We start from the raw sequence: 144,179 nt of genomic DNA, 5'->3' as shown, positions 1-144,179 counted from the left end.
TCAAAGTGTCGCCTGTGGAAAGAGACAGAGCATGTGTTCCCTGTCCATATATATGGGTTGTGTAATGCCCCCTTGTGGTAGTGACACCTCTGGGTGTCTTGACTGCCCATTGGCCGTGTCCTATTCTACGTGTTCATTAGCTGTATGTCTGCATGTCATGACATCTCCGGTGCCCCCTCTAGTGTTTACTTAGCTATAATGTATTAGCTGTCGAGAGAGAGAGACAGCGAGAGGGAGAGAGAGACAGAGAGAGAGAAACAGAGAGAGAGGGAGAGAGCCATGTATTTTCACAAAGCTCAAAGCAGCCACCTCTATTTGACTCTGTTGTACACTCCGACTCACACAGCACGTGAAACTCCCTCAGTACTGACCCTCTGACAGTGCGGCACTCCCTCAGTACTGACCCACTGACAGTGCGGCACTACCTCAGTACTGACCCTCTGACAGTGCGGCGCTCCCTCAGTACTGACCCTCTGACAGTGCGGCACTCCCTCAGTACTGACCCTCTGACAGTGCGGCGCTCCCTCAGTACTGACCCTCTGACAGTGCGGCACTCCCTCAGTACTGACCCTCTGACAGTGCGGCACTCCCTCAGTACTGACCCTCTGACAGTGCGGTGCTCCCTAAGTACTGACCCTCTGACAGTGCGGCACTCCCTCAGTACTGACCATCTGACAGTGCGGCACACCCTCAGTACTGACCCTCTGACAGTGCAGCGCTCCCTCAGTACTGACCCTCTGACAGTGCGGCACTCCCTCAGTACTGACCCTCTGACAGTGCGGCACTCCCTCAGGACTGACCTTCTGACAGTGCGGCACTCCCTCAGTACTGACCCTCTGACAGTGCGGCACTCCCTCAGTACTGACCCTCTGACAGTGCAGCACTACCTCAGTACTGACCCTCTGACAGTGCGGCACTCACTCAGTACTGACCCTCTGACAGTGCAGCACTCGCTCAGTACTGACCCTCTGAGAGTGCGGCACTCCCTCACTACTGACGCTCTGACAGTGCGGCACTCCCTCAGTACTGACCCTCTGACAGTGCGGCACACCCTCAGTACTGACCCTCTGACAGTGCGGCACTCCCTCAGTACTGACCCTCTGACAGTGCGGAGCTCCCTCAGTACTGATCCTCCGACAGTGCGGCACTACCTCAATACTGACCCTCTGACAGTGCGGCACTCCCTCAGTACTGACCCTCTGACATTGCAGCACTCCCTCAGTACTGACCCTCCGACAGTGCGACACTCCCTCAGTACTGACCCTGACAGTGCGGCACTCCCTCAGTACTGCCCCACTGACAGTGCGACACTCCCTCAGTACTGACCCTCTGACAGTGCAGCACTCCCTCAGTACTGACCCTCTGACAGTGCGGCACTCCATCAGTACTGACCCTCTGACAGTGCGTCACTCCCTCAGTACTGACCCTCTGACAGTGCGGCACTCCCTCAGTACTGACCACCTGACAGTGCGGCACACCCTCAGTACTGACCCTCTGACAGTGCAGCGCTCCCTCAGTACTGACCCTCTGACAGTGCGGCACTCCCTCAGTACTGACCCTCTGACAGTGCGGCACTCCCTCAGTACTGACCCTCTGACAGTGCGGCACTCCCTCAGTACTGACCCTCTGATAGTGCGGTGCTCCCTCAGTACTGACCCTGTGACAGTACGGTGCTCCCTCAGTACTGACCCTCTGACAGTGCGGCACTCCCTCAGTGATGACCCCCTGACAGTGCGGCGCTCCCTCAGTACTTACCCTCTGACAGTGCGGCACTCCACCAGTACTGACCCTCTAACAGTGCAGCGCTCCCTCAGTACTGACCCTCTGACAGTGCGGCACTCCCTCAGTACTGACCCTCTGACAGTGCGGCACTCCCTCAGTACTGACCCTCTGACAGTGCAGCACTCCCTCAGTACTGACCCTCTGACAGTGCGGCACTCCCTCAGTACTGACCCTCTGGCAGTGCAGCGCTCCCTCAGTACTGACCCTCTGATAGTGCGGCACTCCCTCAGCACTGACCTTCTGACAGTGCGGCGCTCCCTCAGTACTGACCCTCTGACAGTGCGGCACTCCCTCAGTACTCAATCTCTGATAGTGCAGCACTCCCTCTGTACTGACCCTCTGACAGTGCGCCACTCCCTCAATACTGACCCTCCGACAGTGCGGCGCTCCCTCAGTACTGACCCTCTGACAGTGCGGCACTCCCTCAGTACTGACCCTCTGACAGTGCGGTGCTCCCTCAGTACTGACCCTCTGACAGTGCGGCTCTCCCTCAGTACTGACGCTCTGACAGTGCGGCACTCCCTCAGCACTGACCCTCTGACAGTGCGGCACTCCCTCAGTACTGACCCTCTGACAGTGCGGCGTTCCCTCAGTACTGAGCCTCTGACAGTGCGGCACTCCCTCAGTACTGACCCTCTGACAGTGCGGCGCTCCCTCAGTACTGACCCTCTGACAGTGCAGCACTCCCTCAGTACGGTCCCTCTGACAGTGCGGCGCTCACTCAGTACTGACCCTCTGACAGTGCGGCGCTCCCTCAGTACTGACTCTCTGACAGTGCAGCACTCCCTCAGTACTGACCGTCTGACAGTGCGACGCTCCCTCAGTACTGACCCTCTGACAGTGCAACACTCCCTCAGTACTGACCCTCTAACTGAGGGGCACTCCCTCAGTACTGACCCTCTGACAGTGCGGCACTCCCTCATTACTGACCCTCTGATAGTGCGGTGCTCCCTCAGTACTGACCCTCTGACAGTGCGGCACTCCCTCAGTACTGACCCTCTGACAGTGCGGCACTCCCTCAGTACTGACCATCTGACAGTGCAGCACTCCATCAGTACTGACCCTCTGACAGTGCGGCACTCCCTCAGTACTGACCCTCTGACAGTGCGGCACTCCCCCAGTACTGACCCTCTGACAGTGCAGCGCTCCCTCAGTACTGACCCTCTGACAGTGCGGCACTCCCTCAGTACTGACCCTCTGACAGTGCGGCACTCCCCCAGTACTGACCCTCTGACAGTGCAGCGCTCCCTCTGTACTGACCCTCTGACAGTGCGGCACTCCCTCAGTACTCACCCTCTGATAGTGCGGCACTCCCTCAGCACTGACCCTCTGACAGTGCGGCGCTCCCTCAGTACTGACCCTCTGACAGTGCGGCACTCCCTCAGTACTGACACTCAGACAGTGCGGCACTCCCTCAGTACTGACCCTCTGACAGTGCGGCACTCCCTCAGTGCTGACCCTCTGACAGTGCGGCACTCCCTCAGTACTCACCCTCTGATAGTGCAGCACTCCCTCTGTACTGACACTCTCACAGTGCAGCACTCCCTCAGTACTGACCCTCTGACAGTGCAGCACTCCCACAGTACTGACCCTCTGACAGTGCGGCACTCCCTCAGTACTGACCCTCCGACAGTGCGGCGCTCCCTCAGTACTGACCCTCTGACAGTGCGGCACTCCCTCAGTACTGGCCCTCTGACAGTGCGGTTCTCCCTCAGTACTGACCCTCTGACAGGGCGGCACTCCCTCAGTACTGACCCTCTGACAGGGCGGCACTCCCTCAGTACTGACCCTCTGACAGGGCGGCACTCCCTCAGTACTGACCCTCTGACAGTGCGGCACTCCCTCAGTACTGGCCCTCTGACAGTGCGGTTCTCCCTCAGTACTGACCCTCTGACAGTGCGGCACTCCCTCAGTCCTGACCCTCTGACAGTGCGGCGCTCCCTCAGTACTGACCCTCTGACAGTGCGACACTCCCTCAGTACTGACCCTCTGACAGTGCAGCACTTCCTCAGTACTGACCCTCTGACAGTGCAGCACTCCCTCAGTACTGACCCTCTGACAGTGCGTCACTCCCTCAGTACTGACCCTCTAACAGTGCAGCACTTCCTCAGTACTGAACCTCTGACAGTGCAGCACTCCCTCAGTACGGTCCCTCTGACAGTGCGGCACTCCCTCAGTACTGACCCTCTGACAGTGCGGCACACCCTCAGTACTGACCCTCTGACAGTGCGGCACTCCCTCAGTACTGACCCTCTGACAGTGCGGCACTCCCTCAGTACTGACCCTCTGACAGTGCGGCGCTCACTCAGTACTGACCCTCTGACAGTGCGGCAGTCCCTCATTACTGACCCTCTGACAGTGCGGCGCTCCCTCAGCACTGACTCTCTGACAGTGCAGCACTCCCTCAGTACTGACCCTCTGACAGAGCAACACTCCCTCAGTACTGACGCTCTGACAGTGCGGCACTCCCTCAGTACTGACACTCTGACAGTGCGGCACTCCCTCAGTACTGACGCTCTGACAGTGCGGCAGTCCCTCATTACTGACCCTCTGACAGTGCGGCGCTCCCTCAGCACTGACTCTCTGACAGTGCAGCACTCCCTCAGTACTGACCCTCTGACAGAGCAACACTCACTCAGTACTGACCCTCTGACAGTGCGGCACTCCCTCAGTACTGACACTCTGACAGTGCGGCACTCCCTCAGTACTGACACTCTGACAGTGCGGCACTCCCTCAGTACTGACCCTCTGACAGTGCGGCACTCCCTCAGTACTGACCCTCTGACAGTGCAGCACTCCCTCAGTACTGACCCTCTGACAGTGCGGCACTCCCTCAGTACTGACCCTCTGACAGTGCGGTAAACCCTCAGTACTGACCCTCTGACAGTGCAGCACTCCCTCAGTACTGACCCGCTGACAGTGCAGCACTCCCTCAGTACTGACCCTCTGACAGTGCGGCACTCCCTCAGTACTGACCCTCTGACAGTGCGACGCTCCCTCAGTACTGACCCTCTGACAGTGCAGCGCTCCCTCAGTACTGGTGCTCTGACAGCGCGGCACTCCCTCAGTACTGACCCTCTGACAGTGCGACGCTCCCTCAGTACTGACCCTCTGACAGTGCAGCGCTCCCTCAGTACTGACCCTCTGATGGTGCAGCACTCCCTCAGTACTGAACCTCTGACAGTGCGGCACTCCCTCAGTACTGACCCTCTGACAGTGCAGCGCTCCCTCAGTACTGGTGCTCTGACAATGCGGCACTCCCTCAGTACTGACTCTCTGACAGTGCGGCGCTCCCTCAGTACTGACCCTCTGATGGTGCAGCACTCCCTCAGTACTGAACCTCTGACAGTGCGGCACTCCCTCAGTACTGACCCTCTGACAGTGCAGCGCTCCCTCAGTACTGGTGCTCTGACAGTGCGGCACTCCCTCAGTACTGACTCTCTGACAGTGCAGCGCTCCCTCAGTACTGACCCTCTGATGGTGCAGCACTCCCTCAGTACTGACCCTCTGACAGTGCGGCACTCCCTCAGTACTGACCCTCTGACAGTGCGGCACTCCCTCAGTACTGACCCTCTGACAGTGCGGCACTCCCTCAGTACTGACCCTCTGACAGTGCGGCGCTCCCTCAGTGCTGACCCACTGACAGTGCGGCACTCCCTCAGTACTGACCCTCTGACAGGGCGGCACTCCCTCAGTACTGACCCGCTGACAGTGCGGCACTCCCTCAGTACTGACCCTCTGTCAGTGCGGCACTCCCTCAGTGCTGACCCTCTGATGGTGCAGCACTCCCTCAGTACTGACCCTCTGACAGTGCGGCACTCCCTCAGTACTGACCCTCTGACAGTGTGGCACTCCCTCAGTACTGACCCTCTGACAGTGCGGCACTCCCTCAGTACTGACCCTCTGACAGTGCGGCACTCCCTCAGTACTGACCCTCTGACAGTGCGGCACTCCCTCAGTACTGACCCTCTGACAGTGCGGCGCTCCCTCAGTGCTGACCCACTGACAGTGCGGCACTCCCTCAGTACTGACCCTCTGACAGGGCGGCACTCCCTCAGTACTGACCCGCTGACAGTGCGGCACTCCCTCAGTACTGACCCTCTGTCAGTGCGGCACTCCCTCAGTGCTGACCCTCTGATGGTGCAGCACTCCCTCAGTACTGACCCTCTGACAGTGCGGCACTCCCTCAGTACTGACCCTCTGACAGTGTGGCACTCCCTCAGTACTGACCCTCTGACAGTGCGGCACTCCCTCAGTACTGACCCTCTGACAGTGCGGCACTCCCTCAGTACTGACCCTCTGACAGTGCAGCACTCCCTCAGTACTGACCCTCTGACAGTGCGGCACTCCCTCAGTACTGACCCTCTGACAGTGCGGCACTCCCTCAGTACTGACCCTCTGACAGTGCGACCCTACGATAGTGAGAATTGGTCGGGCCGAGTGTGTTGTGAGGACCTTTGGTCGCTGATGGATGCGGAAGGAGGGATTGTGCGAGATTCCTGGAGTCCGGGATGGTTTGGAGGTGTGTGCATCCTTGGGGAATGGGTTTATCGAGGACGCCGTGACCTAGCGGAGTTAACAAGTCAGTGGGAACACACAAAGTGGCCCGGAAACACAGAGAAGGTAACATCCCTTCCCTCTGAATAGGACGCGTTGCCAAGCAACGGACGTTGCTAAGCAACGGCCGGGAATGATTAAGGATGCGTTCCGTGGGGGCGGGGGATGGGGAACACTGGCACAGACCCCTCGCCTCCGACCTCCGAACTGTCAGTTATCCGCTCACACTCTCTCTCGCTCTCTGAGGGAGGGGCTGGTTTAGCTCCCTGGGCTAAATCGCTGAACTTTGGAAGCAGACCAAGGCAGGTCAGCAACACGGTTCAATTCCCGTACCAGCCTCCCCGAAGAGGCGCCGGACTGTGGCGACTAGGGGCTTTTCACAGCAACTTCATTTGAAGCCGACTTGTGACAATAAGCGATTTTCATTTCTCTTTTTCATTTTCACCCTCAGATCCAAACATCTAGCTCTCCGTGTCGCTGACTTTCCCCTTGTCCCTCATCCCCAGCTCTCTTGTGCTGTCCGCATCGGCTATGTCTTTTATATAATATCGCACCGTGTGTCACTGGGTATAACGCTGTGTATATTATATAATAACACACCGTGTGTCACTGGGTATAACGCTGTGTATATTATATAATAACACACCGTGTGTCACTGGGTATCACGCTGTGTATATTATATAATAACACACCGTGTGTCACTGGGTATAACGCTGTGTATATTATATAATAACACACCGTGTGTCACTGGGTATCACGCTGTGTATATTATATAATAACACACCGTGTGTCACTGGGTATAACGCTGTGTATATTATATAACACACCGTGTGTCACTGGGTATAACGCTGTGTATATTATATAATAACACACCGTGTGTCACTGGGTATCACGCTGTGTATATTATATAATAACACACCGTGTGTCACTGGGTATCACGCTGTGTATATTATATAATAACACACCGTGTGTCACTGGGTATAATGCTGTGTATATTATATAATAACACACCGTGCGTCACTGGGTATAACGCTGTGTATATTATATAATAACACACCGTGTGTCACTGAGTATAACACTGTGTATATTATATAATAACACACCGTGCGTCACTGGGTATCACGCTGTGTATATTATATAATAACACACCGTGTGTCACTGGGTATAATGCTGTGTATATTATATAATAACACACCGTGTGTCACTGGGTATAACGCTGTGTATATTATATAATAACACACCGTGCGTCACTGGGTATAACGCTGTGTATATTATATAATAACACACCGTGCGTCACTGGGTATAACGCTGTGTATATTATATAATAACACACCGTGCGTCACTGGGTATAACGCTGTGTCTCTTATATAATAACACACCGTGCGTCACTGGGTATAACGCTGTGTATATTATATAATAACACACCGTGCGTCACTGGGTATAACGCTGTGTATATTATATAATAACACACCGTGCGTCTCTGGGTATAATGCTGTGTATATTATATAATAACGCACCGTGTGTCACTGGGTATAACGCTGTATATATAATATAATAACACACCATGCGTCACTGGGTATAACGCTGTGTATATTATATAATAACACACCGTGCGTCACTGGGTATAACGCTGTGTATATTATATAATAACACACCGTGCTTCAATCGGTATAACGCTGTTTCTATTATATAATAACACACCATGCGTCACTGGGTATAACGCTGTGTATATTATATAATAACACACCATGCGTCACTGGGTATAACGCTGTGTATATTATATAATAACACACCGTGTGTCACTGGGTATAACGCTGTGTATATTATATAATAACACACCGTGTGTCACTGGGTATAACGCTGTATATATTATATAATAACACACCGTGCGTCACTGGGTATAACGCTGTGTATATTATATAATAACACACCGTGTGTCACTGGGTATAACGCTGTGTATATTATATAATAACACTGTGTGTCACTGGGTATAACGCTGTGTATATTATATAATAACACACCGTGTGTCACTGGGTATAACGCTGTGTATATTATATAATAACACACCGTGCGTCACTGGGTATAACGCTGTGTATATTATATAATAACACACCGTGTGTCACTGGGTATAACGCTGTGTCTCTTATATAATAACACACCGTGTGTCACTGGGTATAACGCTGTGTATATTATATAATAACACACCGTGCGTCACTGGGTATAACGCTGTGCATATTATATAATAACACACCGTGTGTCACTGTATATAACGCTGTGTATATTATATAATAACACACCGTGCGTCACTGGGTATAACGCTGTGTATATTATATAAGAACACACCGTGTGTCACTGGGTATAACGCTGTGTATATTATATAATAACACACCGTGTGTCACTGGGTATAACGCTGTATATATTATATAATCACACACCGTGTGTCACTGGGTATAACGCTGTGTATATTATATAATAACACACCGTGCGTCACTGGGTATAACGCTGTGTATATTATATAATAACACACCGTGTGTCACTGGGTATAACGCTGTGTATATTATATAATAACACACCGTGCGTCACTGGGTATAACGCTGTGTATATTATATAATAACACACCGTGCGTCACTGGGTATACCGCTGTGTATATTATATAATAACACACCGTGTGTCACTGGGTATAACGCTGTGTATATTATATAATAACACACCGTATGTCACTGGGTATAACGCTGTGTATATTATATAATAACACACCGTGTGTCACTGGGTATAACGCTGTGTATATTATATAATAACACACCGTGCGTCACTGGGTATAACGCTGTGTATATTATATAAGAACACACCGTGTGTCACTGGGTATAACGCTGTGTATATTATATAATAACACACCGTGTGTCACTGGGTATAACGCTGTATATATTATATAATCACACACCGTGTGTCACTGGGTATAACGCTGTGTCTCTTATATAATAACACACCGTGCGTCACTGGGTATAACGCTGTGTATATTATATAATAACACACCGTGCGTCACTGGGTATAACGCTGTGTATATTATATAACACACCATGCGTCACTGGGTATAACGCTGTGTATATTATATAATAACACACCGTGTGTCACTGGGTATAACAATGTATATATTATATAATAACACACCGTGTGTCACTGGGTATAACGCTGTGTATATTATATAATAACACACCGTGTGTCACTGGGTATAACAATGTATATATTATATAATAACACACCGTGTGTCACTGGGTATAACGCTGTGTATATTATATAATAACACACCGTGTGTCACTGGGTATAACGCTGTATATATTATATAATCACACACCGTGTGTCACTGGGTATAACGCTGTGTCTCTTATATAATAACACACCGTGTGTCACTGGGTATAATGCTGTGTATATTATATAATAACACACCGTGTGTCACTGGGTATAACGCTGTGTATATTATATAATAACACACCGTGCGTCACTGGGTATAACGCTGTGTATATTATATAATAACACACCGTGCGTCACTGGGTATAACGCTGTGTATATTATATAATAACACACCGTGTGTCACTGGGTATAACGCTGTGTCTCTTATATAATAACACACCGTGCGTCACTGGGTATAACGCTGTGTATATTATATAATAACACACCGTGCGTCACTGGGTATAACGCTGTGTATATTATATAATAACACACCGTGCGTCTCTGGGTATAATGCTGTGTATATTATATAATAACGCACCGTGTGTCACTGGGTATAACGCTGTATATATAATATAATAACACACCATGCGTCACTGGGTATAACGCTGTGTATATTATATAATAACACACCGTGCGTCACTGGGTATAACGCTGTGTATATTATATAATAACACACCGTGTGTCACTGGGTATAACGCTGTGTATATTATATAATAACACACCGTGTGTCACTGGGTATAACGCTGTATATATTATATAATAACACACCGTGCGTCACTGGGTATAACGCTGTGTATATTATATAATAACACACCGTGTGTCACTGGGTATAACGCTGTGTATATTATATAATAACACTGTGTGTCACTGGGTATAACGCTGTGTATATTATATAATAACACACCGTGTGTCACTGGGTATAACGCTGTGTATATTATATAATAACACACCGTGCGTCACTGGGTATAACGCTGTGTATATTATATAATAACACACCGTGTGTCACTGGGTATAACGCTGTGTCTCTTATATAATAACACACCGTGTGTCACTGGGTATAACGCTGTGTATATTATATAATAACACACCGTGCGTCACTGGGTATAACGCTGTGCATATTATATAATAACACACCGTGTGTCACTGTATATAACGCTGTGTATATTATATAATAACACACCGTGCGTCACTGGGTATAACGCTGTGTATATTATATAAGAACACACCGTGTGTCACTGGGTATAACGCTGTGTATATTATATAATAACACTGTGTGTCATTGGGTATAACGCTGTATATATTATATAATCACACACCGTGTGTCACTGGGTATAACGCTGTGTATATTATATAATAACACACCGTGCGTCACTGGGTATAACGCTGTGTATATTATATAATAACACACCGTGTGTCACTGGGTATAACGCTGTGTATATTATATAATAACACACCGTTCGTCACTGGGTATAACGCTGTGTATATTATATAATAACACACCGTGCGTCACTGGGTATACCGCTGTGTATATTATATAATAACACACCGTGTGTCACTGGGTATAACGCTGTGTATATTATATAATAACACACCGTATGTCACTGGGTATAACGCTGTGTATATTATATAATAACACACCGTGTGTCACTGGGTATAACGCTGTGTATATTATATAATAACACACCGTGCGTCACTGGGTATAACGCTGTGTATATTATATAAGAACACACCGTGTGTCACTGGGTATAACGCTGTGTATATTATATAATAACACACCGTGTGTCACTGGGTATAACGCTGTATATATTATATAATCACACACCGTGTGTCCCTGGGTATAACGCTGTGTCTCTTATATAATAACACACCGTGCGTCACTGGGTATAACGCTGTGTATATTATATAATAACACACCGTGCGTCACTGGGTATAACGCTGTGTATATTATATAACACACCATGCGTCACTGGGTATAACGCTGTGTATATTATATAATAACACACCGTGTGTCACTGGGTATAACAATGTATATATTATATAATAACACACCGTGTGTCACTGGGTATAACGCTGTGTATATTATATAATAACACACCGTGTGTCACTGGGTATAACAATGTATATATTATATAATAACCCACCGTGTGTCACTGGGTATAACGCTGTGTATATTATATAATAACACACCGTGTGTCACTGGGTATAACGCTGTATATATTATATAATCACACACCGTGTGTCACTGGGTATAACGCTGTGTCTCTTATATAATAACACACCGTGCGTCACTGGGTATAACGCTGCGTATATTATATAATAACACACCGTGCGTCACTGGGTATAACGCTGTGTATATTATATAATAACACACCGTGCGTCACTGGGTATAACGCTGTGTATATTATATAATAACACACCGTGCGTCACTGGGTATAACGCTGTGTATATTATATAATAACACACCGTGCGTCACTGGGTATAACGCTGTGTATATTATATAATAACACACCGTGTGTCACTGGGTATAACGCTGTGTATATTATATAATAACACACCGTGCGTCACTGGGTATAACGCTGTGTATATTATATAATAACACACCGTGCGTCACTGGGTATAATGCTGTGTATATTATATAATAACACCGTGCGTCACTGGGTATAACGATGTATATTATATAATAACACACCGTGCGTCACTGGGTATAACGCTGTGTATATTATATAATAACACACCGTGCGTCACTGGGTATAATGCTGTGTATATTATATAATAACACCGTGCGTCACTGGGTATAACGATGTATATTATATAATAACACACCGTGCGTCACTGGGTATAACGCTGTGTATATTATATAATAACACACCGTGCGTCACTGGGTATAACGCTGTGTATATTATATAATAACACACCGTGCGTCACTGGGTATAATGCTGTGTATATTATATAATAACACCGTGCGTCACTGGGTATAACGATGTATATTATATAATAACACACCGTGCGTCACTGGGTATAACGCTGTGTATATTATATAATAACACACCGTGCGTCACTGGGTATAACGCTGCGTATATTATATAATAACACACCGTGCGTCACTGGGTATAACGCTGTGTATATTATATAATAACACACCGTGCGTCACTGGGTATAACGCTGCGTATATTATATAATAACACCGTGTGTCACTGGGTATAACGCTGTGTATATTATATAATAACACACCGTGCGTCACTGGGTATAACGCTGTGTATATTATATAATAACACACCGTGTGTCACTGGGTATAACACTGTGTATTTTATATAATAACACACCGTGTGTCACTGGGTATAACGCTGTGTATATTATATAATAACACACCGTGCGTCACTGGGTATAACGCTGTGTATATTATATAATAACACACCGTGTGTCACTGGGTATAACGCTGTGTATATTATATAATAACACACCGTGTGTCACTGGGTATAACACTGTGTATATTATATAATAACACACCGTGTGTCACTGGGTATAACGCTGTGTATATTATATAATAACGCACCGTGCGTCACTGGGTATAACGCTGTGTATATTATATAATAACACACCGTGCGTCACTGGGTATAACGCTGTGTATATTATATAATAACACACCGTGTGTCACTGGGTATAACGCTGTGTATATTATATAATAACACAGCGTGCGTCACTGGGTATAACGCTGTGTATATTATATAATAACACCGTGTGTCACTGGGTATAACGCTGTGTATATTATATAATAACACACCGTGCGTCACTGGGTATAACGCTGTGTATATTATATAATAACACCGTGTGTCACTGGGTATAACGCTGTGTATATTATATAATAACACACCGTGCGTCACTGGGTATAACGCTGTGAATATTATATAATAACACACCGTGCGTCACTGGGTATAACGCTGTGTATATTATGTAATAACACACCGTGCGTCACTGGGTATAACGCTGTGTATATTATATAATAACACAGCGTGCGTCACTGGGTATAACGCTGTGTATATTATATAATAACACCGTGTGTCACTGGGTATAACGCTGTGTATATTATATAATAACAAACCGTGCGTCACTGGGTATAACGCTGTGTATATTATATAATAACACCGTGCGTCACTGGGTATAACGCTGTGTATATTATATAATAACACACCGTGCGTCACTGGGTATAATGCTGTGTATATTATATAATAACACCGTGCGTCACTGGGTATAACGATGTATATTATATAATAACACACCGTGCGTCACTGGGTATAACGCTGTGTATATTATATAATAACACACCGTGCGTCACTGGGTATAACGCTGCGTATATTATATAATAACACACCGTGCGTCACTGGGTATAACGCTGTGTATATTATATAATAACACACCGTGCGTCACTGGGTATAACGCTGCGTATATTATATAATAACACCGTGTGTCACTGGGTATAACGCTGTGTATATTATATAATAACACACCGTGCGTCACTGGGTATAACGCTGTGTATATCATATAATAACACACCGTGTGTCACTGGGTATAACACTGTGTATATTATATAATAACACACCGTGTGTCACTGGGTATAACGCTGTATATATTATATAATAACACACCGTGCGTCACTGGGTATAACGCTGTGTATATTATATAATAACACACCGTGTGTCACTGGGTATAACGCTGTGTATATTATATAATAACACACCGTGTGTCACTGGGTATAACACTGTGTATATTATATAATAACACACGGTGTGTCACTGGGTATAACGCTGTGTATATTATATAATAACGCACCGTGCGTCACTGGGTATAACGCTGTGTATATTATATAATAACACACCGTGCGTCACTGGGTATAACGCTGTGTATATTATATAATAACACACCGTGTGTCACTGGGTATAACGCTGTGTATATTATATAATAACACAGCGTGCGTCACTGGGTATAACGCTGTGTATATTATATAATAACACCGTGTGTCACTGGGTATAACGCTGTGTATATTATATAATAACACACCGTGCGTCACTGGGTATAACGCTGTGTATATTATATAATAACACCGTGTGTCACTGGGTATAACGCTGTGTATATTATATAATAACACACCGTGCGTCACTGGGTATAACGCTGTGAATATTATATAATAACACACCGTGCGTCACTGGGTATAACGCTGTGTATATTATGTAATAACACACCGTGCGTCACTGGGTATAACGCTGTGTATATTATATAATAACACAGCGTGCGTCACTGGGTATAACGCTGTGTATATTATATAATAACACCGTGTGTCACTGGGTATAACGCTGTGTATATTATATAATAACAAACCGTGCGTCACTGGGTATAACGCTGTGTATATTATATAATAACACCGTGCGTCACTGGGTATAACGCTGTGTATATTATATAATCACACACCGTGCGTCACTGGGTATAACGCTGTGAATATTATATAATAACACACCGTGCGTCACTGGGTATAACGCTGTGTATATTATATAATAACACACCGTGCGTCACTGGGTATAACGCTGTGTATATTATATAATCACACACCGTGCGTCACTGGGTATAACGCTGTGTATATTATATAACACACCGTGCGTCACTGGGTATAACGCTGTGTATATTATATACTAACACACCGTGTGTCACTGGGTATAACGCTGTGTATATTATATAATAACACACCGTGCGTCACTGGGTATAACGCTGTGTATATTATATAACACACCGTGCGTCACTGGGTATAACGCTGTGTATATTATATACTAACACACCGTGGGTCACTGGGTATAACGCTGCGTATATTATATAATAACACACCGTGCGTCACTGGGTATAACGCTGTGTATATTATATAATAACACACCGTGTGTCACTGGGTATAACGCTGTGTATATTTTATAATAACACACCGTGTGTCACTGGGTATAACGCTGTGTATATTATATAATAACACACCGTGTGTCACTGGGTATAACGCTGTGTATATTATATAATCACACACCGTGCGTCACTGGGTATAACGCTGTGTATATTATATAATAACACACCGTGTGTCACTGGGTATAACGCTGCGTATATTATCTAATAACACACCGTGCGTCACTGGGTATAACACTGTGTATATTATATAACACGCCGTGCGTCACTGGGTATAACGCTGCGTATATTATATAATAACACATCGTGTGTCACTGGGTATAACACTGTGTATATTATATAATAACACACCGTGCGTCACTGGGTATAACGCTGTGTATATTATGTAATAACACACCGTGCGTCACTGGGTATAACGCTGTGTATATTATATAATAACACACCGTGTGTCACTGGGTATAACGCTGCGTATATTATCTAATAACACACCGTGTGTCACTGGGTATAACGCTGTGTATATTATATAATAACACACCGTGCGTCACTGGGTATAACGCTGTGTATATTATATAATAACACACCGTGTGTCACTGGGTATAACGCTGCGTATATTATCTAATAACACACCGTGCGTCACTGGGTATAACACTGTGTATATTATATAACACGCCGTGCGTCACTGGGTATAACGCTGCGTATATTATATAATAACACATCGTGTGTCACTGGGTATAACACTGTGTATATTATATAATAACACACCGTGTGTCACTGGGTATAACGCTGTGTATATTATATAATCACACACCGTGCGTCACTGGGTATAACGCTGTGTATATTATATAATAACACACCGTGCGTCACTGGGTATAACGCTGTGTATATTATATAATAACACACCGTGCGTCACTGGGTATAACGCTGTGTATATTATATAATAACACACCGTGCGTCACTGGGTATAACGCTGTGTATATTATATAATAACACACCGTGCGTCACTGGGTATAACGCTGTGTATATTATATAATAACACACCGTGCGTCACTGGGTATAACGCTGTGTATATTATATAATAACACACCGTGCGTCACTGGGTATAACGCTGTGTATATTATATAATAACACACCGTGCGTCACTGGGTATAACGCTGTGTATATTATATAATAACACACCGTGCGTCACTGGGTATAACGCTGTGTATATTATATAATAACACACCGTGTGTCACTGGGTATAACGCTGTGTATATTATATAATAACACACCGTGCGTCACTGGGTATAACGCTGTGTATGTTATATAATAACACACCGTGCGTCACTGGGTATAACGCTGTGTATATTATATAACACACCGTGTGTCACTGAGTATAACGCTGTGTATATTATATAACACACCGTGTGTCACTGGGTATAACGCTGTGTATATTATATAATAACACACCGTGCGTCACTGGGTATAACGCTGTGTATATTATATAATCACACACCGTGTGTCACTGGGTATAACACTGTGTATATTATATAACACACCGTGTGTCACTGGGTATAACGCTGTGTATATTATATAACACACCATGCGTCACTGGGTATAACGCTGTGTATATTATATAATAACACACCGTGTGTCACTGGGTATAACACTGTGTATATTATATAACACACCGTGTGTCACTGGGTATAACGCTGTGTATATTATATAATAACACACCGTGCGTCACTGGGTATAACGCTGTGTATATTATATAATAACACACCGTGCGTCACTGGGTATAACGCTGTGTATATTATATAATAACACACCGTGTGTCACTGGGTATAACGCTGTGTATATTATATAATAACACACCGTGCGTCACTGGGTATAACGCTGTGTATATTATATAATAACACACCGTGCGTCACTGGGTATAACGCTGTGTATATTATATAATAACACCGTGTGTCACTGGGTATAACGCTGTGTATATTATATAATATCGCACCGTGCGTCACTGGGTATAACGCTGTGTATATTATATAATAACACACCGTGTGTCACTGGGTATAACGCTGTGTATATTATATAATAACACACCGTGTGTCACTGGGTATAACGCTGTGTATATTATATAATAACACCGTGTGTCACTGGGTATAACGCTGTGTATATTATATAATATCGCACCGTGCGTCACTGGGTATAACGCTGTGTATATTATATAATAACACACCGTGTGTCACTGGGTATAACGCTGTGTATATTATATAAGAACACACCGTGTGTCACTGGGTATAACGCTGTGTATATTATATAATAACACCGTGTGTCACTGGGTATAACGCTGTGTATATTATATAATATCGCACCGTGCGTCACTGGGTATAACGCTGTGTATATTATATAATAACACACCGTGTGTCACTGGGTATAACGCTGTGTATATTATATAATATCGCACCGTGTGTCACTGGGTATAACGCTGTGTATATTATATAATAACACACCGTGCGTCACTGGGTATAACGCTGTTTATATTATATAATAACACACCGTGCGTCACTGGGTATAACGCTGTGTATATTATATAATAACACACCGTGCGTCACTGGGTATAACGCTGCGTATATTATATAATAACACCGTGTGTCACTGGGTATAACGCTGTGTATATTATATAATAACACACCGTGCGTCACTGGGTATAACGCTGTGTATATTATATAATAACACACCGTGTGTCACTGGGTATAACACTGTGTATATTATATAATAACACACCGTGTGTCACTGGGTATAACGCTGTGTATATTATATAATAACACACCGTGCGTCACTGGGTATAACGCTGTGTATATTATATAATAACACACCGTGTGTCACTGGGTATAACGCTGTGTATATTATATAATAACACACCGTGTGTCACTGGGTATAACGCTGTGTATATTATATAATAACACACCGTGTGTCACTGGGTATAACGCTGTGTATATTATATAATAACACAGCGTGCGTCACTGGGTATAACGCTGTGTATATTATATAATAACACCGTGTGTCACTGGGTATAACGCTGTGTATATTATATAATAACACACCGTGCGTCACTGGGTATAACGCTGTGTATATTATATAATAACACCGTGTGTCACTGGGTATAACGCTGTGTATATTATATAATAACACACCGTGCGTCACTGGGTATAACGCTGTGAATATTATATAATAACACACCGTGCGTCACTGGGTATAACGCTGTGTATATTATGTAATAACACACCGTGCGTCACTGGGTATAACGCTGTGTATATTATATAATAACACAGCGTGCGTCACTGGGTATAACGCTGTGTATATTATATAATAACACCGTGTGTCACTGGGTATAACGCTGTGTATATTATATAATAACAAACCGTGCGTCACTGGGTATAACGCTGTGTATATTATATAATAACACCGTGCGTCACTGGGTATAACGCTGTGTATATTATATAATAACACACCGTGCGTCACTGGGTATAATGCTGTGTATATTATATAATAACACCGTGCGTCACTGGGTATAACGATGTATATTATATAATAACACACCGTGCGTCACTGGGTATAACGCTGTGTATATTATATAATAACACACCGTGCGTCACTGGGTATAACGCTGCGTATTTTATATAATAACACACCGTGCGTCACTGGGTATAACGCTGTGTATATTATATAATAACACACCGTGCGTCACTGGGTATAACGCTGCGTATATTATATAATAACACCGTGTGTCACTGGGTATAACGCTGTGTATATTATATAATAACACACCGTGCGTCACTGGGTATAACGCTGTGTATATTATATAATAACACACCGTGTGTCACTGGGTATAACACTGTGTATATTATATAATAACACACCGTGTGTCACTGGGTATAACGCTGTGTATATTATATAATAACACACCGTGCGTCACTGGGTATAACGCTGTGTATATTATATAATAACACACCGTGTGTCACTGGGTATAACGCTGTGTATATTATATAATAACACACCGTGTGTCACTGGGTATAACACTGTGTATATTATATAATAACACACCGTGTGTCACTGGGTATAACGCTGTGTATATTATATAATAACGCACCGTGCGTCACTGGGTATAACGCTGTGTATATTATATAATAACACACCGTGCGTCACTGGGTATAACGCTGTGTATATTATATAATAACACACCGTGTGTCACTGGGTATAACGCTGTGGATATTATATAATAACACAGCGTGCGTCACTGGGTATAACGCTGTGTATATTATATAATAACACCGTGTGTCACTGGGTATAACGCTGTGTATATTATATAATAACACACCGTGCGTCACTGGGTATAACGCTGTGTATATTATATAATAACACCGTGTGTCACTGGGTATAACGCTGTGTATATTATATAATAACACACCGTGCGTCACTGGGTATAACGCTGTGAATATTATATAATAACACACCGTGCGTCACTGGGTATAACGCTGTGTATATTATGTAATAACACACCGTGCGTCACTGGGTATAACGCTGTGTATATTATATAATAACACAGCGTGCGTCACTGGGTATAACGCTGTGTATATTATATAATAACACCGTGTGTCACTGGGTATAACGCTGTGTATATTATATAATAACAAACCGTGCGTCACTGGGTATAACGCTGTGTATATTATATAATAACACCGTGCGTCACTGGGTATAACGCTGTGTATATTATATAATCACACACCGTGCGTCACTGGGTATAACGCTGTGAATATTATATAATAACACACCGTGCGTCACTGGGTATAACGCTGTGTATATTATATAATAACACACCGTGCGTCACTGGGTATAACGCTGTGTATATTATATAATCACACACCGTGCGTCACTGGGTATGTCGCTGTGTATATTATATAACACACCGTGCGTCACTGGGTATAACGCTGTGTATATTATATACTAACACACCGTGTGTCACTGGGTATAACGCTGTGTATATTATATAATAACACACCGTGCGTCACTGGGTATAACGCTGTGTATATTATATAACACACCGTGCGTCACTGGGTATAACGCTGTGTATATTATATACTAACACACCGTGGGTCACTGGGTATAACGCTGCGTATATTATATAATAACACACCGTGCGTCACTGGGTATAACGCTGTGTATATTATATAATAACACACCGTGTGTCACTGGGTATAACGCTGTGTATATTTTATAATAACACACCGTGTGTCACTGGGTATAACGCTGTGTATATTATATAATAACACACCGTGTGTCACTGGGTATAACGCTGTGTATATTATATAATCACACACCGTGCGTCACTGGGTATAACGCTGTGTATATTATATAATAACACACCGTGCGTCACTGGGTATAACGCTGTGTATATTATATAATAACACACCGTGTGTCACTGGGTATAACGCTGCGTATATTATCTAATAACACACCGTGCGTCACTGGGTATAACACTGTGTATATTATATAACACACCGTGCGTCACTGGGTATAACGCTGCGTATATTATATAATAACACATCGTGTGTCACTGGGTATAACACTGTGTATATTATATAATAACACACCGTGTGTCACTGGGTATAACGCTGTGTATATTATATAATCACACACCGTGCGTCACTGGGTATAACGCTGTGTATGTTATATAATAACACACCGTGCGTCACTGGGTATAACGCTGTGTATATTATATAACACACCGTGTGTCACTGGGTATAACACTGTGTATATTATATAACACACCGTGTGTCACTGGGTATAACGCTGTGTATATTATATAATAACACACCGTGCGTCACTGGGTATAACGCTGTGTATATTATATAATAACACACCGTGCGTCACTGGGTATAACGCTGTGTATATTATATAATAACACACCGTGTGTCACTGGGTATAACGCTGTGTATATTATATAATAACACACCGTGCGTCACTGGGTATAACGCTGTGTATATTATATAATAACACACCGTGCGTCACTGGGTATAACGCTGTGTATATTATATAATAACACCGTGTGTCACTGGGTATAACGCTGTGTATATTATATAATAACACACCGTGCGTCACTAGGTATAACGCTGTGTTAATTATATAATAACGCACCGTGCGTCACTGGGTATAACGCTGTGTATATTATATAATAACACACCGTGCGTCACTGGGTATAACGCTGTGTATATTATATAATAACACACCGTGTGTCACTGGGTGTAACGCTGTGTATATTATATAATAACACACCGTGCGTCACTGGGTATAACGCTGTGTATATTATACAACACACCGTGTGTCACTGGGTATAATGCTGTGTATATTATATAATAACACACCGTGCGTCACTGGGTATAACGCTGTGTATATTATATAATAACACACCGTGCGTCACTGGGTATAACGCTGTGTATATTATATAATAACACACCGTGCGTCACTGGGCATCACGCTGTGTATATTATATAATAACACACCGTGCGTCACTGGGTATAACGCTGTGTATATTATATAATAACACACCGTGCGTCACTGGGTATAACGCTGTGTATATTATATAATAACACACCGTGTGTCACTGGGTATAACGCTGTGTATATTATATAATAACACACCGTGCGTCACTGGGTATAACGCTGTGTATATTATATAATAACACACCGTGCGTCACTGGGTATAACGCTGTGTATATTATATAATAACACACCGTGCGTCACTGGGTATAACGCTGTGTATATTATATAATAACACACCGTGTGTCACTGGGTATAACGCTGTGTATATTATATAATAACACCGTGTGTCACTGGGTATAACGCTGTGTATATTATATAATAAAACACCGTGCGTCACTGGGTGTAACACTGTGTAGATTATATAATAACACCGTGTGTCACTGGGTATAACGCTGTGTATATTATATAATAACACCATGTGTCACTGGGTATAACGCTGTGTATATTATATAATCACACACCGTGCGTCACTGGGTATAACGCTGTGTATATTATATAACACACCGTGTGTCACTGGGTATAACGCTGTGTATATTATATAATCACACACCGTGGGTCACTGGGTATAACGCTGTGTATATTATATAATAACACCGAGTGTCACTGGGTATAACGCTGTGTATATTATATAATAACACACCGTGCGTCACTGGGTGTAACACTGTGTAGATTATATAATAACACACCGTGCGTCACTGGGTATAACGCTGTGTATATTATATAATAACACACCGTGTGTCACTGGGTATAACGCTGTGTATATTATATAATAACACACCGTGCGTCACTGGGTATAACGCTGTGTATATTATATAATAACACCGTGTGTCACTGGGTATAACGCTGTGTATATTATATAATAACACACCGTGTGTCACTGGGTATAACGCTGTGTATATTATATAATCACACACCGTGCGTCACTGGGTATAACGCTGTGTATATTATATAATAACACACCGTGCGTCACTGGGTATAACGCTGTGTATATTATATAATAACACACCGTGCGTCACTGGGTATAACGCTGTGTATATTATATACTAACACACCGTGCGTCACTGGGTATAACGCTGCGTATATTATATAATAACGCACCGTACGTCACTGGGTATAACGCTGCGTATATTATATAATAACACACCGTGTGTCACTGGGTATAACGCTGTGTATATTATATAATAACACACCGTGTGTCACTGGGTATAAAGCTGTGTATATTATATAATCACACACCGTGCGTCACTGGGTATAACGCTGTGTACATTATATAATAACACACCGTGCGTCACTGGGTATAACACTGTGTATATTATATAATAACGCACCGTGCGTCACTGGGTATAACGCTGCGTATATTATATACTAACGCACCGTGCGTCACTGGGTATAACGCTGCGTATATTATATAATAACGCACCGTGCGTCACTGGGTATAACGCTGCGTATATTATATAATAACACACCGTGCGTCACTGGGTATAACGCTGTGTATATTATATAATAACACACCGTGTGTCACTGGGTATAACGCTGTGTATATTATATAATAACACACCGTGCGTCACTGGGTATAACGCTGTGTATATTATATAATAACACACAGTGTGTCACTGGGTCTCACGCTGTGTATATTATATAATAACACACCGTGCGTCACTGGGTATAACGCTGTGTATATTATATAATAACACACCGTGCGTCACTGGGTATAACGCTGTGTATATTATATAATAACACACCGTGCGTCACTGGGTATAACGCTGTGTATATTATATAATCACACACCGTGCGTCACTGGGTATAACGCTGTGTATATTATATAATAACACACCGTGTGTCACTGGGTCTCACGCTGTGTATATTATATAATAACACACCGTGTGTCACTGGGTATAACGCTGTGTATATTATATAACACACCGTGCGTCACTGGGTATAACGCTGTGTATATTATATAATAACACACCGTGCGTCACTGGGTATAACGCTGTGTATATTATGTAATGACACACCGTGCGTCACTGGGTATAACGCTGTGTATATTATATAATAACACACCGTGTGTCACTGGGTATAACGCTGTGTATATTATATAACACCGTGTGTCACTGGGTATAACGCTGTGTATATTATATAATAACACACCGTGCGTCACTGGGTATAACGCTGTGTATATTATATAATAACACACCGTGTGTCACTGGGTATAATGCTGTGTATATTATATAATAACACACCGTGTGTCACTGGGTATAACGCTGTGTATATTATATAATAACACACCGTGCGTCACTGGGTATAACGCTGTTTATATTATATAATAACGCACCGTGTGTCACTGGGTATAACGCTGTGTATATTATATAATAACACACCGTGCGTCACTGGGTATAACGCTGTGTATATTATATAATAACACACAGTGTGTCACTGGGTCTCACGCTGTGTATATTATATAATAACACACCGTGCGTCACTGGGTATAACGCTGTGTATATTATATAATCACACACCGTGCGTCACTGGGTATAACGCTGTGTATATTATATAATAACACACCGTGCGTCACTGGGTATAACGCTGTGTATATTATATAATGACGCACCGTGCGTCACTGGGTATAACGCTGTGTATATTATATAATAACACACCGTGCGTCACTGGGTATAACGCTGTGTATATTATATAATAACACACCGTGCGTCACTGGGTATAACGCTGTGTATATTATATAATCACACACCGTGCGTCACTGGGTATAACGCTGTGTATATTATATAATAACACACCGTGTGTCACTGGGTCTCACGCTGTGTATATTATATAATAACACACCGTGTGTCACTGGGTATAACGCTGTGTATATTATATAATAACACACCGTGCGTCACTGGGTATAACGCTGTGTATATTATATAATAACACACCGTGCGTCACTGGGTATAACGCTGTGTATATTATATAATGACACACCGTGCGTCACTGGGTATAATGCTGTGTATATTATATAACACACCGTGTGTCACTGGGTATAACGCTGTGTATATTATATAATAACACACCGTGTGTCACTGGGTATAACGCTGCGTATATTATATAATAACACACCGTGCGTCACTGGGTATAACGCTGTGTATATTATATAATAACACACCGTGCGTCACTGGGTATAACGCTGTGTATATTATATAATAACACACCGTGTGTCACTGGGTATAACGCTGTGTATATTATATAATAACACACCGTGTGTCACTGGGTATAACGCTGTGTATATTATATAACACCGAGTGTCACTGGGTATAACGCTGTGTATATTATATAATAACACACCGTGCGTCACTGGGTATAACACTGTGTATATTATATAATAACACACCGTGTGTCACTGGGTATAATGCTGTGTATATTATATAATAACACACCGTGTGTCACTGGGTATAACGCTGTGTATATTATATAATAACACACCGTGCGTCACTGGGTATAACGCTGTGTATATTATATAATAACGCACCGTGCGTCACTGGGTATAACGCTGTGTATATTATATAATGACGCACCGTGCGTCACTGGGTATAACGCTGTTTATATTATATAATAACACACCGTGTGTCACTGGGTATAACGCTGTGTATATTATATAATGACGCACCGTGCGTCACTGGGTATAACGCTGTGTATATTATATAATGACGCACCGTGCGTCACTGGGTATAACGCTGTGTATATTATATAATAACGCACCGTGCGTCACTGGGTATAACGCTGTGTATATTATATAATAACACACCGTGCGTCACTGGGTATAACGCTGTGTATATTATATAATAACACACCGTGTGTCACTGGGTATAACGCTGTGTATATTATATAATCACACACCGTGCGTCACTGGGTATAACGCTGTGTATATTATATAATAACACACCGTGCGTCACTGGGTATAACGCTGTGTATATTATATAATAACACACCGTGCGTCACTGGGTATAACGCTGTGTATATTATATAATAACACACCGTGTGTCACTGGGTATAACGCTGTGTATATTATATAATAACACACCGTGCGTCACTGGGTATAACGCTGTGTATATTATATAATAACACACCGTGTGTCACTGGGTATAACGCTGTGTATATTATATAATAACACACCGTGCGTCTCTGGGTATAACGCTGTGTATATTATATAATAACACACCGTGCGTCACTGGGTATAATGCTGTGTATATTATATAATAACACACCGTGCGTCACTGGGTATAACGCTGTGTATATTATATAATCACACACCGTGCGTCACTGGGTATAACGCTGTGTATATTATATAATAACACACCGTGCGTCACTGGGTATAACGCTGTGTATATTATATAATAACACACCGTGCGTCACTGGGTATAACGCTGTGTATATTATATAATAACACACCGTGCGTCACTGGGTATAACGCTGTGTATATTATATAATAACACACCGTGTGTCACTGGGTATAATGCTGTGTATATTATATAACACACCGTGTGTCACTGAGTATAACGCTGTGTATATTATATAATAACACACCGTGCGTCACTGGGTATAACGCTGTGTATATTATATAATAACACACCGTGCGTCACTGGGTATAACGCTGTGTATATTATATAATAACGCACCGTGTGTCACTGGGTATAACGCTGTGTATATTATATAATAACGCACCGTGTGTCACTGGGTATAACGCTGTATATATTATATAATAACACACCGTGCGTCACTGGGTATAACGCTGTGTATATTATATAATAACACACCGTGCGTCACTGGGTATAACGCTGTGTATATTATATAATGACACACCGTGCGTCACTGGGTATAACGCTGTGTATATTATATAATAACACACCGTGTGTCACTGGGAAAAACGCTGTGTATATTATATAATCACACACCGTGCGTCACTGGGTATAACGCTGTGTATATTATATAATAACGCACCGTGCGTCACTGGGTATAACGCTGTGTATATTATATAACACACCGTGTATCACTGGGTATAATGCTGTGTATATTATATAATAACACACCGTGCGTCACTGGGTATAACGCTGTGTATATTATATAATAACACACCGTGCGTCACTGGGTATAATGCTGTGTATATTATATAATAACACACCGTGCGTCACTGGGTATAACGCTCTGTATATTATGTAATAACACACCGTGCGTCACTGGGTATAACGCTGTGTATATTATATAATAACACACCGTGCGTCACTGGGTATAACGCTGTGTATATTATATAATAACACACCGTGTGTCACTGGGTATAACGCTGTGTATATTATATAATAACACACCGTGCGTCACTGGGTATAACGCTGTGTATATTATATATTAACACCGTGTGTCACTGGGTATAACGCTGTGTATATTATATAATAACACACCGTGCGTCACTGGGTATAACGCTGTGTATATTATATAATCACACACCGTGCGTCACTGGGTATAACGCTGTGTATATTATATAATAACACACCGTGTGTCACTGGGTATCACGCTGTGTATATTATATAATAACACACCGTGCGTCACTGGGTATAACGCTGTGTATATTATATAACACACCGTGTATCACTGGTTATAATGCTGTGTATATTATATAATAACACACCGTGCGTCACTGGGTATAACGCTGTGTATATTATATAACGCACCGTGCGTCACTGGGTATAACGCTGTGTATATTATATAACACACCGTGTGTCACTGGGTATAACGCTGTGTATATTATATAATAACACACCGTGCGTCACTGGGTATAACGCTGTGTATATTATATAATCACACACCGTGCGTCACTGGGTATAACGCTGTGTATATTATATAATAACACACCGTGCGTCACTGGGTATAACGCTGTGTATATTATATAAGGGGCTGTTTAGCACAGGGCTAAATCGCTGGCTTTGAAGGCAGGCCAGCAGCACGGTTCAATTCCCGTACCAGCCTCCCCGAACAGGTGCTATAATGTGGCGACTCGGGGCTTATCACAGTAACTTCATTGTTAAGGGCTGCACGGTAGCACAGTGGTTAGCACAACTGCTTCACAGCTCCAGGGTCCCAGGTTCGATTCCGGCTTGTGTCACTGTCTGTGCGGAGTCTGCACGTCCTCCCCGTGTCTGCGTGGGTTTCCTCCGGGTGCTCCGGTTTCCTCCCACAGTCCAAAGATGTGCAGGTTAGGTGGATTGGCCAAGATAAATTGCCCTCTGTGTCCAAAATTGCCTTTAGTGTTGGGTGGGGTTACTGGGTTATGGGGGTGGAGGTGTGGGCTTGGGTAGGGTGCTGTTTCCAAGAGCCGGTGCAGACTCGATGGGCCGAATGGCCTCCTTCTGCACTGTAAATTCTATGATAATCTATGTTAACACACTTGTGTGTCACTGGGTATAACACTGTATATATAGCGTTCCTCACTATCTTGCTGTGTATTGTGTAAGGTATGAATCATCTTCCTAAACCTCTCTGAGTCATTCGACTGTGCAGTTTTGAATTTCTGATTAGCTGGTAATTTGTCAGTTTCTGCAGTAACAACATTGTTTCTGCACAAGTTCATGTTTCCATGATAACTGAAGCTGCTTTTGTTCTGCAGTTCGTGAGTGTGGTGAATGTATTCACCTAATGCACTATACTCCAAGTGTGGCCTAAATAAGGTTCTATACAGCTGCAACATGACTTGCCAATTCTTATACTCAATGCCCCGGCCAATGAAGGCAAGCATGCCGTATGCCTTCTTGACTACCTTCTCCACCTGTGTCGCCCCTTTCAGTGACCTGTGGACCTGTACACCTAGATGTCTCTGACTGTCAATACTCTTGAGGGTTATATTCCCTACCTGCATTAGACATTCCAAAATGCATTACCTCACATTTATCCGAATTAAACTCCACCTGCCATCTCTCCGCCCAAGTCTCCAGACAATCTAAATCCTGCTGTATCCTCTGACAGTCCTCATCGCTATCCGCAATTCCACCAACCTTTGTGTCGTCTGCAAACTTACTAATCAAACTTAGTTAGGCCACACTTGGAGTATAGTGTTCAATTCTGGTCGCCACACTACCAGAAGGATGTGGAGGCATTAGAGAGGGTGCAGAAGAGATTTACCAGGATGTTGCCTGGTATGGAGGGCATTAGCTATGAGGAGCGATTGAATAAACTCGGTTTGTTCTCACTGGAACGAAGGAGGTTGAGGGGAGACCTGATAGAGGTATACAAAATTATGAGGGGCATAGACAGAGTGGATAGTCAGAGACTTTTCCCCAGGGTAGAGGGGTCAATTACTAGGGGGCATAGGTTTAAGGTGAGAGGGGCAAGGTTTAGAGGAGATGTATGAGGCAAGTTTTTTTTACACAGAGGGTAGTGGGTGCCTGGAACTCGCTGCCGGAGGAGGTGGTGGAAGCAGGGATGATAGTGACATTTAAGGGGCATCTTGACAAATACATGAATAGGATGGGAATAGAGGGATACGGACCCAGAAAGTGTAGAAGATTGTAGTTTAGTCGGGCAGCATGGTCGGCACAGACTTGGAGGGCCGAAGGGCCTGTTCCTGTGCTGTTCCTTTCTCTGCTCTTTGTTCTTTGAGACGGAGGCAAAGCAAGAGGCATAGAGACCAAGACAGATAGAGAGAGAGTACAATAGAGGCAGAGAAAGAGACAGAGAGAGAAATAGACAGACAGAGAGAGCGAAAGACTGAGAGACAGGCAGAGAGAGTGAGATGGAGAGCAAGGGAGGGAAACAGAGAGACAGTGATTGGGAGACAGCGAGAGAGATGGGGAAGGAGAGAGTGAAATAGAGATGGAGACCTAGAGAGAGGGAGTGAGACAGAGAGAGAGAGAGAGAGAGGAAAGTTGAGAGCACGAGAAAGAAAGAGACAGGGACAGACAGAGAGAGGGAGTGAGACACAGAGGGAGATAAGCAGAGAAAAGCAGAGGCAGAGAGCGAAGGAGACAGGCAAACAGAGGGAGAGGTTGAGTGGGAGAGACGGAGAGGGAGAGAGAGCGAGGGAGCGAGACAGGGAGATAGAGATGGGCAAACAGAGGGAGAGAGAGAGAGTGTATTTGCTCGAGAAATGCTCTGGAGGATTTCTGTCGAACAAAGGGGTTTATTAACCGAGGGAAGGCTGCTAATCCCACAGGTGCAGATCAGGATGGCCTCCACAGTCGTCTGCGGCAAAGAGTTCCACAGATTCACCACCCTCTGGCTGAAGAAATCCCTCCTCGTCTCCGTTTTAAAGGATCGTCCCTTTAGTCTGAGATGGTGTCCTCTGCTTCTAGTTTTTCCTACAAGTGGAAACATCCTCTCCACGTCCACTCTATCCAGGCCTCGCAGTATCCTGTAAGTGTCAATAAGATCCCCCCTCATCCTTCTAAACTCCGAGTACAGACCTAGAGTCCTCAACTGTTCCTCATACGACAAGCTCCTTTACCAAGATGGCGCCGGAGCGAGGCGACTTTGCGAGCTCTCACAAACAGACCCACTTTTTACTTTACTTATACTCATTCTAATCTTTTACAATTATTTTCTTTTATTCCCTTTTCTTCTCATGTGCTTAATGATCTGTTGAGCTGCTCGCAGAAAAACACTTTTCACTGTACCTCGGTACACGTGACAATAAACAAATCCAATCCAATCCAATCATTCCAGGGATCGTTCGTGTGAACCTCCTCTGGACCCTTTCCAAGGTCCCAGCACATCCTCCCTTAGATACGGGGCCCAAAATTGCTCACAATGCTCCAAATGGGGTCTGACCAGAGCCTTGTACAGCCTCAGAAGTACATCCCTGGTCTTGTATTCTCGCCCTCTCGACATGAATGCTAACATTGCATTTGCCTTCCTAACTGTCGACTAAACCTGCACGTTAGCCTTCAGAGAATCGTGAACAAGGACTCCCAAGTCCCTTTGTGCTTCTGATTTCCGAAGCATTTTCCCATTTAGAAAATAGTCTGCCTAAATTCCTCCTTCCAAAGTGCCTAACCTCACACCTTTCCACATCTGCCACTTCATTGCCCGCTCTCCTAGCCTGTCCAAGTCCTTCTGCAGCCCCCTTGCTTCCTCGATACTACCTGTCCCTCTACAGATCTTTGTATCATCTGCAAACTTTGGAACAGTGCCTTCAGTTCCTTCTTCCAGATCGTTAATGTACATTGTGAAAAGTTGTGGTCCCAGCACCGACCCTGAGGCACACCACTAGTCACCGGCTGCCATCCTGAAAAAGACCCCTTTATCCCCACTCTCTGCCTTCTGCCAGTCAGCCAATCCTCTATCCATCTTACCCTTAACACCCTGGGCTTTTAACTTATTTAACCGTCTCCTAGACGGCATTTTGTCAAAGGCCTTGTCTTGACAGTGCTTCACAGAAAAGCAGAAACTCTGGCAGTATGTTTTCAAAAAGCTATTTCTCCGTTTGTTTCAGCTCCCCCTTGTACTCAGACAAGTCTGCACCGCCTTAAATACCGTTGATCTCTTTTAACTGAACTCCGGGGAGAGTAGTCTGCTCGACCTCTGGTCACAGCTTCATTCAGCTCAGGGCTCAACTGCGTTTTCCAAACTCCTTCACGCCTCAGCTCCACCCAGTAACGACATCATCTGACCAAGCTGAAACCTAATTAACTCCACAGGGAATCCCCCTTCCTCCAAATGCAACTCCATCAGCCCTAGCTTTTTACAATGGTTTAATGACACCCCTGGCTCCCCACATTTCAAAGCAGGATTCTTTGCAAACATGACTACAGCAGTTGCACACACACTAACCCAGACTGTTAGCCTAATCTGCCCATCCGGTTAATTTGCAGTCTCCATGTGTAATGAATGTAAGACATCGGTATATATATTGGATTGAATGTACCTGGTATAATAATGGTTTAAAAATCCTGGGTTCGGGTGTGTATGTTTAAGACCATAAGACCATAAGACGTAGGAGCAGAATTAGGCAACTCGGCCCATCGAGTCTGCTCCGCCATTCAATCATGGCTGATATTTTCTCATCCCCATTCTCCTGCCTTTTCCCCATAACCCCTGATCCCCTCATTAATCAAGAACCGATCTATCTCTGTCTTAGAGACACTCAGTGATTTGGTCTCCACAGCCTTCTGCGGCAAAGAGTTCCACACATTCACCACCCTCTGGCTGAAGAAATCCCTCCTCATCTCTGTTGTAAAGGATCGTCCCTTTAGTCTGAGATGGTGTCCTCTGCTTCTAGCTTTTCCTACAAGTGGAAACATCCTCTCCACGTCCACTCTATCCAGGCCTCGCAGTATCCTGTAAGTTTCAATAAGATCCCCCCCCTCATCCTTCTAAACTCCGAGTACAGACCCAGAGTCCTCAACCGTTCCTCATACGACCTGCTGTACTGATATTTTTTTTAAACCCTGGCTTAAAAGAAAGGCAGACTTTGTGGCTGCAGAGGGTGCAACTACGATGATGTAAAAGTGAGATCATCATTCTTTCAAAGCCTTGCTGATGTTGACAAGAAGATGGCCCAATGGGAGTTTGGTGTGAATTCGGACACCAGGTGCGATGGACACTCTGGGGGTCCCAGGGGACAATAGAGGCTCCCGGTGGTTGGATACAGAGCACCTTGGCACTCTCCTTGGCATCCGGGCACTCTGGCAGTAACAAGATGGCACCCTGGCATTGGCAACCTGGCACTGCCACATTTCCACAGGCACTCCCCAGGTTCCAGGGCGGTTGCGCCAGGGAGCCATGTTGGCACTGTTGACCTTCGGGAGCTGAGGAGAACTATGTCTATGAAAGGAAGAATGGAAGGGGGTTATGAAGGGTGTGAGGGTGTATGATGGGGTGTCATAAAGGTTGGGCCCAATGTGTGGTTGAGTACCTGTGTGGTTCGCACCCAGAAAGACACCAGGAATCACCCCGTCAAACTCGCCCAAAACGACACCTCGAAATTTTGATGTTGAATCGCGCCCATAATGTTTAAACTTAAGTAACTGGGTCATGTCTTTTGAGTGGGATAAAGATGATATGAGCAATTGGAGGAGCCAGGTCTGTAGCGAGCAGAGCTGTCGTTTTGTTTTCTGGAGCAGCTTTTGCAGAAGGCGGTCAGTTTCAGCATTAATCTGATGGACAGGGATCGTCGGATTGTTTACTGAAAGGATCTCCTTTTCACGCTTCAAGAAGTCTTTCAAAATAGCTCTTTAACCAGAGGCCTGCGAACAACCCTGTTTTCTAACTTTATTTAAAGGTGGTTTTTGACCTGTAATTGGTTCTGCTTGATTGGAGATAAAGGGGGCATCAGTGAGGAGTTAAAGGCCAGGATTCTCCGAGTCTCCGCGGCGAAATGGCGCTCGGCGTGGGGGCAGAGAATGGGGCCTCAGACCCACGATTGGGTCCGACGCCGGGACACGATTCTCCGGCGGCCGGAGAATTGGCGCCAGTCGCGCAAGTGCGGTTGATGCGGCGCCGGTGGGGAGCCGTTGAAAGAGGCCCCCCCCGCCCCTGGCGATTCTCCGCGGTCGACCGGTTGGGGGGGGGCTGTGGGGGGGGCGGGAATCAGTCTCCGGGGGTGGGGGCCTCCACGATGGCCAGGCCCGCGATCAGGGTCCACCGATCGGTGCGATCTGGGGGGGGGTGGGGCCTACCTTCTTCCGCGCCGGCCCACAGTGTTGCTCTGCCATATTGTGCCGGCGAAAGCGGACGCCACGCGCATGCATGGATCCGCGGAGAGCTGTGCAGGGCCGCGTATGGCAGCTGGAGCACTCCGGCACCGTGCTGGGCCCCTGTGGGCGACAGAACCGCTGGGCCCAGAGGCCCGTTGACGCCGTCGTCAACACGTAGCCGCGTTGAGAATCCCGGACCAGGTATTTCATTTCATTGTTAAGCATTGTTTAACTGGTCGTTATATTTGGGGATCAGGCTATGGCGAATAGGTTCATTAATAAAACTCCTTTGCCACTACTGGTGTCTCGGGCGAGCACATTGGCGACGAGGTGAACGGTTGGATCGCAGCTGGGAAGGAAGGGGTTAAAGGGAACATGAAGGGAAGGCCGACAAGAGGTGGAAACCATCAAAATTGTTTGACCAGGTGACGCCACAGTGAGGGACCCTCTCAGCCTCCGTAGCCAGGCATCTGCAGTTCACTGAGTGCTGCGATTCTGGGACCCCGCATGGCGACATGGTGCGGGAGCGGCTGGTTTGCGGGATCGATAATCTTCACATCCAAAAAGAAACTCCCAGCTGAATCCAGCAGACTGTTGGAAAAAGCGATGGGAATAGCTCAGGCGTGACGGGAAAGGGGCCACTGAGCCCGAAGGCGCGGAGACATCAAGCGGGTGTGGAGACGCGAAGACAGCCACGAGGTGCACAGAAGCTTCAACAGGCAGAGGGGAGAGCCAGATAGGGTCCCTCGGGACGGGACTTGAGTCAACGGATGACCGCTGTGGGACCGCCTAGTCTATCCGCTACGGAGTCCAAACATTATAACTTGAGCAGCCCCATTGCGAAACGTTGTACGTGGGAAATCCTCGGGAACGCCAACACACCAGCTTACAGAGAAACGCTCTGCAGTTTTCCGTCTCTCGGACACGCACAATAATCAGGCGCAAAGCATTCAACTTTTTCACAGTTTAATGAACAAGAATGCGGTTCCAGGGGGCAATAAGTCCTCCCTCCACCATCGAGAAAATCGTTCAGTCATTGTCCTGTTGAAAACTCTCTCCAATCCTGCAGGATAAACATGCTCTGCTCAGGAAACATGGCGGGATGGGAGGGTGAGGTGGGGCGTGGGGGCGTTTTGAGGCAATTCGAACTGGGAGCGAGGAGAACAGCTCTAATTCGAGAACCCAAAATTCAATTCCGGGCACCCACAGCGAAGACAGTGATTGGACACGGACAGGCATCAACCCACAGCAGACAGCTCCAGCTCGATAAGATCACACCCAGGTGCTGTCCCATCAAAAACTCCCAGGACAGGTACAGCACGGGGTTAGATACAGAGTAAAGCTCCCTCTACACTGTCCCCATCAAACACTCCCAGGACAGGTACAGCACGGGGTTAGATACAGAGTAAAGCTCCCTCTACACTATCCCCATCAAACACTCCCAGGACAGGTACAGCACGGGGTTAGATACAGAGTAAAGCTCCCTCTACACTGTCCCCATCAAAAACTCCCAGAACAGGTACAGCACGGGGTTAGATACAGAGTAAAGCCCCCTCTACACTGTCCCTATCAAACACTCCCAGGACAGGTACAGCACGGGGTTAAATACAGAGTAAAGCTCCCTCTACACTGTCCCCATCAAACACTCCCAGGACAGGTACAGCACGGGGTTAGATACAGAGTAAAGCTCCCTCTACACTGTCCCCATCAAACACTCCCAGGACAGGGACAGCACGGGGTTAGATACAGAGTAAAGCTGCCTCTACACTGTCCCCATCAAACACTCCCAGGACAGGTACAGCACGGGGTTAGATACGGAGTAAAGCTCCCTCTACACTGTCCCCATCAAACACTCCCAGGACAGGTACAGCACGGTGTTAGATACAGAGTAAAGCTCCCTCTACACTGTCCCCATCAAACACTCCCAGGACAGGGACAGCACGGGGTTAGATACAGAGTAAAGCTCCCTCGACACTGTCCCCATCAAACACTCCCTGGACAGGTACAGCACGGGGTTAGATACAGAGTAAAGTTCCCTCTACACTGTCCCCATCAAACACTCCCAGGACAGGTAGAGCACGGGGTTAGATACAGAGTAAAGCTCCCTCTACACTGTCCCCATCAAACACTCCCAGGACAGGGACAGCACGGGGTTAGATACAGGGTAAAGCTCCCTCTACACTGTCCCCATCAAAAACTTGCAGGATAGGTACAGCACGGGGTTAGATACAGAGTAAAGCTTCCTCTACACTATCTCCATCAAACACTCCCAGGACAGGTACAGCACGGGGTTAGATACAGAGTAAAGCTCCCTCTACACTGTCCCCATCAAACACTCCCAGGGCAGGTGCAGCACGGGGTTAGATACAGAGTAAATCTCCCCCCACACTGTCCCCATCTAACACTCCCAGGACAGGTACAGCACGGGGTTAGATACAGAGTAATGCTCCCTCTACACTGTCCCCATCAAAACTCCCAGGACAGGTACAGCACGGGGTTAGATCCAGAGTAAAGCTCCCTCTACACTGTCCCCATCAAACACTCCCAGGACAGGTACAGCACGGTGTTAGATACAGAGTAAAGCTCCCTCTACACTGTCCCCATCAAACACTCCCAGGACAGGTACAGCACAGGGTTAGATACAGAGTAAAGCTCCCTCTACACTGTCCCCATCAAATACTCCCAGGACAGGTACAACACAGGGTTAGATACAGAGTAAAGCTCCCTCTACACTGTCCCCATCAAACACTCCCAGGACAGGTACAACACGGGGTTAGATACAGAGTAAAGCTCCCTCTACACTGTACCCATCAAACACTCCCAGGACAGGGACAACACGGGGTTAGATACAGAGTAAAGCTCCCTCTACACAGTCCCCATCAAACACTCCCAGGACAGGTACAGCACGGGGTTAGATAGGAGGAGATCAGGGAGGATTTGACACCAGACGGTCCTGAATTAATTCCTGTCCTAGTCCAACTTTCTAAATAGTTGGGCCGGGTAACCAAGCCTGTTATGTACACATCATATTTCTATGAATTGGGAGGTTTTTGCATCTCATATGAGTCATTTGCCCCCTTGGCTAGGATTTCTCCGTAGATTCGGCATTGGCTGGCTTCATTCTGAGGTTGATGTGTCTTCTGAAGGAGGCAAATAGAATTAATTTCAGTTCAATTACACAGAAGAAGCCTCATCTCACCTCCACCTTGTTGATATTAGGAACCTGGGGTTTCATTATTTACAATTGGTCTCTAAGTGACCTTCAATGTTAATCTCCTTACAATTGGTCTCTGAGTGACCCTGAGACTTCGCTATTTACAATTGGTTCATAATTAATCCAAATTTTTAGCCTATTGGTCGCCAAGTGACTCCAAGAATTCCCTGCTGATGATGTGTCCCCAAGTGATCCCAATTTTAGCCTCTCTGTTTTTGCTCTTGAAGTAACCCCTGGGTTTCCCGAATTACAATTGGTCTCTCAGTGACCCCCAATTTTAGTCTATTTTCAATTGGTCTTGAAGTGATCTTCAGACGTCGCAGTTTGCGATTGATCTCTACGTGACCCCCAATTTTAGTCTATTTTCAATTGGTCTTGAAGTGATCTTCAGACGTCGCAGTTTGCAATTGATCTCTACATGACCCCCCCCCCCACCCCCCACCCCCACCACGATTTTCGCCAATTTGCAATTAGTGTTTAAGTGACCCGATGTTTTTCCAATTTGATATTGGCTTCTAAGGGGCTTTTCACAGGAACTTCATTGAAGCCTACTTGTGACAATAAGCGATTATTATTATTAAGTGACCACTTCACAGCACCGAATGGAAATTTCAGAATCGTCACTCACGGTGTTTTAATGGGCACCTCAAGAGCACTGACAGGAGGCCGAGTGTCAGTGGTGGGGGCAGGGGGGATAAGAGAGGGTGAGAGAGAGAGAGACTGAGGCAATGGATTGAATTCCTGTGCAATCCTAGCTACCCCAATAGTTTCCACCTCTCGTTAGATAGGTTAGTGCGTTTCCAACCTCTCCCACGAACACTCGTGAAGCCCTGACTGTATAGCTGGGTGTCGTGGGGACCTGGAGGCATGGAGTGGGGTCTGGGGGAGGATCTGGGCCTTTGGGAGGGTCCACAGTGAGAGAAAGATGGACAGTTAGAATCAGGATCCTGTTAAATCTCCTCCCACCTCTCCTTCCCAGCTCAACTCTCTGAACACCCCGCCCTTTGAGATCCCACCCTCCATCTTTCATACTGTCCACATCATTCCAAACAGCCCCCCACTCCCATTCCTCCGACCCCGCCCCTACCCATCGAAGTGCTCCCCCCACTCACCAAAATTCCCCCCACCCCCGTCAAACCCATTCCCCTGCCTTTCCAAAGTCCGCCGCAGCCTTCAAACCCCTCCCCCGCCCAGAGGAACCCTCCCTCGTACTTCAAACACTCCCCGCCACCCTTCTGACCCGTGCCCATCATCCAAACCCTTCCCTCACCTTTCACAAACCTCCCCCAGATCTCAAAACCCCTTCCCTGACCTCAAACCCCTCCCCAGGCCTCAAACCCCTCCCCCAGGTTTCAACCCCCTTCCCCAGATCTCAGAACCCCTCCCCCAGACCTCAAACCTCTCCCCCAGACCTCAAAACCCTCCCCCAGATCCCAAAGCCCTCCCCCAGGCATCAAGCCCCTCCCCCAGACTTCAAACCCTTCCCCCAGATCTCGAACCACTCCCCCAGACCTCAAGCCCCTCCCCAGATCTCAATCCCCTCCCCCAGACCTCAAGATCCCTCCCCCAGACCTCAAACCCCTCCCCCAGATTTCAAACTACTCCCCCAGACATCAAACACCTCCCCCAGACCTCAAACCCCTCCCCCAGATCTCTAGCCCCTCCCCCAGGCCTCAAAACCCTCCCCCAGACCTCAAACACCTCCCCAGACCTCAAACGCCTCCCCCAGCTTTCAGAACTCTCCCCCAGACATCAGACCCCTCCCAGACCTCACACCCCTCCCCCAGACATCAAACCACCCCCCCAGACATCAAACCCCTCCCCCAGACCTCAAGCCCTTCCCACACACCTCAGGACCCTCACCAGACCGCAACCCCTCCCCCACACCTCAGAACCCTCCACCAGAATTCAAGCCACTCCTCCAGACCTCAACACCTCCCCTGACCTCACACCCTTCCCCCAGAACTCAAGCCCTTCCTCCAGACCTCACACTCCTCCCCCAGACCTCAAGCCATCCCCCAGATCTGAGAACCCTCCCCAGTACTCAAGCCCCTCCTCCAGACCTTACACCCCTCCCCCAGATCTCAACACCTCCCCCAGACCTCAGGGCCCTCTCCCAGAACAAGCTCCTCCTCCAGACCTCAAACCCCTCCCCCAGACATTAAACCCCTGCCCCAGACCTCACATCCCTCCCCCAGGCCTGAAGCCCCTCCCCCAAAACTCAGGCCCCTCCCCCAGACATCAAACCCGTCCACCAGGCCTCAAACCACTCCCCCAGGCCTCAAATCCCTCCCTCAGATCTCAAAGACCTCCTCCAGATCTCAAACCACTCCCTGTGACCTCAAACACCTCCCCCAGATCCCAAACCCCTCCCCAGACCTCAAAATCCCTCCCCCAGACCTCAGACCCCTCCCCCAGATCTCAAACTCCTCCCCCAGATCTCAAACCCCACCCCCAGATCTCAAATCCCTCCCAGATCTCAAACCCCTCCCCCAGGCCTCAATCCCCTCCCCCAGACCTCAAACCCCTCCCCAGACTTTAAACCCCTCCCCAGGTTTCAGAACCCTCCCCCAGACATCAGACCCCTCCCAGATCTCACAACACTCCCCCAGACCTCAAATCCCTCCCACAGACCTCAAACCCCTCCCCCAGACATCAAACCCCTCCCCCAGATGTCAAATCCCTCCCCCAGGCCTGAAGCCCCTTCCCCAGATTCAAGCCCTTCCCACAGACATCAAACCCCTCCACCAGGCCTCAAACCCCTCCCCCAGACCTCAAAATCCCTCCCCCAGACCTCAGACCCCTCCCCCAGATCTCAAACTCCTCCCCCAGATCTCAAACCCCACCCCCAGATCTCAAATCCCTCCCAGATCTCAAACCCCTCCCCCAGGCCTCAATCCCCTCCCCCAGACCTCAAACCCCTCCCCAGACTTAAAACCCCTCCCCCAGGTTTCAGAACCCTCCCCCAGACATCAGACCCCTCCCAGACCTCACAACCCTCCCCCAGACCTCAAATCCCTCCCCCAGACCTCAAACCCCTCCCCTAGACATCAAACCCCTCCCCCAGATGTCAAATCCCTCCCCCAGGCCTGAAGCCCCTTCCCCAGATTCAAGCCCTTCCCACAGACATCAAACACCTCCACCAGGCCTCAAACCCCTCCCCTAGGCCTCAAACCCCTCCCTCAGATCACAAAGCCCTCCTCCAGTTCTCAACCCCCTCCCCCAGGCCGCAAACGCCTCCCCCAGATCTCCTCCCCCTCCACCACATCTCAAACCCCTCCCCTAATCTTCAAAACCCCTCGGCCCTCATTGGGACCCTCATCCTTACCCACTCAAAGCCCTTCCAGGGGCTGGTTTAGCACAGGGCTAAATCGCTGGCTTTGAAAGCAGACCAAGGCAGGCCAGCAGCACGGTTCGATTCCCGTACCAGCCTCCCTGAACAGGCGCCGGAATGTGGCGACTAGGGGCTTTTCACAGTAACTCCATTTGAAGCCTACTTGTGACATTAAGCGATTTTCATTTCATTTCCCCTACCCATCAAACACATCCCCGGAATACAAAAGCCCCTCCCTCACTCATTCTCCCTCCTCCCCCCACCCTTTCGGCACCTCCCCCAGAATACGCACCCCCTCCCCTCTCCTCAATCCACCCATCACTCTGCTCTTCAAACAGCCTCGCCATACGTCTGAAACCCACCCCCCCCCACCATTCAGACACGCCCCATCCCCCCTTCGAATCCCTCACGCGCCTACAACCCCGCCCCCACACTGTAAAACCATTCCCGCCCTTCGCACCTCCTCCGCCCACTAGTCAGTGCCTCAGCCACCCCTCAGATTAACCCTCCCCAACACTACGAACCCGACCTCCACTCTTTAAACCCCACCCGCATCAATCAAGATCGACACTGAACTTCCAACTGCACCCCCAAATGTCCTCCCCACCTCGACGAAGCCCCTCCCCCACCGTGCAGCACCCCTACCCTCTCCCTCCACGCACACCCAGCCTACAAAATCCCCCCCCCCCCCCCCACAATCGTCTCGATCGGGAAGGGCACAGATTAAGATCCGCCGCACATCCCCCACCGCAGCCAGTCGCTCCCGCCGGGGGAGGGGGGGGGCAGAGGACGGAGGGGAGCTCACCTGTGATCGGAGCACGGAGAACTCCAAACGGGAATGCCGAGCTCAGCTGCAGGGCCGCCTGAGTTGCAACAGGAATCTGAATCCCTGAGCCTGCCGGGAAAAAAATGGAGCCGATCAAATAAACCTTGCTGAATTCCCGAAATAAACAACTCCGAACCCCTCGATTCGATTCCAGTCTGTAACTCACTCCCGGATATCTGTTATTCTATATATAAACCACCCCGAACCCCTCGATTAGATTCCAGTCTGTAACTCACTCCCGGGTATCTGTTATTCTATATATAAACCACCCCGAACCCCTCGATTAGATTCCAGTCTGTAACTCACTCCCGGGTATCTGTTATTCTATATATAAACCACCCCAAACCCCTCGATTAGATTCCAGTCTGTAACTCACTCCCGGGTATCTGTTATTCTATATATAAACCACCCCGAACCCCTCGATTAGATTCCAGTCTGTAACTCACTCCCGGATATCTGTTATTCTATATATAAACCACCCTGAACCCCTCGATTATATTCCAGTCTGTAACTCACTCCCGGGTACCTGTTATTCTATATATAAACCAACCTGAACCCTCGATTAGATTCCAGTCTGTAACTCACTCCCCGGTATCTGTTATTCTATATATAAACCACCCCGAACCCCTCGATTAGATTCCAGTCTGTAACTCACTCCCGGGTATCTGTTATTCTATATAGAAACCACCCCGAACCCCTCGATTAGATTCCAGTCTGTAACTCAAACCCGGGTATCTGTTATTCTATATATAAACCATCCCGAACCCCCCCGATTAGATTCCAATCTGTAACTCACTCCCGGGTATCTGTTATTCTATATATAAACCACCCCGAACCCCTCGATTAGATTCCAGTCTGTCACTCACTCCCGAGTATCTGTTATTCTATATATAAACCACCCCGAACCCCTCGATTAGATTCCAGTCTGTACCTCACTCCCGGGTATCTGTTATTCTATATATAAACCACCCCGAATCCCTCGATTAGATTCCAGCCTGTAACTCACTCCCGGGTATCTGTTATTCTATATATAAACCACCCCGAACCGCTCGATTAGATTGCAGTCTGTAACTCACTCCCGGGTATCTGTTATTCTATATATAAACCACCCCAAACCCCTCGATAAGATTCCAGTCTGGAACTCACTCCCGGGTATCTGTTATTCTATATATAAACCACCCCGAACCCCTCGATTAGATTCCAGTCTGTAACTCACTCCCGGGTATCTGTTATTCTATATGTAAACCACCCCGAACCTCTCGATTAGATTCCAGTCTGTAACCCACTCCCGGGTATCTGTTATTCTATATATAAACCATCCCGAACCGCTCGATTAGATTCCAGTCTGTAACTCACTCCCGGGTATCTGTTATTCTATATATAAATCACCCCAAACCCCTCGATTAGATTCCAGTCTGTAACTCACTCCCGGGTAACTGTTATTCTATATATAAACCACCCTGAACCCCTCGATTAGATTCCAGTCTGTAACTCACTCCCGGGTATCTGTTATTCGATATATAAACCACCCCGAACCCCTCGATTAGATTCCAGTCTGTATCTCACTCCCGGGTATCTGTTATTCTATATATAAACCACCCCGAACACCTCGATTAGATTCCAGTCTGTAACTCACTCCCGGGTATCTGTTATTCTATATATAAACCACCCCGAACACCTCGATTAGATTCCAGTCTGTAACTCACTCCCGGGTATCTGTTATTCTATATATAAACCACCCAGAAACCCTCAATTAGATTCCAGTCTGTAACTCACTCCCGGGTATCTGTTATTCTATATATAAACCACCCTGAACCCCTCGATTAGATTCCAGTCTGTAACTCACTCCCGGGTATCTGTTATTCTATATATAAACCACCCCAAACCCCTCGATTAGATTCCAGGCTGTAACTCACTCCCGGGTATCTGTTATTCTTTATATAAACCACCCCGAACCCCTCGATTAGATTCCAGTCTATAACTCACTCCCGGGTATCTGTTATTCTATATATAAACCACCCAGAACCCCTCAATTAGATTCCAGTGTGTAACTCACTCCCGGGTATCTGTTATTCTATATATAAACCACCCCAAACCCCTCGATTAGATTCCAGTCTTTAACTCTCTCCCGGGTATCTGTTATTCTATATATTAACCACCCAGAACCCCTCAATTAGATTCCAGTCTGTAACTCACTCCCGGGTATCTGTTATTCTATATATAAACCAGCCCGAATCCCTCGATTAGATTCCAGTCCGTAACTCACTCCCGGGTATCTGTTATTCTTTTTATAAACCACCCCAAACCCCTCGATTAGAGTCCAGTCTGTAACTCACTCCCGGGTATCTGTTACTCTATATATAAACCACCCCAAACCCCTCGATTAGATTCCAGTCTGTAACTCACTCCCGGGTATCTGTTATTCTATATATAAACCACCCCGAACCCCTCGATTAGATTCCAGTCTGTAACTCACTCCCGGGTATCTGTTATTCTATATATAAACCACTCCGAACCCCTCGATTAGATTCCAGTCTGTAACTCACTCCCGGGTATCTGTTATTCTATATATAAACCACCCAGAACCCCTCAATTAGATTCCAGTCTGTAACTCACTCCCGGGTATCTGTTATTCTATATATAAACCACCCCGAACCCCTCGATTAGATTCCAGTCTGTAACTCACTCCCGGGTATCTGTTATTCTATATATAAACCACCCTGAACCCCTCGATTAGATTCCAGTCTGTAACTCACTCCCGGGTATCTGTTATTCTATATATAAACCACCCCAAACCCCACGATTAGATTCCAGTCTACAACTCACACCCGGGTATCTGTTATTCTGTATATAAACCACCATGAACCCCTCGATTACATTCCAGTCTGTAACTCACTCCCGGGTATCTGTTATTCTTTATATAAACCACCCCAAACCCCTCGATTAGATTCCAGTCTGTAACTCATTCCCGGGTATCTGTTACTCTATATATAAACCACCCCGAACCCCTCGATTAGATTCCAGTCTGTAACTCACTCCCGGGTATCTGTTATTCACTATATAAACCACCCCGAACCCCTCGATTAGATTCCAGTCTGTAACTCACTCCCGGGTATCTGTTATTCTATATATAAACCACCCCAAACCCCTCGATTAAATTCCAGTCTGTAACTCACTCCCGGGTATCTGTTATTCTATATATAAACCACCCCGAACCCCTCGATTAGATTCCAGTCTGTAACTCACTCTCGGGTATCTGTTACTCTATATATAAACCATCCCGAACCCCTCGATTAGAGTCCAGTCTGTAACCCTCTCCCGGGTATCTGTTATTCTATAAATAAACCATCCCGAACCCCTCGATTAGATTCCAGACTGTAACTAACTCCCGGGTATCTGTTATTCTATATATAAACCACCCCAAACCCCTCGATTAGATTCCAGTCTGTAACTCACTCCCGGGTATCTGTTATTCTATATATAAACCACCCTGAACCCCTCGATTAGATTCCAGTCTGTAACTCACTCCCGGGTATCTGTTATTCTATATATTAACCACCCAGAACCCCTCAATTAGATTCCAGTCTGTAACTCACTCCCGGGTATCTGTTATTCTATATATAAACCACCCCGAATCCCTCGATTACATTCCAGTCTGTAACTCACTCCCGGGTATCTGTTATTCTTTTTATAAACCACCCCATACCCCTCGATTAGAGTCCAGTCTGTAACTCACTCCCGGGTATCTGTTATTCTATATATAAACCACCCCAAACCCCTCGATTAGATTCCAGTCTGTAACTCACTCCCGGGTATCTGTTATTCTATATATAAACCACCCTGAACCCCTCGATTAGATTCCAGTCTGTAACTCACTCCCGGGTATCTGTTGTTCTATATATAAACCACCCCGAACCCCTCGATTAGATTCCAGTCTGCAACTCACTCCCGGGTATCAGTTATTCTATATATAAACCACCCCGAACCCCTCGGTTAGATTCCAGTCTGTAACTCACTCCCGGGTATCTGTTATTCTATATATAACCCACCCCGAACCCCTCGATTAGATTCCAGTCTGTAACTCACTCCCGGATATCTGGTATTCTATATATAAACCACCCTCAACCCCTCGATTAGATCCCAGTCTGTAACTCACTCCCGGGTATCTGTTATTCCATATATAAACCACCCCGAACCCCTCGATTAGATTCCAGTCTGTAACTCACTCCCGGGTATCTGTTATTCTATATATAAACCACCCGGAACCCCTCGATTAGATTCCAGTCTGTAACTCACTCCCGGGTATCTGTTATTCTATATATAAACCACTCCGAACCCCTCGATTCGATTCCAGTCTGTAACTCACTCCCGGGTATCTGTGATTCTACATATAAACCACCCCAAACCCCACGATTAGATTCCAGTCTGTAACTCACTCCCGGGTATCTGTTATTCTGTATATAAACCACCTCGAACCCCTCGATTACATTCCAGTCTGTAACTCACTCCCGGGTATCTGTTATTCTTTATATAAACCACCCCGAACCCCTCGATTAGATTCCAGTCTGTAACTCACTCCCGGGTATCTGTTATTCTATATATAAACCACCCAGAACCCCTCAATTAGATTCCAGTCTGTAACTCACTCCCGGGTATCTGTTATTCTATATATAAACCACCCCGAACCCCTCGATTAGATTCCAGTCTGTAACTCACTCCCGGGTATCTGTTATTCTGTATATAAACCACCCAGAACCCCTCAATTAGATTCCAGTCTGTAACTCACTCCCGGGAATCTGTTATTCTATATATAAACCACCCCGAACCCCTCGATTAGAGTCCAGTCTGTAACTCACTCCCGGGTATCTGTTATTCTATATATAAACCACCCCAAACCCCTTGATTAGATTCCAGTCTGTAACTCACTCCCGGGTATCTGTTATTCAATATATAAACCACTCCGAACCCCTCGATTAGATTCCAGTCTGTAACTCACTCCCGGGTATCTGTTATTCTATATATAAACCACCCCGAACCCCTCGATTAGAGTCCAGTCTGTAACTCACTACCGGGTATCTGTTATTCTATATATAAACCACCCCAAACCCCTCGATTAGATTCCAGTCTGTAACTCACTCCCAGGTATCTGTTGTTCTATATATAAACCACCCCGAACACCTCGATTAGATTCCAGTCTGTAACTCACTCCCGGGTATCTGTTATTCTATATATAAACCCTTCCGAACCCCTCGATTAGATTCCAGTGTGTAACTCACTCCCGGGTATCTGTTATTCTATATTTCAACCTCCCCGAACACCTCGATTAGATTCCAGTGTGTAACACACTCCCAGGTATCTGTTATTCTATATATAAACCACCCCGAACCCCTCGATTAGATTCCAGTCTGTAACTCGCTCCCAGGTATCTGTTATTCTGTATATAAACCACCCCGAACCCCTCGATTAGATTCCAGTCGGTAACCCACTCCCGGACATCTGTTATTCTATATATAAACCATCCCGAACCCCTCGATTAGATTCCAGTGTGTAACACACTCCCGGGTATCAGTTATTCTATATATAAACCACCCTGAACCCCTTGATTAGATTCCAGTCTGTAACTCACTCCCAGGTATCTGTTATTCTATATATAAACCACCCTGAACCCCTCGATTAGATTCCAGTCTGTAACTCACCCCCGGGTATCTGTTATTCTATATATAAACCATCCCGAACCCCTCGATTAGATTCCAGTCGGTAACTCACTCCCGGGTATCAGTTATTCTATATATAAACCACCCCAAACCCCTCGATTAGATTCCAGTCTGTAACTCACTCCCGGGTATCTGTTATTCTATATATAAACCACCCCGAACACCTCGATTAGATTCCAGTCTGTACCTCACTCCCCGGTATCTGTTATTCTATATATAAACCACCCTGAACCCCTCGATTAGATTCCAGTCTGTAACTCACTCCCGGGTATCTGTTACTCTATTTATAAACCATCCCAAACCCCTCGATTAGATTCCAGTCTGTAACTCACTCCCGGGTATCTGTTACTCTATTTATAAACCATCCCGAACCCCTCGATTAGATTCCAGTCTGTAACTCACTCCCGGGTATCTGTTATTCTATATATAAACCACCCCGAACACCTCGATTAGATTCCAGTCTGTAACTCACTCCCGGGTATCTGTTATTCTATATATAAACCACCCGAACCCCTCGATTAGATTCCAGTCTGCAACTCACTCCCGGGTATCTGTTATTCTATTTATAATCTACCCTGAACCTCTCGATTAGATTCCAGTCTGTAACTCACTCCCGGGTATCGGTTATTCTATATATAAACCACCCCGAATCCCTCGATTAGATTCCAGTCTGTAACTCACTCCCGGGTATCGGTTATTCTATATATAAACCACCCCGAACCCCTCGATTAGATTCCAGTCTGTAACTCACTCCCGGGTATCGGTTATTCTATATATAAACCACCCCGAACCCCTCGATTAGATTCCAGTCTGTAACTCACTCCCGGGTATCTGTTATTCTATATATAAACCACCCCGAACCCCTCGATTAGATTCTAGTCTGCAACTCACTCCCGGGTATCTGTTATTCTATATATAATCCACCCCGAACCCCTCGATTAGATTCCAGTCTGCAACTCACTCCCGGGTATCTGTTATTCTATATATAATCCACCCTGAACCTCTCGATTAGATTCCAGTCTGTAACTCACTCCCGGGCATCTGTTATTCTATATATAAACCACCCGAACCCCTCGGTTAGATTCCAGTCTGTAACTCACTCCCGGGTATCTGTTATTCTATATATAAACCATCCCGAACACCTCGATTAGATTCCAGTCTGTAACTCACTCCCGGGTATCTGTTATTCTATATATAAACAACCCCGAACCCCTCGATTAGACTCCAGTCTGTAACTCACTCCCGCGTATCTGTTATTCTATATATAAACCACCCTGAACTCCTCGATTAGATTCCAGTCTGATACTCACTCCCGGGTATCTGTTATTCTATATATAAACCATCCCGAACCCCTCGATTAGATTCCAGTCTGTAACTCACTCCCGGGTATCTGTTATTCTATATATAAACCACCCTGAACTCCTCGATTAGATTCCAGTCTGTAACTCACTCCCGGGTATCTGTTATTCTATATATAAACCACCCTGAACCCCTCGATTAGATTCCAGTCTGTAACTCACTCCCGGGTATCTGTTATTCAATATATAATCCACCCCAGCCAGTATCTTACCTTCCGCAAGCCGTGCCATAAGCTGAAGTCGCCCTGTGGGCCCCAGGCTTATCCCAGACCTGTCAGCCTCTTCATTGTCCATGAAGGAGGTTGGTCCATCCAGCTCAGATCGCTCCGACGCCATGCCAACCTTCAGCGGTCGTCCGGCCAGCTCGAAACCGTGGAGCTGTTCCAACGCCCTCTGCGCGCTCTCCGATTCCGAGAACTGCCCGCGAGCAAATCGATGGGGGAGGGGGGGTGGATGAGGACATGGAATAAATTAATTCACTCAAATTCAAGCTCAGGAATAGAGGCAGGTAGTCCCTGAGGACTAGAAACGCCAAGTCCAGGCCTCAGCTGGGGCCCGGTCGCTACAGAATCTCAGGAGCGATTGCGCAGGCTCCGTTTCGGGCCTACCAACTCCCAACGGCCTCGGAACAATGGCTCAGCCTCCAGCCTCTTCCTAGTCTCTCCTGTCGGATCAGGAATGAGGAGGCAGACATCCATTCAAGGCTAGCCACTCCCAGGCACATCGGAACGATCGTCCAGCCTCCCTCCGAAGGCCCAGTCAATCACAGCGAGCCAGGACCGAAATCACACACTGTATTTGGGCCTATCCTCTCCTTGACAATGGCAGGAGGTGGATGTTCCCATTCCTAATTGCGCCCTGGGGAAGGTGGTGGGTGAGCCACCATCTTGAACCCGCTACAGTCCGTGTGGTGTAGGTACACCCACTGTGCTGTTAGGGCGGGAGTTCCAGGATTTTGACCCAGCCATAGTCAAGGAACGGCCGATAAATTTCACAGTCGGGATGGTGATAGTGAGGGTTTTAAGGGCTGGGAGAGGTTACAGAGATAGGGAGGGTTGGAGGGGCTGGAGGAGGTTACAGAGATCGGAGGATTGTAGGGGCTGGAGGAGGTTACAGTGATAGGGAGGATGTAGGGGCTTGAGGAGATTACAGAGATTGAGTGGATTGGAGGGGCTGGAGGAGGTTACAGACATGGAGGGTTGTAGGCGGCTGGAGGAGGTTACAGAGACAGGGAGGGTTGTAGGGGCTTGAGGGGGTTACAGAGATAGGGAGGGTTGGACTGGAGGAGGTTACAGAGATAGGGAGGGATGTAGGGGCTGGAGGAGGTTAGAGAGATAGTAAGGGCTTTAAGGGCTGGAGGAGGTTACAGAGATAGGGAGGGTTGTAGGGGCTGGAGGAGGTTACAGAGATAGGGAGGGTTGTAGGGGGCTGGAGGAGGTTACAGAGATAGGGAGGGTTGTAGGGGCTGGGGGAGGTTTCAGAGAATAGGAGGGTTGTAGGGGCTGGAGGAGGTTACAGAGATAGGGAGGGTTGTAGGGGCTGGAGGAGGTTATAGAGATATAGAGGGTTGTAGCGGGCTCGAGGAGTTTACAGAGATAGGGAGGGTTGTAGGGGCTGGAGGAGGGTACAGAGATAGGGACGGTTGTAGGGGCTGGAGGAGGTTACAGAGATAGGGAGGGTTGTTGGGGCTGGAGGAGGGTACAGAGATAGGGAGGAGTGTAGGGGCTGGAGGAGGGTACAGAGATACGGAGGTTTGTAGGGGCTGGAGGAGGTTCTTACGGTTTTTATTCCTGAACCAACTTCATTTTCCAGTGTATAAACTGAGCTTCAATTCCTAATGTTTTCCTGGTGGGACTCGAACTCGGGATATTCAGTGGTGGGTATTCCCGGTGGGGCAGTGTGGTAGTCACCACTGGCTGTAATATATGTATTACGACAAGACACATAGAGGTACATGGGTAAATCCCTGCCTGCTGGCTCCGCCCAGTAGGCGGAGTATTAAAGTGTGTGCTCGCCCGAGCTGCAGCCATTCTGGTTCCAGCTACAGGAGACACAACATCTTTGCTCAATAAAGCCTCGACTATTCCACTACTCTCATCTTTGTGGTAATTGGTAGCGCATCAGAGAGGCTCACTGTGGGGCTGGGTGGCTTACCGTCACAAATGCGTAACCTCTGGAAATGCCGCTCTCTGTATCCTTGATCACGTGCAAACCGTCAATCTGGGAGAGAGAGAAAGTTCAGGGTAATTAATTTGATTGAGCTGAAGGTGAGAGACAGAGAGACGAACAGCGAAAGAAACAGAGAGAGAGACTGTGAGGGAGAGAGCGAGACTATCAGGGAGAGAATGAGAGACACAGTGAATGGGAGAGGGAGAGAGACACAAATGGGGGAAAAAAGGGAGAGAGAGAGACAGAGAGGGGTGGGGGGGGAGAGGCAGACAGACAGAAAGAGAATGTGAGACAGAGCGAGTGAGACCGATGGAGAAAGAATTATAGAAAGAGAGAGTAAGGGGGAGAGAGAGAGAGAGACATATACAGTGAGACGGCGTGAGTGGGAGGCAGAGAGATTGAGAAACAGAGAGAGCGATACAGAGAGAGAGAGAGACAGAGAGAGACAGAGAGAGATACAGAGAGAGAGAGAGACAGAAAGAGAGTGGGAGAGAGAGAGACAGAGAGAGAGAGACAGAGAGAGAGAGAGAGACAGAGAGACAGAGAGAGAGAGACAGAAAGAGAGTGGGAGAGAGAGAGACAGAGAGAGAGAGAGAGAGAGGGACACAGAGAGAGACAGAGGCAGTGAGAGCGATAGATCCAGAGAGAGAGACAGAATGAGAGAGAGACAGAATGAGAGAGAGACAGACAGAGAGAGACAGAGAGAGAGACAGAGAGAGACAGAGATAGAGAGACAAAGAGAGAGAGCGAGAGACAGACAGAGAGAGAGAGAGACAGAGAGAGAGACAAATTGAAAGAGAGAGGCAGACAGAGAGTAAGAGAGAAACAGAGAGACATAGACAGAGAGAGAGACATATACAAAGACAGAGAGAGACACAGAGAGAGACAGAGAGAAAGTGATAGAGAGAGAGAGAGAGACAGAAAGAGAGTGGGAGAGAGAGAGGCAGAAAGAGAGAGACAGAGAGAGAGAGAGAGACAGAGAGACAGAGAGAGAGAGACAGAAAGAGAGTGGGAGAGAGAGAGACAGAGAGAGAGAGAGAGAGAGGGACACAGAGAGAGACAGAGGCAGTGAGAGCGATAGATCCAGAGAGAGAGACAGAATGAGAGAGAGACAGAATGAGAGAGAGACAGACAGAGAGAGACAGAGAGAGAGACAGAGAGAGACAGAGAGAGAGAGACAAAGAGAGAGAGCGAGAGACAGACAGAGAGAGAGAGAGACAGAGAGAGAGACAAATTGAAAGAGAGAGGCAGACAGAGAGTAAGAGAGAAACAGAGAGACATAGACAGAGAGAGAGACATATACAAAGACAGAGAGAGACACAGAGAGAGACAGAGAGAAAGTGATAGAGAGAGAGAGAGAGACACACACACAGAGATGAAGAGAGAGCAATAGAGGGAGGAAGATAGAGAGATAGAGAGACAAAGAGAGGCAGAGAGGGGGGAGAGATAGAGAGACAGAGAGAGAGAGAGAGACAGAGACCGAGAGAGAGACACGCAGAGAGAGGAATAGAGGGAGAGAGATAGAGAGACAGAGATAGAGAGACAGAGAGAGGCAGAGAGAGGGGGGGAGATAGAGAGACAGAGAGACAGAGAGAGAAAGAGAGGCGCAGAGAGACAGAGAAAGAGAGACAGGAAGTGACAGAGAGAGGGGGAATGAGTGGGAGTCGGAGCGGGAATGAGTGAGACCCACCTTTCCAAATGGTTGAAAGATCCCCTTCAGCATTTCCTCTGTGATGTTGGAATGGAGCGATCCCACATAGAGCCTCGTGGGGCCTGCCAGTCCTTTCTGTTGCGCGCTGGCCAGAGTGTTTGTCCGATTCTTCTCCGCCTGTTTGCATTGTGGGGGGAGGAGGGATACAGTGGATCGGAGTGATACGTTAGCGTGGATCAAGGATTGGTTAAAGGGCAGGAAAGAGGGAGGAATAATGAATGGGACATGTTAGGGCCGACAGATTCTACCTAAGGGAATGGAGTATAAGAATTGGGAAGTCTTGCTAAAACTGTACAGGGCACTAGTTAGACCACACCTGGAATACTGTGTAGTTCTGGTCGCCTTATCTAAGGAAAGATATACCGGCATTGGAGGCCATCCAGAGAAGCTTCACAATGTTAATCCCAGGTAGGAGGGATATTCGTATGAGGAGAGGTTGAGTAGGTTGGATCTGGGCTCATTGGAGTTGAGAAGAATGAGAGGGGACCTGATTGAGACGTATTGGGTTCTCAGGGGGTTTGACAGGGTCGATGCTGAAAGGTTATTTCCCCTTGTGGGAGAGTCTAGGACCAGAGGGCATCATCTCAGAGTAAGGAGTCACCCATTTCAGACAGAGATGAGGAGGAATTTCTTCTCTCAGAGAGGAGTGGAATTCTTTACCATGGAGGGCGTAGAGGCCAGGTGTGCAAGACTGAGATAGACGTGTTTTTAATCAGTGAGGGAATGGAGGGTTATGGGGATAAGGTGGGAAAATGCTGCTGGGGATTATCACTTCAGATCACTGCAACTGGTTGAAGTTGGTTGAGTTTGGTTAGGTCGGGTTGGGTTGGGTTGGTTTGAGCTGGGTTGAGTTGAGTTGGGTCGGATTGAGCTGGGTTGGGTTGAGTTGGGTAGAGTTGGGTAGAGTTGAGTTGAGTTGGGTTGGGTTGAGTTGAGTTGGATTGGGTTGGGTTGAGTTGGGTTGGGTTGAGTTGAGTTGGGTTGAGTTGGGTTGGGTTGAGCTGGGTTGGGTTGAGTTGGGTTGGATTGAGGTGGGTTGGGTTGGGTTGAGTTGGGTTGGGTTGAGTTGGGTTGGATTGAGGTGGGTTGGGTTGGGTTGAGTTGGGTTGAGTTGAGCTGGGTTGAGTTGGGTTGGATTGAGGTGGGTTGGGTTGAGTTGGGTTGGGTTGAGTTGAGTTGGGTTGAGTTGGGTTGGGTTGAGCTGGGTTGGGTTGAGTTGGGTTGGATTGAGGTGGGTTGGGTTGGGTTGAGTTGGGTTGGGTTGAGCTGGGTTGGGTTGAGTTGGGTAGAGTTGAGTTGGATTGGGTTGGGTTGAGTTGGGTTGGGTTGAGTTGGGTTGGGTTGGATTGAGGTGGGTTGGGTTGAGTTGGGTTGGGTTGAGTTGTGTTGAGTTGAGTTGAGTTGAATTGGGTTGTGTTGAGTTGAGTTGAGTTGGATTGGGTTGGGTTGGGTTGGGTTGAGCTGGGTTGGGTTGAGGTGGGTTGGGTTGGATTGAGCTGGGTTGGGTTGAGGTGGGTTGGGTTGGGTTGAGTTGGGTTGGATTGAGGTGGGTTGGGTTGAGTTGAGTTAGGTTGGGTTGGGTTGGGTTGGGCCGGGTTGAGTTGGGTTGGGTTGCGTTGTGTTGGGTCGGGTTGAGTTGGGTTGAGCTGGGTTGGGTTGAGTTGGGTTGGGTTGAGTTGTGTTGAATTGAGTTGAGTTGGGTTGAGTTGGGTTGAGCTGGGTTGAGTTGAGTTGGGTTGGGTTGAGTTGGGTTGGATTGAGCTGGGTTGAGTTGGGTAGAGTTGAGTTGGATTGGGTTGGGTTGAGTTGGGTTGGATTGAGCTGGGTAGAGTTGAGTTGGATTGGGTTGGGTTGAGTTGGGTTGGGTTGAGCTGGGTTGGGTTGGGTTGAGTTGGATTGAGGTGGGTTGGGTTGAGTTGGGTTGGATTGAGGTGGGTTGGGTTGGGTTGGGTTGGGTTGGGTTGGGTTGGGTTGAGCTGGGTTGGGTTGGGTTGGGTTGAGCTGGGTTGGGTTGAGTTGGGTTGGATTGAGGTGGGTTGGGTTGAGTTGGGTTGGATTGAGGTGGGTTGGGTTGGGTTGGGTTGAGCTGGGTTGGGTTGAGGTGGGTTGGGTTGGGTTGGGTTGAGCTGGGTTGGGTTGAGGTGGGTTGGGTTGGGTTGAGTTGGGTTGGATTGAGGTGGGTTGGGTTGAGTTGGGTTGGGTTGAGTTGAGTTGGGTTGAGTTGGGTTGGGTTGAGCTGGGTTGGGTTGAGTTGGGTTGGATTGAGGTGGGTTGGGTTGGGTTGAGTTGGGTTGGGTTGAGCTGGGTTGGGTTGAGTTGGGTAGAGTTGAGTTGGATTGGGTTGGGTTGAGTTGGGTTGGGTTGAGCTGGGTTGGGTTGAGTTGGGTTGGGTTGAGCTGGGTTGGGTTGAGGTGGGTTGGGTTGGGTTGAGTTGGGTTGGATTGAGGTGGGTTGGGTTGAGTTGAGTTAGGTTGGGTTGGGTTGGGTTGGGCCGGGTTGAGTTGGGTTGGGTTGCGTTGTGTTGGGTCGGGTTGAGTTGGGTTGAGCTGGGTTGGGTTGAGTTGGGTTGGGTTGAGTTGTGTTGAATTGAGTTGAGTTGGGTTGAGTTGGGTTGAGCTGGGTTGAGTTGAGTTGGGTTGGGTTGAGTTGGGTTGGATTGAGCTGGGTTGAGTTGGGTAGAGTTGAGTTGGATTCGGTTGGGTTGAGTTGGGTTGGATTGAGCTGGGTAGAGTTGAGTTGGATTGGGTTGGGTTGAGTTGGGTTGGGTTGAGCTGGGTTGGGTTGGGTTGAGTTGGATTGAGGTGGGTTGGGTTGGGTTGGGTTGGGTTGGGTTGAGCTGGGTTGGGTTGAGTTGGGTTGGATTGAGGTGGGTTGGGTTGAGTTGGGTTGGATTGAGGTGGGTTGGGTTGGGTTGGGTTGAGCTGGGTTGGGTTGAGGTGGGTTGGGTTGGGTTGGGTTGAGTTGGGTTGAGTTGAGTTGGGTTGGGTTGAGTTGGGTTGAGTTGAGTTGGGTTGAGTTGAGTTGGGTTGGGTTGAGTTGGGTTGGGTTGGGTCGGGTTGGGTTGAGTTGAGTTGGGTTGGGTCGGGTTGAGTTGGGTTGGGTTGCGTTGTGTTGGGTCGGGTTGAGTTGGGTTGAGCTGGGTTGGGTTGAGTTGAGTTAGGTTGGGTTGTGTTGGGTTGGGTTGAGTTGGGTTGGGTTGGGTTGGGTTGGGTTGGGTCGGGTTGAGTTGGGTTGGGTTGGGTTGAGTTGGGTTGGGTTGAGTTGGGTTGGGTTGGGTCGGGTTGAGTTGGGTTGGGTTGGGTTGAGTTGGGTTGAGTTGAGTTGGGTTGAGTTGAGTTGGGTTGGGTTGAGTTGGGTTGGGTTGGGTCGGGTTGGGTTGAGTTGAGTTGGGTTGGGTTGAGTTGGGTTGAGTTGAGTTGGGTTGAGTTGAGTTGAGTTGGGTTGAGTTGAGTTGGGTTGAGTTGGGTTGAGCTGAGTTGGGTTGAGCTGAGTTGGGTTGGATTGGATTGAGCTGGGTTGGGTTGAGCTGGGTTGAGTTGGGTTGAGTTGGGTTGAGCTGAGTTGGGTTGGGTTGGGTTGGGTTGAGTTGAGTTGGGTTGGGTTGGGTTGGGTTGAGTTGGGTTGTGTTGGGTTGAGTTGAGTTGGGTTGGGTTGAGTTGGGTTGAGTCGGGTAGAGTTGAGTTGGGTTGGGTTGAGTTGGGTTGAGTTGAGTTGGGTTGAGTTGAGTTGGGTTGAGCTGAGTTGGGTTGGATTGGATTGAGCTGGGTTGGGTTGAGCTGGGTTGAGTTGGGTTGAGTTGGGTTGAGCTGAGTTGGGTTGGGTTGGGTTGGGTTGAGTTGAGTTGGGTTGGGTTGGGTTGGGTTGAGTTGGGTTGTGTTGGGTTGAGTTGGGTTGGGTCGGGTTGAGTTGGGTTGAGTTGGGTTGAGTTGGGTTGAGTTGGGTTGGGTTGAGTTGGGTTGGGTTGGGTTGAGTTGGGTTGGGTCGGGTTGAGTTGGGTTGGGTTGAGTTGGGTTGGGTCGGGTTGAGTTGGGTTGAGTTGGGTTGAGTTGGGTTGAGTTGGGTTGGGTTGGATTGGATTGAGCTGGGTTGAGTCGGGTAGAGTTGAGTTGGGTTGAGCTGGGTTGAGTTGGGTTGAGTTGGGTTGGGTTGAGTTGGGTTGGGTTGGGTTGGGTTGGATTGAGCTGGGTTGGGTTGGATTGGATTGAGCTGGGTTGGGTTGAGCTGGATTGGGTTGAGTTGGGTTGGGTTGGGTTGAGTTGGGTTGAGTTGGGTTGGGTTGGGTCGGGTTGAGTTGGGTTGAGTTGAGTTGGGTTGAGCTGAGTTGGGTTGGGTTGAGCTGAGTTGGGTTGGATTGGATTGAGCTGGGTTGGGTTGAGTTGGGTTGAGTTGGGTTGAGTTGAGTTGGGTTGGGTTGAGTTGGGTTGAGTTGGGTTGAGTTGAGTTGAGTTGGGTTGGGTTGGGTTGAGTTGGGTTGAGTTGGGTTGGGTTGGGTTGAGTTGAGCTGGGTTGGGTTGAGTTGAGCTGGGTTGGGTTGGGTTGGGTTGAGTTGGGTTGAGTTGGGTTGAGTTGTGTTGAGTTGTGTTGAGTTGGGTTGGGTTGGGTTGGGTTGGGTTGAGATGGGTTGGGTTGAGTTGGGTCGGGTTGAGTTGGGTTGGGTTGAGTTGGGTTGGGTTGAGTTGGGTTGAGTTGGGTTGGGTTGAGCTGAGTTGGGTTGGATTGAGCTGAGTTGGGGTGAGTTTAGTTGGGTTGGGTCGGGTCGGGTTGGGTTGAATTGAGTTGAGTTGGGTTGAGTTGGGTTGGGTTGGGTTGGGTTGAGTTGGGTTGAGTTGAGTTGGGTTGAGCTGAGTTGGGTTGGATTGAGCTGAGTTGGGGTGAGTTTAGTTGGGTTGGGTCGGGTCGGGTTGGGTTGAATTGAGTTGAGTTGGGTTGAGTTGGGTTGAGTTGGGTTGGGTTGAGCTGAGTTGGGTTGGATTGAGCTGGGTTGGGTTGGATTGAGCTGGGTTGGGGTGAGTTTAGTTGAGTTGGGTCGGGTCGGGTTGGGTTGAATTGAGTTGAGTTGGGTTGAGTTGGGTTGGGTTGAGCTGGGTTGGGTTGAGTTGGGTTGGGTTGGGTTGGGTTGAGCTGAGTTGGGTTGAGTTGGGTTGGGTTGGGTTGAGTTGAGTTGGGTTGAGCTGAGTTGGGTTGAGTTGGGTTGAGCTGAGTTGGGTTGGGTTGGGTTGGGTTGGGTTGAGTTGAGTTGGGTTGAGTTGGGTTGAGCTGAGTTGGGTTGGGTTGAGTTGGGTTGGGTTGGGTTGAGCTGGGTTGGGTTGAGTTGTGTTGAGCTGGGTTGGGTTGGGTTGGGTTGAGCTGGGTTGGGTTGAGTTGTGTTGAGCTGGGTTGGGTTGAGTTGTGTTGAGCTGGGTTGGGTTGAGTTGTGTTGAGCTGGGTTGGGTTGGGTTGGGTTGGGTTGGGTTGAGTTGTGTTGAGCTGAGTTGGGTTGAGTTGAGTTGAGCTGGGTTGGGTTGAGTTGTGTTGAGCTGGGTTGGGTTGAGTTGGGTTGAGTTGGGTTGGGTTGAGCTGAGTTGGGTTGGATTGAGCTGAGTTGGGTTGGATTGAGCTGGGTTGGGTTGAGTTGGGTTGGGTTGGGTTGAGTTGTGTTGAGCTGAGTTGGGTTGAGTTGAGTTGAGCTGGGTTGGGTTGAGTTGTGTTGAGCTGGGTTGGGTTGAGTTGTGTTGAGCTGGGTTGGGTTGAGTTGGGTTGGGTTGAGCTGAGTTGGGTTGGATTGAGCTGAGTTGGGTTGGATTGAGCTGGGTTGGGGTGAGTTTAGTTGGGTTGGGTCGGGTCGGGTTGGGTTGAATTGAGTTGAGTTGGGTTGAGTTGGGTTGGGTTGAGCTGAGTTGGGTTGAGTTGGGTTGAGCTGGGTTGGGTTGAGTTGTGTTGAGCTGGGTTGGGTTGAGTTGTGTTGAGCTGGGTTGGGTTGGGTTGGGTTGGGTTGGGTTGAGTTGTGTTGAGCTGAGTTGGGTTGAGTTGAGTTGAGCTGGGTTGGGTTGAGTTGTGTTGAGCTGGGTTGGGTTGAGTTGGGTTGAGTTGGGTTGGGTTGAGCTGAGTTGGGTTGGATTGAGCTGAGTTGGGTTGGATTGAGCTGGGTTGGGTTGAGTTGGGTTGGGTTGGGTTGAGTTGTGTTGAGCTGAGTTGGGTTGAGTTGAGTTGAGCTGGGTTGGGTTGAGTTGTGTTGAGCTGGGTTGAGTTGGGTTGGGTTGAGCTGAGTTGGGTTGGATTGAGCTGAGTTGGGTTGGATTGAGCTGAGTTGGGTTGGATTGAGCTGGGTTGGGGTGAGTTTAGTTGGGTTGGGTCGGGTCGGGTTGGGTTGAATTGAGTTGAGTTGGGTTGAGTTGAGTTGGGTTGAGCTGAGTTGGGTTGAGTTGGGTTGAGCTGGGTTGGGTTGGGTTGAGCTGAGTTGGGTTGAGTTGGGTTGAGCTGGGTTGGGTTGGGTTGAGCTGAGTTGGGTTGAGTTGGGTTGGGTTGAGTTGGGTTGAGCTGGGTTGAGTTGGGTTGGGTTGGGTTGGGTTGGGTTGGGTTGGGTTGGGTTGAGCTGAGTTGGGTTGGGTTGAGTTGGGTTGAGCTGAGTTGGGTTGAGTTGGGTTGAGCTGAGTTGGGTTGAGTTGGGTTGGATTGAGTTGGGTTGAGCTGGGTTGAGTTGGGTTGGGTTGGGTTGGGTTGGGTTGGGTTGGGTTGGGTTGAGCTGAGTTGGGTTGAGTTGGGTTGAGCTGAGTTGGGTTGAGTTGGGTTGGATTGAGTTGAGTTGGGTTGAGCTGAGTTGGGTTGGGTTGAGCTGGGTTGGGTTGAGTTGGGTTGGATTGAGTTGGGTTGGGTTGAGCTGAGTTGGGTTGGATTGAGCTGGGTTGGGTTGGGTTGGGTTGGGTTGGGTTGGGTTGGGTTGAGTTGAGTTGGGTTGAGTTGGGTTGAGCTGAGTTGGGTTGAGTTAAGTTGGGTTGAGCTGAGTTGGGGTGAGTTTAGTTGGGTTGGGTCGGGTCGGGTTGGGTTGAATTGAGTTGAGTTGGGTTGAGTTGGGTTGGGTTGAGCTGAGTTGGGTTGAGTTGGGTTGAGCTGAGTTGGGTTGAGTTGGGTTGAGCTGAGTTGGGTTGAGTTGGGTTGGGTTGAGTTGGGTTGGGTTGAGTTGGGTTGAGTTAAGTTGGGTTGAGCTGAGTTGGGGTGAGTTTAGTTGGGTTGGGTCGGGTCGGGTTGGGTTGAATTGAGTTGAGTTGGGTTGAGTTGGGTTGGGTTGAGCTGAGTTGGGTTGAGTTGAGTTGGGTTGAGCTGAGTTGGGTTGAGTTGGGTTGAGCTGGGTTGGGTTGGGTTGAGCTGAGTTGGGTTGAGTTGGGTTGAGCTGGGTTGGGTTGGGTTGAGCTGAGTTGGGTTGAGTTGGGTTGAGCTGGGTTGAGTTGGGTTGAGCTGAGTTGGGTTGAGTTGGGTTGAGCTGAGTTGGGTTGAGTTGGGTTGAGCTGAGTTGGGTTGAGTTGGGTTGAGCTGAGTTGGGTTGGGTTGGGTTGAGCTGAGTTGGGTTGAGTTGGGTTGAGCTGGGTTGGGTTGGGTTGAGCTGAGTTGGGTTGAGTTGGGTTGAGCTGGGTTGAGTTGGGTTGGGTTGGGTTGGGTTGGGTTGGGTTGGGTTGGGTTGAGCTGAGTTGGGTTGAGTTGGGTTGAGCTGAGTTGGGTTGAGTTGGGTTGAGCTGAGTTGGGTTGAGTTGGGTTGAGCTGAGTTGGGTTGAGTTGGGTTGAGCTGAGTTGGGTTGAGTTGGGTTGAGCTGAGTTGGGTTGAGTTGGGTTGGATTGAGTTGAGTTGGGTTGGGTTGAGTTGGGTTGGGTTGAGCTGAGTTGGGTTGGGTTGAGCTGGGTTGGGTTGAGTTGGGTTGGATTGAGTTGAGTTGGGTTGAGTTGGGTTGGGTTGGGTTGAGTTGGGTTGAGTTGGGTTGGATTGAGTTGAGTTGGGTTGGGTTGAGTTGGGTTGGGTTGAGCTGAGTTGGGTTGGATTGAGCTGGGTTGGGTTGGGTTGGGTTGGGTTGGGTTGGGTTGGGTTGAGTTGAGTTGGGTTGAGTTGGGTTGAGCTGAGTTGGGTTGAGCTGAGTTGGGTTGAGTTGGGTTGAGCTGAGTTGGGTTGAGTTAAGTTGGGTTGAGCTGAGTTGGGTTGGGTTGCGCTGTGTTGAATTGAGTTGAGTTGAGTTGAGTTGGGTTGGGTTGGGTTGAGCTGAGTTGGGTTGGGTTGGGTAGAGTTGAGTTGAGTTGGGTTGGGTTGAGTTGAGTTGGGTTGAGTTGGGTTGAGCTGAGTTGGGTTGAGTTGGGTTGAGTTGGGTTGAGCTGAGTTGGGTTGAGTTGGGTTGAGTTGGGTTGAGTTGAGTTGGGTTGGGTTGGGTTGAGCTGAGTTGGGTTGGGTTGAGTTGGGTTGAGTTGAGTTGAGTTGAGTTGAGTTGGGTTGGGTTGGGTTGAGTTGGGTTGAGTTGAGTTGAGTTGGGTTGGATTGAGCTGAGTTGGGTTGAGTTGAGTTGGGTTGAGTTGAGTTGAGTTGGGTTGGGTTGTGTTGAGTTGGGTTGGGTTGAGTTGGGTTGGGTTGGGTTGGGTTGGGTTGATTTGAGTTTAGTTGGGTTGGGTTGGGTTGGGTTGAGTTGGGTTGGATTGAGCTGAGTTGGGTTGAGTTGAGTTGGGTTGGGCCGGGTCGGGTTGGGTTGAATTGAGTTTAGTTGGGTTGGGTTGGGTGAGGTTCAGTTGGGTTGTGGTAGTTTGGGTTGAGTTAAGTTGGGTTGGATTGAGCTGGGTTGGGTTGAGGTGGGTTGGGTTGGGTTGAGCTGGGTTGGGTTGAGGTGGGTTGGGTTGGGTTGAGTTGGGTTGGGTTGAGGTGGGTTGGGTTGAGTTGAGTTAGGTTGGGTTGGGTTGGGTTGGGCCGGGTTGAGTTGGGTTGAGCTGGGTTGTGTTGAGTTGGGTTGAGCTGGGTCGGGTTGAGTTGGGTTGAGTTGCATTGAATTGAGTTGGGTTGAGTTGGGTTGGGTTGAGTTGAGTTGAGTTGAGTTGGGTTGAGTTGAGTTGAGTTGAGTTGAGTTGGGTTGGGTTGGGTTGGGTTGAGTTGAGTTGAGTTGAGTTGAGTTGAGTTGAGTTGAGTTGGGTTGGGTTGGGTTGAGTTGAGTTGAGTTGAGTTGAGTTGGGTTGAGTTAAGTTGGGTTGAGTTGGGTTGAGTTGAGTTGAGTCGGGTTGGATTGAGCTGGGTTGAGTTGAGTCGGGCTGGGTTTAGTTGTGTTGAGTTGAGACGAGTTGGGTTGTGTTGGGTTGTGTTGGGTTGGGTTGGGTTGAGTTGGGTTGAGTTGAGTCGAGTTGGGTTGTGTTGAGTTGAGTTGGGTTGGGTTGTGTTGTGTTGGAATGTGTTTGGTTGTGATGGTTTTGTTGGGATGTGTTTGGTTGAGTTGGGTTGTGTTGAGTCCGATTGGGTTGTGTTGGGTTGTGTTGAGTCCGATTGGGTTGTGTTGGGTTGTGTTGAGTCCGATTGGGTTGTGTTGGGTTGTGTTGAGTCCGATTGGGTTGTGTTGGGTTGTGTTGAGTCCGATTGGGTTGTGTTGGGTTGTGTTGAGTCCGATTGGGTTGTGTTGGGTTGTGTTGAGTCCGATTGGGTTGTGTTGGGTTGTGTTGAGTCCGATTGGGTTGTGTTGGGTTGTGTTGAGTCCGATTGGGTTGTGTTGGGTTGTGTTGAGTCCGATTGGGTTGTGTTGGGTTGTGTTGAGTCCGATTGGGTTGTGTTGGGTTGTGTTGGGTTGTGTTGAGTCCGATTGGGTTGTGTTGGGTTGTGTTGGGTTGAGTTGCATTGTTTTGGGTTGGGTTGAATTGGGATCGGTTCGGTTGGGTTGGGTTGTGTTCAGTCGGGTTGGGTTGAGTTGGGTTGGGTTGAGTTGAGTTGAGTTGGGTTGGATAGGGTTGAGTTGAATCGGGTTGGGTTGAGTTGAGTTGAGTTGAGTTGGGTTGAGTTGGGTTGGGTTGAGTTGAGTTGAGTTGGGTTGGATAGGGTTGAGTTGAGTTGGGTTGGGTTGAGTTGAGTTGAGTTGAGTTGGGTTGAGTTGGGTTGAGTTGGGTTGAGTTGGGTTGGATTGGGTTGGATTGGGTTGAATTGAGCTCTGACAGTGTAGCACTCCCTCAGTACTGACCCCCTAACAGTGCGGCACTCCCTCAGTACTGACCCCCTAACAGTGCGGCACTCCTTCAGTACTGACCCTCTTATAGTGCGGCACTCCCTCAGTACTGACCATCTGACAGTGCGGCACTCCCTCAGTACTGACCCCCTAACAGTGCGGCACTCCTTCAGTACTGACCCTCTTATAGTGCGGCACTCCCTCAGTACTGACCATCTGACAGTGCGGCACTCCCTCAGTACTGACTCACTGACAGTGCGGCACTCCCTCAGCACTGAATCTCTGAGAGTGCGGAACTCCCTCAGTACTGACCCTCTGACAGTGCGGTACTCCATCAGTACTGACCCTCTGACAGTGCAGCGCTCCCTGAGTACTGACCCTCTGACAGTGTGGCGCTCCCTCAGTACTGACCCTCTGACAGTGCAGCGCTCCCTCAGTATTGACCCTCTGACAGTGCAGCACTCCCGCACAACTAACCCTCTGAAAGTGCAGCACTCCCTCAGTACTGACCCTCTGACAGTGCAGCACTCCCTCAGTACTGATCCTCTGACAGTGCGACACTCCCTCAGTACTGACCCTCTGACAGTGCAGCACTCTCTCAGTACTGACCCTCTGACAGTGCGACACTCCCTCAGTACTGACCCTCTGACAGTGCGGCACTCCCTCAGTACTGACCCTCTGATAGTGCGGCACTCCCTCAGTACTGACACTCTGACAGTGCTGCGCTCCCTCAGTACTGTCCATCTAAAGGTGCAGCACTCCCTCAGTACTGAACCTCTGACAGTGCGGCACTCCCTCAGTACTGACCCTCTGACAGTGCGGCACTCCCTCACAACTGACCCTCTGACAGTGCAGCACTCCCTCAGTACTGATCCTCTGACAGTGTGGCACTCCCTCATTACTGATCCTCTGACAGTGCAGCACTCCCTAAGTACTGATCCTCTGAAAGTGCGGCACTCGCTCAGTACTGACCCCCCCACAGTGCAGCACTCCCTCAGTACTGACCCTCTGACAGTGTGGCACTCCCTCAGTACTGACCCTCTGACAGTGCGGCACTCCCTCAGTACTGACCCTCTGACAGTGCGGCACTCCCTCAGTACTGACCCTCTGACAGTGCTGCGCTCCCTCAGTATTGTCCATTTGACAGTGAAGCACTACCACACAAATGACCCTCTGACAGTGCAGCACTCCCTCAGTACTGATCCTCTGACAGTGCGGCACTCCCTCAGTACTGACCCTCTGACAGTGCAGTGCGGCACTCCCTCAGTACTGACCCCCTGACAGTGCAGCACTCTCTCACAACTGACCCTCTGACAGTGCGGCACTCCCTCAGGACTGACCCTCTGACAGTGCAGCACTCCCTCAGTACTGACCCTCTGACAGTGCGGCGCTCCCTCAGTACTGACCCTCTGACAGTGCAGCACTCCCTCAGTACTGACCCTCTGACAGTGCAGCACTCCCTCAGTACTGATCCTCTGACAGTGCGGCACTCCCTCAGTACTGACCCTCTGACAGTGCGACACTCCCTCAGTACTGACCCTCTGACAGGGCACCATTCCCTCAGTACGGACCCTCTGACAGTGCGGCACTCCCTCAGTACTGACCCTCTGACAGCGCGGCACTCCCTCAGTACTGACCCTCTGACAGTGCGGCACTCCCTCAGTACTGACCCTCTGACAGTGCGGCACTCCCTCAGTACTGACCCTCTGACAGTGCGGCACTCCCTCAGTACTGACCCTCTGACAGTGCAGCACTCTCTCAGTACTGACCCTCTGACAGTGCGACACTCCCTCAGTACTGACCCTCTGACAGTGCGGCACTCCCTCAGTACTGACCCTCTGATAGTGCGGCACTCCCTCAGTACTGACACTCTGACAGTGCTGCGCTCCCTCAGTACAGTCCATCTAAAGGTGCAGCACTCCCTCAGTACTGAACCTCTGACAGTGCGGCACTCCCTCAGTACTGACCCTCTGACAGTGCGGCACTCCCTCACAACTGACCCTCTGACAGTGCAGCACTCCCTCAGTACTGATCCTCTGACAGTGTGGCACTCCGTCATTACTGATCCTCTGACAGTGCAGCACTCCCTAAGTACTGATCCTCTGAAAGTGCGGCACTCGCTCAGTACTGACCCCCCCACAGTGCAGCACTCCCTCAGTACTGACCCTCTGACAGTGTGGCACTCCCTCAGTACTGACCCTCTGACAGTGCGGCACTCACTCAGTACTGACCCTCTGACAGTGCGGCACTCCCTCAGTACTGACCCTCTGACAGTGCTGCGCTCCCTCAGTATTGTCCATTTGACAGTGAAGCACTACCACACAAATGACCCTCTGACAGTGCAGCACTCCCTCAGTACTGATCCTCTGACAGTGCGGCACTCCCTCAGTACTGACCCTCTGACAGTGCAGTGCGGCACTCCCTCAGTACTGACCCCCTGACAGTGCAGCACTCTCTCACAACTGACCCTCTGACAGTGCGGCACTCCCTCAGGACTGACCCTCTGACAGTGCAGCACTCCCTCAGTACTGACCCTCTGACAGTGCGGCGCTCCCTCAGTACTGACCCTCTGACAGTGCAGCACTCCCTCAGTACTGACCCTCTGACAGTGCAGCACTCCCTCAGTACTGATCCTCTGACAGTGCGGCACTCCCTCAGTACTGACCCTCTGACAGTGCGACACTCCCTCAGTACTGACCCTCTGACAGGGCACCATTCCCTCAGTACGGACCCTCTGACAGTGCGGCACTCCCTCAGTACTGACCCTCTGACAGCGCGGCACTCCCTCAGTACTGACCCTCTGACAGTGCGGCACTCCCTCAGTACTGACCCTCTGACAGTGCGGCACTCCCTCAGTACTGACCCTCTGACAGTGCGGCACTCCCTCAGTACTGACCCTCTGACAGTGCGGCACTCCCTCAGTACTGACCCTCTGACAGTGCGGCACTCCCTCAGTACTGACCCTCTGACAGTGCAGCACTCCCTCAGTACTGACCCTCTGACAGTGCGGCACTCCCTCAGTACTGACCCTCTGACAGTGCGGCACTCCTTCAGTACTGACCCTCTGACAGTGCGGCACTCCCTCAGTACTGACCCTCTGACAGTGCGGCACTCCCTCAGTACTGACCCTCTGACAGTGCGGCACTCCCTCAATACTGACCCTCTGACAGTGTGGCACTCCCTCAGTACTGACCCTCTGACAGTGCGGCACTCCCTCAGTGCTGACCCTCTGACAGTGCAGCACTCCCTCAGTACTGACCCTCAGACAGTATGGCACTCCCTCAGTACTGACCCTCTGACAGTGCGGCACTCCCTCAGTACTGACCCTCTGACAGTGCGGCACTCCCTCAGTACTGACCCTCTGACAGTGTGACGCTCCCTCAGTACTGACAGATGGTGATGGTGATAATTCCAAAATACCTGAGATGCTTGAACAATGATAGGAATTCCTAACAGTCTCGATCCTGAGAGACTGATTGCCAATGCGACAGAGTCCATCTCATAAAACTCAACGTAAGCAATGCCTTTTGATCTGCGGGAGCTCCTGTCTGATATGATCTTCACATCTCGAACCTATCAAGGTCGAACAGAGGTTAGATACAGAGTAAAGCTCCCTCTACACTGTCCCCATTAAACACTCCCAGGACAGGTACAGCACGGGGTTAGATACAGAGTAAAGCTCCCTCTACACTGTCCCCATCAAACACTCCCAGGACAGGTACAGCACGGGGTTAGATACAGAGTAAAGCTCCCTCTACACTGTCACCATCAAACCCTCCCAGGACAGGTACAGCACGGGGTTAGATACAGAGTAAAGCTCCCTCTACACTGTCCCCATCAAACACTCCCAGGACAGGTACAGCACAGGTTAGATACAGAGTAAAGCTCCCTCTACACTGTCCCCATCAAACACTCCCAGGACAGGCACAGCACGGGGTTAGATACAGAGTAAAGCTCCCTCTACACTGTCCCCATCAAACACTCCCAGGAGGACAGGTACAGCACGGGGTTAGATACAGAGTAAAGCTCCCTCTACACTGTCCCCATCAAACACTCTCAGGACAGGTACAGCACGGGGTTAGATACAGAGTAAAGCTCCCTCAACACTGTCCCCATCAAACACTCCCAGGACAGGTGCAGCACGGGGTTAGATACAGAGTAAAGCTCCCTCTACACTGTCCCCATCAAACACTCCCAGGACAGGTACAGCACAGGTTAGATACAGAGTAAAGCTCCCTCTACACTGTCCCCATCAAACACTCCCAGGACAGGTACAGCACGGGGTTAGATACAGAGTAAAGCTCCCTCTACACTGTCCCCATCAAACACTCTCAGGACAGGTACAGCACGGGGTTAGATACAGAGTAAAGCTCCCTCTACACTGTCCCCATCAAACACTCCCAGGACAGGTACAGCACGGGGTTAGATACAGAATAAACGCTCCCTCTACACTGTCCCCATCAAACACTCCCAGGACAGGTACAGCACGGGGTTAGATACAGAGTAAAACTCCCTTGACACTGTCCCCATCAAACACTCCCAGGACAGGTACAGCACGGGGTTAGATACAGATTAAAGCTCTCTCTACACTGTCCCTATCAAACACTCCCAGGACAGGTACAGCACGGGGTTAGATACAGAGTAAAGCTCCCTCTACACTGTCCCCATCAAACACTCCCAGGACAGGTACAGCACAGGGTTAGATACAGAGTAAAGCTCCCTCTGCATTGTCCCCATCAAACACTCCCAGGAAAGGTACAGCACGGGGTTAGATACAGAGTAAAGCTGCCACTACACTGTCCCCATCAAACACTCGCAGGACAGGTACAGCACGGGGTTAGATACAGAGTAAAGCTCCCTCTGCATTGTCCCCATCAAACACTCCAAGGACAGGTACAGCATGGGGTTAAATACAGAGTAAAGCTCCCTCTGCACTGTTCCCATCAAACATTCCCAGGACAGGTACAGCACGGGGTTAGCTACAGAGTAAAGCTCCCTCTACACTGTCCCCATCAAACACTCCCAGGACAGGTACAGCACAGGGTTGGATACAGAGTAACGCTCCCTCTACACTGTCCCTATCAAACACTCCCAGGACAGGTACAGCACGGGGTTAGATACAGAGTAAAGCTCCCTCTTCACTGTCCCCATCAAACACTCCCAGGACAGGTACAGCACGGGGTTCGATACAGAGTAAAGCTGCCACTACACTGTCCCCATCAAACACTCCCAGGACAGGTACAGCACGGGGTTAGATACAGAGTAAAACTCCCTTGACACTGTCCCCATCAAACACTCCCAGGACAGGTACAGCACAGGGTTAGATACAGAGTAAAGCTCCCTCTGCATTGTCCCCATCAAACACTCCCAGGAAAGGTACAGCACGGGGTTAGATACAGAGTAAAGCTGCCACTACACTGTCCCCATCAAACACTCCCGGGACAGGTACAGCACGGGGTTAGATACAGAGTAAATCTCCCTCTGCATTGTCCCCATCAAACACTCCCAGGAAACGTACAGCACGGGGTTAGATACAGAGTAAAGCTGCCACTACACTGTCCCCATCAAACACTCGCAGGACAGGTACAGCACGGGGTTAAATACAGAGTAAAGCTCCCTCTGCACTGTTCCCATCAAACATTCCCAGGACAGGTACAGCACGGGGTTAGCTACAGAGTAAAGCTCCCTCTACACTGTCCCCATCAAACACTCCCAGGACAGGTACAGCACAGGGTTAGATACAGAGTAATGCTCCCTCTACACTGTCCCTATCAAACACTCCCAGGACAGGTACAGCACGGGGTTAGATACAGAGTAAAGCTCCCTCTTCACTGTCCCCATCAAACACTCCCAGGACAGGTACAGCACAGGGTTAGATACAGAGTAAAGCTGCCACTACACTGTCCCCATCAAACACTCCCAGGACAGGTACAGCACGGGGTTAGATACAGAGTAAAGCTTCCTCTACACTGTCCCCATCAAACACTCCCAGGACAGGTACAGCACGGGGTTAGATACAAAGTAAAGCTCCCTCTACACTGTCCCCATCAATCATTCCCAGGACAGGTACAGCACGGGGTTCGATACAGAGTAAAGCTCCCTCTACACTGTCCCCATCAAACACTCGCAGGACAGGTACAGCATAGGGTTAGATACAGAGTAAAGCTCCCTCTACACTGTCCCAATCAAACACTCCCAGGACAGGTACAGCACAGGGTTAGATACAGAGTAAAGCTCCCTCTGCACTGTTCCCATCAAACATTCCCAGGACAGGTACAGCACGGGGTTAGCTACAGAGTAAAGCTCCCTCTACACTGTCCCCATCAAACACTCCCAGAACAGGTACAGCACGGGGTTAGATACAGAGTAAAGCTCCCTCGACACTGTCCCCATCAAACACTCCCAGGACAGGTACAGCACGGGGTTAGTTACAGAGCAATGGTTATCACCCATACCTTCCCAGCTGATCTGAAGAAATCGGCAAGGTCCCTGGGTCGAATGTGTGCGGAAAATTGCAGACATAACACTGTGCGAGCATCCCTCTCTTCCGGGGTCCTATTCGATGTCCGATCTCTTGACAGGGAAATTAGACGGCAGTGAGATTGCACCAGAATCCACCCACCTACACTGGCACATTCCTTCCCATTCCGCCGGAGGATGTGCTGTGTCACCTCCTTTGCCAGGTTTTATTCCCCGTGGCCTCAGAGGAGATTTCAGAGGGTTTTTCCGAGTCACCAGGAGGCCAGACCAGGTCAGGGCGGCAGACGTCCTCCGCGAAATAAGATTGGCGAACCAAATTAGTTTCGTCAATGGTTTCATGGTCATCGTTAAACTGCCTGGGCGGGATCCATCCCTGCCTGGCGGGGCGGGGGGTCTCGGCGGGATGGAGAGGCGGGAACCGCTGCGGTGTCGGGCCGTCCCAAAGGTGCAGACCTCTCCGCACCTTTAGGGACCAAGCCCTCACCTTGAGGGGCTAGGCCCGCGCTGGACGACGCAGGCCCGGGGTCAGATCGCCACGCGCCCGCCCCCCCCCCCCCCCAGGACCCCGGAGCCCGCCCGCGTGGCTGTCCCCCGCCGTCCCAAAGGTGGTTCAATCCACGCCGGCTGGCCTGGGTTGACAGCGGCGGCACTTCGGCCCATCGCGGACCGGAGAATCGGCGGGCGATTCCCGCCGACCGGCGCGGCCGCGATTCCCGCCCCCGCCGAATCTCCGGTGGCGGAGAATTCGCGACACGGCGGGGGCGGGATTCACGCCGGCCCCCGGCGATTCTCCGACCCGGTGGGGGGTCGGAGAATGGCCCCTCATGTCTCTGTAACCGCCTCCAGCCCCCTACAACACTCCCTATCTCTGTAACCTCCTCCAGCCCCTACAACCCTCCCTATCTCTGTAACCTCCTCCAGCCCCCTACAACCCTCCCTATCTCTGTAACCTCCTCCAGCCCCCTACAACCCTCCCTATCTCTGCAACCTCCTCCAGCCCCCTACAACTCTCCCTATCTCTGTAACCTCCTCCAGCCCCTACAACCCTCCCTATCTCTGTAACCTCCTCCAGCCCCTACAACCCTCCCTATCTCTGTAACCTCCTCCAACACCTACAACCCTCCCTATCTCTGTAACCTCCCCCAGCCACTACAACCCTCCCTATCTCTGTAACCGCCTCCAGCCCCTACAACCCTCCCTATCTCTGTAACCTCCTCCAGCCCCTACAACCCTCCCTATCTCTGTAACCTCCTCCAGCCCCGACAACCCTCCCTATCTCTGTAACCTCCTCCAGCCCCTACAACCCTCCCTATCTCTGTAACCTCCTCCAGCCCCTACAACCCTCCCTATCTCTGTAACCTCCCCCAGCCCCCTACAACCCTCCCTATCTCTGTAACCGCCTCCAGCCCCTACAACCCTCCCTATCTCTGTAACCTCCTCCAGCCCCTACAACCCTCTCTATCACTGTAACCTCCTCCAGCCCCTACAACCCTCCCTATCTCTGTAACCTCCTCCAGCCCCTACAACCCTCCCTATCTCTGTAACCTCCTCCAGCCCCGACAACCCTCCCTATCTCTGTAACCTCCTCCAGCCCCTACAACCCTCCCTATCTCTGTAACCTCCTCCAGCCCCTACAACCCTCCCTATCTCTGTAACCTCCCCCAGCCCCCTACAACCCTCCCTATCTCTGTAACCGCCTCCAGCCCCTACAACCCTCCCTATCTCTGTAACCTCCTCCAGCCCCTACAACCCTCTCTATCACTGTAACCTCCTCCAGCCCCGACAACCCTCCCTATCTCTGTAACCTCCTCCAGCCCCGACAACCCTCCCTATCTCTGTAACCTCCTCCAGCCCCTACAACCCTCCCTATCTCTGTAACCTCCCCCAGCCCCCTACAACCCTCCCTATCTCTGTAACCGCCTCCAGCCCCTACAACCCTCCCTATCTCTGTAACCTCCCCCAGCCCCTACAACCCTCCCTATCTCTGTAACCGCCTCCAGCCCCTACAACCCTCCCTATCTCTGTAACCTCCTCCAGCCCCTACAACCCTCCCTATCTCTGTAACCTCCTCCAGCCCCGACAACCCTCCTTATCTCTGTAACCTCCTCCAGCCCCTACAACCCTCCCTATCTCTGTAACCTCCTCCAGCCCCTACAACCCTCCCTATCTCTGTAACCTCCCCCAGCCCCCTACAACCCTCCCTATCTCTGTAACCGCCTCCAGCCCCTACAACCCTCCCTATCTCTGTAACCTCCTCCAGCCCCTACAACCCTCTCTATCACTAACCTCCTCCAGCCCCTACAACACTCCCTATCTCTGTAAACTCCTCCAGCCCCGACAACCCTCCCTATCTCTGTAACCTCCTCCAGCCCCGACAACCCGCCCTATCTCTGTAACCTCCTCCAGCCCCTACAACCCTCCCTATCTCTGTAACATCCTCCAGCCCCTACAAACCTCCCTATCTCTGTAACCTCCTCCAGCCCCGACAACCCTCCCTATCTCTGTAACATCCTCCAGCCCCTACAACTCTCCCTATCTCTGTAACCACCTCCAGCCCCGACAACCCTCCCTATCTCTGTAACATCCTCCAGCCCCCGACAAACCTCCCTATCTCTGTAACCTCCTCGAGTCCCTACAACCCTCCCTATCTCTGAAACCGCCTCCAGCCCCCTACAACACTCCCTATCTCTGTAACCTCCTCCAGCCCCTACAACCCTCCCTATCTCTGTGACCTCCTCCAGCCCCTACAACCCTCCCTATCTCTGTAACCACCTCCAGCCCCCGACAAACCTCTCTATCTCTGTAACCTCCTCCAGCTCCCTACAACCCTCCCTATCTCTGTAACCTCCTCCAGCCCCTACAACCATCCCTATCTCTGTAACCTCCTCCAGTCCCTACAACCCTCCCTATCTCTGTAACATCCTCCAGCCCCCGACAAACCTCCCTATCTCTGTAACCTCCTCCAGTCCCTACAACCCTCCCTATCTCTGTAACCGCCTCCAGCCCCCTACAACACTCCCTATATCTGTAACCTCCTCCAGCCCCTACAACCCTCCCTATCTCTGTAACCGCCTCCAGCCCCCTACAACACTCCCTATCTCTGTAACCTCCTCCAGCCCCTACAACCCTCCCTATCTCTGTGACCTCCTCCAGCCCCTACAACTCTCCCTATCTCTGTAACCACCTCCAGCCCCGACAACCCTCCCTATCTCTGTGACCTCCTCCAGCCCCTACAACCCTCCCTATCTCTGTAACCACCTCCAGCCCCCGACAAACCTCTCTATCTCTGTAACCTCCTCCAGCTCCCTACAACCCTCCCTATCTCTGTAACCTCCTCCAGCCCCTACAACCATCCCTATCTCTGTAACCTCCTCCAGTCCCTACAACCCTCCCTATCTCGGTAACATCCTCCAGCCCCCGACAAACCTCCCTATCTCTGTAACCTCCTCCAGTCCCTACAACCCTCCCTATCTCTGTAACCGCCTCCAGCCCCCTACAACACTCGCTATATCTGTAACCTCCTCCAGCCCCTACAACCCTCCCTATCTCTGTAACCGCCTCCAGCCCCCTACAACACTCCCTATCTCTGTAACCTCCTCCAGCCCCTACAACCCTCCCTATCTCTGTGACCTCCTCCAGCCCCTACAACTCTCCCTATCTCTGTAACCACCTCCAGCCCCGACAACCCTCCCTATCTCTGTAACATCCTCCAGCCCCCGACAAACCTCCCTATCTCTGTAACCTCCTCGAGTCCCTACAACCCTCCCTATCTCTGAAACCGCCTCCAGCCCCCTACAACACTCCCTATCTCTGTAACCTCCTCTAGCCCCTACAACCCTCCCTATCTCTGTAACCTCCTCCAGCCCCGACAACCCTCCCTATCTCTGTAACATCCTCCAGCCCCCGACAAACCTCCCTATCTCTGTAACCTCCTCCAGTCCCTACAACCCTCCCTATCTCTGTAACCGCCTCCAGCCCCCTACAACACTCCCTATCTCTGTAACCTCCTCCAGCCCCTACAACCCTCCCTATCTCTGTGACCTCCTCCAGCCCCTACAACCCTCCCTATCTCTGTAACCACCTCCAGCCCCCGACAAACCTCTCTATCTCTGTAACCTCCTCCAGCTCCCTACAACCCTCCCTATCTCTGTAACCTCCTCCAGCCCCTACAACCATCCCTATCTCTGTAACCTCCTCCAGTCCCTACAACCCTCCCTATCTCTGTAACATCCTCCAGCCCCCGACAAACCTCCCTATCTCTGTAACCTCCTCCAGTCCCTACAACCCTCCCTATCTCTGTAACCGCCTCCAGCCCCCTACAACACTCCCTATATCTGTAACCTCCTCCAGCCCCTACAACCCTCCCTATCTCTGTGACCTCCTCCAGCCCCTACAATCCTCCCTATCTCTGTAACCTCCCCCAGCCCCCTACAACTCTCCCTATCTCTGTAACCTCCTCCAGCCCCGACAACCCTCCCTATCACTGTAACATCCTCCAGCCCCTACAACACTCCCTATCTCTGTAACCTCCTCCAGCCCCCTACAACCCTCCCTATCTCTGTAACCTCCTCCAGCCCCTACAACCCTCCCTATCTCTGTAACCTCCTCCAGCCCCCTACAACCCTCCCTATCTCTGTAACCGCCTCCAGCCCCTACAACCCTCCCTATCTCTGTAACCTCCTCCAGCCCCTACAACCCTCCCTATCACTGTAACCTCCTCCAGCCCCTACAACACTCCCTATCTCTGTAAACTCCTCCAGCCCCGACAACCCTCCCTATCTCTGTAACCTCCTCCAGCCCCGACAACCCTCCCTATCTCTGTAACCTCCTCCAGCCCCTACAACCCTCCCTATCTCTGTAACATCCTCCAGCCCCTACAAACCTCCCTATCTCTGTAACCTCCTCCAGCCCCGACAACCCTCCCTATCTCTGTAACATCCTCCAGCCCCTACAACTCTCCCTATCTCTGTAACCTCCTCCAGCCCCGACAACCCTCCCTATCTCTGTAACATCCTCCAGCCCCCGACAAACCTCCCTATCTCTGTAACCTCCTCCAGTCCCACCAACCCTCCCTATCTCTGTAACCGCCTCAATCCCCCTACAACACTCCCTATCTCTGTAACCTCCTCCAGCCCCTACAACCCTCCCTATCTCTGTAACCTCCTCCAGCCCCGACAACCCTCCCTATCTCTGTAACATCCTCCAGCCCCCGACAAACCTCCCTATCTCTGTAACCTCCTCCAGTCCCTACAACCCTCCTTATCTCTGTAACCGCCTCCAGCCCCCTACAACACTCCCTATCTCTGTAACCTCCTCCAGCCCCTACAACCCTCCCTATCTCTGTGACCTCCTCCAGCCCCTTCAACCCTCCCTATCTCTGTAACCACCTCCAGCCCCCGACAAACCTCCCTATCTCTCTAACCTCCTCCAGCTCCCTACAACCCTCCCTATCTCTCTAACCTCCTCCAGCCCCTACAACCCTCCCTATCTCTGTAACCTCCTCCAGTCCCTACAACCCTCCCTATCTCTGTAACATCCTCCAGTCCCTACAACCCTCCCTATCTCTGCAACCGCCTCCAGCCCCCTACAACACTCCCTATCTCTGTAACCTCCTCCAGCCCCTACAACCCTCCCTATCTCTGTGACCTCCTCCAGCCCCTACAACCCTCCCTATCTCTGTAACCTCCGCCAGCCCCCTAAAACTCTCCCTATTTCTGTAACCGCCTCCAGCCCCCTACAACACTCCCTATCTCTGTAACCTCCTCCAGCCGCCTACAACCCTCCCTATCTCTGTAACCTCCTCCAACCCCCTAAAACTCTCCCTATCTCTGTAACCTCCTCCAGCCCCGACAACCCTCCCTATCTCTGTAACCTCCTCCAGCCCCCTACAACCCTCCCTATCTCTGTAACCTCCTCCAGCCCCGACAACCCTCCCTATCTCTGTAACCTCCTCCAGCCCCCTACAACTCTTCCTATCTCTGTAACCTCCTCCAGCCCTGACAACCCTCCCTATCTCTGTAACATCCTCCAGCCCCTACAACCCTCCCTATCTCTGTAACCGCCTCCAGCCCCCTACAACACTCCCTATCTCTGTAACCTCCTCCAGTCCCTACACCCCTCCCTATCTCTGTAACCGCCTCCAGCCCCCTACACCCCTCCCTATCTCTGTAACCTCCTCCAGCCCCCTACTACTCTCCCTATCTCTGTAACCTCCTCCAGTCCCTACACCCCTCCCTATCTCTGTAACCGCCTCCAGCCCCCTACACCCCTCCCTATCTCTGTCACCCCCTCCAGCCCCCTACAACCCTCCCTATCTCTGTAACCTCCTCCAGCCCCTACACCCCTCTCTATCTCTGTAACCTCCTCCAGCCCCGACAACCCTCCCTATCTATGTAACATCCTCCAGCCACTACAACCCTCCCGATCTCTGTAACCTCCTCCAGCCCCGACAACCCTCCATATCTCTGTAACCTCCTCCAGTCCCCTACAACCCTCCCTGTCTCTGTAACCTCCTCCAGCCCCGACAACCCTCCCTATCTCTGTAACCTCCTCAGCCCCCTACAACCCTCCCTATTACTGTAACCTCCTCCAGCCCCTACAACCCTCCCTATCTCTGTAACCTCCTCCAGCCCCGACAACCCTCCCTATCTCTGTAACATCCTCCAGCCCTTACAACCCTCCCTATCGCTGTAACCTCCTCAAGCCCCTACACCCCTCCCTATCTCTGTAACCTCCTCCAGCCCCTACAACCCTCCCTATATCTGTAACCTCCTCCAGCCCCTACACCCGTCCCTATCGCTGTAACCTCCTCCAGCCCCTACAACCCTCCCTATCTCTGTAACCTCCTCCAGCCCCTACAACCCTCCCTATCTCTGTAACCTCCTCCAGCCCCGACAACCCTCCCTATCTCTGTAACATCCTCCAGCCACTACAACCGTCCCAATCTCTGTAACCTCCTCCAGCCCCGACAACCCTCCATATCTCTGTAACCTCCTCCAGTCCATACAACCCTCCCTATCTCTGTAACCTCCTCCAGCCCCCTACACCACTCCCTATCTCTGTAACCTCCTCCAGCCCCCTACAACTCTCCCTATCTCTGTAACCTCCTCCAGCCCCGACAACCCTCCATATCTCTGTAACCTCCTCCAGTCACTACAACCCTCCCTGTCTCTGTAACCTCCTCCAGCCCCCTACAACACTCCCTATCTCTGTAACCTCCTCCAGCCCCCTACAACTCTCCCTATCTCTGTAACCGTCTCCAGCCCCCTACAACACTCCCTATCTCTGTAACCTCCTCCAGCCACGACAACCCTCCCTATCTCTGTAACATCCTCCAGCCCTTACAACCCTCCCTATCTCTGTAACCTCCTCCAGCCCCTACAACCCTCCCTATCGCTGTAACCTCCTCAAGCCCCTACACCCCTCCCTGTCTCTGTAACCTCCTCCAGCCCCTACAACCCTCCCTATCTCTGTAACCTCCTCCAGCCCCAACACCCCTCCCTATCTCTGAAACCTCCTCCAGCCCCTACAACCCTCCCTATCTCTGTAACCTCCTCCAGCCCCGACAGCCCTCCCTATCTCTGTAACATCCTCCAGCCCCCTACAACACTGCCTATCTCTGTAACCTGCTCCAGCCCATGCAACCCTCCCTATCTCTCTAACATCCTCCAGCCCGACAACCCTCCCTATCGCTGTAACCTCCGCCAGCCCCTACAACTCTCCCTTTGTCTGTTACCTCCTCCAACCCTCTACAACCTTCCCTCTCTCTGTAACCTCCTCCTCCCTACAACCCTCCCTATCTCTGTAACCTCCTCCAGCCCCCTACAACCCTCCCCATTCTCTGTAACCTCCTCCAGCCCCTAAGACCCTCCCTATCTCTGTAACCTCCTCCAGTCCCTACAACCCTCCCTATCTGTAACCTCCTTCAGCCCCTACAACCCTCCCTATCTCTGTAACCTCCTCCAGTCCCTACAGGCCTCCCTATCTCTGTACCCTCCTCCAACCCCAACAACCCTCCCATTCTCTGTAACCTCCTCCAGCCCCTACGACCCTCCCTATCTCTTAACCTCCTCCAGTCCATTCAACCCTCCCTATCTGTAACCTCCTCCAGCCCCTACAACCCTCCCTATCTCTGTAACCTCCTCCAGCCACTACAACCCTCTCTATCTGTAACCTCCTCCAGCCCCTACACCCCTCCCTATCTCTGTAACCTCCTCAAGCCCCTACAATCCTCCCTATCTCTAAAGTACTCCAGCCTTTTACAACCCTCCCTATCTCTGTACCCTCCCCCAGCCCCCTACAACCCTCCCTATCTCTGTACCCTCCTCCATCCCTCTACAACCCTCCCTATCTCTGTAACCTCCCCAGCCCCCTACAACCCTCCCTATCTCTGTAACCTTCCCCAGCCCCTACAACCCTCCCTCTCCCTGTAACGTTCTCCAAACCCCAGAACCTTCCTGATCTCTAACCTACTCCAGCCCTCTACAACCCTCCCTATCTCTGTAACCTCCCCCAGCCCCCTACAACTCTCCCTATCTCTGTAACCGCCTCCAGCCCCCTACAACACTCCCTATCTCTGTAACCTCCTCCAGCCCCCTACAACACTCCCTATCTCTGTAACCTCCTCCAGCCCCTACAACATCCTATCTCTGTAACCTCCTCCAGCCCCCTACAACCCTCCCTATCTCTGTAACCTCCTCCAGCCCCCTACAACTCTCCCTATCTCTGTAACCTCCTCCAGCCCCGACAACCCTCTCTATCTCTGTAACCTCCTCCAGCCCCGACAACCCTCCCTATCTCTGTAACATCCTCCAGCCACTACAACCCTCCCGATCTCTGTAACCTCCTCCAGCCCCGACAACCCTCCCTATCTCTGTAACCTCCTCCAGCCCCTACAACCCTCCCTATCTCTGTAACCTCCTCCAGCCCCTACACCCCTCCCTATCTCTGTAACCTCCTCCAGCCCCTACAACCCTCCCTATCTCTGTAACCTCCTCCAGCCCCTACAACCCTCCCTATCTCTGTAACCTCCTCCAGCCCCGACAACCCTCCCTATCTCTGTAACATCCTCCAGCCCCCTACAACACTGCCTATCTCTGTAACCTGCTCCAGCCCATGCAACCCTCCCTATCTCTCTAACATCCTCCAGCCCCGACAACCCTCCCTATCGCTGTAACCTCCGCCAGCCCCTACAACTCTCCCTTTGTCTGTTACCTCCTCCAACCCTCTACAACCTTCCCTCTCTCTGTAACCTCCTCCTCCCTACAACCCTCCCTATCTCTGTAACCTCCTCCAGCCCCCTACAACCCTCCCCATTCTCTGTAACCTCCTCCAGCCCCTAAGACCCTCCCTATCTCTGTAACCTCCTCCAGTCCCTACAACCCTCACTATCTGTAACCTCCTTCAGCCCCTACAACCCTCCCTATCTCTGTAACCTCCTCCAGTCCCTACAGGCCTCCCTATCTCTGTACCCTCCTCCAGCCCCCTACAACCCTCCCATTCTATGTAACCTCCTCCAGCCCCTACGACCCTCCCTATCTCTTAACCTCCTCCAGTCCATTCAACCCTCCCTATCTGTAACCTCCTCCAGCCCCTACAACCCTCCCTATCTCTGTAACCTCCTCCAGCCACTACAACCCTCTCTATCTGTAACCTCCTCCAGCCCCTACACCCCTCCCTATCTCTGTAACCTCCTCAAGCCCCTACAATCCTCCCTATCTCTAACGTACTCCAGCCTTTTACAACCCTCCCTATCTCTGTACCCTCCCCCAGCCCCCTACAACCCTCCCTATCAATGTACCCTCCTCCATCCCTCTACAACCCTCCCTATCTCTGTAACCTCCCCAGCCCCCTACAACCCTCCCTATCTCTGTAACCTTCCCCAGCCCCTACAACCCTCCCTCTCCCTGTAACGTTCTCCAAACCCCAGAACCCTCCTGATCTCTAACCTACTCCAGCCCTCTACAACCCTCCCTATCTCTGTAACCTCCCCCAGCCCCCTACAACTCTCCCTATCTCTGTAACCGCCTCCAGCCCCCTACAACACTCCCTATCTCTGTAACCTCCTCCAGCCCCCTACAACACTCCCTATCTCTGTAACCTCCTCCAGCCCCTGCAACACCCTATCTCTGTAACCTCCTCCAGCCCCCTACAACCCTCCCTATCTCTGTAACCTCCTCCAGCCCCCTACAACTCTCCCTATCTCTGTAACCTCCTCCAGCCCCGACAACCCTCCCTATCTCTGTAACATCGTCCAGCCCCTACAACACTCCCTATCTCTGTAACCTCCTCCAGCCCCCTACAACCCTCCCTATCTCTGTAACCTCCTTCAGCCCCTACAACCCTCCCTATCTCAGTAACTTCCTCCAGCCCCCTACAACCCTCCCTATCTCTATAACCGCCTCCAGCCCCTACAACCCTCCCTATCTCTGTAACCTCCTCCAGCCCCTACAACCCTCCCTATCACTGTAACCTCCGGCAGCCCCTACAACACTCCCTATCTCTGTAAACTCCTCCAGCCCCGACAACCCTCCCTATCTCTGTAACCTGCTCCAGCCCCGACAACCCTCCCTATCTCTGTAACCTCCTCCAGCCCCTACAACCCTCCCTATCTCTGTAACATCCTCCAGCCCCTACAAACCTCCCTATCTCTGTAACCTCCTACAGCCCCGACAACCTTCCCTATCTCTGTAACATCCTCCAGCCCCTACAACTCTCCCTATCTCTGTAACCTCCTCCAGCCCCGACAACCCTCCCTATCTCTGTAACATCCTCCAGCCCCCGACAAACCTCCCTACCTTTGGAACCTCCTCCAGTCCCTACAACCCTCCCTATCTCTGTAACCGCCTCCAGCCCCCTACAACACTCCCTATCTCTGTAACCTCCTCCAGCCCCTACAACCCTCCCTATCTCTGTAACCTCCTCCAGCCCCGACAACCCTCCCTATCTCTGTAACATCCTCCAGCCCCCGACAAACCTCCCTATCTCTGTAACCTCCTCCAGTCCCTACAACCCTCCCTATCTCTGTAACCGCCTCCAGCCCCCTACAACACTCCCTATCTCTGTAACCTCCTCCAGCCCCTACAACCCTCCCTATCTCTGTGACCTCCTCCAGCCCCTACAACCCTCCCTATCTCTGTAACCTCCTCCAGCCCCGACAACCCTCTATATCTCTGTAACCTCCGCCAGTCCCTACTACCCTCCCGATCTCTGTAACCACCTCCAGCCCCCTACACCACTCCCTATCTCTGTAACCTCCTCCAGCCCCCTACAACTCTCCCTATCTCTGTAACCTCCTCCAGCCCCGACAACCCTCCATATCTCTGTAACCTCCTCCAGTCCCTACAACCCTCCCCATTCTCTGTAACCTCCTCCAGCCCCTAAGACCCTCCCTATCTCTGTAACCTCCTCCAGTCCCTACAACCCTCCCTATCTCTGTAACCTCCTCCAGCCCCGACAACCCTCCCTATCTCTGTAACCTCCTCCAGCCCCCTACAACTCTTCCTATCTCTGTAACCTCCTCCAGCCCCGACAACCCTCCCTATCTCTGTAACATCCTCCAGCCCCTACAACCCTCCCTATCTCTGTAACCGCCTCCAGCCCCCTACAACACTCCCTATCTCTGTAACCTCCTCCAGTCCCTACACCCCTCCCTATCTCTGTAACCGCCTCCAGCCCCCTACAACCCTCCCTATCTCTGTAACCTCCTCCAGCCCCCTACAACTCTCCCTATCTCTGTAACCTCCTCCAGTCCCTACACCCCTCCCTATCTCTGTAACCGCCTCCTGCCCCCTACACCCCTCACTATCTCTGTAACCTCCTCCAGCCCCCTACAACCCTCCCTATCTCTGTAACCTCCTCCAGCCCCTACACCCCTCTCTATCTCTGTAACCTCCTCCAGCCCCGACAACCCTCCCTATCTCTGTAACATCCTCCAGCCACTACAACCCTCCCGATCTCTGTAACCTCCTCCAGCCCCGACAATCCTCCATATCTCTGTAACCTCCTCCAGTCCCCTACAACCCTCCCTGTCTCTGTAACCTCCTCCAGCCCCGACAACCCTCCCTATCTCTGTAACTTCCTCAGCCCCCTACAACCCTCCCTATTACTGTAACCTCCTCCAGCCCCTACAACCCTCCCTATCTCTGTAACCTCCTCCAGCCCCGACAACCCTCCCTATCTCTGTAACATCCTCCAGCCCTTACAACCCTCCCTATCGCTGTAACCTCCTCAAGCCCATACACCCCTCCCTATCTCTGTAACCTCCTCCAGCCCCTACAACCCTCCCTATATCTGTAACCTCCTCCAGCCCCTACACCCGTCCCTATCTCTGTAACCTCCTCCAGCCCCTACAACCCTCCCTATCTCTGTAACCTCCTCCAGCCCCTACAACCCTCCCTATCTCTGTAACCTCCTCCAGCCCCTACAACCCTCCCTATATCTGTAACCTCCTCCAGCCCCTACACCCGTCCCTATCTCTGTAACCTCCTCCAGCCCCTACAACCCTCCCTATCTCTGTAACCTCCTCCAGCCCCTACAACCCTCCCTATCTCTGTAACATCCTCCAGCCACTACAACCCTCCCGATCTCTGTAACCTCCTCCAGCCCCGACAACCCTCAATATCTCTGTAACCTCCTCCAGTCCCTACAATTCTCCCTATCTCTGTAACCTCCTCCAGCCCCCTACACCACTCCCTATCTCTGTAACCTCCTCCAGCCCCCTACAACTCTCCCTATCTCTGTAACCTCCTCCAGCCACGACAACCCTCCATATCTCTGTAACCTCCTCCAGTCCCTACAACCCTCCCTATCTCTGTAACCTCCTCCAGCCCCCTACAACACTCCCTATCTCTGTAACCTCCTCCAGCCCCCTACAACTCTCCCTATCTCTGTAACCGCCTCCAGCCCCCTACAACACTCCCTATCTCTGTAGCCTCCTCCAGCCCCGACAACACTCCCTATCTCTGTAACATCCTCCAGCCCTTACAACCCTCCCTATCGCTGTAACCTCCTCAAGCCCCTACACCCCTCCCTATCTCTGTAACCTCCTCCAGCCCCTACAACCCTCCCTATCTCTGTAACCTCCTCCAGCCCCTACACCCCTCCCTATCTCTGTAAACTCCTCCAGCCCCTACAACCCTCCCTATCTCTGTAACCTGCTCCAGCCCATGCAACCCTCCCTATCTCTCGAACATCCTCCAGCCCCGACAACCCTCCCTAGCGCTGTAACCTCCGCCAGCCCCTACAACTCTCCCTTTGTCTGTTACCTCCTCCAACCCTCTATAACCTTCCCTCTCTCTGTAACCTCCTCCTCCCTACAACCCTCATTATCTCTGTAACCTCCTCCAGCCCCCTACAACCCTCCCCATTCTCTGTAATCTCCTCCAGCCCCTAAGACCCTCCCTCTCTCTGTAACCTCCTCCAGTGCCTACAACCCTCCCTATCTGTAACCTCCTTCAGCCCCTACAACCCTCCCTATCTCTGTAACCTCCTCCAGTCCCTACAGGCCTCCCTATCTCTGTACCCTCCTCCAGCCCCCTACAACCGTCCCATTCTCTGTAACCTCCTCCAGCCCCTACGACCCTCCCTATCTCTTAACCTCCTCCAGTCCCTTCAACCCTCCCTATCTGTAACCTCCTCCAGCCCCTACAACCCTCCCTATCTCTGTAACCTCCTCCAGCCACTACAACCCTCTCTATCTGTAACCTCCTCCAGCCCCTACACCCCTCCCTATCTCTGTAACCTCCTCAAGCCCCTACAATCCTCCCTATCTCTAACGTACTCCAGCCTTTTGCAACCCTCCCTATCTCTGTACCCTCCCCCAGCCCCATACAACCCTCCCTATCTCTGTACCCTCCCCAGCCCCCTACAACCCTCCCTATCTCTGTAACCTTCCCCAGCCCCTACAACCCTCCCTCTCCCTGTAACCTCCTCCATCCCCCTACAACCCTCCCTATCTCTGTAACCTCCTCCATGCCCCTACAACCCTCCCTATCTCTGTAACCTTCTCCAGCCCCTACAACCCTCCCTATCTCTGTAACCTCCAACCCTCTACAACCCTCCCTGTCTCTGTAACCTCCTCCAATCCCTACAACCCTCCTTATCTCTGTCATCTCCTCCAATCACCTACAACCCTCACTACCTCCTAAACCTGCTCCAGCCCCCTACAACCTTCCCCATCTCTGTAACGTTCTCCAAACCCCAGAACCCTCCTGATCTCTAACCTACTCCAGCCCTCTGCAACCCTCCCTATCTCTGTAACCTCCCCCAGCCCCCTACAACTCTCCCTATCTCTGTAACCGCCTCCAGCCCCCTACAACACTCCCTATCTCTGTAACCTCCTCCAGCCCCCTACAACACTCCCTATCTCTGTAACCTCCTCCAGCCCCTACAACACCCTATCTCTGTAACCTCCTCCAGCCCCCTACAACTCTCCCTATCTCTGTAACCTCCTCCAGCCCCGACAACCCTCCCTATCTCTGTAACATCCTCCAGCCCCTACAACACTCCCTATCTCTGTAACCTCCTCCAGCCCCCTACAACCCTCCCTATCTCTGTAACCTCCTCCAGCCCCTACAACCCTCCCTATCTCAGTAACCTCCTCCAGCCCCCTACAACCCTCCCTATCTCTATAACCGCCTCCAGCCCCTACAACCCTCCCTATTTCTGTAACCTCCTCCAGCCCCTACAACCCTCCCTATCACTGTAACCTCCTCCAGCCCCTACAACACTCCCTATCTCTGTAAACTCCTCCAGCCCCGACAACCCTCCCTATCTCTGTAACCTCCTCCAGCCCCGACAACCCTCCCTATCTCTGTAACCTCCTCCAGCCCCTACAACCCTCCCTATCTCTGTAACATCCTCCAGCCCCTACAAACCTCCCTATCTCTGTAACCTCCTCCAGCCCCGACAACCTTCCCTATCTTTGTAACATCCTCCAGCCCCTACAACTCTCCCTATCTCTGTAACCTCCTCCAACGCCGACAACCCTCCCTATCTCTGTAACATCCTCCAGCCCCCGACAAACCTCCCTATCTCTGTAACCTCCTCCAGTCCCTACAACCCTCCCTATCTCTGTAAACGCCTGCAGCCCCCTACAACACTCCCTATCTCTGTAACCTCCTCCAGCCCCTACAACCCTCCCTATCTCTGTGACCTCCTCCAGCCCCTACAACCCTCCCTATCTCTGTAACCTCCTCCAGCCCCGACAACCCTCCATATCTCTGTAACCTCCGCCAGTCCCTACAACCCTCCCTATCTCTGTAACGTCCTCCAGCCCCCTACACCACTCCCTATCTCTGTAACCTCCTCCAGCCCCCTACAACTCTCCCTATCTCTGTAACCTCCTCCAGCCCCGACAACCCTCCATATCTCTGTAACCTCCTCCAGTCCCTACAACCCTCCCCATTCTCTGTAACCTCCTCCAGCCCCTAAGACCCTCCCTATCTCTGTAACCTCCTCCAGTCCCTACAACCCTCCCTATCTGTAACCTCCTTCAGCCCCTACAACCCTCCCTATCTCTGTAACCTCCTCCAGCCCCTACACCCCTCCCTATCTCTGTAAACTCCTCCAGCCCCTACAACCCTCCCTATCTCTGTAACATCCTCCAGCCACTACAACCCTCCCGATCTCTGTAACCTCCTCCAGCCCCGACAACCCTCCATATCTCTGTAACCTCCTCCAGTCCCTACAACCCTCCCTATCTCTGTAACCTCCTCCAGCCCCCTACACCACTCCCTATCTCTGTAACCTCCTCCAGCCCCCTACAACTCTCCCTATCTCTGTAACCTCCTCCAGCCCCGACAACCCTCCATATCTCTGTAACCTCCTCCAGTCCCTACAACCCTCCCTATCTCTGTAACCTCCTCCAGCCCCCTACAACACTCCCTATCTCTGTAACCTCCTCCAGCCCCCTACAACTCTCCCTATCTCTGTAACCGCCTCCAGCCCCCTACAACACTCCCTATCTCTGTAACCTCCTCCAGCCCCGACAACCCTCCCTATCTCTGTAACATCCTCCAGCCCTTACAACCCTCCCTATCGCTGTAACCTCCTCAAGCCCCTACACCCCTCCCTATCTCTGTAACCTCCTCCAGCCCCTACAACCCTCCCTATCTCTGTAACCTCCTCCAGCCCCTACACCCCTCCCTATCTCTGTAAACTCCTCCAGCCCCTACAACCCTCCCTATCTCTGTAACCTCCTCCAGCCCCTACAACCCTCGCTATCTCTGTAACCTCCTCCAGCCCCGACAACCCTCCCTATCTCTGTAACCTCCTCCAGCCCCATACAACTCTCCCTATCTCTGTAACCGCCTCCAGCCCCCTACAACACTCCCTATCTCTGTAACCTCCTCCAGCCCCGACAACCCTCCCTATCTCTGTAACATCCTCCAGCCCTTACAACCCTCCCTATCGCTGTAACCTCCTCAAGCCCCTACACCCCTCCCTATCTCTGTAACCTCCTCCAGCCCCTACAACCCTCCCTATCTCTGCAACCTCCTCCAGCCCCTACACCCCTCCCTATCTCTGTAAACTCCTCCAGCCCCTACAACCCTCCCTATCTCTGTAACCTCCTCCAGCCCCTACAGCCCTCCCTATCTCTGTAACCTCCTCCAGCCCCGACAACCCTCCCTATCTCTGTAACATCCTCCAGCCCCCTACAACACTCCCTATCTCTGTAACCTGCTCCAGCCCATGCAACCCTCCCTATCTCTCGAACATCCTCCAGCCCCGACAACCCTCCCTATCGCTGTAACCTCCGCCAGCCCCTACAACTCTCCCTTTGTCTGTTACCTCCTCCAACCCTCTATAACCTTCCCTCTCTCTGTAACCTCCTCCTCCCTACAACCCTCCCTATCTCTGTAACCTCCTCCAGCCCCCTACAACCCTCCCCATTCTCTGTAACCTCCTCCAGCCCCTAAGACCCTCCCTCTCTCTGTAACCTCCTCCAGTCCCTACAACCCTCCCTATCTGTAACCTCCTTCAGCCCCTACAACCCTCCCTATCTCTGTAACCTCCTCCAGTCCCTACAGGCCTCCCTATCTCTGTACCCTCCTCCAGCCCCCTACAACCGTCCCATTCTCTGTAACCTCCTCAAGCCCCTACGACCCTCCCTATCTCTTAACCTCCTCCAGTCCCTTCAACCCTCGCTATCTGTAACCTCCTCCAGCCCCTCCAACCCTCCCTATCTCTGTAACCTCCTCCAGCCACTACAACCCTCTCTATCTGTAACCTCCTCCAGCCCCTACACCCCTCCCTATCTCTGTAACCTCCTCAAGCCCCTACAATCCTCCCTATCTCTAACGTACTCCAGCCTTTTGCAACCCTCCCTATCTCTGTACCATCCCCCAGCCCCCTACAACCCTCCCTATCTCTGTACCCTCCTCCATCCCTCTACAACCCTCCCTATCTCTGTAACCTCCCCAGCCCCCTACAACCCTCCCTATCTCTGTAACCTTCCCCAGCCCCTACAACCCTCCCTCTCCCTGTAACCTCCTCCATCCCCCTACAACCCTCCCTATCTCTGTAACCTCCTCCATGCCCCTACAACCCTCCCTATCTCTGTAACCTTCTCCAGCCCCTACAACCCTCCCTATCTCTGTAACCTCCAACCCTCTACAACCCTCCCTGTCTCTGTAACCTCCTCCAATCCCTACAACCCTCCTTATCTCTGTCATCTCCTCCAATCACCTACAACCCTCACTACCTCCTAAACCTGCTCCAGCCCCCTACAACCTTCCCCATCTCTGTAACGTTCTCCAAACCCCAGAACCCTCCTGATCTCTAACCTACTCCAGCCCTCTGCAACCCTCCCTATCTCTGTAACCTCCCCCAGCCCCCTACAACTCTCCCTATCTCTGTAACCGCCTCCAGCCCCCTACAACACTCCCTATCTCTGTAACCTCCTCCAGCCCCCTACAACACTCCCTATCTCTGTAACCTCCTCCAGCCCCTACAACACCCTATCTCTGTAACCTCCTCCAGCCCCCTACAACTCTCCCTATCTCTGTAACCTCCTCCAGCCCCGACAACCCTCCCTATCTCTGTAACATCCTCCAGCCCCTACAACACTCCCTATCTCTGTAACCTCCTCCAGCCCCCTAAAACCCTCCCTATCTCTGTAACCTCCTCCAGCCCCTACAACCCTCCCTATCTCTGTAACCTCCTCCAGCCCCCTACAACCCTCCCTATCTCTATAACCGCCTCCAGCCCCTACAACCCTCCCTATTTCTGTAACCTCCTCCAGCCCCTACAACCCTCCCTATCACTGTAACCTCCTCCAGCCCCTACAACACTCCCTATCTCTGTAAACTCCTCCAGCCCCGACAACCCTCCCTATCTCTGTAACCTCCTCCAGCCCCGACAACCCTCCCTATCTCTGTAACCTCCTCCAGCCCCTACAACCCTCCCTATCTCTGTAACATCCTCCAGCCCCTACAAACCTCCCTATCTCTGTAACCTCCTCCAGCCCCGACAACCTTCCCTATCTCTGTAACATCCTCCAGCCCCTACAACTCTCCCTATCTCTGTAACCTCCTCCAGCGCCGACAACTCTCCCTATCTCTGTAACATCCTCCAGCCCCCGACAAACCTCCCTATCTCTGTAACCTCCTCCAGTCCCTACAACCCTCCCTATCTCTGTAACCGCCTCCAGCCCCCTACAACACTCCCTATCTCTGTAACCTCCTCCAGCCCCTACAACCCTCCCTATCTCTGTGACCTCCTCCAGCCCCTACAACCCTCCCTATCTCTGTAACCTCCTCCAGCCCCGACAACCCTCCATATCTCTGTAACCTCCGCCAGTCCCTACAACCCTCCCAATCTCTGTAACCTCCTCCAGCCCCCTACACCACTCCCTATCTCTGTAACCTCCTCCAGCCCCCTACAACTCTCCCTATCTCTGTAACCTCCTCCAGCCCCGACAACCCTCCATATCTCTGTAACCTCCTCCAGTCCCGACAACCCTCCCCATTCTCTGTAACCTCCTCCAGCCCCTAAGACCCTCCCTATCTCTGTAACCTCCTCCAGTCCCTACAACCCTCCCTATCTGTAACCTCCTTCAGCCCCTACAAACCTCCCTATCTCTGTAACCTCCTCCAGTCCCTACAGGCCTCCCTATCTCTGTACCCTCCTCCAGCCCCCTACAACCCTCCCACTCTGTGTAACCTCCTCCAGCCCCTACGACCCTCCCTATCTCTTAACCTCCTCCAGTCCCTTCAACCCTCCCTATCTGTAACCTCCCCCAGCCCCCTACAACTCTCCCTATCTCTGTACCCTCCTCCATCCCACTACAACCCTCCCTATCTATGTAACCTCCCCAGCCCCCTACAACCCTCCCTATCTCTGTAACCTTCCCCAGCCCCTACAACCCTCCCTCTCCCTGTAACCTCCTCCATCCCCCTACAACCCTCCCTATCTCTGTAACCTCCTCCATGCCCCTACAACCCTCCCTATCTCTGTAACCTTCTCCAGCCCCTACAACCCTCCCTATCTCTGTAACCTCCAACCCTCTACAACCCTCCCTGTCTCTGTAACCTCCTCCAATCCCTACAACCCTCCTTATCTCTGTCATCTCCTCCAATCACCTACAGCCCTCACTACCTCCTAAACCTGCTCCAGCCCCCTACAACCTTCCCCATCTCTGTAACGTTCTCCAAACCCCAGAACCCTCCCTATCTCTGTAACCTTCTCCAGCCCCTACAACCCTCCCTATCTCTGTAACCTCCAACCCTCTACAACTCTCCCTATCTCTGTAACCTCCTCCAGCCCCGACAACCCTCCCTATCACTGTAACATCCTCCAGCCCCTACAACACTCCCTATCTCTGTAACCTCCTCCAGCCCCTACAACCCTCCCTATCTCTGTGACCTCCTCCAGCCCCTACAACCCTCCCTATCTCTGTAACCTCCTCCAGCCCCCTACAACTCTCCCTATCTCTGTAACCTCCTCGAGCCCCGACAACCCTCCATATCTATGTAACCTCCTCCAGTCCCTACAACCCTCCCCATTCTCTGTAACCTCCTCCAGCCCCTAAGAACCTCCCTATCTCTGTAAACTCCTCCAGTCCCTACAACCCTCCCTCTCTGTAACCTCCTTCAGCCCCTACAACCCTCCCTATCTCTGTAACCTCCTCCAGTCCCTACAGGCCTCCCTATCTCTGTACCCTCCTCCAGCCCCCTACAACCCTCCCACTCTCTGTAACCTCCTCCAGCCCCTACGACCCTCCCTATCTCTTAACCTCCTCCAATCCCTTCAACCCTCCCTATCTGTAACCTCCTCCAGCCCCTACAACCCTCCCTATCTCTGTAACCTCCTCCAGCCACTACAACCCTCTCTATCTGTAACCTCCTCCAGCCCCTACACCCCTCCCTATCTCTGTAACCTCCTCAAGCCCCTACAATCCTCCCTATCTCTGTAACCTCCTCCAGCCCCTACACCCCTCCCTATCTCTGTAACCTCCTCCAGCCCATACAACCCTCGCTATCTCTGTACCCTCCCCCAGCCCCCTACACCCCTCCCTATCTCTGTAACCTCCTCCAGCCCATACAACCCTCGCTATCTCTGTACCCTCCCCCAGCCCCCGACAACCCTCCCTATCTCTGTAACCTGCTCCAGCCCCGACAACCCTCCCTATCTCTGTAACCTCCTCCAGCCCCTACAACCCTCCCTATCTCTGTAACATCCTCCAGCCCCTACAAACCTCCCTATCTCTGTAACCTCCTACAGCCCCGACAACCTTCCCTATCTCTGTAACATCCTCCAGCCCCTACAACTCTCCCTATCTCTGTAAACTCCTCCAGCCCCGACAACCCTCCCTATCTCTGTAACATCCTCCAGCCCCCGACAAACCTCCCTACCTTTGGAACCTCCTCCAGTCCCTACAACCCTCCCTATCTCTGTAACCGCCTCCAGCCCCCTACAACACTCCCTATCTCTGTAACCTCCTCCAGCCCCTACAACCCTCCCTATCTCTGTAACCTCCTCCAGCCCCGACAACCCTCCCTATCTCTGTAACATCCTCCAGCCCCCGACAAACCTCCCTATCTCTGTAACCTCCTCCAGTCCCTACAACCCTCCCTATCTCTGTAACCGCCTCCAGCCCCCTACAACACTCCCTATCTCTGTAACCTCCTCCAGCCCCTACAACCCTCCCTATCTCTGTGACCTCCTCCAGCCCCTACAACCCTCCCTATCTCTGTAACCTCCTCCAGCCCCGACAACCCTCTATATCTCTGTAACCTCCGCCAGTCCCTACTACCCTCCCGATCTCTGTAACCACCTCCAGCCCCCTACACCACTCCCTATCTCTGTAACCTCCTCCAGCCCCCTACAACTCTCCCTATCTCTGTAACCTCCTCCAGCCCCGACAACCCTCCATATCTCTGTAACCTCCTCCAGTCCCTACAACCCTCCCCATTCTCTGTAACCTCCTCCAGCCCCTAAGACCCTCCCTATCTCTGTAACCTCCTCCAGTCCCTACAACCCTCCCTATCTCTGTAACCTCCTCCAGCCCCGACAACCCTCCCTATCTCTGTAACCTCCTCCAGCCCCCTACAACTCTTCCTATCTCTGTAACCTCCTCCAGCCCCGACAACCCTCCCTATCTCTGTAACATCCTCCAGCCCCTACAACCCTCCCTATCTCTGTAACCGCCTCCAGCCCCCTACAACACTCCCTATCTCTGTAACCTCCTCCAGTCCCTACACCCCTCCCTATCTCTGTAACCGCCTCCAGCCCCCTACAACCCTCCCTATCTCTGTAACCTCCTCCAGCCCCCTACAACTCTCCCTATCTCTGTAACCTCCTCCAGTCCCTACACCCCTCCCTATCTCTGTAACCGCCTCCTGCCCCCTACACCCCTCACTATCTCTGTAACCTCCTCCAGCCCCCTACAACCCTCCCTATCTCTGTAACCTCCTCCAGCCCCTACACCCCTCTCTATCTCTGTAACCTCCTCCAGCCCCGACAACCCTCCCTATCTCTGTAACATCCTCCAGCCACTACAACCCTCCCGATCTCTGTAACCTCCTCCAGCCCCGACAATCCTCCATATCTCTGTAACCTCCTCCAGTCCCCTACAACCCTCCCTGTCTCTGTAACCTCCTCCAGCCCCGACAACCCTCCCTATCTCTGTAACTTCCTCAGCCCCCTACAACCCTCCCTATTACTGTAACCTCCTCCAGCCCCTACAACCCTCCCTATCTCTGTAACCTCCTCCAGCCCCGACAACCCTCCCTATCTCTGTAACATCCTCCAGCCCTTACAACCCTCCCTATCGCTGTAACCTCCTCAAGCCCATACACCCCTCCCTATCTCTGTAACCTCCTCCAGCCCCTACAACCCTCCCTATATCTGTAACCTCCTCCAGCCCCTACACCCGTCCCTATCTCTGTAACCTCCTCCAGCCCCTACAACCCTCCCTATCTCTGTAACCTCCTCCAGCCCCTACAACCCTCCCTATCTCTGTAACCTCCTCCAGCCCCTACAACCCTCCCTATATCTGTAACCTCCTCCAGCCCCTACACCCGTCCCTATCTCTGTAACCTCCTCCAGCCCCTACACCCGTCCCTATCTCTGTAACCTCCTCCAGCCCCTACAACCCTCCCTATCTCTGTAACCTCCTCCAGCCCCTACAACCCTCCCTATCTCTGTAACCTCCTCCAGCCCCTACAACCCTCCCTATCTCTGTAACCTCCTCCAGCCCCTACAACCCTCCCTATCTCTGTAACATCCTCCAGCCACTACAACCCTCCCGATCTCTGTAACCTCCTCCAGCCCCGACAACCCTCAATATCTCTGTAACCTCCTCCAGTCCCTACAATTCTCCCTATCTCTGTAACCTCCTCCAGCCCCCTACACCACTCCCTATCTCTGTAACCTCCTCCAGCCCCCTACAACTCTCCCTATCTCTGTAACCTCCTCCAGCCACGACAACCCTCCATATCTCTGTAACCTCCTCCAGTCCCTACAACCCTCCCTATCTCTGTAACCTCCTCCAGCCCCCTACAACACTCCCTATCTCTGTAACCTCCTCCAGCCCCCTACAACTCTCCCTATCTCTGTAACCGCCTCCAGCCCCCTACAACACTCCCTATCTCTGTAACCTCCTCCAGCCCCGACAACACTCCCTATCTCTGTAACATCCTCCAGCCCTTACAACCCTCCCTATCGCTGTAACCTCCTCAAGCCCCTACACCCCTCCCTATCTCTGTAACCTCCTCCAGCCCCTACAACCCTCCCTATCTCTGTAACCTCCTCCAGCCCCTACACCCCTCCCTATCTCTGTAAACTCCTCCAGCCCCTACAACCCTCCCTATCTCTGTAACCTGCTCCAGCCCATGCAACCCTCCCTATCTCTCGAACATCCTCCAGCCCCGACAACCCTCCCTATCGCTGTAACCTCCGCCAGCCCCTACAACTCTCCCTTTGTCTGTTACCTCCTCCAACCCTCTATAACCTTCCCTCTCTCTGTAACCTCCTCCTCCCTACAACCCTCATTATCTCTGTAACCTCCTCCAGCCCCCTACAACCCTCCCCATTCTCTGTAATCTCCTCCAGCCCCTAAGACCCTCCCTCTCTCTGTAACCTCCTCCAGTGCCTACAACCCTCCCTATCTGTAACCTCCTTCAGCCCCTACAACCCTCCCTATCTCTGTAACCTCCTCCAGTCCCTACAGGCCTCCCTATCTCTGTACCCTCCTCCAGCCCCCTACAACCGTCCCATTCTCTGTAACCTCCTCCAGCCCCTACGACCCTCCCTATCTCTTAACCTCCTCCAGTCCCTTCAACCCTCCCTATCTGTAACCTCCTCCAGCCCCTACAACCCTCCCTATCTCTGTAACCTCCTCCAGCCACTACAACCCTCTCTATCTGTAACCTCCTCCAGCCCCTACACCCCTCCCTATCTCTGTAACCTCCTCAAGCCCCTACAATCCTCCCTATCTCTAACGTACTCCAGCCTTTTGCAACCCTCCCTATCTCTGTACCCTCCCCCAGCCCCATACAACCCTCCCTATCTCTGTACCCTCCCCAGCCCCCTACAACCCTCCCTATCTCTGTAACCTTCCCCAGCCCCTACAACCCTCCCTCTCCCTGTAACCTCCTCCATCCCCCTACAACCCTCCCTATCTCTGTAACCTCCTCCATGCCCCTACAACCCTCCCTATCTCTGTAACCTTCTCCAGCCCCTACAACCCTCCCTATCTCTGTAACCTCCAACCCTCTACAACCCTCCCTGTCTCTGTAACCTCCTCCAATCCCTACAACCCTCCTTATCTCTGTCATCTCCTCCAATCACCTACAACCCTCACTACCTCCTAAACCTGCTCCAGCCCCCTACAACCTTCCCCATCTCTGTCACGTTCTCCAAACCCCAGAACCCTCCTGATCTCTAACCTACTCCAGCCCTCTGCAACCCTCCCTATCTCTGTAACCTCCCCCAGCCCCCTACAACTCTCCCTATCTCTGTAACCGCCTCCAGCCCCCTACAACACTCCCTATCTCTGTAACCTCCTCCAGCCCCCTACAACACTCCCTATCTCTGTAACCTCCTCCAGCCCCTACAACACCCTATCTCTGTAACCTCCTCCAGCCCCCTACAACTCTCCCTATCTCTGTAACCTCCTCCAGCCCCGACAACCCTCCCTATCTCTGTAACATCCTCCAGCCCCTACAACACTCCCTATCTCTGTAACCTCCTCCAGCCCCCTACAACCCTCCCTATCTCTGTAACGTCCTCCAGCCCCTACAACCCTCCCTATCTCAGTAACCTCCTCCAGCCCCCTACAACCCTCCCTATCTCTATAACCGCCTCCAGCCCCTACAACCCTCCCTATTTCTGTAACCTCCTCCAGCCCCTACAACCCTCCCTATCACTGTAACCTCCTCCAGCCCCTACAACACTCCCTATCTCTGTAAACTCCTCCAGCCCCGACAACCCTCCCTATCTCTGTAACCTCCTCCAGCCCCGACAACCCTCCCTATCTCTGTAACCTCCTCCAGCCCCTACAACCCTCCCTATCTCTGTAACATCCTCCAGCCCCTACAAACCTCCCTATCTCTGTAACCTCCTCCAGCCCCGACAACCTTCCCTATCTTTGTAACATCCTCCAGCCCCTACAACTCTCCCTATCTCTGTAACCTCCTCCAGCGCCGACAACCCTCCCTATCTCTGTAACATCCTCCAGCCCCCGACAAACCTCCCTATCTCTGTAACCTCCTCCAGTCCCTACAACCCTCCCTATCTCTGTAAACGCCTGCAGCCCCCTACAACACTCCCTATCTCTGTAACCTCCTCCAGCCCCTACAACCCTCCCTATCTCTGTGACCTCCTCCAGCCCCTACAACCCTCCCTATCTCTGTAACCTCCTCCAGCCCCGACAACCCTCCATATCTCTGTAACCTCCGCCAGTCCCTACAACCCTCCCTATCTCTGTAACGTCCTCCAGCCCCCTACACCACTCCCTATCTCTGTAACCTCCTCCAGCCCCCTACAACTCTCCCTATCTCTGTAACCTCCTCCAGCCCCGACAACCCTCCATATCTCTGTAACCTCCTCCAGTCCCTACAACCCTCCCCATTCTCTGTAACCTCCTCCAGCCCCTAAGACCCTCCCTATCTCTGTAACCTCCTCCAGTCCCTACAACCCTCCCTATCTGTAACCTCCTTCAGCCCCTACAACCCTCCCTATCTCTGTAACCTCCTCCAGCCCCTACACCCCTCCCTATCTCTGTAAACTCCTCCAGCCCCTACAACCCTCCCTATCTCTGTAACATCCTCCAGCCACTACAACCCTCCCGATCTCTGTAACCTCCTCCAGCCCCGACAACCCTCCATATCTCTGTAACCTCCTCCAGTCCCTACAACCCTCCCTATCTCTGTAACCTCCTCCAGCCCCCTACACCACTCCCTATCTCTGTAACCTCCTCCAGCCCCCTACAACTCTCCCTATCTCTGTAACCTCCTCCAGCCCCGACAACCCTCCATATCTCTGTAACCTCCTCCAGTCCCTACAACCCTCCCTATCTCTGTAACCTCCTCCAGCCCCCTACAACACTCCCTATCTCTGTAACCTCCTCCAGCCCCCTACAACTCTCCCTATCTCTGTAACCGCCTCCAGCCCCCTACAACACTCCCTATCTCTGTAACCTCCTCCAGCCCCGACAACCCTCCCTATCTCTGTAACATCCTCCAGCCCTTACAACCCTCCCTATCGCTGTAACCTCCTCAAGCCCCTACACCCCTCCCTATCTCTGTAACCTCCTCCAGCCCCTACAACCCTCCCTATCTCTGTAACCTCCTCCAGCCCCTACACCCCTCCCTATCTCTGTAAACTCCTCCAGCCCCTACAACCCTCCCTATCTCTGTAACCTCCTCCAGCCCCTACAACCCTCGCTATCTCTGTAACCTCCTCCAGCCCCGACAACCCTCCCTATCTCTGTAACCTCCTCCAGCCCCATACAACTCTCCCTATCTCTGTAACCGCCTCCAGCCCCCTACAACACTCCCTATCTCTGTAACCTCCTCCAGCCCCGACAACCCTCCCTATCTCTGTAACATCCTCCAGCCCTTACAACCCTCCCTATCGCTGTAACCTCCTCAAGCCCCAACACCCCTCCCTATCTCTGTAACCTCCTCCAGCCCCTACAACCCTCCCTATCTCTGCAACCTCCTCCAGCCCCTACACCCCTCCCTATCTCTGTAAACTCCTCCAGCCCCTACAACCCTCCCTATCTCTGTAACCTCCTCCAGCCCCTACAGCCCTCCCTATCTCTGTAACCTCCTCCAGCCCCGACAACCCTCCCTATCTCTGTAACATCCTCCAGCCCCCTACAACACTCCCTATCTCTGTAACCTGCTCCAGCCCATGCAACCCTCCCTATCTCTCGAACATCCTCCAGCCCCGACAACCCTCCCTATCGCTGTAACCTCCGCCAGCCCCTACAACTCTCCCTTTGTCTGTTACCTCCTCCAACCCTCTATAACCTTCCCTCTCTCTGTAACCTCCTCCTCCCTACAACCCTCCCTATCTCTGTAACCTCCTCCAGCCCCCTACAACCCTCCCCATTCTCTGTAACCTCCTCCAGCCCCTAAGACCCTCCCTCTCTCTGTAACCTCCTCCAGTCCCTACAACCCTCCCTATCTGTAACCTCCTTCAGCCCCTACAACCCTCCCTATCTCTGTAACCTCCTCCAGTCCCTACAGGCCTCCCTATCTCTGTACCCTCCTCCAGCCCCCTACAACCGTCCCATTCTCTGTAACCTCCTCAAGCCCCTACGACCCTCCCTATCTCTTAACCTCCTCCAGTCCCTTCAACCCTCGCTATCTGTAACCTCCTCCAGCCCCTACAACCCTCCCTATCTCTGTAACCTCCTCCAGCCACTACAACCCTCTCTATCTGTAACCTCCTCCAGCCCCTACACCCCTCCCTATCTCTGTAACCTCCTCAAGCCCCTACAATCCTCCCTATCTCTAACGTACTCCAGCCTTTTGCAACCCTCCCTATCTCTGTACCATCCCCCAGCCCCCTACAACCCTCCCTATCTCTGTACCCTCCTCCATCCCTCTACAACCCTCCCTATCTCTGTAACCTCCCCAGCCCCCTACAACCCTCCCTATCTCTGTAACCTTCCCCAGCCCCTACAACCCTCCCTCTCCCTGTAACCTCCTCCATCCCCCTACAACCCTCCCTATCTCTGTAACCTCCTCCATGCCCCTACAACCCTCCCTATCTCTGTAACCTTCTCCAGCCCCTACAACCCTCCCTATCTCTGTAACCTCCAACCCTCTACAACCCTCCCTGTCTCTGTAACCTCCTCCAATCCCTACAACCCTCCTTATCTCTGTCATCTCCTCCAATCACCTACAACCCTCACTACCTCCTAAACCTGCTCCAGCCCCCTACAACCTTCCCCATCTCTGTAACGTTCTCCAAACCCCAGAACCCTCCTGATCTCTAACCTACTCCAGCCCTCTGCAACCCTCCCTATCTCTGTAACCTCCCCCAGCCCCCTACAACTCTCCCTATCTCTGTAACCGCCTCCAGCCCCCTACAACACTCCCTATCTCTGTAACCTCCTCCAGCCCCCTACAACACTCCCTATCTCTGTAACCTCCTCCAGCCCCTACAACACCCTATCTCTGTAACCTCCTCCAGCCCCCTACAACTCTCCCTATCTCTGTAACCTCCTCCAGCCCCGACAACCCTCCCTATCTCTGTAACATCCTCCAGCCCCTACAACACTCCCTATCTCTGTAACCTCCTCCAGCCCCCTAAAACCCTCCCTATCTCTGTAACCTCCTCCAGCCCCTACAACCCTCCCTATCTCTGTAACCTCCTCCAGCCCCCTACAACCCTCCCTATCTCTATAACCGCCTCCAGCCCCTACAACCCTCCCTATTTCTGTAACCTCCTCCAGCCCCTACAACCCTCCCTATCACTGTAACCTCCTCCAGCCCCTACAACACTCCCTATCTCTGTAAACTCCTCCAGCCCCGACAACCCTCCCTATCTCTGTAACCTCCTCCAGCCCCGACAACCCTCCCTATCTCTGTAACCTCCTCCAGCCCCTACAACCCTCCCTATCTCTGTAACATCCTCCAGCCCCTACAAACCTCCCTATCTCTGTAACCTCCTCCAGCCCCGACAACCTTCCCTATCTCTGTAACATCCTCCAGCCCCTACAACTCTCCCTATCTCTGTAACCTCCTCCAGCGCCGACAACTCTCCCTATCTCTGTAACATCCTCCAGCCCCCGACAAACCTCCCTATCTCTGTAACCTCCTCCAGTCCCTACAACCCTCCCTATCTCTGTAACCGCCTCCAGCCCCCTACAACACTCCCTATCTCTGTAACCTCCTCCAGCCCCTACAACCCTCCCTATCTCTGTGACCTCCTCCAGCCCCTACAACCCTCCCTATCTCTGTAACCTCCTCCAGCCCCGACAACCCTCCATATCTCTGTAACCTCCGCCAGTCCCTACAACCCTCCCAATCTCTGTAACCTCCTCCAGCCCCCTACACCACTCCCTATCTCTGTAACCTCCTCCAGCCCCCTACAACTCTCCCTATCTCTGTAACCTCCTCCAGCCCCGACAACCCTCCATATCTCTGTAACCTCCTCCAGTCCCGACAACCCTCCCCATTCTCTGTAACCTCCTCCAGCCCCTAAGACCCTCCCTATCTCTGTAACCTCCTCCAGTCCCTACAAACCTCCCTATCTGTAACCTCCTTCAGCCCCTACAAACCTCCCTATCTCTGTAACCTCCTCCAGTCCCTACAGGCCTCCCTATCTCTGTACCCTCCTCCAGCCCCCTACAACCCTCCCACTCTGTGTAACCTCCTCCAGCCCCTACGACCCTCCCTATCTCTTAACCTCCTCCAGTCCCTTCAACCCTCCCTATCTGTAACCTCCTCCAGCCCCTACAACCCTCCCTATCTCTGTAACCTCCAGCCACTACAACCCTCTCTATCTGTAACCTCCTCCAGCCCCTACACCCCTCCCTATCTCTGTAACCTCCTCAAGCCCCTACAATCCTCCCTATCTCTGTAACCTCCTCCAGCCCCTACACCCCTCCCTATCTCTGTAACCTCCTCCAGCCCCTACAACCCTCCCTATCTCTGTACCCTCCCCCAGCCCCCTACAACTCTCCCTATCTCTGTACCCTCCTCCATCCCACTACAACCCTCCCTATCTATGTAACCTCCCCAGCCCCCTACAACCCTCCCTATCTCTGTAACCTTCCCCAGCCCCTACAACCCTCCCTCTCCCTGTAACCTCCTCCATCCCCCTACAACCCTCCCTATCTCTGTAACCTCCTCCATGCCCCTACAACCCTCCCTATCTCTGTAACCTTCTCCAGCCCCTACAACCCTCCCTATCTCTGTAACCTCCAACCCTCTACAACCCTCCTTATCTCTGTCATCTCCTCCAATCACCTACAGCCCTCACTACCTCCTAAACCTGCTCCAGCCCCCTACAACCTTCCCCATCTCTGTAACGTTCTCCAAACCCCAGAACCCTCCCTATCTCTGTAACCTTCTCCAGCCCCTACAACCCTCCCTATCTCTGTAACCTCCAACCCTCTACAACTCTCCCTATCTCTGTAACCTCCTCCAGCCCCGACAACCCTCCCTATCACTGTAACATCCTCCAGCCCCTACAACACTCCCTATCTCTGTAACCTCCTCCAGCCCCTACAACCCTCCCTATCTCTGTGACCTCCTCCAGCCCCTACAACCCTCCCTATCTCTGTAACCTCCTCCAGCCCCCTACAACTCTCCCTATCTCTGTAACCTCCTCGAGCCCCGACAACCCTCCATATCTATGTAACCTCCTCCAGTCCCTACAACCCTCCCCATTCTCTGTAACCTCCTCCAGCCCCTAAGAACCTCCCTATCTCTGTAAACTCCTCCAGTCCCTACAACCCTCCCTCTCTGTAACCTCCTTCAGCCCCTACAACCCTCCCTATCTCTGTAACCTCCTCCAGTCCCTACAGGCCTCCCTATCTCTGTACCCTCCTCCAGCCCCCTACAACCCTCCCACTCTCTGTAACCTCCTCCAGCCCCTACGACCCTCCCTATCTCTTAACCTCCTCCAGTCCCTTCAACCCTCCCTATCTGTAACCTCCTCCAGCCCCTACAACCCTCCCTATCTCTGTAACCTCCTCCAGCCCCTACAACCCTCCCTATCTCTGTAACCTCCTCCAGCCCCTACACCCCTCCCTATCTCTGTAAACTCCTCCAGCCCCTACAACCCTCCCTATCTCTGTAACCTCCTCCAGCCCCTACAACCCTCGCTATCTCTGTAACCTCCTCCAGCCCCGACAACCCTCCCTATCTCTGTAACCTCCTCCAGCCCCATACAACTCTCCCTATCTCTGTAACCGCCTCCAGCCCCCTACAACACTCCCTATCTCTGTAACCTCCTCCAGCCCCGACAACCCTCCCTATCTCTGTAACATCCTCCAGCCCTTACAACCCTCCCTATCGCTGTAACCTCCTCAAGCCCCAACACCCCTCCCTATCTCTGTAACCTCCTCCAGCCCCTACAACCCTCCCTATCTCTGCAACCTCCTCCAGCCCCTACACCCCTCCCTATCTCTGTAAACTCCTCCAGCCCCTACAACCCTCCCTATCTCTGTAACCTCCTCCAGCCCCTACAGCCCTCCCTATCTCTGTAACCTCCTCCAGCCCCGACAACCCTCCCTATCTCTGTAACATCCTCCAGCCCCCTACAACACTCCCTATCTCTGTAACCTGCTCCAGCCCATGCAACCCTCCCTATCTCTCGAACATCCTCCAGCCCCGACAACCCTCCCTATCGCTGTAACCTCCGCCAGCCCCTACAACTCTCCCTTTGTCTGTTACCTCCTCCAACCCTCTATAACCTTCCCTCTCTCTGTAACCTCCTCCTCCCTACAACCCTCCCTATCTCTGTAACCTCCTCCAGCCCCCTACAACCCTCCCCATTCTCTGTAACCTCCTCCAGCCCCTAAGACCCTCCCTCTCTCTGTAACCTCCTCCAGTCCCTACAACCCTCCCTATCTGTAACCTCCTTCAGCCCCTACAACCCTCCCTATCTCTGTAACCTCCTCCAGTCCCTACAGGCCTCCCTATCTCTGTACCCTCCTCCAGCCCCCTACAACCGTCCCATTCTCTGTAACCTCCTCAAGCCCCTACGACCCTCCCTATCTCTTAACCTCCTCCAGTCCCTTCAACCCTCGCTATCTGTAACCTCCTCCAGCCCCTACAACCCTCCCTATCTCTGTAACCTCCTCCAGCCACTACAACCCTCTCTATCTGTAACCTCCTCCAGCCCCTACACCCCTCCCTATCTCTGTAACCTCCTCAAGCCCCTACAATCCTCCCTATCTCTAACGTACTCCAGCCTTTTGCAACCCTCCCTATCTCTGTACCATCCCCCAGCCCCCTACAACCCTCCCTATCTCTGTACCCTCCTCCATCCCTCTACAACCCTCCCTATCTCTGTAACCTCCCCAGCCCCCTACAACCCTCCCTATCTCTGTAACCTTCCCCAGCCCCTACAACCCTCCCTCTCCCTGTAACCTCCTCCATCCCCCTACAACCCTCCCTATCTCTGTAACCTCCTCCATGCCCCTACAACCCTCCCTATCTCTGTAACCTTCTCCAGCCCCTACAACCCTCCCTATCTCTGTAACCTCCAACCCTCTACAACCCTCCCTGTCTCTGTAACCTCCTCCAATCCCTACAACCCTCCTTATCTCTGTCATCTCCTCCAATCACCTACAACCCTCACTACCTCCTAAACCTGCTCCAGCCCCCTACAACCTTCCCCATCTCTGTAACGTTCTCCAAACCCCAGAACCCTCCTGATCTCTAACCTACTCCAGCCCTCTGCAACCCTCCCTATCTCTGTAACCTCCCCCAGCCCCCTACAACTCTCCCTATCTCTGTAACCGCCTCCAGCCCCCTACAACACTCCCTATCTCTGTAACCTCCTCCAGCCCCCTACAACACTCCCTATCTCTGTAACCTCCTCCAGCCCCTACAACACCCTATCTCTGTAACCTCCTCCAGCCCCCTACAACTCTCCCTATCTCTGTAACCTCCTCCAGCCCCGACAACCCTCCCTATCTCTGTAACATCCTCCAGCCCCTACAACACTCCCTATCTCTGTAACCTCCTCCAGCCCCCTAAAACCCTCCCTATCTCTGTAACCTCCTCCAGCCCCTACAACCCTCCCTATCTCTGTAACCTCCTCCAGCCCCCTACAACCCTCCCTATCTCTATAACCGCCTCCAGCCCCTACAACCCTCCCTATTTCTGTAACCTCCTCCAGCCCCTACAACCCTCCCTATCACTGTAACCTCCTCCAGCCCCTACAACACTCCCTATCTCTGTAAACTCCTCCAGCCCCGACAACCCTCCCTATCTCTGTAACCTCCTCCAGCCCCGACAACCCTCCCTATCTCTGTAACCTCCTCCAGCCCCTACAACCCTCCCTATCTCTGTAACATCCTCCAGCCCCTACAAACCTCCCTATCTCTGTAACCTCCTCCAGCCCCGACAACCTTCCCTATCTCTGTAACATCCTCCAGCCCCTACAACTCTCCCTATCTCTGTAACCTCCTCCAGCGCCGACAACTCTCCCTATCTCTGTAACATCCTCCAGCCCCCGACAAACCTCCCTATCTCTGTAACCTCCTCCAGTCCCTACAACCCTCCCTATCTCTGTAACCGCCTCCAGCCCCCTACAACACTCCCTATCTCTGTAACCTCCTCCAGCCCCTACAACCCTCCCTATCTCTGTGACCTCCTCCAGCCCCTACAACCCTCCCTATCTCTGTAACCTCCTCCAGCCCCGACAACCCTCCATATCTCTGTAACCTCCGCCAGTCCCTACAACCCTCCCAATCTCTGTAACCTCCTCCAGCCCCCTACACCACTCCCTATCTCTGTAACCTCCTCCAGCCCCCTACAACTCTCCCTATCTCTGTAACCTCCTCCAGCCCCGACAACCCTCCATATCTCTGTAACCTCCTCCAGTCCCGACAACCCTCCCCATTCTCTGTAACCTCCTCCAGCCCCTAAGACCCTCCCTATCTCTGTAACCTCCTCCAGTCCCTACAAACCTCCCTATCTGTAACCTCCTTCAGCCCCTACAAACCTCCCTATCTCTGTAACCTCCTCCAGTCCCTACAGGCCTCCCTATCTCTGTACCCTCCTCCAGCCCCCTACAACCCTCCCACTCTGTGTAACCTCCTCCAGCCCCTACGACCCTCCCTATCTCTTAACCTCCTCCAGTCCCTTCAACCCTCCCTATCTGTAACCTCCTCCAGCCCCTACAACCCTCCCTATCTCTGTAACCTCCAGCCACTACAACCCTCTCTATCTGTAACCTCCTCCAGCCCCTACACCCCTCCCTATCTCTGTAACCTCCTCAAGCCCCTACAATCCTCCCTATCTCTGTAACCTCCTCCAGCCCCTACACCCCTCCCTATCTCTGTAACCTCCTCCAGCCCCTACAACCCTCCCTATCTCTGTACCCTCCCCCAGCCCCCTACAACTCTCCCTATCTCTGTACCCTCCTCCATCCCACTACAACCCTCCCTATCTATGTAACCTCCCCAGCCCCCTACAACCCTCCCTATCTCTGTAACCTTCCCCAGCCCCTACAACCCTCCCTCTCCCTGTAACCTCCTCCATCCCCCTACAACCCTCCCTATCTCTGTAACCTCCTCCATGCCCCTACAACCCTCCCTATCTCTGTAACCTTCTCCAGCCCCTACAACCCTCCCTATCTCTGTAACCTCCAACCCTCTACAACCCTCCTTATCTCTGTCATCTCCTCCAATCACCTACAGCCCTCACTACCTCCTAAACCTGCTCCAGCCCCCTACAACCTTCCCCATCTCTGTAACGTTCTCCAAACCCCAGAACCCTCCCTATCTCTGTAACCTTCTCCAGCCCCTACAACCCTCCCTATCTCTGTAACCTCCAACCCTCTACAACTCTCCCTATCTCTGTAACCTCCTCCAGCCCCGACAACCCTCCCTATCACTGTAACATCCTCCAGCCCCTACAACACTCCCTATCTCTGTAACCTCCTCCAGCCCCTACAACCCTCCCTATCTCTGTGACCTCCTCCAGCCCCTACAACCCTCCCTATCTCTGTAACCTCCTCCAGCCCCCTACAACTCTCCCTATCTCTGTAACCTCCTCGAGCCCCGACAACCCTCCATATCTATGTAACCTCCTCCAGTCCCTACAACCCTCCCCATTCTCTGTAACCTCCTCCAGCCCCTAAGAACCTCCCTATCTCTGTAAACTCCTCCAGTCCCTACAACCCTCCCTCTCTGTAACCTCCTTCAGCCCCTACAACCCTCCCTATCTCTGTAACCTCCTCCAGTCCCTACAGGCCTCCCTATCTCTGTACCCTCCTCCAGCCCCCTACAACCCTCCCACTCTCTGTAACCTCCTCCAGCCCCTACGACCCTCCCTATCTCTTAACCTCCTCCAGTCCCTTCAACCCTCCCTATCTGTAACCTCCTCCAGCCCCTACAACCCTCCCTATCTCTGTAACCTCCTCCAGCCACTACAACCCTCTCTATCTGTAACCTCCTCCAGCCCCTACACCCCTCCCTATCTCTGTAACCTCCTCAAGCCCCTACAATCCTCCCTATCTCTGTAACCTCCTCCAGCCCCTACACCCCTCCCTATCTCTGTAACCTCCTCCAGCCCATACAACCCTCGCTATCTCTGTACCCTCCCCCAGCCCCCTACAACCCTCCCTATCTCTGTACCCTCCTCCATCCCTCTACAACCCTCCCTATCTCTGTAACCTCCCCAGCCCCCTACAACCCTCCCTATCTCTGTAACCTTCCCCAGCCCCTGCAACCCTCCCTCTCCCTGTAACCTCCTCCATCCCCCTACAACCCTCCCTATCTCTGTAACCTCCTCCATGCCCCTACAACCCTCCCTATCTCTGTAACCTTCTCCAGCCCCTACAACCCTCCCTATCTCTGTAACCTCCAACCCTCTACAACCCTCCCTGTCTCTGTAACCTCCTCCAAACCCTACAACCCTCCTTATCTCTGTCATCTCCTCCAATCACCTGCAACCCTCACTACCTCCTAAACCTGCTCCAGCCCCCTACAACCTTCCCCATCTCTGTAACGTTCTCCAAACCCCAGAACCCTCCCGATCTCTAACCTACTCCAGCCCTCTACAACCCTCCCTATCTCTGTAACCTCCCCCAGCCCCCTACAACTCTCCCTATCTCTGTAACCGCCTCCAGCCCCCTACAACACTCCCTATCTCTGTAACCTCCTCCAGCCCCCTACAACACTCCCAATCTCTGTAACCTCCTCCAGCCGCTACAACACTCCCTATCTCTGTAACCTCCTCCAGCCCCCTACAACCCTCCCTATCTCTGTACCCTCCTCCAGCCCCCTACAACTCTCCCTATCTCTGTAACCTCCTCCAGCCCCGACAACCCTCCCTATCTCTGTAACATCCTCCAGCCCCTACAACACTCCCTATCTCTGTAACCTCCTCCAGCCCCCTACAACCCTCCCTATCTCTGTAACCTCCTCCAGCCCCTACAAGCCTCCCTATCTCTGTAACCTCCTCCAGCCCCCTACAACCCTCCCTATCTCTATAACCGCCTCCAGCCCCTACAACCCTCCCTATCTCTGTAACCTCCTCCAGCCCCTACAACCCTCCCTATCACTGTAAACTCCTCCAGCCCCTACAACACTCCCTATCTCTGTAAACTCCTCCAGCCCCGACAACCCTCCCTATCTCTGTAACCTGCTCCAGCCCCGACAACCCTCCCTATCTCTGTAACCTCCTCCAGCCCCTACAACCCTCCCTATCTCTGTAACATCCTCCAGCCCCTACAAACCTCCCTATCTCTGTAACCTCCTCCAGCCCCGACAACCCTCCCTATCTCTGTAACATCCTCCAGCCCCTACAACTCTCCCTATCTCTGTAACCTCCTCCAGCCCCGACAACCCTCCCTATCTCTGTAACATCCTCCAGCCCCCGACAAACCTCCCTATCTCTGTAACCTCCTCCAGTCCCTACAACCCTCCCTATCTCTGTAACCGCCTCCAGCCCCCTACAACACTCCCTATCTCTGTAACCTCCTCCAGCCCCTACAACCCTCTGTAACCTCCTCCAGCCCCTACAACCCTCCCTATCTCTGAAACCTCCTCCAGCCCCTACAACCCTCCCTATCTCTGTAACCTCCTCCAACCCCCTAAAACTCTCCCTATCTCTGTACCCTCCTCCAGCCCCCTACAACCCTCCCACTCTGTGTAACCTCCTCCAGCCCCTACGACCCTCCCTATCTCTTAACCTCCTCCAGTCCCTTCAACCCTCCCTATCTGTAACCTCCTCCAGCCCCTACAACCCTCCCTATCTCTGTAACCTCCTCCAGCCACTACAACCCTCTCTATCTGTAACCTCCTCCAGCCCCTACACCCCTCCCTATCTCTGTAACCTCCTCAAGCCCCTACAATCCTCCCTATCTCTAACGTACTCCAGCCTTTTGCAACCCTCCCTATCTCTGTACCATCCCCCAGCCCCCTACAACCCTCCCTATCTCTGTACCCTCCTCCATCCCTCTACAACCCTCCCTATCTCTGTAACCTCCCCAGCCCCCTACAACCCTCCCTATCTCTGTAACCTTCCCCAGCCCCTACAACCCTCCCTCTCCCTGTAACCTCCTCCATCCCCCTACAACCCTCCCTATCTCTGTAACCTCCTCCATGCCCCTACAACCCTCCCTATCTCTGTAACCTTCTCCAGCCCCTACAACCCTCCCTATCTCTGTAACCTCCAACCCTCTACAACCCTCCCTGTCTCTGTAACCTCCTCCAATCCCTACAACCCTCCTTATCTCTGTCATCTCCTCCAATCACCTACAACCCTCACTACCTCCTAAACCTGCTCCAGCCCCCTACAACCTTCCCCATCTCTGTAACGTTCTCCAAACCCCAGAACCCTCCTGATCTCTAACCTACTCCAGCCCTCTGCAACCCTCCCTATCTCTGTAACCTCCCCCAGCCCCCTACAACTCTCCCTATCTCTGTAACCGCCTCCAGCCCCCTACAACACTCCCTATCTCTGTAACCTCCTCCAGCCCCCTACAACACTCCCTATCTCTGTAACCTCCTCCAGCCCCTACAACACCCTATCTCTGTAACCTCCTCCAGCCCCCTACAACTCTCCCTATCTCTGTAACCTCCTCCAGCCCCGACAACCCTCCCTATCTCTGTAACATCCTCCAGCCCCTACAACACTCCCTATCTCTGTAACCTCCTCCAGCCCCCTAAAACCCTCCCTATCTCTGTAACCTCCTCCAGCCCCTACAACCCTCCCTATCTCTGTAACCTCCTCCAGCCCCCTACAACCCTCCCTATCTCTATAACCGCCTCCAGCCCCTACAACCCTCCCTATTTCTGTAACCTCCTCCAGCCCCTACAACCCTCCCTATCACTGTAACCTCCTCCAGCCCCTACAACACTCCCTATCTCTGTAAACTCCTCCAGCCCCGACAACCCTCCCTATCTCTGTAACCTCCTCCAGCCCCGACAACCCTCCCTATCTCTGTAACCTCCTCCAGCCCCTACAACCCTCCCTATCTCTGTAACATCCTCCAGCCCCTACAAACCTCCCTATCTCTGTAACCTCCTCCAGCCCCGACAACCTTCCCTATCTCTGTAACATCCTCCAGCCCCTACAACTCTCCCTATCTCTGTAACCTCCTCCAGCGCCGACAACTCTCCCTATCTCTGTAACATCCTCCAGCCCCCGACAAACCTCCCTATCTCTGTAACCTCCTCCAGTCCCTACAACCCTCCCTATCTCTGTAACCGCCTCCAGCCCCCTACAACACTCCCTATCTCTGTAACCTCCTCCAGCCCCTACAACCCTCCCTATCTCTGTGACCTCCTCCAGCCCCTACAACCCTCCCTATCTCTGTAACCTCCTCCAGCCCCGACAACCCTCCATATCTCTGTAACCTCCGCCAGTCCCTACAACCCTCCCAATCTCTGTAACCTCCTCCAGCCCCCTACACCACTCCCTATCTCTGTAACCTCCTCCAGCCCCCTACAACTCTCCCTATCTCTGTAACCTCCTCCAGCCCCGACAACCCTCCATATCTCTGTAACCTCCTCCAGTCCCGACAACCCTCCCCATTCTCTGTAACCTCCTCCAGCCCCTAAGACCCTCCCTATCTCTGTAACCTCCTCCAGTCCCTACAACCCTCCCTATCTGTAACCTCCTTCAGCCCCTACAAACCTCCCTATCTCTGTAACCTCCTCCAGTCCCTACAGGCCTCCCTATCTCTGTACCCTCCTCCAGCCCCCTACAACCCTCCCACTCTGTGTAACCTCCTCCAGCCCCTACGACCCTCCCTATCTCTTAACCTCCTCCAGTCCCTTCAACCCTCCCTATCTGTAACCTCCTCCAGCCCCTACAACCCTCCCTATCTCTGTAACCTCCTCCAGCCACTACAACCCTCTCTATCTGTAACCTCCTCCAGCCCCTACACCCCTCCCTATCTCTGTAACCTCCTCCAGCCCCTACAATCCTCCCTATCTCTGTAACCTCCTCCAGCCCCTACACCCCTCCCTATCTCTGTAACCTCCTCCAGCCCCTACAACCCTCCCTATCTCTGTACCCTCCCCCAGCCCCCTACAACTCTCCCTATCTCTGTACCCTCCTCCATCCCACTACAACCCTCCCTATCTATGTAACCTCCCCAGCCCCCTACAACCCTCCCTATCTCTGTAACCTTCCCCAGCCCCTACAACCCTCCCTCTCCCTGTAACCTCCTCCATCCCCCTACAACCCTCCCTATCTCTGTAACCTCCTCCATGCCCCTACAACCCTCCCTATCTCTGTAACCTTCTCCAGCCCCTACAACCCTCCCTATCTCTGTAACCTCCAACCCTCTACAACCCTCCCTGTCTCTGTAACCTCCTCCAATCCCTACAACCCTCCTTATCTCTGTCATCTCCTCCAATCACCTACAGCCCTCACAACCTCCTAAACCTGCTCCAGCCCCCTACAACCTTCCCCATCTCTGTAACGTTCTCCAAACCCCAGAACCCTCCCTATCTCTGTAACCTTCTCCAGCCCCTACAACCCTCCCTATCTCTGTAACCTCCAACCCTCTACAACTCTCCCTATCTCTGTAACCTCCTCCAGCCCCGACAACCCTCCCTATCACTGTAACATCCTCCAGCCCCTACAACACTCCCTATCTCTGTAACCTCCTCCAGCCCCTACAACCCTCCCTATCTCTGTGACCTCCTCCAGCCCCTACAACCCTCCCTATCTCTGTAACCTCCTCCAGCCCCCTACAACTCTCCCTATCTCTGTAACCTCCTCCAGCCCCGACAACCCTCCATATCTATGTAACCTCCTCCAGTCCCTACAACCCTCCCATTCTCTGTAACCTCCTCCAGCCCCTAAGACCCTCCCTATCTCTGTAAACTCCTCCAGTCCCTACAACCCTCCCTCTCTGTAACCTCCTTCAGCCCCTACAACCCTCCCTATCTCTGTAACCTCCTCCAGTCCCTACAGGCCTCCCTATCTCTGTACCCTCCTCCAGCCCCCTACAACCCTCCCACTCTCTGTAACCTCCTCCAGCCACTACGACCCTCCCTATCTCTTAACCTCCTCCAGTCCCTTCAACCCTCCCTATCTGTAACCTCCTCCAGCCCCTACAACCCTCCCTATCTCTGTAACCTCCTCCAGCCACTACAACCCTCTCTATCTGTAACCTCCTCCAGCCCCTACACCCCTCCCTATCTCTGTAACCTCCTCAAGCCCCTACAATCCTCCCTATCTCTGTAACCTCCTCCAGCCCCTACACCCCTCCCTATCTCTGTAACCTCCTCCAGCCCATACAACCCTCGCTATCTCTGTACCCTCCCCCAGCCCCCTACAACCCTCCCTATCTCTGTACCCTCCTCCATCCCTCTACAACCCTCCCTATCTCTGTAACCTCCCCAGCCCCCTACAACCCTCCCTATCTCTGTAACCTTCCCCAGCCCCTACAACCCTCCCTCTCCCTGTAACCTCCTCCATCCCCCTACAACCCTCCCTATCTCTGTAACCTCCTCCATGCCCCTACAACCCTCCCTATCTCTGTAACCTTCTCCAGCCCCTACAACCCTCCCTATCTCTGTAACCTCCAACCCTCTACAACCCTCCCTGTCTCTGTAACCTCCTCCAATCCCTACAACCCTCCTTATCTCTGTCATCTCCTCCAATCACCTGCAACCCTCACTACCTCCTAAACCTGCTCCAGCCCCCTACAACCTTCCCCATCTCTGTAACGTTCTCCAAACCCCAGAACCCTCCCGATCTCTAACCTACTCCAGCCCTCTACAACCCTCCCTATCTCTGTAACCTCCCCCAGCCCCCTACAACTCTCCCTATCTCTGTAACCGCCTCCAGCCCCCTACAACACTCCCTATCTCTGTAACCTCCTCCAGCCCCCTACAACACTCCCAATCTCTGTAACCTCCTCCAGCCGCTACAACACTCCCTATCTCTGTAACCTCCTCCAGCCCCCTACAACCCTCCCTATCTCTGTACCCTCCTCCAGCCCCCTACAACTCTCCCTATCTCTGTAACCTCCTCCAGCCCCGACAACCCTCCCTATCTCTGTAACATCCTCCAGCCCCTACAACACTCCCTATCTCTGTAACCTCCTCCAGCCCCCTACAACCCTCCCTATCTCTGTAACCTCCTCCAGCCCCTACAACCCTCCCTATCTCTGTAACCTCCTCCAGCCCCCTACAACCCTCCCTATCTCTATAACCGCCTCCAGCCCCTACAACCCTCCCTATCTCTGTAACCTCCTCCAGCCCCTACAACCCTCCCTATCACTGTAAACTCCTCCAGCCCCTACAACACTCCCTATCTCTGTAAACTCCTCCAGCCCCGACAACCCTCCCTATCTCTGTAACCTGCTCCAGCCCCGACAACCCTCCCTATCTCTGTAACCTCCTCCAGCCCCTACAACCCTCCCTATCTCTGTAACATCCTCCAGCCCCTACAAACCTCCCTATCTCTGTAACCTCCTCCAGCCCCGACAACCCTCCCTATCTCTGTAACATCCTCCAGCCCCTACAACTCTCCCTATCTCTGTAACCTCCTCCAGCCCCGACAACCCTCCCTATCTCTGTAACATCCTCCAGCCCCCGACAAACCTCCCTATCTCTGTAACCTCCTCCAGTCCCTACAACCCTCCCTATCTCTGTAACCGCCTCCAGCCCCCTACAACACTCCCTATCTCTGTAACCTCCTCCAGCCCCTACAACCCTCTGTAACCTCCTCCAGCCCCTACAACCCTCCCTATCTCTGAAACCTCCTCCAGCCCCTACAACCCTCCCTATCTCTGTAACCTCCTCCAACCCCCTAAAACTCTCCCTATCTCTGTACCCTCCTCCAGCCCCCTACAACCCTCCCACTCTGTGTAACCTCCTCCAGCCCCTACGACCCTCCCTATCTCTTAACCTCCTCCAGTCCCTTCAACCCTCCCTATCTGTAACCTCCTCCAGCCCCTACAACCCTCCCTATCTCTGTAACCTCCTCCAGCCACTACAACCCTCTCTATCTGTAACCTCCTCCAGCCCCTACACCCCTCCCTATCTCTGTAACCTCCTCAAGCCCCTACAATCCTCCCTATCTCTGTAACCTCCTCCAGCCCCTACACCCCTCCCTATCTCTGTAACCTCCTCCAGCCCCTACAACCCTCCCTATCTCTGTACCCTCCCCCAGCCCCCTACAACTCTCCCTATCTCTGTACCCTCCTCCATCCCACTACAACCCTCCCTATCTATGTAACCTCCCCAGCCCCCTACAACCCTCCCTATCTCTGTAACCTTCCCCAGCCCCTACAACCCTCCCTCTCCCTGTAACCTCCTCCATCCCCCTACAACCCTCCCTATCTCTGTAACCTCCTCCATGCCCCTACAACCCTCCCTATCTCTGTAACCTTCTCCAGCCCCTACAACCCTCCCTATCTCTGTAACCTCCAACCCTCTACAACCCTCCCTGTCTCTGTAACCTCCTCCAATCCCTACAACCCTCCTTATCTCTGTCATCTCCTCCAATCACCTACAGCCCTCACTACCTCCTAAACCTGCTCCAGCCCCCTACAACCTTCCCCATCTCTGTAACGTTCTCCAAACCCCAGAACCCTCCCTATCTCTGTAACCTTCTCCAGCCCCTACAACCCTCCCTATCTCTGTAACCTCCAACCCTCTACAACTCTCCCTATCTCTGTAACCTCCTCCAGCCCCGACAACCCTCCCTATCACTGTAACATCCTCCAGCCCCTACAACACTCCCTATCTCTGTAACCTCCTCCAGCCCCTACAACCCTCCCTATCTCTGTGACCTCCTCCAGCCCCTACAACCCTCCCTATCTCTGTAACCTCCTCCAGCCCCCTACAACTCTCCATATCTCTGTAACCTCCTCCAGCCCCGACAACCCTCCATATCTATGTAACCTCCTCCAGTCCCTACAACCCTCCCATTCTCTGTAACCTCCTCCAGCCCCTAAGACCCTCCCTATCTCTGTAAACTCCTCCAGTCCCTACAACCCTCCCTCTCTGTAACCTCCTTCAGCCCCTACAACCCTCCCTATCTCTGTAACCTCCTCCAGTCCCTACAGGCCTCCCTATCTCTGTACCCTCCTCCAGCCCCCTACAACCCTCCCACTCTCTGTAACCTCCTCCAGCCCCTACGACCCTCCCTATCTCTTAACCTCCTCCAGTCCCTTCAACCCTCCCTATCTGTAACCTCCTCCAGCCCCTACAACCCTCCCTATCTCTGTAACCTCCTCCAGCCACTACAACCCTCTCTATCTGTAACCTCCTCCAGCCCCTACACCCCTCCCTATCTCTGTAACCTCCTCAAGCCCCTACAATCCTCCCTATCTCTGTAACCTCCTCCAGCCCCTACACCCCTCCCTATCTCTGTAACCTCCTCCAGCCCATACAACCCTCGCTATCTCTGTACCCTCCCCCAGCCCCCTACAACCCTCCCTATCTCTGTACCCTCCTCCATCCCTCTACAACCCTCCCTATCTCTGTAACCTCCCCAGCCCCCTACAACCCTCCCTATCTCTGTAACCTTCCCCAGCCCCTACAACCCTCCCTCTCCCTGTAACCTCCTCCATCCCCCTACAACCCTCCCTATCTCTGTAACCTCCTCCATGCCCCTACAACCCTCCCTATCTCTGTAACCTTCTCCAGCCCCTACAACCCTCCCTATCTCTGTAACCTCCAACCCTCTACAACCCTCCCTGTCTCTGTAACCTCCTCCAATCCCTACAACCCTCCTTATCTCTGTCATCTCCTCCAATCACCTGCAACCCTCACTACCTCCTAAACCTGCTCCAGCCCCCTACAACCTTCCCCATCTCTGTAACGTTCTCCAAACCCCAGAACCCTCCCGATCTCTAACCTACTCCAGCCCTCTACAACCCTCCCTATCTCTGTAACCTCCCCCAGCCCCCTACAACTCTCCCTATCTCTGTAACCGCCTCCAGCCCCCTACAACACTCCCTATCTCTGTAACCTCCTCCAGCCCCCTACAACACTCCCAATCTCTGTAACCTCCTCCAGCCGCTACAACACTCCCTATCTCTGTAACCTCCTCCAGCCCCCTACAACCCTCCCTATCTCTGTACCCTCCTCCAGCCCCCTACAACTCTCCCTATCTCTGTAACCTCCTCCAGCCCCGACAACCCTCCCTATCTCTGTAACATCCTCCAGCCCCTACAACACTCCCTATCTCTGTAACCTCCTCCAGCCCCCTACAACCCTCCCTATCTCTGTAACCTCCTCCAGCCCCTACAACCCTCCCTATCTCTGTAACCTCCTCCAGCCCCCTACAACCCTCCCTATCTCTATAACCGCCTCCAGCCCCTACAACCCTCCCTATCTCTGTAACCTCCTCCAGCCCCTACAACCCTCCCTATCACTGTAAACTCCTCCAGCCCCTACAACACTCCCTATCTCTGTAAACTCCTCCAGCCCCGACAACCCTCCCTATCTCTGTAACCTGCTCCAGCCCCGACAACCCTCCCTATCTCTGTAACCTCCTCCAGCCCCTACAACCCTCCCTATCTCTGTAACATCCTCCAGCCCCTACAAACCTCCCTATCTCTGTAACCTCCTCCAGCCCCGACAACCCTCCCTATCTCTGTAACATCCTCCAGCCCCTACAACTCTCCCTATCTCTGTAACCTCCTCCAGCCCCGACAACCCTCCCTATCTCTGTAACATCCTCCAGCCCCCGACAAACCTCCCTATCTCTGTAACCTCCTCCAGTCCCTACAACCCTCCCTATCTCTGTAACCGCCTCCAGCCCCCTACAACACTCCCTATCTCTGTAACCTCCTCCAGCCCCTACAACCCTCTGTAACCTCCTCCAGCCCCTACAACCCTCCCTATCTCTGAAACCTCCTCCAGCCCCTACAACCCTCCCTATCTCTGTAACCTCCTCCAACCCCCTAAAACTCTCCCTATCTCTGTAACCTCCTCCAGCCCCGAAAACCCTCCCTATCTATGTAACGTCCTCCAGCCCCCTACAACCCTCCCTATCTCTGTAACCTCCTCCAGCCCCGACAGCCCTCCCTATCTCTGTAACCTCCTCCAGCCCCCTACAATTCTCCCTATTTCTGTAACCTCCTCCAGCCCCGACAACCCTCCCTAGCTCTGTAACATCCTCCAGCCCCTACAACCCTTCCTATCTCTGTAACCGCCTCCAGCCCCCTACAAAACTCCCTATCTCTGTAACCTCCTCCAGTCCCTACACCCCTCCCTATCTCTGTAACCGCCTCCAGCCCCCTATCCCCCTCCCTATCTCTGTAACCTCCTCCAGCCCCCTACAACTCTCCCTATCTCTGTAACCTCCTCCAGTCCCTACACCCTTCCCTATCTCTGTAACCGCCTCCAGCCCCCTACACCCCTCCCTATCTCTGTAACGTCCTCCAGCCCCCTACAACCCTCCCTATCTCTGTAACCTCCTCCAGCCCCTACAACCCTCTCTATCTCTGTAACCTCCTCCAGCCCCGACAACCCTCCCTATCTCTGTAACATCCTCCAGCCACTACAACCCTCCCGATCTCTGTAACCTCCTCCAGCCCCGACAACCCTCCATATCTCTGTAACCTCCTCCAGTCCCCTACAACCCTCCCTGTCTCTGTAACCTCCTCCAGCCCCGACAACCCTCCCTATCTCTGTAACCTCCTCAGCCCCCTACAACCCTCCCTATTACTGTAACCTCCTCCAGCCCCTACAACCCTCCCTATCTCTGTAACCTCCTCAGCCCCGACAACCCTCCCTATCTCTGTAACATCCTCCAGCCCTTAGAACCCTCCCTATCGCTGTAACCTCCTCAAGCCCCTACACCCCTCCCTATCTCTGTAACCTCCTCCAGCCCCTTCAACCCTCCCTATATCTGTAACCTCCTCCAGCCCCTACACCCGTCCCTATCTCTGTAACCTCCTCCAGCCCCTATAACCCTCCCTATCTCTGTAACCTCCTCCAGCCCCTACAACCCTCCCTATCTCTGTAACCTCCTCCAGCCCTGACAACCCTCCCTATCTCTGTAACATCCTCCAGCCACTACAACCCTCCCGATCTCTGTAACCTCCTCCAGCCCCGACAACCCTCCATATCTCTGTAACCTCCTCCAGTCCCTACAACGCTCCCTATCTCTGTAACCTCCTCCAGCCCCCTACAGCACTCCCTATCTCTGTAACCTCCTCCAGCCCCCTACAACTCTCCCTATCTCTGTAACCTCCTCCAGTCCCTACAACCCTCCCTATCTCTGTAACCTCCTCCAGCCCCCTACAACACTCCCTATCTCTGTAACCTCCTCCAGCCCCCTACAACTCTCCCTATCTCTGTAACCGCCTCCAGCCCCCTACAACACTCCCTATCTCTGTAACCTCCTCCAGTCCCTACAACCCTCCCTATCTCTGTAACCTCCTCCAGTCCCTACAACCCTCCCTATCTCTGTAACCTCCTCCAGCCCCCTACAACCCTCCCTGTCTCTGTAACCTCCTCCAGCCCCGACAACCCTCCCTATCTCTGTAACCTCCTCAGCCCCCTACAACCCTCCCTATTACTGTAACCTCCTCCAGCCCCTACAACCTTCCCTATCTCTGTAACCTCCTCAGCCCCGACAACCCTCCCTATCTCTGTAACATCCTCCAGCCCTTAGAACCCTCCCTATCGCTGTAACCTCCTCAAGCCCCTACACCCCTCCCTATCTCTGTAACCTCCTCCAGCCCCTACAACCCTCCTTATATCTGTAACCTCCTCCAGCCCCTACACCCGTCCCTATCTCTGTAACCTCCTCCAGCCCCTATAACCCTCCCTATCTCTGTAACCTCCTCCAGCCCCTACAACCCTCCCTATCTCTGTAACCTCCTCCAGCCCCCTACAACCCTCCCTATCTCTATAACCGCCTCCAGCCCCTACAACCCTCCCTATCTCTGTAACCTCCTCCAGCCCCTACAACCCTCCCTATCACTGTAAACTCCTCCAGCCCCTACAACACTCCCTATCTCTGTAAACTCCTCCAGCCCCGACAACACTCCCTATCTCTGTAACCTGCTCCAGCCCCGACAACCCTCCCTATCTCTGTAACCTCCTCCAGCCCCTACAACCCTCCCTATCTCTGTAACATCCTCCAGCCCCTACAAACCTCCCTATCTCTGTAACCTCCTCCAGCCCCGACAACCCTCCCTATCTCTGTAACATCCTCCAGCCCCTACAACTCTCCCTATCTCTGTAACCTCCTCCAGCCCCGACAACCCTCCCTATCTCTGTAACATCCTCCAGCCCCCGACAAACCTCCCTATCTCTGTAACCTCCTCCAGTCCCTACAACCCTCCCTATCTCTGTAACCGCCTCCAGCCCCCTACAACACTCCCTATCTCTGTAACCTCCTCCAGCCCCTACAACCCTCCCTATCTCTGTAACCGCCTCCAGCCCCCTACAACACTCCCTATCTCTGTAACCTCCTCCAGCCCCTACAACCCTCCCTATCTCTGAAACCTCCTCCAGCCCCTACAACCCTCCCTATCTCTGTAACCTCCTCCAACCCCCTAAAACTCTCCCTATCTCTGTAACCTCCTCCAGCCCCGAAAACCCTCCCTATCTATGTAACGTCCTCCAGCCCCCTACAACCCTCCCTATCTCTGTAACCTCCTCCAGCCCCGACAACCCTCCCTATCTCTGTAACCTCCTCCAGCCCCCTACAATTCTCCCTATTTCTGTAACCTCCTCCAGCCCCGACAACCCTCCCTAGCTCTGTAACATCCTCCAGCCCCTACAACCCTTCCTATCTCTGTAACCGCCTCCAGCCCCCTACAAAACTCCCTATCTCTGTAACCTCCTCCAGTCCCTACACCCCTCCCTATCTCTGTAACCGCCTCCAGCCCCCTATACCCCTCCCTATCTCTGTAACCTCCTCCAGCCCCCTACAACTCTCCCTATCTCTGTAACCTCCTCCAGTCCCTACACCCCTCCCTATCTCTGTAACCGCCTCCAGCCCCCTACACCCCTCCCTATCTCTGTAACCTCCTCCAGCCCCCTACAACCCTCCCTATCTCTGTAACCTCCTCCAGCCCCTACAACCCTCTCTATCTCTGTAACCTCCTCCAGCCCCGACAACCCTCCCTATCTCTGTAACATCCTCCAGCCACTACAACCCTCCCGATCTCTGTAACCTCCTCCAGCCCCGACAACCCTCCATATCTCTGTAACCTCCTCCAGTCCCCTACAACCCTCCCTGTCTCTGTAACCTCCTCCAGCCCCGACAACCCTCCCTATCTCTGTAACCTCCTCAGCCCCCTACAACCCTCCCTATTACTGTAACCTCCTCCAGCCCCTACAACCCTCCCTATCTCTGTAACCTCCTCAGCCCCGACAACCCTCCCTATCTCTGTAACATCCTCCAGCCCTTAGAACCCTCCCTATCGCTGTAACCTCCTCAAGCCGCTACACCCCTCCCTATCTCTGTAACCTCCTCCAGCCCCTACAACCCTCCCTATATCTGTAACCTCCTCCAGCCCCTACACCCGTCCCTATCTCTGTAACCTCCTCCAGCCCCTATAACCCTCCCTATCTCTGTAACCTCCTCCAGCCCTGACAACCCTCCCTATCTCTGTAACATCCTCCAGCCACTACAACCCTCCCGATCTCTGTAACCTCCTCCAGCCCCGACAACCCTCCATATCTCTGTAACCTCCTCCAGTCCCTACAACGCTCCCTATCTCTGTAACCTCCTCCAGCCCCCTACAGCACTCCCTATCTCTGTAACCTCCTCCAGCCCCCTACAACTCTCCCTATCTCTGTAACCTCCTCCAGTCCCTACAACCCTCCCTATCTCTGTAACCTCCTCCAGCCCCCTACAACACTCCCTATCTCTGTAACCTCCTCCAGCCCCCGACAACACTCCCTTTCTCTGTAACCTCCTCCAGTCCCTACAACCCTCCCTATCTCTGTAACCTCCTCCAGCCCCCTACAACCCTCCCTGTCTCTGTAACCTCCTCCAGCCCCGACAACCCTCCCTATCTCTGTAACCTCCTCAGCCCCCTACAACCCTCCCTATTACTGTAACCTCCTCCAGCCCCTACAACCCTCCCTATCTCTGTAACCTCCTCAGCCCCGACAACCCTCCCTATCTCTGTAACATCCTCCAGCCCTTAGAACCCTCCCTATCGCTGTAACCTCCTCAAGCCCCTACACCCCTCCCGATCTCTGTAACCTCCTCCAGCCCCTACAACCCTCCTTATATCTGTAACCTCCTCCAGCCCCTACACCCGTCCCTATCTCTGTAACCTCCTCCAGCCCCTATAACCCTCCCTATCTCTGTAACCTCCTCCAGCCCCTACAACCCTCCCTATCTCTGTAACCTCCTCCAGCCCTGACAACCCTCCCTATCTCTGTAACATCCTCCAGCCACTACAACCTTCCCGATCTCTGTAACCTCCTCCAGCCCCTACAACCCTCCCTATCTCTGTAACCTCCTCCAGCCCTGACAACCCTCCCTATCTCTGTAACCTCCTCCAGTCCCTACAACGCTCCCTATCTCTGTAACCTCCTCCAGCCCCCTACAGCACTCCCTGTCTCTGTAACCTCCTCCAGCCTCCTACAACTCTCCCTATCTCTGTAACCTCCTCCAGTCCCTACAACCCTCCCTATCTCTGTAACCTCCTCCAGCCCCCTACAACACTCCCTATCTCTGTAACCTCCTCCAGCCCCCTACAACTCTCCCTATCTCTGTAACCGCCTCCAGCCCCCTACAACACTCCCTATCTCTGTAACCTCCTCCAGTCCCTACAACCCTCCCTATCTCTGTAACCTCCTCCAGCCCCGACAACCCTCCCTATCTCTGTAACATCCTCCAGCCCTTAGAACCCTCCCTATCGCTGTAACCTCCTCAAGCCCCTACACCCCTCCCTATCTCTGTAACCTCCTCCAGCCCCTACAACCCTCCCTATCTCTGTAACCTCCTCCAGCCCCTACACCCCTCCTTATCTCTGTAACCTCCTCCTGCCCCCTACAACACTCCCTATCTCTCTAACCTCCTCCAGCCCCGACAACCCTCCCTATCGCTGTAACCTCCGCCAGCCCCTACAACTCTCCCTTTGTCTGTTACCTCCTCCAACCCTCTACAACCTTCGCTCTCTCTGTAACCTCCTCCTCCCTACAACCCTCCCTATCTCTGTAACCTCCTCCAGCCCCCTACAACCCTCCCCATTCTCTGTAACCTCCTCCAGCCCCTAAGACCCTCCCTATCTCTGTAACCTCCTCCAGTCCCTACAACCCTCCCTATCTGTAACCTCCTCCAGTCCCTACAGGCCTCCCTATCTCTGTAACCTCCTCCAGTCCCTACAGGCCTCACTATCTCTGTACCCTCCTCCAGCCCCCTACAACCCTCCCATTCTCTGTAACCTCCTCCAGCCCCTACGACGCTCCCTATCTCTGTAACCTCCTCCAGTCCCTTCAACCCTCCCTATCTGTAACCTCCTCCAGCCCCTACAACCCTCCCTATCTCTGTAACCTCCTCCAGCCCCTACACCCCTCCCTATCTCTGTAACCTCCTCAAGCCCCTACAATCCTCCCTATCTCTAACGTACTCCAGCCTTTTACAACCCTCCCTATCTCTGTACCCTCATCCATCCCTCTACAACCCTCCCTATCTCTGTAACCTCCCCAGCCCCCTACAACCCTCCCGATCTCTGTAACATTCTCAAGCCCCTACAACCCTCCCTCTCCCTGTAACCTCCTCCATCCCCCTACAACCCTCCCTATCTCTGTAACCTCCACCAGCCCCCTACTACCCTCCCTATCTCTGTTACCTCCTCCATGCCCCTACAACCCTCCCTATCTCTGTAACCTTCTCCAGCCCCTACAACCCTCCCTATCTCTGTAACCTCCAACCCTTTACAACCCTCCCTGTCTCTGTAACCTCCTCCAATCCCTACAACCCTCCTTATCTCTGTCATCTCCTCCAATCACCTACAACCCTCACTACCTCCTAAACCTGCTCCAGCCCCCTACAACATTCCCCATCTCTGTAACGTTCTCCAAACCCCAGAACCCTTCCGATCTCTAACCTACTCCAGCCCTCTACAACCCTCCCTATCTCTGTAACCTCCCCCAGCCCCCTACAACTCTCCCTATCTCTGTAACCGCCTCCAGCCCCCTACAACACTCCCTATCTCTGTAACCTCCTCCAGCCCCCTACAACACTCCCTATCTCTGTAACCTCCTCCAGCCCCTACAACACTCCCTATCTCTGTAACCTCCTCCAGCCCCCTACAACCCTCCCTATCTCTGTAACCTCCTCCAGCCCCCTACAACTCTCCCTATCTCTGTAACCTCCTCCAGCCCCGACAACCCTCCCTATCTCTGTAACATCCTCCAGCCCCTACAACACTCCCTATCTCTGTAACCTCCTCCAGCCCCCTACAACCCTCCCTATCTCTGTAACCTCCTCCAGCCCCTACAACCTTCCCTATCTCTGTAACCTCCTCCAGCCCCCTACAACCCTCCCTATCTGTAACCGCCTCCAGCCCCTACAACCCTCCCTACCTCTGTAACCTCCTCCAGCCCCTACAACCCTCCCTATCACTGTCACCTCCTCCAGCCCCTACAACACTCCCTATCTCTGTAAACTCCTCCAGCCCCGACAACCCTCCCTATCTCTGTAACCTCCTCCAGCTCCGACAACCCTCCCTATCTCTGTAACCTCCTCCAGCCCCTACAACCCTCCCTATCTCTGTAACATCCTCCAGCCCCTACAAACCTCCCTATCTCTGTAACCTCATCCAGCCCCGACAACCCTCCCTATCTCTGTAACATCCTCCAGCCCTACAACTCTCCCTATCTCTGTAACCTCCTCCAGCCCCGACAACCCTATCTCTGTAACATCCTCCAGCCCCCGACAAACCTTCCTATCTCTGTAACCTCCTCCAGTCCCTACAACCCTCCCTATTTCTGTAACCGCCTCCAGCCCCCTACAACACTCCCTATCTCTGTAACCTCCTCCAGCCCCTACAACCCTCCCTATCTCTGTAACCTCCTCCAGCCCCGACAACCCTCCCTATCTCTGTAACATCCCCCAGCCCCCGACATACCTCCCTATCTCTGTAACCTCCTCCAGTCCCTACAACCATCCCTATCTCTGTAACCGCCTCCAGCCCCCTACAACACTCCCTATCTCTGTAACCTCCTCCAGCCCCTACAACCCTCCCTATCTCTGTAACCTCCTCCAGCCCCTACAACCCTCCCTATCTCTGTAACCACCTCCAGCCCCCGACAAACCTCCCTATCTCTGTGACCTCCTCCAGCTCCCTACAACCCTCCCTATCTCTGTAACCTCCCCCAGCCCCCTACAACTCTCCCTATCTCTGTAACCGCCTCCAGCCCCCTACAACCCTCCCTATCTCTGTAACCTCCTCCAGCCCCTACAACCCTCCCTATCACTGTAACCTCCTCCAGCCCCTACAACACTCCCTATCTCTGTAAACTCCTCCAGCCCCGACAACCCTCCCTATCTCTGTAACCTCCTCCAGCCCCGACAACCCTCCCTATCTCTGTAACCTCCTCCAGCCCCTACAACCCTCCCTATCTCTGTAACATCCTCCAGCCCCTACAAACCTCCCTATCTCTGTAACCTCATCCAGCCCCGACAACCCTCCCTATCTCTGTAACATTCTCCAGCCCTACAACTCTCCCTATCTCTGTAACCTCCTCCAGCCCCGACAACTCTATCTCTGTAACATCCTCCAGTCCCTACAACCCTCCCTATCTCTGTAACCGCCTCCAGCCCCCTACAACACTCATTATCTCTGTAACCTCCTCCAGCCCCTACAACCCTCCCTATCTCTGTGACCTCCTCCAGCCCCTACAACCCTCCCTATCTCTGTAACCACCTCCAGCCCCCGACAAACATCGCTATCTCTGTGACCTCCTCCAGCTCCCTACAACCCTCCCTATCTCTGTAACCTCCTCCAGCCCCTACAACCCTCCCTATCTCTGTAACCTCCTCCAGTCCCTACAACCCTCCCTATCTCTGTAACATCCTCCAGCCCCCGACAAACCTCCCTATCTCTGTAACCACCTCCAGTCCCTACAACCCTCCCTATCTCTGTAACCGCCTCCAGCCCCCTACAACACTCCCTATCTCTGTAACCTCCTCCAGCCCCTACAACCCTCCCTATCTCTGCGACCTCCTCCAGCCCCTACAACCCTCCCTATCTCTGTAACCTCCCCCAGCCCCCTACAACTCTCCCTATCTCTGTAACCGCCTCCAGCCCCCTACAACACTCCCTATCTCTGTAACCTCCTCCAGCCGCCTACAACCCTCCCTATCTCTGTAACCTCCCCCAGCCCCCTACAACTCTCCCTATCTCTGTAACCGCCTCCAGCCCCCTACAACACTCCCTATCTCTGTAACCTCCTCCAGCCCCTACAACCCTCCCTATCTCTGTAACCTCCTCCAGCCCCTACAACCCTCCCTATCTCTGTAACCTCCTCCAGCCCCCTAAAACTCTCCCTATCTCTGTAACCTCCTCCAGCCCGACAACCCTCCCTATATCTGTAACCTCCTCCAGCCCCCTACAACCCTCCCTATCTCTGTAACCTCCTCCAGCCCCGACAACCCTCCCTATCTCTGTAACCTCCTCCAGCCCCCTCCAACTCTCCCTATCTCTGTAACCTCCTCCAGCCCCGACAACCCTCCCTATCTCTGTAACATCCTCCAGCCCCTACAACCCTCCCTATCTCTGTAACCGCCTCCAGCCTCCTACAACACTCCCTATCTCTGTAACCTCCTCCAGTCCCTACACCCCTCCCTATCTCTGTAACCGCCTCCAGCCCCCTACACCCCTCCCTATCTCTGTAACCTCCTCCAGCCCCCTACAACTCTCCCTATCTCTGTAACCTCCTCCAGTCCCTACACCCCTCCCTATCTCTGTAACCGCCTCCAGCCCCCTACACCCCTCCCTATCTCTGTAACCTCCTCCAGCCCCCTACAACCCTCCCTATCTCTGTAACCTCCTCCAGCCCCTACACCCCTCTCTATCTCTGTAACCTCCTCCAGCCCCGACAACCCTCCCTATCTCTGTAACATCCTCCAGCCACTAAAACCCTCCCGATCTCTGTAACCTCCTCCAGCCCCGACAACCCTCCATATCTCTGTAACCTCCTCCAGTCCCCTACAACCGTCCCTGTCTCTGTAACCTCCTCCAGCCCCGACAACCCTCCCTATCTCTGTAACCTCCTCAGCCCCCTACAACCCTCCCTATCTCTGTAACCTCCTCCAGCCCCTACAACCCTCCCTATCTCTGTAAACTCCTCCAGCCCCGACAACCCTCCCTATCTCTGTAACATCCTCCAGCCCTTACAACCCTCCCTATCGCTGTAACCTCCTCAAGCCCCTACACCCCTCCCTATCTCTGTAACCTCCTCCAGCCCCTACAACCCTCCCTATATCTGTAACCTCCTCCAGCCCCTACACCCGTCCCTATCTCTGTAACCTCCTCCAGCCCCTACAACCCTCCCTATCTCTGTAACCTCCTCCAGCCCCCACAACCCTCCCTATCTCTGTAACCTCCTCCAGCCCCGACAACCCTCCCTATCTCTGTAACATCCTCCAGCCACTACAACCCTCCCGATCTCTGTAACCTCCTCCAGCCCCGACAACCCTCCATATCTCTGTAACCTCCTCCAGTCCCTACAACCCTCCCTATCTCGGTAACCTCCTCCAGCCCCCTACACCACTCCCTATCTCTGTAACCTCCTCCAGCCCCCTACAACTCTCCCTATCTCTGTAACCTCCTACAGCCCCGACAACCCTCCATATCTCTGTAACCTCCTCCAGTCCCTACAACCCTCCCTATCTCTGTAACCTCCTCCAGCCCCCTACAACACTCCCTATCTCTGTAACCTCCTCCAGCCCCCTACAACTGTCCCTATCTCTGTAACCGCCTCCAGCCCCCTACAACACTCCCTATCTCTGTAACCTCCTCCAGTCCTAACAACCCTCCCTATCTCTGTAACCTCCTCCAGCCCCGACAACCCTCCCTATCTCTGTAACATCCTCCAGCCCTTACAACCCTCCCTATCGCTGTAACCTCCTCAAGCCCCTACACCCCTCCCTATCTCTGTAACCTCCTCCAGCCCCTACAACCCTCCCTATCTCTGTAACCTCCTCCAACCCCTGCACCCCTCCCTATCTCTGTAACCTCCTCCAGCCCCTACAACCCTCCCTATCTCTGTAACCTCCTCCAGCCCCTACAACCCTCCCTATCTCTGTAACCTCCTCCAGCCCCGACAACCCTCTCTATCTCTGTAACATCCTCCAGCCCCCTACAACACTCCCTATCTCTGTAACCTGCTCCAGCCCATGCAACCCTCCCTATCTCTCTAACCTCCTCCAGCCCCGACAACCCTCCCTATCGCTGTAACCTCCGCCAGCCCCTACAACTCTCCCTTTGTCTGTTACCTCCTCCAACCCTCGACAACCTTCCCTCTCTCTGTAACGTTCTCCAAACCCCAGAACCCTCCCGATCTCTAACCTACTCCAGCACTCTACAACCCTCCCTATCTCTCTAACCTCCACCAGCACCCACAACCCTCCCTATCTCTCTAACCTACTCCAGCCCTCTACAACCCTCCCTATCTCTCTAACCTTCTCCAGCCCCCACAACCCTCCCTATCTCTGTAACCTCCTCCAGCCCCTACAACCCTCCCAATCTCTGTAACCTCCTCCAGCCCCCACAACCCTCCCCATCTCTAACCTACTCCAGCACCCACAACCCTCCCCCTCTCTAATCTACTCCAGTCCTCTACAGCCCTCCCTATCTCTGTAACCTCCTACAGCCCCCTACACCCTCCCTATCCCTGTAACCTCCTCCAGCCCCGACATCCCTCCCTATCTCTGTAACCTCCTCCAGCCCCCTACACCCACCCTATCTCTAACCTCCTCCAGCCCCTACAACCCTCCCCTATCTCTGTAACCTCCTCCAGCCTCTACAACCCTCCCTATCCCTGTAACCTCTTCCAGCCCCCACAACCCTCCCTATCTCTGTAACCTCCTCCAGCCCCTACAACCCTCACTATCCCTGTAACCTCTTCCAGCCCCCACAACCCTCCCTATCTCTGTAACCTCCTCCAGCCCCCCACAACCCTCCCTATCTCTGTAACCTCCTCCAGCCCCCTACACCCTCCCTATCCCTGTAACCTCCTCCAGCCCCGACACCCCTCCCTATCTCTGTAACCTCCACCAACTCCCTACACCCTCCCTATCTCTGTAACCTCCTCCAGTCCTGACATCCTTCCCTATCTCTGCAACTGCTTCCAGCCCCCACAACCCTCCCTATCTCTAACCTCCTCCAGCCCCTACAATCCTCCCTCTCTCTGTAACCTCCTCCAGCCCCTACAACCCTCCCTATCTCTGTAACCTCCTCAAGCCCCTACAATCCTCCCTATCTCTAACGTACTCCAGCCTTTTACAGCCCTCCCTATCTCTGTACCCTCCCCCAGCCCCCTACAACCCTCCCTATCTCTGTACCCTCCTCCATCCCTCTACAACCCTCCCTATCTCTGTAACCTCCCCAGCCCCCTACAACCCTCCCTATCTCTGTAACCTTCCCCAGCCCCTACAACCCTCCCTCTCCCTGTAACCTCCTCCATCCCCCTACAACCCTCCCTATCTCTGTAACCTCCACCAGCCCCCTACTACCCTCCCTATCTCTGTAACCTCCTCCATGCCCCTACAACCCTCCCTATCTCTGTAACCTTCTCCAGCCCCTACAACCCTCCCTATCTCTGTAACCTCCAACCCTCTACAACCCTCCCTGTCTCTGTAACCTCCTCCAATCCCTACAACCCTCCTTATCTCTGTCATCTCCTCCAATCACCTACAACCCTCACTACCTCCTAAACCTGCTCCAGCCCCCTACAACCTTCCCCATCTCTGTAACGTTCTCCAAACCCCAGAACCCTCCCGATCTCTAACCTACTCCAGCCCTCTACAACCCTCCCTATCTCTCTAACCTCCACCAGCGCCCACAACCCTCCCTATCTCTCTAACCTACTCCAGCCCTCTACAACCCTCCCTATCTCTCTAACCTTCTCCAGCCCCCACAACCCTCCCTATCTCTGTAACCTTCTCCAGCACCCACAACCCTCCCTATCTCTCTAACCTACTCCAGCCCTCTACAACCCTCCCTATCTCTCTAACCTTCTCCAGCCCCCACAACCCTCCCTATCTCTGTAACGTTCTCCAAACCCCAGAACCCTCCCGATCTCTAACCTACTCCAGCCCTCTACAACCCTCCCTATCTCTGTAACCTCCTCCAGCCCCTACAACCCTCCCAATCTCTGTAACCTCCTCCAGCCCCCACAACCCTCCCCATCTCTAACCTACTCCAGCACCCACAACCCTCCCCCTCTCTAATCTACTCCAGTCCTCTACAGCCCTCCCTATCTCTGTAACCTCCTACAGCCCCCTACACCCTCCCTATCCCTGTAACCTCCTCCAGCCCCGACATCCCTCCATATCTCTGTAACCTCCTCCAGCCCCCTACACCCTCCCTATCTCTAACCTCCTCCAGCCCCTACAACCCTCCCTATCTCTCTAACCTTCTGCAGCCCCCACAACCCTCCCTATCTCTGTAACCTCCTCCAGCCCCTACAACCCTCCCAATCTCTGTAACCTCCTCCAGCCCCCACAACCCTCCCCATCTCTAACCTACTCCAGCACCCACAGCCCTCCCCCTCTCTAATCTACTCCAGTCCTCTACAGCCCTCCCTATCTCTGTAACCTCCTACAGCCCCCTACACCCTCCCTATCCCTTTAACCTCCTCCAGCCCCTACAATCCTCCCTATCTCTGAAACCTCCTCCAGCCCCTACAACCCTCCCCTATCTCTGTAACCTCCTCCAGCCCCTACAACCCTCCCCTATCTCTGTAACCTCTTCCAGCCCCCACAACCCTCCCTATCTCTGTAACCTCCTCCAGCCCCCTACACCCCTCCCTATCTCTGTAACCTCCTCCAGCCCCTACAATCCTCCCTATCTCTGTAACCTCCTCCAGCCCCTACAACCCTCCCCTATCTCTGTAACCTCCTCCAGCCCCTACAACCCTCCCCTATCTCTGTAACCTCTTCCAGCCCCCACAACCCTCCCTATGTCTAACCTCCTCCAGCCCCTACAACCCTCCCTATCTCTGTAACCTCCTCCAGCCCCCTACACCCTCCCTATCCCTGTAACCTCCTCCAGCCCCGACACCCCTCCCTATCTCTGTAACCTCCACCAACTCCCTACACCCTCCCTACCTCTGTAACCTCCTCCAGCCCCTACACCCCTCCCTATCTCTGCAACCGCTTCCAGCCCCCACAACCCTCCCTATCTCTAACCTCCTCCAGCCCCTACAATCCTCCCTATCTCTGTAACCTCCTCCAGCCCCTACAACCCTCCCCTATCTCTGTAACCTCCTCCAGCCTCTACAACCCTCCCTATCGCTGTAACCTCCTCCAGCCCCCTACAACCCTCCCTATCTTTGTAACCTCCTCCAGCCCCTACAACCCTCCATATCTCTAACCTAATCCAGCCCTCTACAACCCCCCTCTCCAATCCGTACAGCCCTCCATATCTGTTTGAACCCATCCAGTCCCTACAATGCTCTGAGTTCTCTCCGATTCCGGAGTCTTGAGCGCCCCCTTATGCCCGAATTTCTATCGTTCCACCATTGGCCGCCCATGCTTTTGGCTCCGACTTTCCAGCGATCTGACCCTCTCTCCCTCCATCTCCCTTTAAGACAATCAACCGCTCTGACAAAGGTTTTGTTTGTTTGATCCAAACACTTCTTTATGTCGCATTTTCTTTGATAATCTCTCCTGTGATGTATCTTTGAACATTACGTTGCTATTTCAATGCAAAACCTTGTTCAGTGAGCGAACTGTGATTTGGGGACAGTCAGAGTGCAATTGCTTGAAGAAGCAGGTTGCACAGCGCTCCGTCAAGCAGAGATCAATCGAACATCTCTGGAAAGAGTAGCGTTTTGTCAAAGCTTCCCGCCTCGCACTCAACAGGACCGGCGCGATTTTGCGGACAACATAGATGACAGCCGTTCTCTGATTCATTCCTCAGGGCAAAGCCCCTTCAGAGTCAAGCTGCCTGGTTTGAAATCTCAATCAACGCTTGGCAGTTAACTGCCATTTCCCATCAGAGCTGGTGCATTCTCCGTGGCGACGCCTCTACCAATCAGAGCCTACTTGTCACCCAATCAGTTTTGGGATGTGGTTTGTCAGAGGAGAGGTAGGCCATTCAGGCCCTCCCAGCCCTTCTAGTCCACTCCATCATCCAATTAGATCTGGTGGTGCTCTCAGCTCCAAATTCCCAGCCTATCCGCTCTCCACTCCCACATAAGCTTTGCCTCCATTGTCTTCAGTGACCCCCCCCCCCATCCCCCTCTCCCCACAACCTCCCCACCAAGACGGTCAGTCAGAGTTTAATTGTTCAATGACTGAACCGTGCACAGTGAGGTCAGTCAGAGTTCAATTGTTCAGTGAAGGAACCATGCACAGTGCGGTCAGTCAGAGTTCAATTGTTCAGTGAAGGAACCATGCACAGTGCGGTCAGTCAGAGTTCAATTGTTCAGTGAAGGAACCATGCACAGTGCGGTCAGTCAGAGCTCAATTATTTAGTGAAGGGACCGTGCACAGTGCGGTCAGTGTGGTCAGTCAGAGTTCAATTGCTCAGTGAAGGAACCGTGCACAGTGCGGTCAGTCAGAGTTCAATTGTTCAGTGAAGGAACCGTGCACAGTGTGGTCAGTCAGAGCTCAATTGTTCAGCGAAGGAACCGTGCACGGTAAGGTCAGTCAGAGCGCAATTGTTCAGTGAAGGAACCATGCACAGTGCGGTCAGTCAGAGCTCAATTATTTAGTGAAGGGACCGTGCACAGTGCGGTCAGTGTGGTCAGTCAGAGTTCAATTGCTCAGTGAAGGAACCGTGCACAGTGCGGTCAGTCAGAGTTCAATTGTTCAGTGAAGGAACCGTGCACAGTGTGGTCAGTCAGAGCTCAATTGTTCAGCGAAGGAACCGTGCACAGTAAGGTCAGTCAGAGCGCAATTGCTGAAGTGGAGAAACCATGAAGCATGCGGTCAGTCAGAGTTCAAGTGTGGCAAGCTGCGATGAGCCTGACACTGTGCTTGCTGCGCTTAAAGTGACCACAGCTTTAATAATTTAACTCACAGCGTTAATAATGTAGGGGGGGGCGGAGGGTGAGGCTCCTGATGCATTTGGGCCCTCACCTGCTGAAGCTCCTGTCCCTGTAGAATGGACTCCGGCTTCTACTATGTGATCGCCGATACCTGAAACACAATCGGAGTTGCATTAAAAGGATAGACCTCACTCTTGTACTCCTCAAATGAATAGGCTATGTTTGGAGACGCTGAGGTGGGAGGCAGTGCCTTCTCTAGACCTACATTTCAGTCTGGGTTAAATTGTCTTGATGCGTAGCGGTCATTCAGAGTGCAATTGAGTTTGGAAACAATGCAGACACAAGTTAAGCAGAGTTAATTTGTTTGCCTTTGGGGAACTGCACGGGGTCAGTCAGAGTTTAATTGACTGAGTGATGAGGGAAGGGGGCGGGCTAATCGCTGGGTGAGGGAACGCCCCAAGGGGGCGGGCTAATCGCTGGGTGAGGGAACGCCCCAGGGTGAGGCCAGTCAGGGTGGCATTGCCGGACCCTTGTGAGAGGGGCAGAGGCTCAGGTCAGTCAGAGTTCAATTGCTGCGCGACAGCAGGCCCGCACCTATGGCTGCCGCGGTGAGAGTGCCAGTGCCCCCTGCTGCGGCTGTGGTGCCCGCTCCGGCTGTGCCTCGATTTCCCGTGCGAGTGCCGTCTCCGTCTCTCGTGACTTCTCCTACGTCGGTGATGGACTTTGGCGTATTTTCTCTCGTGACTGGTGCTGCAGAAGAGAGAGAACAAAAAAGGAAATGTTGGAGGATGTGAATGTGGAGAACTTGCGACAAATATGTATTGAGAGACACGGTCCGTGGACAGATAACACCCTTAGAGAGAGAGGACTGAGAGACACCAGTCAGTGTACAGATATCTCCCTGAGAGAGAGAGGGGACTGAGAGACACCAGTCAGTGTACAGATATCTCCCTGAGAGAGAGGGGACTGAGAGACATAAGTCAGTGTACAGATATCTCCCTGGGAGAGAGAGAGGACTGAGAGACACCAGTCAGTGTACAGATATCTCCCTGAGAGAGAGGGGACTGAGAGACACCAGTCAGTGTACAGATATCTCCCTGGGAGAGAGAGGGGACTGAGAGACAGCAGTCAGTGTACAGATATCTCCCTGAGAGAGAGAGGGGACTGAGAGACAGCAGTCAGTGTACAGATATCTCCCTGAGAGAGAGAGGGCACTAAGAGACACCAGTCAGTGTACAGATATCTCCCTGAGAGAGAGAGGGGACTGAGAGACACCAGTCAGTGTACAGATATCTCCCTGAGAGAGAGAGGACTGAGAGACACCAGTCAGTGTACAGATATCTCCCTGAGAGAGAGGGGGGACTCAGAGGCACCAGTCAGTGTACAGATATCTCCCTGAGAGAGAGGGGACTGAGAGACACCAGTCAGTGTACAGATATCTCCCTGAGAGAGAGAGGGGACTGAGAGACACCAGTCAGTGTACAGATATCTCCCTGAGAGAGAGAGAGAGGGGACTGAGAGACACCAGTCAGTGTACAGATATCTACCTGAGAGAGAGGGGACTGAGAGACACCAGTCAGTGTACATATAACTCCCTGAGAGAGAGAGGGGTCTGAGAGACACCAGTCAGTGTACAGATATCTCCCTGAGAGAGAGAGAGTCTGGGAGACACTAGTCAGTGTACAGATATCTCCCTGAGAGAGAGAGGGGACTGAGAGACACCAGTCAGTGTACAGATATCTCCCTGAGAGAGAGAGAGGACTGAGAGACACCAGTCAGTGTACAGATATCTCCCTGAGAGAGAGAGGGGACTGAGAGACACCAGTCAGTGTACAGATATCTCCCTGAGAGAGAGAGGGGACTGAGAGACACCAGTCAGTGTACAGATATCTCCCTGAGAGAGGGGACTGAGAGACACCAGTCAGTGTACAGATATCTCCCTGAGAGAGAAGGGACTGAGAGATACCAGTCAGTGTACAGATATCTCCCTGAGAGAGAGGACTGAGAGACACCAGTCAGTGTACAGATATCTCCCTGAGAGAGAGGACTGAGAGACACCAGTCAGTGTACAGATATCTCCCGGAGATAGAGGGGACTGAGAGGCACCAGTCAGTGTACAGACACCTCCCTGAGAGAGAGGACTGAGAGACACCAGTCAGTGTACAGATATCTCCCTGAGAGAGAGGGGACTGAGAGACACCAGTCAGTGTATAGATATCTCCCTGAGAGATAGGGGACTGAGAAACACCAGTCAGTGTACAGAAATTTCCCTGAGAGAGAGAGAGGATTGAGAGATGCCAGTCAGTGCACAGATATCTCCCTGAGAGAGAGGGGGGCTGAGAGACACCAGTCAGTGTACAGATATCTCCCTGAGAGAGAGGGGACTGAGAGACACCAGTCAGTGTACAGATATCTCCCTGAGAGAGAGGGGACTGAGAGACACCAGTCAGAGTACAGATATCTCCATGAGAGAGAGAGGGGACTGAGAGACACCAGTCAGTGTACAGATATCTCCCTGAGAGAGAGGGGACTGAGAGACACCAGTCAGAGTACAGATATCTCCCTGAGAGAGAGAGGGGACTGAGAGACACCAGTCAGTGTACAGATATCTCCCTGAGAGAGAGGGGACTGAGAGACACCAGTCAGTGTACAGATATCTCCCTGAGAGAGAGGGGACTGAGAGACACGAGTCAGTGTACAGAAATTTCCCTGACAGAGAGAGAGGACTGAGAGATGCCAGTCGGTGTACAGATATCTCCCTGAGAGAGAGGGGACTGAGAGGCACCAGTCTGTGTACAGATATCTCCCTGAGAGAGAGAGAGGACTGAGAGACACCAGTCAGTGTACAGATATCTCCCTGAGAGAGAGGAGGACTGAGAGACACCAGTCAGTGTACAGATATCTCCCTGAGAGAGAGAGGGGACTGAGAGACACCAGTCAGTGTACAGAAATTTCCCTGACAGAGAGAGAGGACTGAGAGATGCCAGTCGGTGTACAGATATCTCCCTGAGAGAGAGGGGACTGAGAGATACCAGTCAGAGTACAGATATCTCCCTGAGAGAGAGGGGACTGAGAGACACCAGTCAGTGTACAGATATCTCCCTGAGAGAGAGAGAGGACTGAGAGACACCAGTCAGTGTACAGATATCTCCCTGAGAGAGAGGGGGGGGAACTGAGAGACACCAGTCAGTGTACAGATATCTCCCTGAGAGAGAGGGGGGGGGTCTGAGAGACACCAGTCAGTGTACAGATATCTCCCTGAGAGAGAGAGAGGACTGAGAGACACCAGGCAGTGTACAGATATGTCCCTGAGAGAGAGGGGGGACTGAGAGACACCAGTCAGTGTACAGATATCTCCCTGAGAGAGGGGGGACTGAGAGACACCAGTCAGTGTACATACATCACCCTGAGAGAGAGGGGGGACTGAGAGACACCAGTCAGTGTACAGATATGTCCCTGAGAGAGAGGGGGGACTGAGAGACACCAGTCAGTGTACAGATATCTCCCTGAGAGAGAGGGGGGACTGAGAGACACCAGTCAGTGTACAGATATCTCCCTGAGAGAGAGAGAGGGGACTGAGAGACACCAGTCAGTGTACAGATATCTCCCTGAGAGAGAGTTGAGACTGAGAGACACCAGTCAGTGTACTGATATCTCCCTGAGAGAGAGGGGACTGAGAGACACCAGTCAGTGTACAGATATCTCCCTGACAGAGAGAGGGGACTGAGAGACACCAGCCAGTGTATAGATATCTCCCTGAGAGAGAGGGGACTGAGAGACACCAGTCAGTGTACAGATATCTCCCTGAGAGAGAGGGGACAGAGAGACACCAGTCAGTGTACAGATATCTCCCTGAGAGAGAGGGGGACAGAGAGACACCAGTCAGTGTACAGATATCTCCCTGAGAGAGAGGGGGGACTGAGAGACACCAGTCAGTGTACTGATATCTCCCTGAGAGAGAGAGGGGACTGAGAGACACCAGTCAGTGTACTGATATCTCCCTGAGAGAGAGAGAGCGGACTGAGAGACGCCAGTCAGTGAACAGATATCTCCCTGAGTGAGAGGGACTGAGAGACACCAGTCAGTGTACAGATATCTCCCTGAGAGAGAGAGGGGACTGAGAGACACCAGTCAGTGTACAGATATCTCCCTGAGAGAGAGAGAGGACTGAGAGACACCAGTCAGTGTACAGATATCTCCCTGAGAGAGAGGGGGGACTGAGAGACACCAGTCAGTGTACAGATACCTCCCTGAGAGAGAGGGGGGACTGAGAGACACCAGTCAGTGTACAGATATCTCCCTGAGAGAGAGAGAGGGGACTGAGAGACGCCAGTCAGTGTACAGATATCTCCCTGAGAGAGGGGGGACTGAGAGACACCAGTCAGTGCACAGATATCTCCCTGAGAGGGAGAGAGGACTGAGAGACACCAGTCAGTGTACAGATACCTCCCTGAGAGAAAGAGGGGACTGAGAGACACCAGTCAGTGTACAGATATCTCCCTGAGAGAGAGGGGACTGAGAGACACCAGTCAGTGTACAGATCTCTCCCTGAGAGGGAGGGGGGGCTGGGACACACCAGTCAGTGTACTGATATCTCCCTGAGAGAGGAGAGGGGACTGGGAGACACCAGTCAGTGTACATATATCTCCCTGAGAGAGAGAGGGGACAGAGAGACACCAGTCAGTGTACAGATACCTCCCTGAGAGAGAGCGAGACTGAGAGACACCAGTCAGTGTACAGATATCTCCCTAAGAGAGAGAGGGGACAGAGAGACACCAGTCAGTGTACAGATATCTCCCTGAGAGAGAGAGGGGACTGAGAGACACCAGTCAGTGTACAGATATCTCCCTGAGAGAGAGGGGGACTGAGAGACACCAGTCAGTGTACAGATATCTCCCTGAGAGAGAGGGGGACTGAGAGACACCAGTCAGTGTACAGATATCTCCCTGAGAGAGAGAGGGGGACTGAGAGACACCAGTCAGTGTACAGATATCTCCCTCAGAGAGAGAGGGGACTGAGATACACCAGTCAGTGTACAGATATCTCCCTGAGAGAGAAGGGACTGAGAGACACCAGTCAGTGTACAGATATCTCCCTGAGAGAGAGGGGACTGAGAGACACCAGTCAGAGTACAGATATCTCCCTGAGAGAGAGAGGGGACTGAGAGACACCAGTCAGTGTACAGATATCTCCCTGAGAGAGAGGGGACTGAGAGACACCAGTCAGTGTACAGATATCTCCCTGAGAGAGAGGGGACTGAGAGACACGAGTCAGTGTACAGAAATTTCCCTGACAGAGAGAGAGGACTGAGAGATGCCAGTCGGTGTACAGATATCTCCCTGAGAGAGAGGGGACTGAGAGGCACCAGTCTGTGTACAGATATCTCCCTGAGAGAGAGAGAGGACTGAGAGACACCAGTCAGTGTACAGATATCTCCCTGAGAGAGAGGAGGACTGAGAGACACCAGTCAGTGTACAGATATCTCCCTGAGAGAGAGAGGGGACTGAGAGACACCAGTCAGTGTACAGAAATTTCCCTGACAGAGAGAGAGGACTGAGAGATGCCAGTCGGTGTACAGATATCTCCCTGAGAGAGAGGGGACTGAGAGACACCAGTCAGTGTACAGATATCTCCCTGAGAGAGAGGGGGGGGAACTGAGAGACACCAGTCAGTGTACAGATATCTCCCTGAGAGAGAGGGGGGGGGTCTGAGAGACACCAGTCAGTGTACAGTTATCTCCCTGAGAGAGAGAGGGGACTGATAAACACCAGTCAGTGTACAGATATCTCCCTGAGAGAGAGGGGACTGAGAGACACCAGTCAGTGTACAGATATCTCCCTGAGAGAGAGAGGGGACTGAGAGACACCAGTCAGTGTACAGATATGTCCCTGAGAGAGAGGGGGGACTGAGAGACACCAGTCAGTGTACAGATATCTCCCTGAGAGAGGGGGGACTGAGAGACACCAGTCAGTGTACATACATCACCCTGAGAGAGAGGGGGGACTGATAGACACCAGTCAGTGTACAGATATGTCCCTGAGAGAGAGGGGGGACTGAGAGACACCAGTCAGTGTACAGATATCTCCCTGAGAGAGAGGGGGGACTGAGAGACACCAGTCAGTGTACAGATATCTCCCTGAGAGAGAGAGAGGGGACTGAGAGACACCAGTCAGTGTACAGATATCTCCCTGAGAGAGAGTTGAGACTGAGAGACACCAGTCAGTGTACTGATATCTCCCTGAGAGAGAGGGGACTGAGAGACACCAGTCAGTGTACAGATATCTCCCTGACAGAGAGAGGGGACTGAGAGACACCAGCCAGTGTATAGATATCTCCCTGAGAGAGAGGGGACTGAGAGACACCAGTCAGTGTACAGATATCTCCCTGAGAGAGAGGGGACAGAGAGACACCAGTCAGTGTACAGATATCTCCCTGAGAGAGAGGGGGACAGAGAGACACCAGTCAGTGTACAGATATCTCCCTGAGAGAGAGGGGGGACTGAGAGACACCAGTCAGTGTACTGATATCTCCCTGAGAGAGAGAGGGGACTGAGAGACACCAGTCAGTGTACTGATATCTCCCTGAGAGAGAGAGAGCGGACTGAGAGACGCCAGTCAGTGAACAGATATCTCCCTGAGTGAGAGGGACTGAGAGACACCAGTCAGTGTACAGATATCTCCCTGAGAGAGAGAGGGGACTGAGAGACACCAGTCAGTGTACAGATATCTCCCAGAGAGAGAGAGAGGACTGAGAGACACCAGTCAGTGTACAGATATCTCCCTGAGAGAGAGGGGGGACTGAGAGACACCAGTCAGTGTACAGATACCTCCCTGAGAGAGAGGGGGGACTGAGAGACACCAGTCAGTGTACAGATATCTCCCTGAGAGAGAGAGAGGGGACTGAGAGACGCCAGTCAGTGTACAGATATCTCCCTGAGAGAGGGGGGACTGAGAGACACCAGTCAGTGCACAGATATCTCCCTGAGAGGGAGAGAGGACTGAGAGACACCAGTCAGTGTACAGATACCTCCCTGAGAGAAAGAGGGGACTGAGAGACACCAGTCAGTGTACAGATATCTCCCTGAGAGAGAGGGGACTGAGAGACACCAGTCAGTGTACAGATAGCTCCCTGAGAGAGAGAGGGGGGACTGAGAGACACCAGTCAGTGCACAGATATCTCCCTGAGAGAGAGAGGAGACTGAGAGACACCAGTCAGTGTACAGATATCTCCCTGAGAGATAGAGAGGACTGAGAGACACCAGTCAGTGTACAGATATCTCCCTGAGAGAGAGAGGGGACTGAGAGACACCAGTCAGTGTACAGATATCTCCCTGACAGAGAGTGGACTGAGAGACACCAGTCAGTGTACAGATATCTCCCTGAGAGAGAGAGGGGGGACTGAGAGACACCAGTCAGTGTATAGATATCTCCCTGAGATAGAGGGGACTGAGAGACACCAGTCAGTGTACAGATATCTCCCTGAGAGAGAGGGGACTGAGAGATACCAGTCAGTGTACAGATATCTCCCTGAGTGAGAGGGGGGACTGAGAGACACCAGTCAGTGTACAGATATCTCCCTGAGAGAGAGGGGGGACTGAGAGACACCAGTCAGTGTACAGATATCTCCCTGACAGAGAGAGGGGACTGAGAGACACCAGTCAGTGTACAGATATCTCCCTGAGAGAGAGGGGGGACTGAGAGACACCAGTCAGTGTACAGATATCTCCCTGAGAGAGAGAGGACTGAGAGACACCAGTCAGTGTACAGATATCTCCCTGAGAGAGAGAGGGGGACTGAGAGACACCAGTCAGTGTACAGATACCTCCCTGAGAGAGAGAGAGGGGGCTGAGAGACACCAGTCAGTGTACAGATATCTCCCTGAGAGATAGAGAGGACTGAGAGACACCAGTCAGTGTACAGATATGTCCCTGAGAGAGAGGGGGGACTGAGAGACACCAGTCAGTGTACAGATATCTCCCTGAGAGAGAGAGGGGGACTGAGAGACACCAGTCAGTGTACAGATACCTCCCTGAGAGAGAGAGGGGGGGCTGAGAGACACCAGTCAGTGTACAGATATCTCCCTGAGAGATAGAGAGGACTGAGAGACACCAGTCAGTGTACAGATATGTCCCTGAGAGAGAGGGGGGACTGAGAGACACCAGTCAGTGTACAGATATCTCCCTGAGAGAGAGAGGGGGACTGAGAGACCCCAGTCAGTGTACAGATACCTCCCTGAGAGAGAGAGAGGGGGCTGAGAGACACAAGTCAGTGTACAGATATCTCCCTGAGAGATAGAGAGGACTGAGAGACACCAGTCAGTGTACAGATATGTCCCTGAGAGAGAGGGGGGACTGAGAGACACCAGTCAGTGTACAGATATCTCCCTTAGAGAGGGGGGACTGAGAGACACCAGTCAGTGTACAGGTATCTCCCTGAGAGAGAGAGAGGGGACTGAGAGACACCAGTCAGTGTACAGATCTCTCCCTGAGAGGGAGGGGGGGCTGGGACACACCAGTCAGTGTACAGATATCTCCCTGAGAGAGAGGGGACTGAGAGACACCAGTCAGTGTACAGATCTCTCCCTGAGAGGGAGGGGGGGCTGGGACACACCAGTCAGTGTACAGATATCTCCCTGAGAGAGAGAGGGGACTGGGAGACACCAGTCAGTGTACATATATCTCCCTGAGAGAGAGAGGGGACAGAGAGACACCAGTCAGTGTACAGATACCTCCCTGAGAGAGAGCGAGACTGAGAGACACCAGTCAGTGTACAGATATCTCCCTAAGAGAGAGAGGGGACAGAGAGACACCAGTCAGTGTACAGATATCTCCCTGAGAGAGAGAGGGGACTGAGAGACACCAGTCAGTGTACAGATATCTCCCTGAGAGAGAGGGGGACTGAGAGACACCAGTCAGTGTACAGATATCTCCCTGAGAGAGAGGGGGACTGAGAGACACCAGTCAGTGTACAGATATCTCCCTGAGAGAGAGAGGGGGACTGAGAGACACCAGTCAGTGTACAGATATCTCCCTGAGAGAGAGAGGGGACTGAGATACACCAGTCAGTGTACAGATATCTCCCTGAGAGAGAAGGGACTGAGAGACACCAGTCAGTGTACAGATATCTCCCTGAGAGAGAAGGGACTGAGAGACACCAGTCAGTGTACAGATATCTCCCTGAGAGAGAGAGAGGGGACTGAGAGACGCCAGTCAGTGTACAGATATCTCCCTGAGAGAGAGAGGGCTGAGAGACACCAGTCAGTGTACAGATATCTCCCTGAGAGAGGGGGGACTGAGAGACACCAGTCAGTGCACAGATATCTCCCTGAGAGGGAGAGAGGACTGAGAGACACCAGTCAGTGTACAGATAGCTCCCTGAGAGAGAGAGGGGGGACTGAGAGACACCAGTCAGTGCACAGATATCTCCCTGAGAGGGAGAGAGGACTGAGAGACGCCAGTCAGTGTACAGATATCTCCCTGAGAGAGAGGGGACTTAGAGACACCAGTCAGTGCACAGAAATCTCCCTGAGAGAGAGGGGACTGAGAGACACCAGTCAGTGTACAGATATCTACCTGAGAGAGAAGGGACTGAGAGACACCAGTCAGTGTACAGATAGCTCCCTGATAGAGAGAGGGGGGACTGAGAGACACCAGTCAGTGCACAGATATCTCCCTGAGAGAGAGGGAACTGAGAGACACCAGTCAGTGTACAGATATCTCCCTGAGAGAGAGAGGGGACTGAGAGACACCAGTCAGTGTACAGATAGCTCCCTGAGAGAGAGAGGGGGGACTGAGAGACACCAGTCAGTGTACAGATATCTCCCTGAGAGAGAGAGGACTGAGAGACACCAGTCAGTGTACAGATATCTCCCTGAGAGAGAGAGGGGACTGAGAGACACCAGTCAGTGTACAGATATCTCCCTGAGAGAGAGAGGGGGGACTGAGAGACACCAGTCAGTGTACTGATATCTCCCTGAGAGAGAGGGGACTGAGAGACACCAGTCAGTGTACAGATATCTCCCTGAGAGAGAGGGGACTGAGAGATACCAGTCAGTGTACAGATATCTCCCTGAGTGAGAGGGGGGACTGAGAGACACCAGTCAGTGTACATATATCTCCCTGAGAGAGAGGGGGGACTGAGAGACACCAGTCAGTGTACAGATATCTCCCTGACAGAGAGAGGGGACTGAGAGACACCAGTCAGTGTACAGGTATCTCCCTGAGAGAGAGGGGGGACTGAGAGACACCAGTCAGTGTACAGATATCTCCCTGAGAGAGAGGGGACTGAGAGACACCAGTCAGTGTACAGATATCTCCCTGAGAGAGAGAGGGGGACTGAGAGACACCAGTCAGTGTACAGATACCTCCCTGAGAGAGAGAGAGGGGGCTGAGAGACACCAGTCAGTGTACAGATATCTCCCTGAGAGATAGAGAGGACTGAGAGACACCAGTCAGTGTACAGATATGTCCCTGAGAGAGAACGGGGGGACTGAGAGACACCAGTCAGTGTACAGATATCTCCCTGAGAGAGAGAGGGGGACTGAGAGACACCAGTCAGTGTACAGATACCTCCCTGAGAGAGAGAAGGGGGGCTGAGAGACACCAGTCAGTGTACAGATATCTCCCTGAGAGATAGAGAGGACATAGAGACACCAGTCAGTGTACAGATATGTCCCTGAGAGAGAGGGGGGACTGAGAGACACCAGTCAGTGTACAGATATCTCCCTTAGAGAGGGGGGACTGAGAGACACCAGTCAGTGTACAGATATCTCCCTGAGAGAGAGAGAGGGGACTGAGAGACACCAGTCAGTGTACAGATCTCTCCCTGAGAGGGAGGGGGGGCTGGGAGACACCAGTCAGTGTACTGATATCTCCCTGAGAGAGAGAGGGGACTGGGAGACACCAGTCAGTGTACATATATCTCCCTGAGAGAGAGAGGGGACAGAGAGACACCAGTCAGTGTACAGATACCTCCCTGAGAGAGAGCGAGACTGAGAGACACCAGTCAGTGTACAGATATCTCCCTAAGAGAGAGAGGGGACAGAGAAACACCAGTCAGTGTACAGATATCTCCCTGAGAGAGAGAGGGGACTGAGAGACACCAGTCAGTGTACAGATATCTCCCTGAGAGAGAGGGGGACTGAGAGACACCAGTCAGTGTACAGATATCTCCCTGAGAGAGAGGGGGACTGAGAGACACCAGTCAGTGTACAGATATCTCCCTGAGAGAGAGAGGGGGACTGAGAGACACCAGTCAGTGTACAGATATCTCCCTGAGAGAGAGAGGGGACTGAGAGACACCAGTCAGTGTACAGATATCTCCCTGAGAGAGAGAGAGGACTGAGAGACACCAGTCAGTGTACAGATATCTCCCTGAGAGAGAGGGGACTGAGAGACACCAGTCAGTGTACAGATATCTCCCTGAGAGAGAGAGGGGGGACTGAGATACACCAGTCAGTGTACAGATATCTCCCTGAGAGAGAGAGGGGACTGAGAGACACCAGTCAGTGTACAGATATCTCCCTGAGAGAGAGAGGGGACTGAGAGACACCAGTCAGTGTCCAGATATCTCCCTGAGAGAGAGGGGGGACTGAGATACACCAGTCAGTGTACAGATATCTCCCTGAGAGAGAGAGGACTGAGAGACACCAGTCAGTGTACAGATATCTCCCTGAGAGAGAGGGGACTGAGAGACACCAGTCAGTGTACAGATATCTCCCTGAGAGAGAGAGGGGACTGAGATACACCAGTCAGTGTACAGATATCTCCCTGAGAGAGAAGGGACTGAGAGACATCAGTCAGTGTACAGATATCTCCCTGAGAGAGAAGGGACTGAGAGACACCAGTCAGTGCACAGATATCTCCCTGAGTGAGAGGGGACTGAGAGACACCAGTCAGTGTACAGATATCTCCCTGAGAGAGAGAGGACTGAGAGACACCAGTCAGTGTACAGATATCTACCTGAGAGAGAGAGGGGGACTGAGAGACACCAGTCAGTGTACAGATATCTCCCTGAGAGAGAGGGGACTGAGAGACACCAGTCAGTGTACAGATATCTCCCTGAGAGAGAGAGGACTGAGAGACACCAGTCAGTGTACAGATATCTCCCTGAGAGAGAGAGGGGGACTGAGAGACACCAGTCAGTGTACAGATATCTCCCTGAGAGAGAGAGGGGACTGAGATACACCAGTCAGTGTACAGATATCTCCCTGAGAGAGAAGGGACTGAGAGACACCAGTCAGTGTACAGATATCTCCCTGAGAGAGAAGGGACTGAGAGACACCAGTCAGTATACAGATATCTCCCTGAGAGAGAAGGGACTGAGAGACACCAGTCAGTGTACAGATATCTCCCTGAGTGAGAGGGGGACTGAGAGACACCAGTCAGTGTACAGATATCTCCCTGAGAGAGAGGGGGGACTGAGAGACACCAGTCAGTGTACAGATATCTCCCTGACAGAGAGAGGGGACTGAGAGACACCAGTCAGTGTACAGATATCTCCCTGAGAGAGAGAGGGGGACTGAGAGACACCAGTCAGTGTACAGATACCTCCCTGAGAGAGAGAGGGGGCTGAGAGACACCAGTCAGTGTACAGATATCTCCCTGAGAGATAGAGAGGACTGAGAGACACCAGTCAGTGTACAGATATCTCCCTGAGAGATAGAGAGGACTGAGAGACACCAGTCAGTGTACAGATATCTCCCTGAGAGAGAGAGGGGACTGAGAGACACCAGTCAGTGTACAGATATCTCCCTGACAGAGAGTGGACTGAGAGACACCAGTCAGTGTACAGATATCTCCCTGAGAGAGAGAGGGGGGACTGAGAGACACCAGTCAGTGTATAGATATCTCCCTGAGAGAGAGGGGACTGAGAGACACCAGTCAGTGTACAGATAACTCCCTGAGAGAGAGGGGACTGAGAGATACCAGTCAGTGTACAGATTTCTCCCTGAGTGAGAGGGGGGACTGAGAGACACCAGTCAGTGTACAGATATCTCCCTGAGAGAGAGGGGGGACTGAGAGACACCAGTCAGTGTACAGATATCTCCCTGACAGAGAGAGGGGACTGAGAGACACCAGTCAGTGTATAGATATCTCCCTGAGAGAGAGGGGGGACTGAGAGACACCAGTCAGTGTACAGATATCTCCCTGAGAGAGAGAGGACTGAGAGACACCAGTCAGTGTACAGATATCTCCCTGAGAGAGAGAGGGGGACTGAGAGACACCAGTCAGTGTACAGATACCTCCCTGAGAGAGAGAGAGGGGGCTGAGAGACACCAGTCAGTGTACAGATATCTCCCTGAGAGATAGAGAGGACTGAGAGACACCAGTCAGTGTACAGATATGTCCCTGAGAGAGAGGGGGGACTGAGAGACACCAGTCAGTGTACAGATATCTCCCTGAGAGAGAGAGGGGGACTGAGAGACACCAGTCAGTGTACAGATACCTCCCTGAGAGAGAGAGGGGGGGCTGAGAGACACCAGTCAGTGTACAGATATCTCCCTGAGAGATAGAGAGGACTGAGAGACACCAGTCAGTGTACAGATATGTCCCTGAGAGAGAGGGGGGACTGAGAGACACCAGTCAGTGTACAGATATCTCCCTGAGAGAGAGAGGGGGACTGAGAGACCCCAGTCAGTGTACAGATACCTCCCTGAGAGAGAGAGAGGGGGCTGAGAGACACCAGTCAGTGTACAGATATCTCCCTGAGAGATAGAGAGGACTGAGAGACACCAGTCAGTGTACATATATCTCCCTGAGAGAGAGAGGGGACAGAGAGACACCAGTCAGTGTACAGATACCTCCCTGAGAGAGAGCGAGACTGAGAGACACCAGTCAGTGTACAGATATCTCCCTAAGAGAGAGAGGGGACAGAGAAACACCAGTCAGTGTACAGATATCTCCCTGAGAGAGAGAGGGGACTGAGAGACACCAGTCAGTGTACAGATATCTCCCTGAGAGAGAGGGGGACTGAGAGACACCAGTCAGTATACAGATATCTCCCTGAGAGAGAGGGGGACTGAGAGACACCAGTCAGTGTACAGATATCTCCCTGAGAGAGAGAGGGGGACTGAGAGACACCAGTCAGTGTACAGATATCTCCCTGAGAGAGAGAGGGGACTGAGATACACCAGTCAGTGTACAGATATCTCCCTGAGAGAGAAGGGACTGAGAGACACCAGTCAGTGTACAGATATCTCCCTGAGAGAGAAGGGACTGAGAGACACCATTCAGTGTACTGATATCTCCCTGAGAGAGAGAGAGGGGACTGAGAGACACCAGTCAGTGTACAGATATCTCCCTGAGAGAGAGAGGAGACTGAGAGACACCAGTCAGTGTACTGATATCTCCCTGAGAGAGAGGGGGGACTGAGAGACACCAGTCAGTGTACAGATATCTCCCTGAGAGAGAGGGGACTGAGAGACACCAGTCAGTGTACAGATATCTCCCTGACAGAGAGGGGACTGAGAGACACCAGTCAGTGTACAGATATCTCCCTGAGAGAGAGAGGACTGAGAGACACCAGTCAGTGTACAGATATCTCCCTGAGAGGGACAGGGACTGAGAGACACCAGTCAGTGTACAGATATCTCCCTGAGAGAGAGGGGGACTGAGAGACACCAGTCAGTGTACAGATATCTCCCTGAGAGAGAGGGGGGACTGAGAGACACCTGTCAGTGTACAGATATCTCCCTGAGAGAGAGGGGGACTGAGAGACACCAGTCAGTGTACAGATATCTCCCTGAGAGAGAGGGGGGACTGAGAGACACCTGTCAGTGCACAGATATCTCCCTGAGTGAGAGGGGACTGAGAGACACCAGTCAGTGTACAGATATCTCCCTGAGAGAGAGAGGACTGAGAGACACCAGTCAGTGTACAGATATCTACCTGAGAGAGAGAGGGGGACTGAGAGACACCAGTCAGTGTACAGATATCTCCCTGAGAGAGAGGGGACTGAGAGACACCAGTCAGTGTACAGATATCTCCCTGAGAGAGAGAGGACTGAGAGACACCAGTCAGTGTACAGATATCTCCCTGAGAGAGAGAGGGGGACTGAGAGACACCAGTCAGTGTACAGATATCTCCCTGAGAGAGAGAGGGGACTGAGATACACCAGTCAGTGTACAGATATCTCCCTGAGAGAGAAGGGACTGAGAGACAACAGTCAGTGTACAGATATCTCCCTGAGAGAGAAGGGACTGAGAGACACCAGTCA

The 144,179-nt window shown here is 51.9% G+C and overlaps 1 protein-coding gene across 1 annotated transcript; it reads right to left on the bottom strand.

Annotated features, from left to right (window-relative positions):
- Positions 1-36,304: 36,304 nt before the first annotated feature.
- On the bottom strand, positions 36,305-129,270 carry LOC140422590 (RNA-binding protein 39-like). The gene is made up of 9 exons (XM_072507597.1): positions 129,230-129,270; positions 129,056-129,115; positions 68,669-68,786; positions 65,634-65,786; positions 52,051-52,188; positions 50,346-50,411; positions 48,404-48,608; positions 41,099-41,188; positions 36,305-36,885 (listed from the first exon to the last, which is right to left on the bottom strand). Exons 1-9 carry the CDS (start codon positions 129,268-129,270, stop codon positions 36,863-36,865), a joined length of 894 nt encoding a protein of 297 aa, XP_072363698.1. The 3' UTR covers positions 36,305-36,862.
- Positions 129,271-144,179: the final 14,909 nt, after the last annotated feature.

Source organism: Scyliorhinus torazame, chromosome 5, assembly GCF_047496885.1.
Source record: "Scyliorhinus torazame isolate Kashiwa2021f chromosome 5, sScyTor2.1, whole genome shotgun sequence".
Taxonomy (NCBI): Eukaryota; Metazoa; Chordata; class Chondrichthyes; order Carcharhiniformes; family Scyliorhinidae; genus Scyliorhinus; species Scyliorhinus torazame.
The sequence above is the reverse complement of the archived record's forward strand: the minus strand, read 5'-3'. Positions and strand labels throughout refer to the sequence as shown.

Bases quoted from the DNA above. Each gene is read 5' to 3' on its own strand.
- LOC140422590 (XM_072507597.1), bottom strand. From the start codon at position 129,270: ATGACCGCTACGCATCAAGACAATTTAACCCAGACTGAAAT. The intron at 48,609-50,345 runs GTAAGCCACCCA...GCTCGCGGGCAG, and splicing joins GAGGTTACGCATTTGTGACG to TTCTCGGAATCGGAGAGCGC. The intron at 41,189-48,403 runs GTAAGATACTGG...TTTTCCCGGCAG, and splicing joins TATGGCACGGCTTGCGGAAG to GCTCAGGGATTCAGATTCCT.